This window comes from Chiloscyllium plagiosum, unplaced genomic scaffold, assembly GCF_037043375.1.
Source record: "Chiloscyllium plagiosum isolate Xiang-an unplaced genomic scaffold, Cpla_swu_hap1 HiC_scaffold_1, whole genome shotgun sequence".
In the NCBI taxonomy this organism is placed as follows: domain Eukaryota; kingdom Metazoa; phylum Chordata; class Chondrichthyes; order Orectolobiformes; family Hemiscylliidae; genus Chiloscyllium; species Chiloscyllium plagiosum.
The window spans coordinates 7,448,977-7,593,155 of NW_028270139.1; the positions used below are offsets into that span (position 1 = coordinate 7,448,977).

The window sequence follows — 144,179 nt, forward strand, 5'->3', positions numbered from 1 at the left end:
CTATAACCTGGTGTTGTGTGATTTTGGTCTATAACCTGGTGTTGTGTGATTTTGGTCTATAACCTGGTGTTGTGTGATTTTGGTCTATAACCTGGAGTTGTGTGATTTTGGGCTATAACCTGGTGTTGTGTGATTTTGGTCTATAACCTGGTGTTGTGTGATTTTGGTCTATAACCTGGTGTTGTGTGATTTTGGTCTATAACCTGGTGTTGTGTGATTTTGGGCTATAACCTGGTGTTGTGTGATTTTGGTCTATAACCTGGTGTTGTGTGAGCTTTAACTGTGGATTGTTTAAGTCTCTCATGTTTTGGAATGACCATATTGGTTTCAGTTCTTTCATATTTAAATCACCGAACATGTTAAAGAGTTACATTCTGAAGTGAAGTTTATCTGGGCCCACATGACACCAGTTGTTAATGTATTGAAGGTTCTGGATCAGTGGTGCTGGAACAGCACAGCAATTCAGGCAGCATCCGAGGACAGGCAAAATCGACGTGTCGGGCCCCGCCCCGCCCCGCCCCGCCCCGCCCCGCCCCGCCCCGCCAATGATGCGTCACTCAGCTCCGCCCCGCCAATGACGCGTCACTCAGCTCCGCCCCGCCAATGATGCGTCACTCAGCTCCGCCCCGCCAATGACGCGTCACTCAGCTCCGCCCCGCCAATGACGCGTCACTCAGCTCCGCCCCGCCAATGACGCGTCACTCAGCTCCGCTCCGCCCCGCCAAAGACGCGTCACTCAGCTCCGCCCCGCCAATGACGCGTCACTCAGCTCCGCCCCGCCAATGACGCGTATATCAGCCCCGTCAGGTCCCGTCCCACCCCCTCTCAGCCCATAGACACACCCACACACAGATACCTATCGCCCCCCTCACAGGGAGTGAACACCTTCAATACCTCAATGTCTTGAAGGTGTTCACTCCCTGTGAGGGGGGGGGATGGGAATCTGTGTGTGGGTGTGTCTATGGTCTGTGCGGGGGTGGGACGGGACCTGACGGGGCTGATATACGCGTCATTGGCGGGGCGGAGCTGGGTGACGCGTCATTGGCGGGGCGGGGCTGGGTGTTGCGATCTTGGCGGGGTTGCGTGACACGGTGCTTGGAGGTGTGAGCGACGCTATCATGGCGGGACGGGGCTGGTGACGCTGGGCTGGGCTGGAGACGCGGGGCGGGGCTGGAGACGCGGGGCGGGGCTGTTGACGCGGTGCGGGGCGGGGCTGGTGAATCGGGGCGGGGCGGGCGTGGCTTGGCTGTTGACGCGGGGTCGGTGGGGCTTGCGGCGCGGGGTCGGTGACGCGGGGCGTGGTTGGCGTCGCGGGGCGGGATCGAAGACGCGAGGCGGGGCGGAGCGGAGCGTGGCTTGGCCGGTGACGCGGGGCGGGGTCGGTGACGCGGGGCCGGTGACGCGGGGCGTGGTTGGTGACGCGGGGCGGGGCTATGTTGGGGACGCGGGGCGTGGTTGGTGTCGCGGGGCGGGATCGAAGACGCGAGGCGGGGCGGAGCGTGGCTTGGCTGGTGACGCGGGGCGGGGTCGGTGACGCGGGGCCGGTGACGCGGGGCGGGGTTGGTGACGCGGGGCGGGGCTATGTTGGGGACGCGGGGCGTGGTTGGTGTCGCGGGGCGGGATCGAAGACGCGGGGCGGGGCGGAGCGTGGCTTGGCTGGTGACGCGGGGCGGGGTCGGTGACGCGGGGCGGGGTCGGTGACGCGGGGCGGGGTCGGTGACGCGGGGCCGGTGACGCGAGGCGGGGCGGAGCGTGGCTTGGCTGGTGACGCGGGGCGGGGTCGGTGACGCGGGGCCGGTGACGCGGGACCCCAGCTCGAGCCGCTGTCTACCCGCCGGGCCGTTTTTATTTTGCTCGGATCCCGCCGCCGCTGCTCCTGATGTCGGCGCAAAGGCCTGGGCGCCGAGGCCGGGTTCGCCTGGTTTACCGCTCCCTACAGAGCGCTCAGGATTACCTGGAACGGGAGGATTTCGGCACCGCCTTCGCCCATTACCTGCTGCTGCTGAACGTGGCGCCGGAGCTGAAGGACATCATCAGGGTGAGTGTGTGAGGGCCCCGGGCAGGGCCTGGGCCTGGGCCTGCGGGGGGCGGCCAGGTCCCACAGTGTCCGCCTGGGCCTGGGCCGCCTCCAACAGCCTGTGGTACTGGTGTTTCAGCTCACACACACACACACACACACACACACACTATCTGCAGGACCGTGGTTAGGGATTAAACAACTCTAATTGTGTTTTAACAAATGGCATTTGTACAAAGGGGGGGGGTGGTGGCAGCATTTGTACGGGGGGGGTGGTGGCAGCATTTGTACGGGGGGGGGGTGGTGGCAGCATTTGTACAGGGGGGGGGTGGTGGCAGCATTTGTACGGGGGGGGGTGGTGGCAGCATTTGGACAGGGGGGGTGGTGGCAGCATTTGTACAGGGGGGGGTGGCAGCATTTGTACAGGGGGGGGGTGGTGGCAGCATTTGTACAGGGGGGGGGTGGTGGCAGCATTTGTACAGGGGGGGGTGGTGGCAGCATTTGTACAGGGGGGGTGGCAGCATTTGTACAAAGGGGGGGTGGCAGCATTTGTACAGGGGGGGTGGTGGCAGCATTTGGACAGGGGGGGTGGTGGCAGCATTTGTACAGGGGGGGGTGGCAGCATTTGTACAGGGGGGGGTGGTGGCAGCATTTGTACAGGGGGGGGTGGTGGCAGCATTTGTACAGGGGGGGGTGGTGGCAGCATTTGGACAGGGGGGGTGGTGGCAGCATTTGTACAGGGGGGGGTGGCAGCATTTGTACAAAGGGGGGGTGGCAGCATTTGGACAGGGGGGGTGGTGGCAGCATTTGTACAGGGGGGGGTGGTGGCAGCATTTGTACAGGGGGGGGTGGCAGCATTTGTACAGGGGGGGTGGCAGCATTTGTACAAAGGGGGGGTGGCAGCATTTGGACAGGGGGGGTGGTGGCTGCATTTGTACAGGGGGGGGTGGCAGCATTTGTACAAGGGGGGGGTGGCAGCATTTGTACAGGGGGGTGGTGGCAGCATTTGTACAAAGGGGGGGGTGGCAGCATTTGTACAAAGGGGGGGGTGGCTGCATTTGTACAGGGGGGGTGGTGGCTGCATTTGTACAGGGTGGGTGGTGGCTGCATTTGTACAGGGTGGGTGGTGGCTGCATTTGTACAAAGGTGGGGGGGGTGGCAGCATTTGTACAAAGGTGGGGGGGGTGGCAGCATTTGTACAAAGGTGGGGGGGGGGGGGGGGTACGGCCCCTGCATTGAAGGACATGCAGTCCCAACAAGTCTAAATACATCTGTCCAGTTGAATTGTTTTATCCCAACATGTCTCCCTTCAGCCAGCTCACTGTCTTAATGATGCTTCCTCATGGGCTGTTGGCAAAATTTTTTTGTTCGTGGTCATTTGCCGTTGCCGACCACACTCAGAGACAGAACTACAGTTTACCTCAGCCAGGATGGAAATTGAGTTCACGCTGTTTTTACCCTTCTGAACCACGGCCAACTGTCTCATCAACTGAACACCCAAATGCCAAAAACTGCCTGAGCTATGATCAGTTCTGGTGATCTTCACTGATCTACACTTTCTCAGTTTAGTTCAGAAGGCCCATTGACTTAATTTGAATTACAAGTGCTCGATCTTGTTGACAGTTACCTCTGCATGGACCTATTAAAAACAATAGTTTCAGTTCTTATTTCACATTTTCTGCATCTGCAATATTTTGCTTGTGCTGATTTGTCTTTCAAAAATTGCTTTATGGTCCAGTGAGTTCTTTAAATGTTGCCAAAGCCAAATGGGATACGAAAATTAACATTTGATGAGAATATCTTCAAATCTCAATACAGAGTCAAAAAGTGTGGTGCTGGAAAAGCACAGCAGCTCAGGCAGCATCCGAGCTGCAGAAGAGTTGTTGGTTTGGGCATAAGCCCTTCATCATTCCTGATGTCCGAAACATTGACTCTCCTGCTCCTCGGATGCTGCTTGACCTGCTGTGCTTTTCCAGCACCACCCTTTTTCACTCTGATCTCCAGCATGTGCAATACTCACTTTCTCCTTTCCCCAATACTGTATTGACCGCTTTGTATTTTAAACTTCTCCCTGACTTGTAAAACACAGTTGAAGAGCTTTGCTCACAGTTAATGTTTTGTTTGAATTTGGTGAACAGAATTGTGAATGCCAAGCTTCAGACCGCACTTGGGCAGTTGAGGATCACATGGAGCTGACAACCATGGAGAGTGCATTGTATTGTTGGAGGATGGGATGAGAATGGTTAGGTGCTTGTTTTTGACTGGGGCAGACCTAATGGGCTGAAGGGCCTTTTACTGTGCCGTGGACCTCTGTGATTCATTATTGCATTTTTGCTGATCGAGTATTCTCCCAGTTACACATGAAGTTGGCATGGTGGTTCTGCCCATAGTCCAAAAATGTGGCAGGTTAGGTAGATTGGCCATGGTAAATTGCCTTAGTGTCCAGGGATATACAGGCTAGGTAGATTACAGGGATTAGGTTGAGCGGTAGGTCTGGTTCAGATGCCCTTTGGTGGGGTGGTGTAAACCTAATGGGCCGAACAGTCTGCTTCCACATTGGAGGGATTTTATGATTTTTAAATCTCATTAAAATGTTACAATTAAAGCTGAATGGATAATTTTCAACTTAAGGGCAGCTGATTGTCAGTGACATATTTGCAATAGTTAAGAGATGACATCTGAATAATATAGAATGATATGCAAAACTAAAAGGCTGTTTGGTCCAACCAGTCAGGCCACTTATGCAGCCTTCCTTTTTGACCAGTGTATCAGCATAAGTCTCTTCCCTGTTCTCTTGAATGTTACTGTAGGTTCCCTTACAGTTATTTGATTGTCCCAGCTGCTCTTCCTGTCTTCATGATATCCACGTTTTTACAAGGTGGAACTCCATCAAGCTTTTATCAATTCTTTGAAAACTGTCATATGATACATCTAGTTTTTTCAAATATTATTGGATCTCCTCAACAATTGATTTAAATAGAATGGGTTTCCCTAAACCTTTCTAACCCTTTACACTGTTCTATTACCATACTTCAATAGAATTTCTAGCATGTAGCTAACTTGGGAGCTGACTGAATAAAAGTGGAAGAAGAATATTCATTTCCTTGAGTGGCTTATTTTATCTTGATGAATGTGTGCCACTTCAAAAAGTATATTCTCTCTTTTTTTCCAAGTGTGTCTCTTTCAAGATTCTTGAAAGTTGCTTCCGAAATCTGTACCCACCTTGGTGCAATATTTGTGCATTCTAAACAGGTTTCAAGCCTTGTTTTGTAAAGATATGATGCTTAGAATGTCATTTGTGAATTTGGTATGTGAATATACACTAATCTCATTCATCCTCAACTTGTTTGAGCCTTTCTTTGAATGTTGCAGTGCGGAAAGAAGCTGTTTATCCCACCATAGCTGTACCAGCTTTTTGAAAAAGCAGTCCAATTAATCCAACTCAAAAACAAATTGCTGAAGAAACTCAAGTTTGGTAGCATCTATAGGCACAGAAACAATTGTTCTCGTTCTCTGGCTTTTTCCACATAGTCATGTAAATTATTTTCCCTCAATTTCTTTATCCTGTTTTCCTTTAAAAATTGCTGCTAAATCAGCTCCTTCCACTTTCGGCTGTGCATTCCAGATGCTGATACATTATTGTTCATTCAGGTCGGCTTTAGGTCATCTGGGAACATTGCAGAAGTCCTAATTATAAGCTTCCCCAGTTCTTGATTTGGGAGTGGTTGCTTTGGACTGGAAAACTATGCATGTTAATTTAGATTAGATTAGATTCCCTACAGTATGGAAACAGGCCCCTAGGACCAATCGTCCACACTGACCCTCCAAAGAGTAACCCACCCAGACCCATTCCCCTATCCTATACTTACCCCTGACTAATGCACCTAACACTATAGGCAATTTAGCATGGCCAATTCACCTGACCTGCGCATCTTTGGATTGTGGGAGGAAACCCACGCAGACACAGAAAGAATGTACAAACTCCATACAGACAGTTTCCCGAGGCGGAAATCGAATCCGGGTCCCTGGTGCTGTGAAGCCAGGAAATTAAAGGTGGTTTACCTCAAAATCTGTTGTTAGTAAATTACTCGGGTCCATAATTAATGATAAGGTGACTGGACAACTTAAAATTTCCAGCTGTGGTTTTGTAAATGGTAGGCCATTCCCAGGTAAACTGACTTAAACCATTTTTGAAGATGTGATTAAAGAAGTGGACAGAATTGTCTCTTGGTTATTTACATTTCTGAAGGTTTTTGATCAAGTCTCTCATCAGATTCTGTTTGCTAAACTTGATGTTCCTGGAATTGATGGAAATTATCAACCTTTTTAGGAAATTGGCTGAGCAGGAGGGACTGTAACTGACAGATGTGATTCGTGATGTTCTGCAAAGTGATATGTTGGAACCTGCGCTATTTGTTAAGTTAATGCCAGGGTTGGAGGATTTGAGCTATAAGGAGAGGCTGAACAGGCTGGGGCTGTTTTTCCTGGACCATCAGAGTCTGCGGGGTGACCTTATAAAATCAGGAGGGGCACGGATAGGGTAAATAGACAAGTCTTTTCCCTATGTGTGTGTGGGGGGGCGTGGTGGTGAAGGGGGGAAAGGGAGAGACAGACATGGGTGGGGGGAATAAAGGTAATCACTGGAAGTCAGGAAATTATATGATTTACCTCATCATCTGTTGTTGAAAACTTGAAATTTCCACCTGTAGTTTTGTAAATGATAGGCCATTCCCAGGTAAACTGACTTAAACCATTTTTGAAAATGTGATTTAAAGAGATGGACAGATTTGTCTCTGTTATTTATATACAGAATTTCTGAAGGGTTTTGATAAAGTCTCTCATTAGATTCTGTTCGCTAAACTTAATTTCCATCAATTCCAGGAACATCATCAACCCTTTTAGGATATTGGCTGAGCAGGAGGGACTGTAACTGACAGATGTGATTCGTGATGTTCTGCAAAGTGATATGTTGGAACCTGTGCTATTTGTTAAGTTAATGACTGAGTTGTAAACAATTTTGATGTGAGAGAAATCCACATAACAAAATTTGCAGATGACACAAAGGTAGGTTATACTAATCGCAGTCGATGGCTTCATAAAATTACGAACAGGCGTCGACAGATGAATTAAATGGGCAAAACTGAGCCAAATGGATATTAGTGCAGAAAACATAAGGTCTTTGGACTTAAAAGGGAAAAAGCAGTGAACTCTCTTATATAGTGCAAATTTAGAATCTGTGTAAGTCCGTCAAAACTCAGAAGTTCAGGTACACAGATCATTTGAAATGTCGCTCACAGGTAGAGAAAATAATCAAAGGCAAATGGGATGTTATGCCTCTTGCAGTCTCCTGGCTGTGCCTTTTACAAAGCTGGTGAGGAACTGCAAAGATGGAAATCTGGAACAGATGTGGAACCCTGATTTAAGTTCGCTGGTTGAGACTTGGGCTAATGTCCCATAAATCAGAAAGGATTTGAAACCGCTGGTTATGCTCAAGGGCACAAAAGTAATATATCGGTCATGGGAAAAAATAAAAGTGCACTTCCCTTGGGGAATATCCTGTATATCAAAATCCTTTAATTACATATACTTCCTGTTACAGCATTTGCTCCGTCTACCATAATTTTATCACTGTGGTGCTACTCAGTAATATGCATTATATTCAGTGGGTATTATTTTAGCACCATGTTTATAATACTTGTCAGCTGGAACTTTTTAGCCTTTTTTTTTCCTCTAGCTCCTTTTATCACAGCCTGGCCTAGGTGAAATCCTGTTCAGATCCTCTGCCTGTCCTGGTTTAGCCTTGCAGGCCTCCTTTGATGCTTCTTGCCCTTCATATTTTAGCCATTGGTCCTATTGTACTTGCTGCTATCACAATTAGTCAGTGGAACATGCAGCTGTACTCATGACATTTTAGATTTTAAAAAAAAAAAATTTTTGTTTTCATTTCAGGATTAATCATCATACCTTATGGATGCATATATTTTCTCTTTGTTCATTCATGGGATGGGGGCGTGGTATCTTTGACAAGTTCAGCATTTGCTGCATATCCATACGTACCTTTGATCAGAGTGGCTTGCTAAGCCATTTCGGAGAGCATTTGAGTCAACCACAATGCTGTGGGGCTATTTTCTTCATTCATTCATGGGCTGAGGCCGTTGCTGGCTAGGCAGCATTTATTGTCCATCCCTGAATGCCCAGTGGACAGTTAAGAGTCAACCATATTGCTGAGAGTCAGGAGTCACATTCGGGCATAGTGTGATTCTAGTTTAAATGGTGGTGCTCTTAAGCGATTTTCTTGTAATACGGGATTGCACGAGAACGGAACTTCTGCATTATAGCAGCACTGACTGTATTTTAATGCACTCAATTTAATTTTCCTATTGTTTCTCCACTGCACATGCACTCTAACTGATAAAAATTACACTGAAATGCCTTTGTAATCTGAATTAAAGTTAGATTTTTAAACTGTTTATAACTATACCACCAAACCAAAGTACACAAAATACTCATTTATATCACAAAACTGTTTTTGGGGTAGGAATAAACATTCCTGAAGAAGGGCTTTTGCCTGAAACGTCGATTCTCCTTCTCCTTGGATGCTGCCTGGCCTGCTGCACTTTTCCAGCAGCACATTTTTGAGCTCTGATCTCCAGCATCTGCAGTCCTCACTTTCTCCTAGTAGGAATAAACACGCATGGTACAGGGCCTTGATTTTTCACCTGCTTCACAAAGCTCAGGAGCTCAAAAGTGGGAGCTTTTCTTGAAAGTGGGACTCCAAGCCATAATTTCTGACTGAACAATGCAAGGCATTCTAACTAAGTTGAAGCGAGATACAGATTCTGAAGGATATAAACAGTGAAGATAAATGGGTTGAAAATTATTTTTACACTGCTTTCTGACTAATAGCAGTATACAGTACTAATAAATGGGACTTGGGTCCTACCCACTGCTTTCACCAGGCACCTGAGTTATACAGTCAGAGGTCTATAGCATGGAAACAGGCCCTTCGGCCCAACTTGCCCATGCCTGCGTTTGGTACATATCCCTTCATTTTATCCCATCCATGTACCTGTCTAAATGTCTCAAGTGACAAATTCTACTTGCTTCCACTACTACCTCTGGCAGCATGTTCCAGGCCCTCCCTCACCTTTGGTATCTCTTCCCTGTCACCTATGTCCTCTAGTTTTACACTCCCCTATCATGCGGCAATGCTGTTGGCTATCCACCTCATGATTTTATAGACCTCTAGAAGATCACCTATGTTTCAGAGGAAAACATCTAAGCTTATCCAACCTCTCCTTATAACTCACATCTTCCAGTCCTGTTGGTATACTAGTAAATCTTTTCTGTACTCTTTCTGGTTTAATAACATCTCTTATATTGTAGGGCAACCAGAATTGCACATAGTACTTCAAATGTGGTCTCACTAGTGTTTTCACCTGACATAGAGATAGGTAAGAGTTTAAATCCGTGGCAAGGATACAGTATGTATTAGGGGATGGGGAGAGAAGGTTCAGTCATATCAGTGGTAGAGGAAATTGCAGTTCATTAACAATTGGATATCTGATGAGAAATCTAACAACCCAGCTAATGGAGGGATTAAGAAAGGTGGTTTAGCAGTTGAATTGGATATCATCAGCATAGTTGTGGGCTGAGTCTGTCTGCAGATGACATTGGAGCTGGTATAGATAAAGAGGAGGAGGCAAATCTAGAAGATTTGATGGGCTTAGGCACTGACAGTGTGGGCAGGAAGGTAATTGATTGCTGGATATGTTTTGGCTATGATTTGAAAGATATGTAGGAACAATAAGGTGCTGTTCACCATCAACTGAAGCAGTTACATTTATTAGACTCTGGCTTGGCATGTTCCTCACTCTATTACCTTTCATCCCTGGTTCAGTGAAGAGTGTAGGAGATCACGGCAGGAACAGCACCAGACATACCCAAAATTGGTGTTAACTGGTGAAACTAGAACATAGAATTACTTGCATGCTAGACAGCGAGGTAGTGATATACTGTATCAAGTGATACCACACCTGTGGATCAGATCTACTCTCTGCAGTCCTACCCTTCATGGTCTTCTGCTATAATGCGTGCTGCTTCAATGCAAAGTGGCTTCAACGCGATTGAAGAATTTCGACTGTTATTTGTAAAATGTGAACTTTCCTTACCTGTACTGGCTATGACACACTCTGGCCCCACTAGTTTAAATGGCACGGCCATTACACACTTTTCTTATAACGTGGGATCATACGAGAATGGAACTATCAGAACCGTTACATCAGAGCTGACTGTATACAACTAACTGGGTATTCCTAACCAGAGGACGGTGCTCTAAAAAAAATCAGTTTTAAATGATAAGAAATGCGACACATTAGTGCAGAAGACAAGACCAAAGCATTTTTAGCCAACTTCATCCAGAAATGCTGAGTGAATGATCCATATTTGTGTCCTTCAGAGATATTCAGCATCACAGACTCCACACTTCAACCAATTACATGATATCAAGTAACAGCTGACCGTGCTGGTAACTGCAAAGGCATCTTTTTTATATACAGGGTCAGTCACCTCCTGACTTCATTACAGCCTTGTTTCAAACATGAATAAAAGTGCTTCACTGGAAAAGTGTGAATGACTGCCCTTGACATCAAGGAATCATTTCACTGAGAATGGCCTCGGAGTCTAGCACAATCGGAATAAGTGGGAATCGGGAGGGAAACTCTTCACTGATTGGGGTCATGCCAAGTACGGAGGAAGATGGTTGTAGTTGTGGGGGTTAATCATCTCAGGCCCATTGTGTCCCTCAGAAGAGTATCCCATCCAGACTCTGCCCCCTGCTCTTATCCCTGTAACCCCATATTAACCATGGCCGACCCACCTAACCTACACATCCTTGGACACTATGGGCAACTTGGCATGGTCAAGCCATTTAACTTGCACATCTTTGCACTGTAGGAAGAAACCAGAGCACCTGGAGGAAACCAGTGCAAACTTAATACAGACATTCACCTGAGGATAGAATTGCAGCCAGGTCCTTGGTGCTATGAAGCAGTGGTGCTAACCACTGAGCCAGTGTGCTGTCCATTTCCTCCATTGTAATTTCAGAAGGGGACATGCTTACTGATAACTACACAATACTCAGCACCTATTGTGACCTCTCAGGTACTGAGGGAGTTTGTGTCTGTTTGCAGGAGGTTGTGGATAACATTTAGGCTCCAGCTGATAACATTTGCATCATGTCAGTGCCAGACATTGTCCATCATTAATAAAAGGGAATCTAACCTTTTCCCCATGGCATTCAATGGTGTTAGCATTGCAGAATCCCCAACTATCACCATCTAGGGGGTTACCATTAACTGAACTGGACCATGCATATAAATACTATTGCCAAAAAAAGCAGTCAGAAGCTAGGAATTTTGGGGCGTTTGACTCGCAGCCTGATTCTGTAAAGTCTACCTACCACCTACAAGGCAAAGGTCAGCAGTGTAATGGAATACTGTTCACTTTCTTGAATGAGTACAACTCCAACATCTCTTTAAAAAGCTTGATACAATCTCAAACAAAGCTGTACTTTCATTGGCATCCCATCGACAAACTAGTGTAGGTGCCTTACAGTCACAAACTGAAGAATTTATAATGGATGACAAAGAAATGGCTGACAAGCTAAACTCGTACTTCACTTCTGACTTCAATGGAGGACACAAATGACCTTCCAAAAATGGTGGGGGACACAGGATTTGGTGATAGGGAGAAAACGATGCAAATCAGTATTAGTAGAGGAATAGTGTCGGAGAAATTTGAGATTGAAGATGGATAAATTCTCAGGGCTTGACAATCCACGTCCTAGAGTACTTAAGGAAGTCCATTAGAAATAGTGGATGCATTGGTTTTCCAAGATTCTTTAGACTCTGAAGCAGTTTCTACAGATTGGAAGGGAGCTAATATTTAAACTATTTAAAAAGTAAGGTAGAGAGAAAGCAGGAAATTATAGACCAGTGACATCGGCAGTGGGGAAGATGCTGGAGTACGTTATCAAGGATTTTACAGAAGAGTAATTGGAAAGCAGTGCTAAATCAGACATCATTGGTTTTGAAATTATGCTTGAGAAATCTAGAATTCTTCACAGAAGTAGTGAATAGATATGGTTTATTTGGATTTTCAGAAGACTTTTGACAAAGTTGTACATAAAAGATTAATGTGTAAAATTGAAGTGCATAGAATTAGGTTAGTGTATTGGGATGGATAGAAAAATTGGTTAGCGGACAGGAAACAGAGTAGGAATAAATGAATGGCAGGCAGTGAGAAGTGGAGTACCACATAGATTAGCACTAGGATCCTGGCTATTCACAATATATGTTGATGATTTAGATGAGGGAGCGAAATATAACATCGCAAAATTTGCAGATGACGCAGAGCTAGGTGGAAGGGTAAACTGCGAGGAGGGTGCAGAGATGTTGCAGTGTGATTTGGACAGGCTGAGTGAGTAGCCAGATTTATAGTAGATGCAGTATAATGAGATCCTTTACTTTGGTAGCAAAAATAGGAAGGCAGATTACTGTGGCTGTAAACTGAGGAAGGGGAATGTTCAATGAGACCTGGATGTCCTTGTGCATCAGTCAAGTGTGCCAGTACAGGTAATAAAGAAGGCAAGCTGTATTTTGGCCTTTGTAGTGAGAAGGTGAGAGTAGAGAAACATCTTGCTGCAACTACACAGGGCATTGGTGAGGCCACAACTGGAATATTGTGTGCAGATTTAATCTCCATACCTAGGAATGATGTTTTTGCTATAAAGGGAGTGCAGCAAAGATTTATCAAATTGATTCCCGGGATAGCAGAACAGATATATAAGGAAAGATTGAGTCAGATAGGATTGTCTTTGTTGAAGTTTAAATGAGTGAAATCAAATTTTAACAGGGCTGGGCAAGTTAGATGCCAGAAGTGGTTCTCAATGGTGTGGAAGTCCAGAACCAGGGGTCATCGTTTAAGGATAAGAACTAAACCATGTGGGATTGAAGGCAGGAAGGTGGGATTAGGTTGGTGTGATAGATAATATGAAGGTTTGATGGTCATAATGAATGGTGGCACAGGCTCAAGAGATCAAATGCTCTGTCATGTGTTTCTATATTACTTGCTTTGGTAGTAAACATCGAGCCTAGTTCTTTGGCTTGGAAAGCAACTAGTAGATTTGATTTGGTGAGACAGCCAAGGGTTGAATGCACCGGAGGCAGCTGAACAGAGAACCCCAGTTTCAGGTGGCAAAGAAGTTCATAAGCTTTTTTGGATTTGTTGCCAAAATAAGTAGAGGGCTTCAAGGTAAAGTAAAGATGTCAGGCATTTGTCTTTTCAGGATGATTCTGGAATTATGGTTGACTTCAGCAGGAGAGAGTAGGTTAATTAGCCAAATTTGATGTTGGATAGCAAAATTGGCCATGTGGCAGATATTGAAGTCACTAACCTTGGTTTGAAGGTAATATATATCAGGAATTTGATTGTCAGTTTTAAAATGTTTCAATAATGTGATTCTACTTGCTACTTTAATTGTTTATTACTGACTACATAGCTTGGCTAATTGGAATATAGGAGCTTTCACAATCTGTGCTTCAACCATCTGTGGTTTGTAGCTATGTAAATCGATTCTGGATTCTCTTCACAGACTTTAATTGCAATCGAGCAGGTATGTAATACAAGTCTAGTCAGATTGCCAAACAATAGGATGTCAGAAATTCTTTTTCAATGAAGAAATATGCACTGCCCATTAAATATGCAATCTCTAGGAGCAGAAGCTAATCAGTAGATATTGTTGACACAGGGTCCACAATTGTTGCACCTGGCAGCCTCTGCATTGTAAGCCATAGAGATGTACAGCACGCAAACAGACCCTTTGGTCCAACTCATCCATGCCGGCCAGATATCCCAACCCAATCTAGTCCCACCTGCCAGCACTTGGCCCATATCCCTCCAAACCCTTCCTATTCATATACCCATCTAGATGTCTTTTAAATGCTGTATTTGTACCAGCCTCCACTACTTCCTCTGGCAGCTCATTCCATATACGCACTATCCTCTGCGTGAAAAAGTTGCCCTTTAGGTCCCTTTTATATCTTTCCCCTCACCTCAAACCTATGCCCTCTAGTTCTGGACTCCCCTCCCCCAGGGAAAAGAGTTTGTCTATTTATCCTATCCATACCCCTCATGATTTTAGAAACCTCTCAAGTCCTAGAGATAATTTTGTTTTTAGTTTTATTGTGACTTCCTTTGTCCAGTTTGAGTTCAAAGTGGATTAAAAAACTACATAAAGAGGAAAGTTTACATTTATGTAGTTCATAACTGGGCATCTCAAATCACTTTATAGCCAATGAAGTACTTTAGTGTTGCCACTGTTGTCAAGCAGGAAGCACAATTGTCAATTTGTGTGCAGCAAACCCCTACAAATGGGAATGTGATAATGATCAGATAATCAGTTTTCGTGATATTAATTCAGGGATAAATATTGGCCAGGAGACTGTGGGTTACTTGCTGCTTTTTTATGAAAGTGTGATGGGATTGTTTATTTCAGCTGAGGGCAGGTGGGGCATTGGTTTAGTGTTTTGTCTGAAAGATGGCACTGCAGAAGTGCACCACTGTCCCAAAAGCTGTGCTGGAGTATCAGCCTTGATAGTTCAGGTGGTGAAGTGAAAGTTGAAGTTTTAACCTTCTGATCAAAGGCAAGGATGTTGCTGCCATTTGAGCCATGGCCTGCAACAGGTTTTTCATAGACTTAAAGCGGTGTAGTGGACTGAGTTAAAACTACTTTTCAAATGCGCAGTTTGATATGGAGACGTTTCAGATTTCTGAACTACAATAATCATGCTATTTTTGAAATCATTGACTTCTAGAAGCCTTCAATTTGGAGTAAGTTTATTGGGCTATAATTTAGTGCTGAAATCAAATGAAATTTTATTATGTAGGTTCTGTTGCCATAAGTCTAAATAGTGTATTTAAGACAGCAGTTATTTTGCAGAATGAGAACTGGTGTACAAATTCTGTTTCCCATAAGCTATCCCTCAAAACTGATGACTTTTGTCCATTCCAGAGTTGAGGATCCTGAGGTGACTAAATGGTCCAATGCTGAATTGATGCACCAGCCTTGACTGAAGAGGCAGATGGTGGGATATTCCAGTTTTTTGAAAGAGCCTTCAGCTGGGTCTTTGGGAGATGCTCAAGATAGTTGGCATCTTTGTCAATGCTGCTTCTCCAGTTTGGGCGCTCTTAGGCAAGAGATTTTCATGACGCAATGGGATATTGAATTTTTCAGGGAGGTGTTGGGGATATACTTGAAATGTTTTCTCTGTCCTCCTTGTAACTGCTTGCTATGAGCAGGCTCAGAATAAAGAGCTTGTTTTGAAAGTCTTGTGTCAGGTATGCAGACAATGTAGCTTGCCCAATTGATTGTCTGTAACCAGTACCTTGATGCTGGGGTTGTTGTCCTGAGAGAATTCACTGATATTGGAGTACTGAGACTACCAGTGGATTTGCAAAATTTTGCAGAGGCATTGTTGGTGACATTTCTCCAGGGTTTTGACATGTCTGCTGTACATTGTCCATCTCTCCTTATACATGAGGGCGGGTGACATTATTGCTCTGATTATTATGAACTTGTGCCCAGTCTGAGGTCCTTGTCATTAAACACTTTTGTGTTCCTCAGATCACCAAAGGCTGTACTGGTTATAACATGTATGAAGTCCAGTCTTCCACCCTTTCCCCTTAGATCTGTGATTTTATTTCTTTGGCTATTTGTCCAACTTTTTTTTTTAATCTGCCTCCATGCCGCACTCGGGCTGTGCACTATATTCCGGATTCTAATTACTCACCGCATAAAGGAACTTTTCCTAACGCTACCACTGTTTCTTTTGCTCATCGCACGTACAATCTTCCCACCTGTATAACTCAGATCATCCCATCCACAGCACCATTCAATAACTATGTAACCAACTAACCCATCTAATTAATAAATACTCCCCCCACGACTCTGAATCCCCCTGGATCCCTCTCCATCCATGTGGTGTGCGATCCCATTGGTGATATTTGTCGAAGAGTTCTTTTGTTCTGATGGGACAACTTTTTTTTTCCTGATTCCTTAATGTTGTTTTGTTTCCTGAAGCTAGTTACTTGCTAGTGTATGGTTAGGATTCTGACACATTAGCTACATTTTACTCTTGTAACTGTTTACTTTTGATTTCAAATAGTGAGTGACAGCAAGCTATTTAATTGAGTTCAATGCAGATGAGTCCCACCTGATAGCAGAAACCCAGCATGGATAAAAACTGACATCTTAATCATTAGTAACTTGGAATCATTGCATAGCATCATCCCCCTGGATTTTCATTGGGTGGGAGATGGGAGAAGAAATGATCGCGGTGCAATTTCCTGCTAAAGACGACCAAAATTCTGTCACTTCTTGAAATTTGAAAATAAATCTGCCGGAGCGGTTGAGAGAACAATTCGGATGAAATGTCAACATGACTGGAAATTTAACTCGTTTTCCCTCTGTGCTGTTACCCTGGTGAGTACACTCTTTGGTACTTCATATCCTTTTTAAAGTGTGCTGCCCAAAATTGGAGCTAATACTTCAACTGGGGCCGAACTAATTTTTCTCGTTTTGTACTCTGCCTCTATTTATATGAGGAAGGATCCATATGCTTTATTAATTAAATTGTAGATCTGTCTTGCTAGCAAAGATTTGTATACAAACGCTCCAGGTCTCTCTTCTACCTCCTTCACAATTACGGGACAATAAATTTGCAATTGCTCAGGCAAAACATTGCTTGTGGTGTGGAACTGTTTTATGTAAAATTAGGCCAGTAAGCCAGTGCCACTTCAATTGATAATTCCGTGCAGTCTTTCACATACATTTTTGTAAGAAAAGTGAGTTTCCAGTTTAAAAAATTTGTTCCTGAGATGTTGGTAGCACTGTCTGAGCCAGTATTTATTACCCATCCCTACTTGCCATGAAGAAGGTGGTGGTGAGCTACCGCCTTCAACCGCTGCAATTCTTGGTGTGTAGGTACACCCGTAGAGTTGTTACTAAGGGAATTCCAGGGTTTTGTATTAGCGACACTGAAATAATACTGATATAGTTCTAGGTTAGCTTGATGTATGACCTGAAGGAGAAGTTGTAAGTGGTGATGTTCCCATGCATCTTCAGTTCATGTTCTTCCATCACACTCCTGCCTTGTGTAACGTGGGAGACATTGGGGGAAGTGAGTTACTTGCTGCAGGACTTCTATCCTCTGACCTGCTGTTGTAGGCACAGTATTTATGTGGTGGTTCCGGTTCACTTTTCTGGGTAATGGTAAGGCCCAGGCCATATTGATAGTGGGATATTCAGCAACGGTAATACAAGTGAATATCAAGTGATGAGATTCTGTCTTGTGGGAGGTGGTAATTGCCAGGCATTTGTGTGGTGCAAGTGTGATTTGTTGCTCCTCAGGCCAAGCCTGGATGATGATCAGGTCTTGCATGAATAGGCATGGATTGTTTCAGCATTAATGGTGTTAATGTTGTGCAATCATCAGCAGACATCCCCACTTCTGACATTATGCTGGAGAGAAAGATATTGATGAAGCAACTGAATTTGTTATAGTTTGGACAGTACCTAGAGGAACGCCTGCAGAGATGTCCTGGGACTGGGCTGATTGATCTCCAGTAATCACCATCATCTTCCTTTATGCTAGGTATGACTCCAACCAGCTGTGTTTTCTTTGACACTGGTGTTGCTCAGGCTCCTTGGTGTCACACTTGGTTAAGTGTCTTTGATGTCCAGGGCAGTCATTCTTACCTCAAGTTGAGTTCTGCTCCTTTATTCAAGTTTGAGCCAAGGCTGTAATGAAGTCAGGAGCTGAGTGGCCCTGAAAGAACTCAAACCAAGTGTCAGTGAGCAGCTTATACCTTTGCAAGCTTCGCATGTTGACAACAATTTCTATCACTTTGATCGAGAGTATAGTGATAATTGACTAGGTTGGGTTTGTCCTGCTTTTTACATACAGGACATACTAGGCAAATTTCCATATTGTTAGCTAAATGCTAATTTTGTAGCTGTCCTGAACTCCATCAAATTTTACAACATCCTCCCGATTGGAGGAAGACCAGAATTGCACACACTATTCCAAAAGTGGCCTAACCAATGTCCTGTGCAACTGCAACATGACCTCACATCTTCAATGCCCTGACCAATAAAGGAAAGGATATCAAACACCACCTTCACTATCTTATCTACCTGCGACTCCACTTTCAAGGAGCTATGAACCTGCACTCCAAGGTCTCTGTTCAGCAACACTCACCAGAATCTTACCATTGAGTGTATAAGTATTGCTCTGATTTGTGTTGCCAAAATACAACACCTTGCATTTATCTAAATTAAACTCCACCTGCCATTCTTCAGCCCATCTGATCAAGATCCCATTGTACTCCTGAGGTAATGTTTGCTGTCCACTACACCCCCAACTTTGGTGTCATCTGCAAACTTAATAACTGTACCTCCTATTTTCACATTTATATAAATGATGAAAAACATTTATATAAATGGCACTTCAATGGTCACAGGCCTCCAGTCTGAAAATCAAGCCTCCACCACCACACTCTGTCTTCTACCTTCGAGCCAGTTCTGTATCCAAATGGCGAGTTCTCCCTGTATTCCATGAGATCTGACCTTGCTAACCATGAGGAACCTTGTCGAATGCTTTACTAAGGCTGTATAGATCACGTCTACCACTCTGCCCTCATCAATCCTCTTTGTTACTTGTTCAAAAAACTCAGTCAAGTTTGTGAGACATGATTTCCCATGCACAAAGCCATGTTGACCAACCCTTGTCAGTCCTTGTCTTTCCAAATACATATAAATCCTGTCCCTCAGGATTCCCTCCAACAACTTGTCCACCACCAATGTCAGGCTCACTGGTCTATAGTTCCCTGGCTTGTCCTTACCACCTTTCTTAAACAGTGGCACCATGTTAGCAAACCTCCAGTCTTCCGGCACCTCACCTGTGACTATCGATGATACAAATATCTCAGCAAGGGGCCCAGCAACTTCCCTAGCTTCTCACAGCGCTCACCTGATCAGCTCCCAGGGATTTATCCATCTTAATGCATTTTAAGGCATCCAGCACCGCCATCTCTGGAAAATGGACATTTTTCAAGATGTCACCATCTATTTCCTCACATTCTATATCTTCCATGTCCTTCTCCACAATAAACACTGATGCAAAATACTCATTTAGTATCTCGCCCACCTCTTGCAGTTCCACACACAGGCTGCCTTCCTGACCTTTGAGGAGTTCTTTTCTCTGTTACCTTTTTGTCCTTAATGTATTTGTAAAAACCCTTTGGATTCTCCTTCACCCTATTTGCCAAAGCTATCTTATATCCCCTTTTTGCCCTCCTGATTTCACTCTTAAGTATACTCCTGCTGCCTTTATACTCCTTTAAGGAGTCACTCGATTTATCCTGTCTATACCTGACACATGCTTCCTTCTTTTTCTTATCGAAAAACCTCAATTTCTCCAGTAATCCAGCATTCCCTACACCTACCAGCCTTTCCTTTCACCCTGACAGGAATATACTTTCTCTGGACTCTCATTATCTCATTTCTGAAGACTTCCCATTTTCCATGCATCCCTTTTACCTGTGAATATCTGTCCCCAATCAACTTTTGAAAGTTCTTGTCTATTACCATCAAAATTGGCCTTCCTCCGATTTAGAACTTTAAATGTTAGGTCTGGTCTATCTTTTTCCATCACTATTTTAAAACTAATAGAATTATGTTCGCTGGCCCCAAAGTGCTCCCCCACTGACACCTCAGTCATCTGCCTGCCTTATTTCCCAAGAGTAGGTCAAGTTTTGCACCATCTCTAGTAGGTATGTCCACATACTGAATCATAAAATTTTGTCGTACCCACTTAACATATTCCTCTCCATCTATGCTCCCCTTTCTATGGCATTTGTATTCTGGAGCATTGTTGGATCGTAGGTTTTAACTTTTCATTTATGTACCATGGTAGCCAGTTACTGATCGTATAATAACAAGAGCCTGTCAGTGTACCTTTTTCAACAGTAAAATAAAAGTAAATCACTCTCAGAAGGAAAACCCGAACAAGTTACATTGTATAGAACTATTTGAAATAGTCTTATAACAAATTTAACAAAGTTAGATTCAACCTTCTTACTCCATAACAACTTTACAGATACTCAACCTCTGTGACGACTCTCAGTTGTCTCCGCACTGAAATTTCATGGCTATAATGTGTTTACTTTCTGGCAAGGTTCTGTGTGCACTAAATACTAATCTCTTCAGTTAATACTTGTTCATGTGACCCTTAAATAAGCAGCTATTTCAGCACCCATATCTCTGCACCGTTCTGCGCATGCGTGATGTCAGCTGCCGACAGAGCAACTTTCTGTGAGAGGTACTGTACAGAGAGCAGCTTTCTTATATTTTTTACATGAACTGTGTTAAATTTACTTTTGTTTCATTAATAAATATGATTTCAACCTTCATTCACACTGTGCTATACTTTGTGTTAGACTTTTGGGTGATTTTTGAGCGATTGTGAGTGAATTTCCTTTTGTTGCCCTGCCTCAGTCCCACTTTTCTCGAAGGGCCCATTCTTTATATGAAGTGATTTTCTATTAGTGAGGTTTCAATGGAATGCAACTACGGCATTATAGGAGAACTACCTGTAGGTTGTTGGTCATTATAATTGTGCTTAATTGCAGCATTAAAAGGATGCCGACAGTAGAATGGACAAACTCCTCTTAAGAATTCAGTATCTATGAGGTGACTCAAACTGCGGGTTTCTGACTGTTCAATGTGTCTAAATGGTGGGGCAGATGGCACAATGCAGTTTTGATGAATCTTTTGCCATCCAGTAATTTTCAGATTTCTATTTTAACTTTGTAGATGTGGGCATTGCTTGTTGCTTTCTGATTTTTACATAAGTAACTGAGCGCTGTAAGCCTTAGCATTAATTATTGCAGTAAAATCCAACTCCTTATGCCTCATTAATTTTTGAGCAAAGTATATTTCTGTTCAAGTTTGATAGTTTCACCTATTGTAAATAATTTCAACTCTGGACAAGAGACCCTGTAAGATGGAATCACTTGGAAGTGGTGCCATATATGGAACATGGGAATTGTTTGATAATAAAACACCAATGGCCAACATGCCTTCTGTTATGCTGGTATGGCATGTGGATTTTACCAAATTGAACTCTCGAAAATAAAGATTCATTGTTTGTTCTGGATGTTAATGTACTTGCCAAGTTATAGATAAATTGATAGATGATCACAAAAGCACCAGTTTTGAAGCCTCCTGTCCAATCCGACTTAATGCATTGGCTTTGCTTTAATGCCGTTCAGTTTTTCATGTATTTTACGTTAGTTGTCTTTATTATTGAAACCCTAGGAATCGTTCCAACACACACTCTTTAAATGGGCAGAAGAACTTAATTCTTTAAGTCGGATTCAGGATATATTTGACTGCTATGAACAGGCCTTGGAGCTGTACCCAAATAATGAAGTAATATGGAACAGTATGGGAGAACATTTATTTAGGTTTGTGATAGCATTTCCCAATTGTTTTTGAATATCTGTTATATTAAGTGGTTATATAATATCGTTTGTATAACACTTTTATCTATCTTCTTAACAGCTTTTATTGTGACTTTCTGTCCTCCTCAATACCCATAGTAAATTTAGTGAACTTGAGCTGTGAGTATTGGTACGTTTAATCATTAATGCCAGTACAATGTAGCCCAATCCTGTCTTTGTCTAAGATTCACAGATATCAACTTTCCAGCAAGTTGTTTTCTTTTAAAAAAAACTCTTTATTTTATGGTTCTATGGATGATGATTGATCACCCAGAATGTTGCCCAGGTGGGATTATTAACATCCTTAAAATTTTCTTTGTGTTGCTCAGTATCACCGCTCAATCTGACACCATTGCACACCCAATGCTGTGTGGCTGCAAGGTGATGTTCATAAGGACTGGCTTTTAAAGAAGATAACTAAGATATACTATTATTGTGTTGTAATTGTATGGTAATGTCCACTGTTATTATAGTCTCTCCAACATTTACTTTAACTTTCATCATCCAAGTTAGCACAGATCAATAATTGAACCTTTGGCTATACGTCTTAGCCACTTGTTGGATAGTTTGATGATTTGAGAGGAGTTTGCTGGATAGAAGCAGAACTGTGATTCACATGAAGCATATAGAGTTTCTAAACTTCATATGCTGCTACGAATTGCAGCCCCTATTTGTCACCCAACTTGAAATCAGTTAATTAGAGTTGTAGAGTCCTACATCATGGACTCTGACTGTAATTAACTGGTGCATGCTGACTGAAATGTTCGTTCATGCTAACCTCATTTCCCTCCACGTGGCCCAAATCCTTCTAATCTTTTCCTATCAATGTAGTTGTCCAAATGCCTGGTTGTCCAGGACCACCTCGACATTCTTAAATAAACATGAAAGATTTTATTATACAATGAAAAGTTGTGGAGGTCCCTCTGCTCCGGGTCCACCCGAGGGAAGGGTTGAAGCCAATATTTAACCTCCAACCAATATCTCTGAAACAAGTCATGATCAATATACCGTTGCTGTTTGTGGGCCCCCCTCCCCTTATTGACATCTTGAGATAAGTTGCGATGTTGTATTTCAGAATGACAAAATATGTTTACATTTAGTTTTATCTTTCAAATACCTTTTTGATATTGAAACATCACAAAGATAGTAGTATGCAAATATATTCTCATTTATTATAACTTCTCCCTTCAGAAATGAAATAAATCTATCATTATTTTAAAAAAAGAATGTTAACGGTATATGTTGCTCAACTATAAATGTGATTGTTTCAAATTTCCCATGTTAGTTCTATTCCTGAGATGCAGTTCTAGAAGCACTAGAAAATTTACTATATTACCCACTTGACTAGCCTTCATATGCATCAACGTGCAATTTAATGACATTGCAATTGAATTGGTTTCTGCCGTCTTTTAATAGTCTCATGCATGAGGTTTGGATAGAGTGAGTGTGAGGTAACAGAAAGATGATGGTGGATGATGGATGCAGAGCAGAGAAAGACATTGACCTCCTTCCTGCATTGCTGGGTTCTGCATTCATATTGAACCTGGTGGAAACCTTGGGACTAGGTTGTGAGGGGGTGTGGTGTCGTAAACGTTTCCACAGGCAAGAGGTCAGCCCTTCTCTGTACTTTGTCCACCAGGATCTCCAGGTTTGTGTTGACAAAGGAGAGTATCTGTTTCCCTTCAGCATGTTGGGGTGACTGACAGGAACCATGCAGGGCAGCTCTGGACCACAATGCTTGAATTGGTGTAAAACTGGCACCGGTGCCAGGGATCCAGAGAGGTACTGACAATGGTAAGAGCTTTCTTCTGTAGTAAGTGGGGAAATATGGGACAAGCAGTGCAGTGTATGGGCATGGTTTAATAGTAATGAGGGACACTTGAGTAGGTAGTGTGACAAACGTGGAGGAGCTACACAGAGAGAAATCCTTCAGGAAGCTCACTGAAATTGAGACGCAGCTGTTTTCAGACTGAGATCTTCCTAATTTGTCTCGGACATGCCTACTTTCCAGTTTAACAGAGGTAGATTGTGGGCAAGGATGACTGAAGTACGCTTGGGAAATTACTCAGTTGTTATACATGCTGAAGCCTGGCGAGCTTTCTTGTTGCATCTTTGCAAACTTATCTCATTAACTAATTATCCCTATGGTACCCCCTCATCCTATTATAGCCCCATTTTACTACTCATATCCAGAATAACTTAGCATTGCCAGATAATTGCCATTTTATGTGGAAGGCTATTGAGTACCCAGTCACCCACTGTTAGCCTGGAACTGTCCTGCATAATTCCTGGCATGAAGCCAAGGGAAAATTAGCCCTTCACTTTGCAAGCAGAGGCTTGGCGGTCTTGGTGGACATGCTGGTGCAGGGGCAAAACAAAAAGAGAAATTGCTGGAAAAGCTAAGCAGGTCTGGCAATATCTGTGGAGAGAAATCAGAGTTAACATTTCGGGTCCAGTGACCCTTCCTCAGAACTAGTAGAGAGGAGAAATGCCCTTTTTCCCCCCCGCAACAGAGGGTCACAATACTGTACTCTGCTAGCCTGGTCTGAGGTTTCACCTGGGTCAGTGTGGTCTCCTCAGTCTGGAGAACTACTCAGCAGTATAGGAAGGTGAATTTCTCCATTCCATCAGGCAAGTGCCATCATCTTCATTCTGAAACCTGACTATCTCTGATAGTGCACCCATTTCCCACTCGGGCTTATGTTCCATCACACAAGATTTTTCCTCATTTATCGTCAACTACACGAAGCCTTTGAGAAGAGGTTCCTGATTCTGGCTGCCCCAAGTGGCTGACTGATAATGTCAAAGCTTCTGGACTAATGTCAGAGGCTGCCATACACTTAATTTGCCAGGATACCCTGACTGAACGCTGTCTATCTTGCCTTGACTGAGGATTGCTGACAAGCATGATGTGTTTTCTAGCTACACTAAACACTAAGGTGATACAGCAGTGCTGTGAGCCTGGTAGCTCTGCTGAGGGTGAAGATGCAAAAAGGAAAAGCAAGGCAAGGATGCTGAGAGTATCCAGGTTGGCTTAAAGTGAGTGAGTGATAAGAGAGTAGGTGAGCAGCTCTGAGATGCAGCCTAGTTGTGTCGACAAGCTGGATGAATGTCTGAGTGCAAAGTGTCCTTGTGGTAGTATTACCATGATAGCCTAAGATGCAGTATTAAGTGCCGAAGTACTTTAGAGAATGGATTGTATGTATATGCTGAGTGTTCTTGGAGATGGTACATTTGTGGATGTGGGGTGTGTGAGACAGCTGCCCATGAAGAATGCATTCAGATGTTAGTGCCTGGTATCCAGTGTGAAGATCCTTTAGAGTAAGCGACAAAGTTTCCTTTCTGATTTCTATGTTGAGAACTCTTGGGGTCCAGTTTACTTGTGGTGGATAGAAAGCTACATATTAATGAAGTGAAATCTGCAGCTAATGAGGTCGTTAACTAACAATCGGCACTTCTCAATGAGAATCTCTCCTTGTTACCTCAAAGTTAGTTAAAAAATACAGCGAGTTGTTCCTGATGTCAGGGTAGGCCTTGCTTGACTTCCTGCACAATTTTGCCATGTTTCTTGCCATGGTCCATGTCGTTCAGATCATCCAAGTTTTCACTGAGATTCAAGAAGGTAGTTCACCATTACCTACGTGAGGGAAATTAGGGATAGGAAATTAATGCTATGTGAAAGAATAAAATCAATATTGAGACTGATTAATGGTGACCCTCAGGGTGTTGATGGTGGGAGACTCTGATGGCAATGCTGTTGAACATTGGGGCAGATGGTCAGACTTTCTCTTGCTGGATTTGGTCATTGCCTGACAGTTTTGTGCTTTAAATATTAACCGTCACTTCTCTGCCCAAACTGGGTGTTGTCCATACTTTGCAACATCTGGCCACAGACTGCTTAATTTTGATGAATTGTAAATGGATTTAACACGGCAATCACCAACAACCATCCTACCTCCAAATTTATTATTGAACAATGGTCATTTGATGGTGCAGCTGAAGATGGGTGGACCTAAGATACTATCCTGAGAAATTGCTACAATGATAACACAAAAATGGGAAAATAAGTGAAGTGGCATTGAAAGAGACCAGCAGAGTTAACATTCCAAGTCACGAGAACTGATCAAACTTTCTTTGAACAAATTCTTTAACCTGAAATGTTGTGTTTCTCTTATCAGGTGCTGCCTAACCTGCTGATTATTTTCTTGCCAGGTTTTTTTGATCTTCAGATTTCCAGTATTTGCAATCTTTTACTTATGTATTACAACTACAGTAATGTTGGGAACTTGAGGTGATTGGTCTCGAACAATCAGAACTCTTCTGCTAAGTATGATTCCAGCTTGGTTTTTGACCCACATCTTAAACTTGTCCCATAATGAGCTTGATAAATTGATTTATATGTTTTTTCACTGAGTATTTCCACTTGTAGATTCAACTGTCTCATAAAGCAAACATTCACTAAAGATTCTGGACTGTTAGCTTGATTTATATACAGTACTTTTGCTATTGTTCACAAGAATTCAAAGCTGACTCCAGTAAATCATTTATTGCAAGGGCAGATTTGTTAGTCACATTAGTTTTCACAGGCTACATGAGACTGGGCGTCAGACCATTCATCCACTTGCAGGACCGCACAGAGCTAAACATCTGGTGAACAGAACCCAACCCTACTGCAACAGATGTTCAAAGTTAATAGCCCTGGCCTCTTTCACAAGTATGTCGTGATTGTCTAGCCAATTTGTACAGGGCCTATTCTTGACCAAACTATAACGTGAAAACAATTCCATTTGAATCACTAAGTGAAAACAGGATAGGGTGCATACATATTGTGTAAAGTGTTCTTGTGGTGCAGTGGTACCTACTTTTGGGCTAGAAGGTCTGGTTTCAAGTCCAGCTGCCCTAGACATAGAGTATGGAGCTGTACAGCACAGAAACAGACCATCTGGAAGATGGTCTAACTCATTCGTGCCGACCAGATATCCTACACTGATCTAGTCCTATGTGTCAGTATTTGGCCCATATCCCTCGAAACGCTTCCTATTCATGTAATTATCCAGATGCTTTGTAAATGTTGTAATTGTAACCGCCTCTGCCACTTCCTCTGGCAGCTTGTTTCCTACATGCACCACCCTCTATGTAAAAATCGTGCTCCTCAGGACCCTTTTAACTCTTTCCCATATGCCCATGTGCCATAACATAATGGAACAAGTTGATCTGGCAAGTAACATTTACATCTTACAAATGCCAGGCAATGACCATCTTCAATAAGAGACCATCTGATCACTGCCCCTTGAAATTCAGTGGCACTGTCAACATCTTTGGGGTTACATTCACTAGAAAATCATCGGTCTCATCACGTAAAGGCAGTGCAGAGGCTCGGAAAACTGCAGTGAGGAACTCTCATCCTGATTCCCCAAGCCAGTCTACCATCGAAAATCACAAGACGGAATATTCCTCACTTTCCTGGATGGGTACAGCTCCAACAAAAGTCAAGAAACTTGACACCCTCCAGGACAAAGCAGTCTGTTTGATTGGCACCACATCCACATCCTCCACCACCGAAGTTCAGTAGCAGCAGTGTATACTACTTACAAGGTGCAGTGCAGAAATTCACCAAAGACACTTAGAAGCACCTTCCAAACCCTCAACCATTTCCACTTTAGAAGGACAGGGGCAGCAGATAGATGAGAGCGCCACTATCTGCAAGGTCCCCTCCAAGCTGCTCACCGTCTGACTTGGAAATGTATCGGCCGTTGTTTGTGTTGCTGGATCAAAATCCTGGAAGACCCTCCCTCGGGGCATCATGGGTTAACCCACGACACATGAACTACAGCGGTTCAAGAAGGCAACTGGCCGAGGGCAACTAAGGTTGGGCAGTAACTACTGGTCAAGCAGTAATGCCCACATCCCATGAGTAAATAGAAGAAAAATTAATTTATCTACATATATTGTACGCATATGGACAAACTGTTGCTACAAAACTGCAGCCAAATTGGAAAAACCAACAAACTGCAGATGCTAGAAATCTGAAACAAAAACCGAAATTGCTCGAGAAACTCAGCAGGTCTGGCAGCATCTGAGAAGAGAAAGCAAGAGTTAACATTTCCGGTCCAGTGACCCATCTTCAGCACTCTTACTGGACCGAAATGTTAACTCTACTTTTCTCACCAAAATGTTGTCAGACCTGCTGAGTTTCTCCTGTTGTTTCTGTTTTCGTTAAGCAATCAAACTGAAATTGATATCTTTCTTTTTGGTCAAACTGAAGTTGGCACGGTAATCTATTAAACAGCTGACCTTTCTAAACTATTTAAAGTATTGTTAGTTGCTCCTGTATGTGTATAATAGCTATTGTAATCATTTTCTTACGAAAAATGTGTTTGCATACAAAAAAATATCTTTTTTTTAAAAAATCCATTATATCCAAAAATTAAAGTTAATTCTCTTGACTGTCTTTGTCTTTGCTCTGTGTGCAGCTTGGGGTTCCGAGATGAAGCTGCTGGCTATTTCCACAAGTCTATTAAGCTCAATCCTGACTACACTGAGGCAAGGGAAAATTTCTATCGTGTGGCCAACTGGCTAGTGGAACGCTGGCATTTTTTAATGCTGAATGATAAGAAGAGGAATGTCGCCTATCAGAGAGCAATCCAAAAAACAGTGCAGTCTGGTTGCATGTCTGTTCTTGATATTGGAACAGGAACTGGTATTCTCAGGTCTGCCTTCGTGTGTTGTTCTGATTGTGTATGTTTATTAAATGGATGTATGTTTCTGTATGCATATTATAAACATGGATTTGGAGAGGCAACGCTATGAATGGAAGAAATGAAAGGTGCCAAGTATAAGTGAAAGTAAGCGGAGAATATAGGTTTGAGTGGGCCAAAGGATGACAGGTGATAAATCTATGTTTGGAGCAACTGCTAAAATTAACTTGCAAACGAACAGCCATAATCATAGAATCATACAGTATGGAAGAAGCTTGTATATGATCAGTTTGTGGGATTGTTTTCACTTGCTGCTTATACAGTTGGCATGCAAGTAGTACTGTTTGGTAGCTTCACCAGGTTAGCACCTCATTTTTAATATGCCTTGTGTTGCTCCTGCACATCCTCCTGCACTCTCCATTGCACTAGGGTTGATCTCCTGACTTGATGGTAATGATTGAGTGGAGAATATGCTGGATCGTGAGGTTGCATCTTATGCTGGAGTACAATTCTGTTGCTTCCAAGTGTAAAAGACAGTTTACTGGCTGTTTAAGTTCATGCCTCATTCTCATAATAAAGATCAGTTCAAGACTGGTAAAGTCATAAGAGGTATTAAGATAATCCAAAATGGTGGATCTAATCAGTTGTCAGTATTAATTGTAACTATGTGGAAGGGTTTGAAAAAAAAAATGAGTTCAGAACCAATGCATTCGTAGAAACAGGACATTGTGTTGAGCATACGAAATGCATAGTAACAAGAAATAATTTCTTCATAGTAACAAGAAATAATTTCTTCATAGTAACGAAATAATTTTTGGGATCTTAGTTGGTTTCAAGGTTTGTGTTGAAGTTGAAGAAATACATGAAAGAACAAAATTTGTTAAATTTTACAGTTTCAGGTGATACATGAAAGACAAGCAAAATCCAAAGATGTGCGGGTCAGGTGAACTGGCCATGCTAAATTGCCCATAGGGATAGGTGCATTAGTCAGGGGTAAATATAGGGTAGGGGAATGGATCTGGGTGGGTTACTCTTCTGAGGGTCGGTGTGGGTTTGTTGGGCCGAAGGGCCTGTTTCCATACTGTAGGGAATCTAATCTGAACTTGGAAAATTATTTGCCATATTTTTGCTTCCTCTCCTTAAAATCTTGTTTTTGTGATTTTTATTTTCTCTACCATATAGTATGTTTGCAAGAAAAGCTGGAGCTTCTCATGTGTATGCTTGTGAGCTGTCCAAGACGATGTATGAACTTGCCTGTGAAGTGATAGCTTCCAACCAAATGGCAGGACAAATCAAGGTTCTGCACATGAAATCATTAGACATGGAAGTACCTAAAGATCTCCCCAGCAGGTACGTTCCATCACAACTTAGCAAATACAGTTATATGTTAGCTATATATAACCTTTTAACAATCTGCTTCTGATTTTATAAACTCACCCTACAGCTAAAAGCTGTAAAAAAGAAACTTGATCTGTTTTAGCTAGTTTAAATCAATACTGTTGTTATAATCTTTGTGCTTCAACTTTATTAAATAGTTTGTAAAAGTTGAATTCAGTGAAGAATTTTTATTCAAGAAAAATGTCTATCATGATTGGGAGACACTTGGATGTACCAAAATGAAATTGTACAAGATGTTGTTAGAAGTCACCACCAGTGGGCACAGGAGGTCCCTTCCTGACACCAGCATGTATTGCAAAAGCTTCTGGGCTTCTGATGATTAAAGCTTGTTAAGTGTTTTGTTGACTGCCAACTCACTTCGCAGGTGTTCAGTTTTGTATTTCACCAAATTCACCAAACAAGCTAGCCATTAAGAAATCTTGACATGAAAACCAGAATGCAGTATTCCGGATGAAGAGCTTATAGTCGAAACGTTGACTCTCCTCCACAGATGCTGCCCGACCAGCTGTGTTTTTCCAGCACCATGCTTTTGGATTATGAAAACCAGAGTGGGTACCTGCTGAATTCAGCTGACTGCTTTCTCCAAAGGGCCTCCAGGTTGGACGCTGGAAAACATTATCTCAGGGCAGGCTATCTGGCCACCAGCCACATGAATTCCACTTGCACAGACATTGGATCTGACATGTGCCAGCTTCAAAGAGCCCTCCTGGCATATCTCTTACCACTGAGAGAGCCTTTCCTCATTTTAATGATGTACTTCTGGACACAATGACCTCTATCATTTGTAATGCTGCTGCAAGGACATTTTGTTTTCAGAGCACTCAGCTCATGGACTGGACCAGTCTGCATTTTTAGGATGTTTGCTTGTTCTCTTAACACTCACACAGAGACTATGCAAATGTACTCCATATTCCTGCTTTGCCTTCCCTTGCCTTCTCTTTTTGTGCTTCACCCATTAGCCAGAGACACCAGGTTCACATTACTTTATCTTGCCTTGTCATATAGAGCTGACACAAAGGCAGTTTGTCATGGTTTTCAGAAGGCCTCAGTCAAATCAAGGGGTTAGATTTCGCTTGGTGTCCCTGGCACAGTCAGTTAGGGGCATCCTCTGATACCTGTCCAGGTGTTGGAATCAGTGTGCTGTCTATACCTCTTTTTTTTAATTCACTTATGGGATGTGGACCTCATGGACTGAACCAGCATTTATTGCCTATGCTGAGTTTCCTTTGAGAACATGGTGAACTGTCCACAATATCACTGGGAGGGAGTCCGAAGGTTGTGACCTACTCAACTTGGAACCATTGGCAGTAGATGAATGGATTTGCAGCATACCAATGGTATAGAATACGACATCAGTTTAGTAATTACAATCCTTGCACACGCTTCATAGAGCATTATTATAGTTTATTATGTTAAAATATTTCTGAGCAACTCTAGGCTGAAGTTTCTGTTTTCAGTAACTTTATTGAGAAAATAGACTGCACTGAAATGTACTAAATGCACTAATAAGCCTCATTCCTGATGAAGGGCATATGCCCGAAACATTGATTCTCCTCCTCTGATGCTGCCTGACCTGCTATGCTCTTCCAGCACCACACTCTTGACCCTGATCTCCAACATCTGCAGTCCGCACTTTCTCCTGCACGAACATGTGTCAATATCACTTTATACTCTCATCACTGAATTTAATGAAATTAGAAAAGACAGGAATTTTGGCTCCTGTAATTTGTAATTTTGTTTCAGAGCTTTCCTTTCTTTTCTGTCAGGGTATCGCTTGTTGTCACAGAGACTGTAGATGCTGGGCTGTTCGGTGAAGGAATTGTGGAGAGCTTAATACATGCATGGCAACATCTTCTTCTCCCACCAAAGGTGTGTGTTTTATACAAGTGTGACTGAACATTTGAGTAGTTAGAAATGTTTTGATGCTGTAATACCAAATTCAGCCCAGAGGTTTGATACTTGCATCCTTTTTCTAAAGTGGGTGTGTTTTTAATGATACATATTGAATGTAACCATGGTCACTTGTGTACATGTCATAGGTCTTTTCTGACTAAATAAATTTTATACATTCCCTACGTAGTTGAGTACCACTCAATTACCTGGATTACTTCTCTAGTTTGCCCAGAGTTTATTGGAAGTTTGTGTATGGTATAGTGGCCCTTTTTAATGGTGATTGGAAACCAAATAATTGTATATTTTGCTACGGTGATGTAGCACAGATTTTAATAAAAACTGTTAAGCAATTAGCAGACTATCATTGTCAAAGCAGTGCTGCAACTGAGAATCTTGCATTAGATAGATGATTTTGTACTGATTTTTTTAAGCTTCCTATAGCTTGTATTCCATAAAATAACCTGCAGTAATTCAAAATGTGGCAATTTTATACCAAAGTATGGAGATTTATACAATAAATAATTTGCATTTGTGTAACACCTTTCATTATGTCAGTGTTTCACTCAAATGATAAATTATTTCATTTAGAAGTAAATATGACATCTAATTTGCAAACAACAGTGACCCATAAACAACAAATAAGGTGAATAATTGTTTTACCTGTTTTAATGACCCTAGTTAGAAAACCAAAATTTCTTTGGGACACAGAGAAACTCCTGCTATTCTCGGAATGCTATCACACAACCTATTCCATCCGTCCAAACTTAATTTTTGCAGTGTTCTAACAAGATCATTATCATTAGAGAAGCTGAAGTTAATATTTGGCAATGTGTGAGAGAGAGACTCTGAGACAGGAAGTCAGTGACTGAAGGTCCCCAAGGCAGGCAATTTGAAAGAAACAGTAATGTTACAGGAAAACTGAAGGTTGGTTGGCTGGTGAGTAACTACTATTAGGATAAATAGGTGGAAATTAGAGAAAAGTAAGTTTTTCCAAATTTTATTTGAAGTGGTAAAGGTCTATTCTGTTATTATCTTGTGTTGTCTAGTAAGTGGCGACGAGGAGAGCCTGTAACTTAGTCAAACAGTTAATTAATTGAAAACTGTTAAGATGGTGGGTTGTGATTGCAGAATATGGGAGCTTACAAATGCCAGTATGATTTAGGACAAATACGTCTGCAGTAAGGGTTTGACCTCAGAACTATGGCTGAGCTAAATATACTGAAACCCACCAGGGAAGGGGAAAGTTAAGTGGATTCTCTGTTCAGGAAGACCATCACATTTCTTAGGATAGGGTCTTATGATGAAACTAGTTGTCAAGGCTGGAGGATATAGGTAATGGGAACCAGAAGGTAGGAATGCAAGAACTTTATCCTTTGCAATTGTCCAACAGGTTTTAAGGTTCTTTCACCTTCTTTGGATGCGAGTGGGGTAAATGTGCAAACTGACTGAGGCACTGTAATATGAGAACCTATTCAAGTGGTGAATTAAACCGGAATGTAACAATAGTAGGAGATTGTATATTACATTTCTCTGCAGTTGAGAGCAAGAGTCCAGATGGTTGTGTTGCTTGGCCACTACCAGGATTTGGGGATACCTGCTACAAGCTGGGAGGAACTTGCAGTGGGATAAAGTGGATCCCGTTGGTGTGGTCCATGTAACATATTGACGAGAGATCAAACTAGGAAAGAAGTTCTGTTGAGTGGGTATGAGTAGCTGGAGGCCAAATTAGAAAGCAGAATCTCAAAGACCTCATAATTGCTACCTGAGCTAGGTGGAAATTGGCATGTGGTAAATAGCATTAGAGAGATGGATGTGTGAAAGAAATAGATTTCAGTTCAAGGGGCACAAGGAAAGTGGGAGCTATACCCTTGAGACGGCCTATATCGGAAACATGCTGGAACCAGCATTCTGATATCAACCATGAAATAATGGATTTTTGAAACTGAAATAGTGTTGAAATAATCTGTTTAGTTTATTTGACAAAGTAACGTACAAGTAACTGCAAGTAATGCTATTTAGATTTCCAAGAGGTATTTGTTAATGTGCTTCGTCAAAAGTAGTTGCACAATATAGGAGTGCATGGAATTGTTAACATGGTAAACATGGGTAAAGAATTGATTAGCTAACAGGAAACAGAATAAGGATAAATGGGTCTTCTTTGGATTGGCAAGTGCCATCTGATCAGTGCTGGGTCACAGCTATTAACAGTCTGTATCAGTTATTTAGATGATGGGACCTGCTATAAGGTGTGATAACCAAGTTGGCAGATGTTGCAAAGATAGGTGGGAAGCCAAGTAGTGAGAATGGCACATATGGTCTGCAGTGGAATATAGATAGATTATGTGGAGTGTACAGAAACTTGGTAGTTGGAATATAATGTTGGAAATTGAGGTTATGTACTTTGCAGGAATAACAGAGGAGCTCAATATTATTTAAATGGAGAAAGTACACAGTTACAGAAAAGAGGGATTTGGGAGTCCTCATCTGTGAATCACAAGAAACAAGCACTCAAAATCAGCAGCTATATAGCGAAGACGTATGGAATGTTGGCCTTTGTTTCAAAGGCAATTGAGTTTTTTTTTAAAGCCGTGACCAAGAAGATAGATGAAGGTGGAGCAGTAAACCTTTTTCTACGTGGACTTTAGCAAGGCCTTCTTTAAAGTTCTGCATGGTAGACTGGTTAGGAAAGTTAGATCACATGGGATCCAGGGACAGCTAGCCAACTAGATACAAAATTGGCCTGATGATTGGAGATGGTAGAGACAGAGGGTGGTGGTATGGGGTTAATGTTCAGACTGAAAGTCTGTGACCAGCGGTTGTTCATTATTTATATAAATAGCTTGGATGAGAATATAGGAAGCATAGTTAATAAGTTTGCCGATGACACCAATACTGGTGACATAGTGGAGAGTGAAGAAGGTTATCAAGTAGAATAATGAGATCTTGATCAACTGGGCCAGTGGACTGAGGAATGGCAGCTGGAGTTTAATTTAGATAAATGCGAGGTGTTGCCTTTTGATAAGACAAACCAGGACAGGAGTTGCACGATTGATGGCAGGGCCCTGGGCAGTGTTGTCAAACAGGGAGAGACCCATGGCTGCAGGTACATAGTTTCTTAAAAGTGGCAGGAATAAGTTTGACATGCTTGCCTTCATCAGACAAAACATTGAGTATAGGAGTTGGGATGTTACGTAACAGCTGTTCAAGACATTGGTGAGGCCATAGCTGGAGTACTGCATGCATTTCTGGGTCACCCTGCTGTATAAAAAGGATGTTATTAAATTTGGAAAGGTTACAAAAGAGATTTACAAGAATATTATCAAGATGGGAAGCTTTGAGTTATAAGGAAAGGCTGGGAATTTTTTTTCTAGGAGGCTGAGAGTTTACTTTATAACAGTTTATAAAATCATTAGGGTCATAGATCAGCTGAATAACCAAGGTCATTTTCTCAGGGTAGGGGAGTCCAAAGGATAGAGGCCATAGGTTTAAGGTGAGAGGGGAAGTCGTAGAGGTACGTACAACTACAACCTTTCAAAGTTATTTCGACAGGTCCATGGATAGGAAACGTTTAGAGGCAATAAAAACCAAAACAACTGCAGATGCTGTAAATCAGAAACAAAAGCAGAAGTTGCTGGAAAAGCTCAGTAAGTCTGGCAGCATCTGTGCAGAGAAATCAAAGTTAACGCTTCAGGTCCGGTGACCCTTCCTCAGAATTGATGGTAGCTAGGAGAATGTTGGCTTATATGCACAAGACATGGTGGTGGGAAGGAGTAAGAAGTAAACGATAGGTAGGGATAGAGCCCACAGAGTGAGAAGAGCAGTTGAACAGACAAAAGTGTCGATAACAATCTGGCTGGGAGGGTAAATAGCTGTTAATGGAGACTGTTAGTGGCTAACTATGGGTAATGTGTAATGGCAGAGTATGTGATAGCAAGGCCTGGTGTATGTGGTAGGAAGCTAGGACATGGGGAGTTCAGGCCCTAAAATTATTGAACTCTATTGAGTTTGGGGGGGGGGGGGGGGGGAGGTGGGGAGGCTGCAGGGCCCCCAAGCAGAAAACTGTGTTGTTCTTCCAGCTTACACTGAACTTTGCTGGAGGACCATTGGCCTCGGTTATGCCTGTCTCTTCATGGGGTATGTGGAACATTCACATTCCAGTCCTGCTCTGGCCCCCATCTACGACCTTTTCTTCAATATGTTGATGAAATCACCGGTGCTGCTTCTGTCTCATCCAGAATTGGGAAAAGTTAATTTATTTCACTTCCAATTTCCACCCTGCCTCCCAGAGCCCCATGGCACATTCCCCTGCAACAGCTGAAGCTGTAACACCTGCCCATTTACCTCCTTCATCCTCAGTATCCAAGGGCCCAAGCATACCTTCCAGTTGAAGCAGCATTTTCCCTGCACTTCTCACAACTGAGTCTACTTCATTCACTGCTCACAGTGTGGTCTCCTCTACACTGGGGAAACAATGTATAGACTAGGTGACTGCTCCACAGAACATCTATGTTCCGCCTGCAAAAACGACCCTGAGCTTCCAGTTGTCTGCCACTTTAACATACCACCCTGTTCCCTGGCCGACATCTCCGTCTCAGGCTTGCTACAATGCTCCAGCAAAGCTCAGCGCAAGCTGAAATAACAACACCTCATTTCCCACTTGGGGACCCTGCAGCCCCCCTGGACTCAATAAGGAGTTCAATAATTTTAGGGCCTGACCTCTCCTACCACACACCAGGCCTTGTTGTCACATAGGAGAAAGTGAGGACTGCAGATGCTGGAGATCAGAGCTGAAAAATGTGTTGCTGGAAAAGCGCAGCAGGTCAGGCAGCATCCAAGGAGCAGAGAATCGACATTTCGGACATAAGCCCTTCTTCAGGAATGAGGTAGGGCTTATGCCTGAAACGTCGATTCTCCTGCTCCTTGGAAGCTGCCTGACTTGTCACATATTCTGCCATTACACATTACCCATAGTTAGCCACTAACAGGGTCCATTAACTGTTCATCCTCCCAGCCAGATCATTATAGACTCCTTTGTCCAGCTGTTCAACCCTCTCTTTGGGCTCTATCCCTACATATCATTTACTCCTTACCCCCTCTCCCTACACCATCTTATGCATATGGATAGAGACCAATTTCAAGTTTGGTATTCACAATTTGGTCCCCCAAATGTCAAAACAGAACATTAATGGTTAACACAGGACTTCACATTGTGTTTTACAAGTCAAGGTAAATTTTGTAAAGTATAAAGCTGTTGATACTGTATTGGGGAAATGTTATTAAGCTATTTATTTGTGATTTGAAAAAGCTGTGGGTTGTCTAACTTAAATTTGGACTTCCAGTCTGATACCCTTCTGAAATGTTGAGATTTGAAGAGATTCTCATCAAATGTTAACTTTCATATCTTATTTCGTTTGGCCATAATCTAGAGAACTCACTGGACCTTAAAGTGATTTTCGGAAGACCAGTCAACATAAATAAAATATTTCAGATGCATAAATTGTGAAATAAGAGCTGAAAATATGATAGTCTCTTGCTGGATCTGTGCAGAGCTAACTGACAGCTAGCTCTAGTATTTCCAATTCAAATTAAGCTAGTGGATCTCCTGAACTAAATGGAGTAATTGTAGATGAGAGAGATCACCAGAACTGATCAGATCTCAGGCAGTTTTTGCAATTGGGGCTTTCAATTGAGAGATGGCTAGTAGTGGTTCAGAGTCGTGACAACAGCATGAGCTCAATTTCCATTCTGGGCGAGATAAATTGGAGCCCTGTCCCTGAGAATGGAAGCCAATGGCATATGACCACTAACAAAAATTTGCCAAAAGCTCAGGAGAAAACATCATGAGACAATGAGCTGAGAAGCTGTCTGCAGGGAGAGCATATATGATGGTAGACAAAAATTCAAGATGATAGATTTAGTTAGACCTATTGGGATTTTTGCATCCTTTAACGTAGTTGCAATCCCTCAAAACATCAGTAAAAATGACATGTATTAAAATTACAATTCAGTCACCACTCAGTGGTCCTGAAAATATTTTCATAAAGATTATAATGCCAGCACACCAGGTTGGGAAAAGAGGCCAGTATTGCCATGGGATAATAGAGCAAAGGCAGCCTCGGCTCACAGCTACTGAGGCTGTAGGGTCAGCCCTTTCCCCAGATCCCACACTGTCACCCAGTCTCCATCTGAACTCACTCTGATGTCTTACAGCTCCAGCACCAGGTTGAGCAGCAATAAGCAATGGGTGAAGGCAGTGCTGAAGTCTTCCCACTCCAGGTAATCCTGGGTGCTCTGCATGCTCTCCTGTGCCTGAATCTGTGGATTGCTGATTATTGGGTGGTATAGTTGCTGTCCAAGGATCACCTCCTTCCCCTTGTAATCCCGTGTTCTGTTTCTTTGGTCCCTTCCTGACCCAATGGCTACATCAGCAGAAGCTCCTACTGTCTATTTTGCTCAAGGTCAGTCTAACCTTATTCAATTGTAACTGTCTCAGAGGCCACTGGGACTGGCTTTACCAGATTCTGATAACAGGTAATATCAGTGGTTTAACATGCCTCTTAAAAGTCTGACCACTGTTCACCAATCTAAGTCTCTCAACACCAGTAATGTGATTGAGCAATTGAGTTTAATTCCCCATTTCTAAGGCTGTATTCATTAGGACTTAGGACTCTCTGCTGTGTTCATGACAGCTGCAACATGTCATGTTCTTCCGTTTTCCCTGTACAACTCATTGAAAATCTAAAACTGATGCTCAAAAACCTGTTTGAGTGGTTTGCCGGTTGCATTCTCTGTCTTCCACCCCCACCCACCCTCATCCTATTTGCACCTTCCCTTTCGAGGTTATATGATATAATGGAGATCAGAATCTGAGAATCCTATAACCAATGTGTGGCCACAAATTATTTACACTCCTTTTCAAATTCAGCGGAAGGTCACTCCCAAGGTAGTAAGAGTGGTGATGAGAACCACTGTAAACTTTCCAATGTATACTCACTAAATTGAGGAGAAAGTGAGGTCTGCAGATGCTGGAGATCAGAGCTGGAAATGTGTTGCTGGAAAAGCGCAGCAGGTCAGGCAGCATCCAGGGAACAGGAGAATCGACGTTTCGGGCATAAGCCCTTCTTCAGGAAGTAACTTTCCCCATTCCTGAAGAAGGGCTTATGCCCGAAACGTCGATTCTCCTGTTCCCTGGATGCTGCCTGACTCACTAAATTGATGCTTGTACAAGGCAAGTCAGCCCTCCAAGCAAGCGGCATACAGCCTGCCAATTCTCTATCAGGGTTTAAAGTATACCAGCAACCCTGCACCATACTTGGGGAGTTCCAAAGACTACAGCCAACCCACACATGACTTCTCTGGAAAAAGGGAAGTCTTTGTCTTGAGGGTGGGGGACATCCAATTTGGCAAAAAATTGGAATTATATTGAGACAAGTGTTTCATTAGTTTTATTTGAAGGCATGTGAAGGGTTCATTCAGATTAGAAGAACATGGCGAAGCAGTACAAAATAGTTACAATTCTAAAAGGGGTGCAGGATCAGAAAGATCTGGGGTTATCATTGAAGGTGTCAGGATAGGTAGAGAAAGTGCTACCTGTTTGGATTTCATTGGTAATTATTTTTGTCTTTGAGTTGAGAGACTTTGTACTGGAGAATAGAATCCTTCCCTTGCACCCCTAAGATCGATATTGTAAGTACTAGACAAACAATAAGAGAGTTTGAACTTATTTATACCAAAATTCTTTATGTACCACCCAAAAATGTGAGGTATCTTCTCTATTTCTTTTTGCAGACAATCTTATGGACCATGTCAGCAAGATAAATAATAAGTGCCAAATTAGAGAGGTTGTGCTCGAACTGCTCCCCCCTGAAAAGTATTGTTTCACTTAAGTTCCTCATTCTCAGCAGATAAGATGAGTCTCCCACCTGTCCTACACAGAAAAAAACCTTTGGTCTGGAATTGAACCAATGTTCTGAGCTCTAACTCACTGACCATTCGGTCATCGGGGTTTTCACAATTGCCGAGTGGAAGAAAATCTGCAGACATATATTTTAAAGCTGTAAGCACCAAGTTTTTCACTTTTAGTTTAGTTTTACTTTCCTCTTTGGAATATAGTGTTTCATGTTTCTACTTCTCAGCCAACAAGTCAGGAAGGTCCCAGTGAAGGATTTGGCCGTGTCATCCCATTGCGTGCTGTTGTGTTTGGCATGGCAGTGGAGTGTCAAGAGATCAGGAGACATCACAGGTTGGTTTTTCAACACTGCATTCACCTCATTCAGAGGCAATATTGAAATGATTTCATAGTGTCATTGAGTTCAGCTTTACATTAACCTGAATTTATTTCTTTTGTTTATTTTTCATGAAATAAAAGCTGTGTAGTTCACATAGCATGTCCCTGAATCCTAACTTTAATGGCATTTTCTGTTCAACCAGCATGTCATTTATATTTTCCACACCAAACACATAAGGAGGTGATTGTAAATGTGACTGTCAGTTTATTGCTTGAGAATAGATTTGTGTTGTGATTATCCAAGCTCATTTCTTACAGCCAGAATGAATTAACTTTCATTCCAATAACTCAGCTTGGCCTTGAACCAAAATACGGTGTCAACAAAATCCTACTAACCTATAAAAGTTTATTTTTAACTAATTTCAATCAACAAAATGAACAATCAGTCTGCAGGTCTTGTCAAAGTAAGATAAAGTGGTCTCGACAACTCTTAACGTGGATTTGAGAAACTCATGGGTTAGCTGTGCAAAATAACCTGATCTCTCTTCTTTGTAAAATACTTTTTCCTTTTTTCTCAAGCAGTCTTGAGAAATTACTTAAAAGAGCACTTAGTTAAGCTGGTTGGAAATGTGTAAAACTACATTCTGCTGAATAGTCAACCTCCCAAATAATAAGTTGTCTTCATTGATAAGACTGTTACAATATAATATATCTTATTAAACTTATTACTTACATTGGTGGTGGTGGTGTTTTTTCCTGATCACTGCACTCTCTCTCACTGGCAAGATGTTGCAATATTATCGTAACCAGGAGCAGGAATAGATAACTCAGCCTGCCAAGCCTGCTTTGCCATTTGATACAATCACAGCTGATCTCATCTCGGCCTCATGTCCACTTTGTTTCCTGTTTCTGCAGCCCTTCAACATGTTACTAATTAAAAATCTATCTTTTCCTTAAGTTTACTCAGTGTCCTAAGATCAGCTGCAATCGGGGTAGCAGATTTCAGATTTTATGATCATTTGAGACAAGTAATCTTTTTCCTCATCTCTTTTAAATCTTCTACCCTTTACCCTAAAACTATCACTGTTGAACTGCATTGCCCCACATAAGGAACCTTCCTTCTTTTGTCTGCTTTTTCGATCTCTTTTAGCATCTTGTTTATCTGAATTAGGTCTCCTGTCATTCTGCCAAATGCCCAGGAGAATAGGCCTAAACTGCTCAATCTCTATTGAGATGACACACCCCATATCTCTTGAATCAATCGAATGAACCTCCTCTGAACGGTCTTCGATATAACGGTCTCCTCAAGTAAAGGGATCAAAATTGTGTGCAATATTCCAGGTCTGGTCTCACTAATGCCTTGTATGGTACAGGCATTACAGTATACTGCAGTACAGTTTATATCAACATTTCCCTACTTATTTACTCTTTCTTTAGCAATGAATGCCATCTGTAAATTTGGCTCCAGTACATTTATCGCCATATGTAAGTCATTAATACAGATTAATAGTGGGTACCCCCATGTTAGCCTGTCCTTTATCCAAATAGAGTCATACAGTCATAGAGATGTACAGCACGGAAACAGGCCCTTCGGTCCAACCTGTCCATGCCGACCAGATATCCCAACCCAATCTAGTCCCACCTGCCAGCACCCGGCCCAAATCCCTCCAAACCCTTCCTTTTCATATACCCATCCAAATGCCTCTTAAATGTTGCAATTGTACCAGCCTCCACCACATCCTCTGGCAGCTCATTCCATACTACTACCACCCTCTGCGTGAAAAAATTGCCCCTTAGGTCTCTCTCATATCTTTCCCCTCTCACCCTAAACCTATGCCCTCTAGTTCTGGACTCCCCAACCCCAGGGAAAAGACTTTGTCTATTTATCCTATCCATGCCCCATATAATTTTATAAACCTCTATAATGTCTCCCCTCAGCCTCCGCGCTCCAAGGAATACAACCCCAGCCTGTTCAGCCTCTCCCTGTAGCTCAGATCCTTCAACCCTGGCAACATCCTTGTAAATCTTTTCTGAACCCTTTCAAGTTTCACAACATCTTTCCGATAGGAAGGAGACCAGAATTCCACACAATATTCCAACAGTAGCCTAACCAATGTCCTGTACAGCCGCAACATGACCTCCCAACTCTTGTACTCAATATTCTGACCAATAAAGGAAAGCATACCAAACGCCTTCTTCACTATCCTATCTACCTGCGACTCCACTTTCAAGGAGCTATGAACCTGCACTCCAAGGTCTTTGTTAAGCAACACTCCCTAGGACCTTACCATTAAGTGTATAAGTCCTGCTAAGATTTGCTTTCCCAAAATGCAGCACCTCGCATTTATCTGAATTAAACTCCATCTGTCACTTCTCAACCCATTGGCCCATCTGGTCCAGATCCTGTTGTAATCTGAGGTAACCCTCTTCGCTGTTCACTACACCTCCAATTTTGGTGTCATCTGCAAACTTACTAACTGTACCTCTTATGCTCGCATCCAAATCATTTATGTAAATGACAAAAGGTAGAGGGCCCAGCACCGATCCTTGTGGCACTCCACTGGTCACAGGCCTCCAGTCTGAAAAACAACCCTCCACTACCACCCTCTGTCTTCTACCTTTGAGCCAGTTCTGTATCCAAATGGCTAGTTCTCCCTTTATTCCATGAGATCTAACCTTGCTAATCAGTCTCCCATGTGGAACCTTTTTGAACGCCTTACTGAAGTCCATATAGCTCACATCTACTGCTCTCCCCTCATCAATCATCTTTGTTACTTCTTCAAAAAACTCAATCAAGTTTGTGAGACATGATTTCCCATGCACAAAGCCATGTTGACTATCCCAAATCAGTCCTTGCCTTTCCAAATACATGTACATCGTGTCCCTCAGGATTCCCTCCAACAACTTGCCTACCACCGAGGTCAGGCTCACCGGTCTATAGTTCTCTGGTTTGTCTTAATAAATTATCCCAACACCATGGGACCTTTCCTTACTTATTAACCTTTTGTGCAGCAACTTATCAAATGCCTTTTGGAAGTCCAATTATACTGCGTCTACAGGATCTCCATTATCCATATTCCTTGTTACATCTTCAAAGAACTCTAGCAAATTAGTCAAACATAATTTACCTTTCATAAAACCGCTGACTTTAAAATAAAAATTGCTTTAGTCTGGTGTTATAATTGTAATTCTCACAGGACTAAAGGAATTTGAAAACTGTACACATACTATAAAGCAATGTTAAATACAAAATATTTGCAGAAAGGTCAGAGTGAATTTGGCATAACAGTTTATTCTTGATGGCCTGTTTGGCAGAGTTTGCTTGAATGAGGCTGGTGGATTGCACTTGAATGAAGCGATAACATGGTACAGCCCTGTTAGCAATGAATCCTGTATTGATGATACATCTGAACCATACACCACTGAGAGGATGAGGCAGGTTCCACGTGGATACACGCCATTGACTGACCATTTTCAGGCTTTGACCATAGATTTCAATAATCCACAGGTATGAGCAATAATTCCACGATGGCTTAGCCAAAAAAACATTCCAAGTTTAAAGCTTGCTTGCTCCAAATTACTACTTATTGCAAACAGTTTGTTTTGTATGTTTGTGCCAATTGTCTTATTTTCCCAAATGTTCAGAGTGTTATTGTAGATTGGGCTGTGTGAAGAATTGGGCATGGTGTATGAATGTGTAATGTTATATGTATGTTAGTTTTCTTGTTAACTTCAATATTGTTACACAATAAATTTGTCACCCAAGGTTATCTAATTATCTGATCAAAGACATTGTATACCTAAATTTATTTTGAAACAATAGAATAACTTCACTGATCCCACACGAAAGTCAATGGGTTCCCACAATCGAAATATCAGAGCCTGCCCCAGTTTGTGCTCATTGAAACTAGTGATGGATATAAACTTATATTAGAATAATTCTAACTTGTGAACATTTCAGTTGGACAGACAATGTGGTATAAACAGTAAATATTTCCAGTGTTAAGAGAGTACTAGACAAGTAACATGTCATTTATGGGGGTATCTACTCCTCCCACCTCCTGACTAGAAGGTCAGTCAACTGATAATTAAAAATTCCAATGTGAGCGATGTTAACAAATGCAGAGTGGACTCTGTCCCTCGTTGGGAGAAAGCCCTACTCTTGAGAGCTGCCAGCTAATCAGAAAATCAGCTAGGTAATGGGCACTGTTGCATCTACAAGCAAGCCCATAAAGGCCCCATTGGGTCCTAGAGTAAGTTCAGTCTGAGGTATTTGGTATGGAGGGATCAGACATATCTAGTGAGAGAGGTCAGGTGGTGATGGTAGGGGGGATGGGGTGGTTGTTTGCAGTCCAGGTGGAAGGCATGGGTGTACTGGGCGGGTGAAGTTACTGACTCCTTGCCTGCTGTTCTAAGTTTCCTTTTGAAAGGACAGGCCTTCCACTTCTGCTTGACTGCCCTCAGTAGACCCTTAATTATTTATTTGCATATGGTTGGTGGTCAGCTGGTTTGGTGCCTGTCAACCCCACCACAGTGAGGGCAAATTCAGGAGTTGGCGGGAAAGCAGTGGGCTAGCCATAAAACATATGTTATATGGATTCCCCCCTCATTCGGCCAGAGAATTACCTGGCTGGATGACGCACAAGATCTTTGCAGTTCTTATTGGGAGCTGCAGTGAAACTCCATTTAAGCTATTCTGAGCATTATGATCAGAAAATTCTGGACTGCACATGTGTAAGCTTCTGATAAATTCTTGAAGAAGGCAGGTAACCCTCGAAAGTATGTTGCTAGTATATAGTTCTTTAATGTTCTTCTCTGTCACTGCTAAGAAATTCTCGAGTAAGCACAAAAAAGTCTGCTTCTGGACTGCTTCACCAAATTGAAACTCTGCCTATGAAAATTTTATATAATAAAGAACTGCGAATACTCAAAATCTGAAACAAAAACAGGAATTGTTGGGAACCTCAGCAGGTCTGGCAGCATCTGAGGAGAGAAGGTAGAGTATATGTTTTGAGTTCAGTGAACCTTCTTCAGAAGTGGAACTTTTCAAAATGTTAACTCTGCTTTCTCTCCACAGATGTTGCCACACCTCGGTTTCTCCAGCAATTTCTGTTTTGTCTGTGAATAGTATTATTAGTTTTGAAAAAAATCTCCTTCCTTTAACATGATTTTAAAAAGGTCTTTTGGCAAAACTGTACATGACAGGCTATGAAGTCTACAATTTGTGACCATAATTTTTGTGTATTGTGTTAGGAATTGGAGGAATTGTCCACCAGGAAACCTTGTCGACTTTGTCTGCCAGTCGTTAAGGAGGGTGTGCTGGATGCTATTGTAGCCTGGTTTGTCCTGCAGTTAGATGAAGATATAAGTCTCTCCACTGGCCCTGATGAAGAGACCTGCTGGGAGCAGGCAGTGTATCCTGTACAGGGTGCGCTTGGTAAGTGTGATATAGTGACAAAGTAAAGTTGCCACTAATTTGCCCTAAAATCTTTGTTGAATTATAAATATTTGAGTTACAAATATTCAAAAATAGAGAATTTTGATTGAGCAGAAAGGGCGAAACTGACTGCTCTGATAAATTGGTCCGTAAGCAGAGATCATTGGTTAAAAGCACGAGAAGGGAAAGGAACAGAATGTTTTCACACAAGTTGTTTTTTAAGATCTGAGCTGCACTTATTCAAGGGCAATGGAATAAGGTACCATAGAAACATTCAGGTTCTTCAGTATGCTCATTTCCAGGATGATATTAAGTATCTGTGGTATGCAAATCAGACATCTTTCAATCAGCTAGTACAGGCATGATAGCCTGAATGGCCTCGGGTGTTGTAAGTTTCAGAATCTGTTTATTGAAAGTTTATTTTTCAAATCAGATATGTAATTATTGCTTTGTATATTAGGGAATGAAACAAACAGCATTTTAAGTATCTAGCCCTGATATAACAATAATGTGTATTTATGGGAATACCTTTAATGTAGTGAGATATCATTACAGGAGAATTATTAGACAAAAGTTGTCACAAGACAGATAAGGAAATATTAAAACAGGTAATCAAAAACTTGTTCAAAGAGTGAGGCTTTCTGGAGGACCGAGAGACAGAGGGACAAAATTCCAGGGTAAAAACTGGAAGAAATACAGACGATGTAAATCAGAAACAAAGCCAGACATTGCTGGAAAAGCTCAGCAGGTCTGGCAGCATCTGAGTTCTGAGGGAGTGTCACCGGACCGGAACGTTAACTCTTGATTTCTCTTTACAGATGCTGCCCAACCTGCTGAGCTTTTCCAGGTATTTCTGGTTTTGTGACAAAATTCCAGGCTCAGGATTTACCCCTCAAAAAGAATGGGTGCCAGAATTCGGATGAAAAAAGTCAGAGAAGTGCAAGGCATTTGTTATTAGAAAATTGAGGATTGGGAAGGAAGGTTAGGGCAGGGTTTGACATGTAGGATTTCTGGATTGCAAGTTAATGTACACTAAGTTAGCTAATATCTATCATAGAAAAGATGCTACAAACTATTAATAAAGTGGCCTTTTCCCCAGGGTAGGGAAGACCAAAACTAGCGGGCATAGGCTTAATGTGGGGGGGAAAGATTTAAAAGGGACCGAAGGAGCAACTTTTTCACAGAGAGGGTGGTACGTGTTTGGAATGAGCTGCCAGAGGAAGTGGTGCAGACTAGTACAAATGCAACGTTTAAAAGGCATCTAGATGGATTTATGAATAGGAAGGGTTTAGAGATGTATTGGTCAAATGCTGACAAATGGCCCTAGATTAATTTAGGATATCTAGTCAACATGGATGAGTTGGACCTAGGGGTCTGTTTCCATGTTGTACAGCTCTGTGACTATTGCAATGATGCTGCTCCTTGAACAAGGTTATGTTGCCCTTAGGTTATTTTTTCAGAGAGGTCGTAAAAGCAGTAAGTCCAAAAAGTCTGCCTTGGATAGGTTTTGGGGCCAGTTTGCTTGTAGCTGACAGATACTGCCTCAGGCAAAGGGATTTTAAGTTTTAAAAAAATCGCTTGTACAATGAAAGGGTATTGGCCAGTTCTCCCACCTCAGCTTTTCTCTGGTTTGGTTTGGGTTTTGGCAGCCTGGCTATTCATGAAAGCAGTTGGGCAGTTTGAGGCTGGTGACCCAAGTCACAGCTCCATGGAAGAGAGTGCTCCATTCTGCGCTCTCTCTGTCTGTCTCTCTCTCTCTGTCTGTCTCTCTCTCTCTGTCTGTCTCTCTCTCTCTGTCTGTCTCTCTCTCTCTCTGTCTGTCTCTCTCTCTCTCTCTGTCTGTCTCTCTCTCTCTGTCTCTCTCTCTCTCTGTCTGTCTCTCTCTCTGTCTGTCTCTCTCTCTGTCTGTCTCTCTCTCTGTCTGTCTCTCTCTCTGTCTGTCTCTCTCTCTGTCTGTCTGTCTCTCTCTCTGTCTGTCTCTCTCTCTGTCTGTCTCTCTCTCTGTCTGTCTCTCTCTCTGTCTGTCTCTCTCTCTGTCTGTCTCTCTCTCTCTGTCTGTCTCTCTCTCTCTGTCTGTCTCTCTCTCTCTCTGTCTGTCTCTCTCTCTCTCTGTCTGTCTCTCTCTCTCTCTGTCTGTCTCTCTCTCTCTCTGTCTGTCTCTCTCTCTCTCTGTCTGTCTCTCTCTCTCTCTGTCTGTCTCTCTCTCTTTCTGTCTGTCTCTCTCTCTCTCTGTCTGTCTCTCTCTCTGTCTGTCTCTCTCTCTGTCTGTCTCTCTCTCTCTGTCTGTCTCTCTCTCTCTGTCTGTCTCTCTCTCTCTGTCTGTCTCTCTCTCTCTGTCTGTCTCTCTCTCTGTCTGTCTCGCGCGCGCGCTGTCAAAACCCTGTGATTTTCCCTTTTGTGTCGAGAGGTATTTGAGGATTGTTGCTAGTATTAGGAACAGATTGTTAAGTTGGGATGAGCCATTGGGTTTTCGGGTAGTTAAGTTATTCTTATTCTGTTCTCTTTTGTTTGTGTTTCATTTGATAAACTGGTAAATACATTCTGTTTTTAAAATGAAGTGGTCATCTCTCCTGGACTATCCACCTTACATCTACTTAAAACAATTGGCAAAGTTAGGATCTGGGCTACTTTCTCAAAAAGGGGGTCTGGCCTGGTCCATAATACTATGATATTATAGCAGGACACTTCAAAATGTTCAGGACAGTCAGGTAGACTCAATATGGTTTTTCAAGGGGAAATTATGTTTGTCCAATTTATTGGAGTTATTTTAGTAGGAGTGATGTGTGTAATGGAGAAGGCTGAAGCGGTGCATGTACTGTATGTATATTTTCAGAACACACTTGAAGCCACATTTAAGGCTATTGTGGAAAATGGTCTAAAGGTAATGCCTTGAAATGGCTAGAAAATTTCCTAGCTAGTAGGAAAAGGAGTAGACATCAGTAGTTAATTTTCTGGTTGGCAAGATGTAATGAATCAGGTGCCAAAGAGGCTTGTTGTGAGGCCTCACTTATTTGCGGGTTATATTTACGACTTAGATGAAGGGCCAGAAGGTATGGTAGTTAAATTTGTTGTTGTCACAAAGATTGATGTGAAAGAGACCTAAGAAGGCTGAAAACCAATATAGATGCATTATGTGAGTAAGCAAAATGTCCTAAATAGGTTATAATGTGAGAAAATGTGAAGTTGTCCATTTTGGATGGAAGAATAAAAATAAAAATTAATTACCTAAATGGAGAATGACCACAGTACTCTGAGATGCAGAGTGATCTGGTTATCTTAATTTGAGAGTCTCAAAAAGTTAATATTCAGGTATAGCATGTAATTAGGAATGCTAATAGAACGTTATAATTTATTGTGAGTTGAATGTTGAATACAACAATAGGGAGGTTTTGCTTCTGTTAACAGGATGTGGGTGCTTTCACATCTGGAGCATAGCGTATAATCCCTTCATTTAGGAAAGATGTAAATACATTGAAAGCGAAGAGAAGGTTTACTAGATTAAATGGAATGAGTAGGTTATTTGAGTGATCGAATTATACAACATGGAAACAGACCCTTTGGTCCAACTCGTCCATGCTGACCATGTTCCCAAACTAAATTAGTCCTGCTTGCCTGACCTTAGCCCATATCCCTCCAAACCTTTCCTAATCATGGACTTATTTGAATGTCTTTTAAATGTTGTTACTCTACCTGCATCCATCAATTCCTCTGGCGGTTCATTCCACACACAAACCACTCTGTAAAAAACATTGCCCCTTGTCTTTTTCCTCTCCTAAGAAATATGTCCCCTAGTTTTGAACTCCACCATCCTCGGGAAAAGACCCTTGCTATTCATCTTACCTGTGCTCCTCATTATTTTATAGCCTCTATAATGTCACCCCTCAGGCTCCTACACTGCAGTAAAAATGGCCCAGCTTATCTTTATACCTCAAACTCTCCATTCCTGGCAATATCCTGGTAAATCTTTTCTGAACCCCCTTCAATTCAATAACATACAACTTATAGTAGGGAACAGGGAGACCAGAACTGCACACAGTACTCCAGAAAAGGCCTCACTAATGTCCTGTCGAGCCTCAACATGACGTCCCTACTCCTATACTCAAAGGTCTGAGCCATGAAGGCAAGCATACTAAGCCTTAGCCACCCTGTCTACATGTGATGTAAATTACAAAGAACTGTGTACATGAACTCCTCGGTTAATCTTCTACACCATGACCTAGGGCCCTATCTTTAATTGTAGAAGTCCTGCTTTTGCTTGCTTTACTAAAATGCAATACCTCACATTTATCCAAATGAAACTCCATTTCCACTCCTTAGCCCATTAACCCAACTGATCAAGATTTCTTTGTAAACTTAGAAAACTTTCTTCACTGTCTAGCAATTTTGATGTCACCTGCAAACTTCCTGACCATGCTGCCTATATTCTCATCCAAACTGTTTTATATAAATGACGAGCAAAAGTGGACCCTGCCCCAATCCCTGTTGAACATTGCTGGTCACAGGTCTCCAATCCAAAAACAACCCTCCATCACAACACTCCTACCATCAAGCCAATTTTGTATCTAATTAGCAAGTTCACCTGAATCCTATATAAACAACAGCTACCACTCTGCCCTCATCAATCTTTTTGGTTACTTCTTCAAAAAGCTCAATCAAGTTTGGATGAGGAAAGATTGGATAGGATAGGCAAGTATATGCTGGAGTTTAAAAAATCAGGTGTGACTTCAATTGAAACACTTATGATTCAGAGAGGTCTCATCAAGGTAGATGTGGAAAAGATAACTTTTTTGGGGAGAATGTAGAGCTTGATATCACTGTTTCAAAATGACGGATCACTTATTTGAGACAGCGATAAGGACTGATTTCATTTCTCTCAGGGTAATGAAGTTTTGGAATGCTGTACCTGAAAAGGTTGTAGAAGCAGAATCCTTGAATAATTTTAAGGCAGGGATAGATAGACTCTTGATTAGCAAGCCAGTGAAAGGTTATGTTGGGTAGACAGGAGTATAGAGTAATCAGATCAACTATGATTACAGCAGGCTCGAGGGGCAGAGTGGCCGACTCCTGCTCCAAATTCATGTTGAATGTATGTTCTATTAATACGTGAACTTTTTTTAAAAAGTCATTTCGTAAAAGTGCATGAGTCTTTATTTACGTTGTTCTCATTGTTTCTTTCCTGTTTTAGGCCAGTTTGTAAAACCTGGTAATACTCTAATCGTTGATGTTTCCTGCAATAACGCCTACCTGGTTTTTCACAGTGTTGCCATATTAAGCCATGAACTCAGGATGGAAGTTGAAGTGAATACCATGAGTGATCAGAGTCTTGCAAGTGAAGCTGAACTTTGTGATGCTTTGGCCAACCTCCAGACCACAAGTAAATCTCAAACAAATCTTCTAAAGTGTATGCTTGAATCTTCAGAAATAGCTCGTCTCAATAACACACAATACAACAAGCGTTTCAAGTCTGCCTTGGACAATATATTGTCTTCATTAACATCAATGGACGATGAAGTCTGTTTCTCACAGACAATAGATGACAGGAGTGCAGATATGAATTGTGAAAATTCTAATGGTCAAAGCTCTTCAGATCTAACCTCTGACATATTGTGTGTGTTGGATGTTTCGGAGGGTTTCTCCATTTTGCCTTTGGTTGCTGCCAAGTTAAGAACTGTTAAAGTTTTCAGTTCCTTAGAAAAGATTCAGCAACAGGCTGCATTACGTGCTCTAGCAGAATCTAATGACATTTCAAAAGACCGGTTGGAGTTTTGGCATAATTATCTGGAGGATGACTCTACACTATTACAAAGACCTCAGTCGGGCAAGTTGTGGAGTGTGATTATTCTTGATGCTATCGAGGTATGTGGACTCATACGACAAGGTTTGGTGGAGAAAGCAGCTCTGGCTAGGTATGTCAGATTTTCTTTAATTGCTTATAAAATAAAACCAAACCCTAAATCTGATTAAACAGTAAAGTCCCTGTTGCTGTAACAATGTGAGAGGGAGAAACTCCATGGATAATTCCAGTTTGATCTCATCTGTAAAAGTTCATAGATATAGTGGGGATGTTTGAGCTTTTGTTCTTGGTTATATTTGTGCACTCTAAAGCCTGAAATGAGTGAGGGCTGATGCAGTTTTTTTTAAAATCAATATTCCCATTCATTTACTTAAATTGTAAATTGCTGTCACTAACCAAACTTGGTATGTTATAGAGGCTTAAAGATGAGACCTTTTGCTCCAACTCGCCCATGCCGACCAGATGTACCCATCCAGGTGCCTTTCAAATGTTGTACAGAGGATCCTCGATTATCCAGCATTCAAATATCTGCAATTCCGTTTATCCGAACAAGTTTGCAAGGTCCCGATGCTTGCTAAACTGTGTTATCCGGCATTCAATTATCTGAACAAAATATTCCCTGCCCGTGTCATTTAGATAATCGAGGTTCCTCTGGAATTGTACCAGCCTCCACCATCTGCTCTGGCATTTCATTCCATCCATGCATCACCCACTGTGTGAAAAGATTGCCCCTCAGGTGTCTTTTAAGTCTTTCCCCTCTCACCTTTAAACCTGTGCCCTCTAGTTTTCAACTCCCCTACTCTGGGAAGAAGACCTTGGCTATTCACCATGTCCATGCCCCTTGTGACCTCTGTAAGGTCCTTCAACTTCTGACGTTCAGGGAGAAAAAGCCCTAGCTTATTCAGCCTCTCCCTACAGCTCAAATCCTCCAGCAACATCCTTGTAAATCTTTTCTGATTCCTTTCAAGATTAACAACATCTTTCATGCAGCAGAGAGACCAGAATTGAAGGCAGTATTCTAAAAGTGGCCTCACCAATGTCCTGTACAGCTGCAGCACGACACCCCAACGTTTATACTCCATGATTTGACCAATAAAGGCGAGTGTACCAAACGCCTTCACAACCCTGTCTACCTACTACACCGCTTTCAAGGAACTATGCACCTGCACCGCTAGGTCTCTTTGTTTGACAACACTTCCCAGGGCCCTGCTTTTAACTATGTATGTCCTGCTCTGGTCTGCATTACCAAAATGCAGCATCACTTTTATCGAAATTAAAATCCATCTGCCACTCCTCAGCCCTTTGGCCCATCTGATCAAGATCCTGTTGTACTCTGAGATGACCTTTCTCACCATCCACTACACCACCAATTTTGGTGTCATCTGCAAACTTACTAACCAAAACTCCCGAGTTCACATCCAAATCAAATGAAAATCAGTGGACCCAGCACCAATCCTTGTGGCACACCATTGGTCTGGAAACAAAAACCTCCACCATCACACTGTATCTTCTACCTTTCAGCTAATTGAGTAGATCCCCTTTGATTCCATGTGACCTAACCTTACTAACCAGTGTACCATGTGAAACCTTATTGAATGCCTAACTGAAGCCCATATAGACAATGCTTCTGCTTCAGTTTTCTATGTCACCTCTTCGAAAAACTGTCAAAGTAGTGAGACATGATTTCCCATGCACAATGCTGTATTGACTATCACTTATCAGTCCTTGCTATTCCAAATGCATGTAAATCTGTCCCTCAGAATCCCCTCCAACAATTTACCCACCATTGACATCAGGCTCACTGGTCTATAATTCCCAAACATCTCCTTACCCATGGCTGTCGATGATGCAAGTATCTCAGCAAGGGGCCCAACAATCTTTGCCCTAGCGTCCCACAAAGCTCTGGGGTGAAACTTATTAGTTCCCAGGCATTTATCTACCTTGGTGTGTTTTAAGACCTCCAGAACTCCCTCTTTTGTAATATGGAGACTTTTCAAGACATCTGTTTATTTCCCCAAGTTCCCTACCTTCCATGTCTTTCTCCATACTAAATAATGATGCAAAATATTTATTGATTGTCTCACCCACCTCCTGTGTTTCCACACAGATGGCCTTGTTGATCTTTAAAGAGCCTTATTCTCTTCCCTAGTTATTCTTTTGTCCTTAATGTATTTGTAAAATTTCTTTGGATTCTCTTTAACCCTGTTTGCCAAAGCTATCTCATGTCCCCTTCTAACCATTCTGATTTCCCTCCTAAGTATGGTCCTATTGCCCTTATACTGCTCTAGGGAATCACTCAGTCTCAGCTGTCAACACCTGACGGATGCCTCCTTTTTCTTGAACAGATCCTCAATTTGTCAAGTCATCTAGCATTCTATACACCTACCAGCCTTGCCCTTCGCAATAACAGGAACATACTGGCTTTGAATTCTCGTTATCTCCTTTTTGAAGACCTTCCATTTTCTAACCATCCAACCTATGGACAGCTTCCCCCAATCAACTTTTGAAAATTCAACCTAATACCATAAAAGTTGACCTCACACCAATTTGGAATTTTAACATTTAGATCAGGTCTATCCTTTTCTTTAACTATTTTAAAACTGAATTATGTTCACTTGCCTCCTGAGTCACTTGTCCTGCCTTATTTCCCAAGAATAGGTCCAGTTTTGCTAGTCAATACATGCACGTACTGAATAAGAAAAATTTGTTGTATACACTTGATAAATTCCTCTCCATCAAAGCCCTTAATACTATGGCAGTCCCAGTCTGTGTTTGGAAAGTTAAAATTCCCTTTCCATTATAATCCTGAAGGTATCTCAGCTCTCCTTGCATATTTGCTTCTCAGTTTCCTGCTGACTAGTGGGGAGCCTATAGTACAATCCCAATAAGGTAATCATCTCTTTCTTTCTTTTTCAGTTCTACCTATATGACTTCACTAGATGTTCTCTCGGGAATATCCTCCCAAAGTACGCCTGCAGTGCTATCCTTTACCAAAGATGCCAACCCCCTCTTTTCTTGCACCCCCGCCCCCCCTTGCTTTCTATCCTTCCTGTAGCATCTATACCCTGGAACATTAAGCTGCCAGTCATGTCCCTTCCTGAATTTTATTTCTGTATCATATATGATATCCCAGTCCCATGTTAACCAAGTCCTAAGTTCATCTGCCTTACCTGTCCAGCCTCTTGCAATGAAATAAATGCAGTTTAATTTATCTATCTTACTTAGTTGTCTGCCATACTCTTGCCTGCCTTGACTATTTAACTTGCTCCCCTTATCTACTGTACCAACCTCAGATTTGAATCTTTTCTCACCATCTCTTTGGGTTCCCCTCACCCATCCCCAACTTGTTTGAAGCCTCCTGAGTAGCACTAGCAAATCTCCCCTTCCAATTTGGGTGCAACCTGTCCTCCTTATACAGGTCCCCTTTACCCCAGAAGAGATCCCAATGATTCAAAAGTGTGAATCCATACCGTCTTCACCAGCTCCTTAGACATGCATTCATTGCCCTCTCCTCCTATTCCTACTCTGACTAGCACATGGTATCCTGGAATAATCCAGATATTACTACCCTCAGAACCTAATCTTAAACCTCCTGCCTGAAATCCTATATTGTCTGTGCAGAACCTTGTCTTGTCTTGTACACGTTGGTATCAACAACATAGGTAGAACAACCTCTGGTCATTCTTGTCTTTCAGAAAATTCTGCACCAACTCTGAGTCATCCTTGACCCTCGCACCAGGGAGTCAACACCATTCTGATGTCTCCCTGTTGGCTGTAGAAACATCTGTCTGTGCCCCTGACTAGATAATCCCCTATCACAGTTGATTGCTTGGAACTTGATGTACCCCTCTTTACAATAGAGACAGTTAAGGCACCAGAAACCTGGCTGTCAATGCTATATTCCCCTGAGAGAGCATCACCCCCTGAAGTATCCAAAATAGCATGCTTGTTTGAAATGGGGATAGCCACAGCAGACCCTGCAGTGTCTGTCTATCTCTCCTACCTTTCCGAGATGTAACCCATCTACCTCACTGTACCGGTGTGGTTTCTCTGCCTTCCTGAAACTGCCATCCATCACACCCCTGCCTCCTGCAAATTCCTCATTGTCTCTAACTGCCAATCTATGTGGGCTGACAGGATTTGCAATCAAACACATTTCCTGCAGATGTAGTCTCCAGGGACATTGAAATGCTTTGTGATCTCCCACATCTGAAAGGAAGAGCTCATTACTCTGTTAAAGGGGCAGAAATGACTTTTAGCAATCTACAGACCCAGAAAATACCTATGTGCAAACACACCACACCACACTTGGCTCAAAAGCTCAGCATTAGTGAAGTCTCACTGTTCTGGGAAAACTCAATACCTATCTTCTATATTCAAATTCAAGATCTCAGTCAAATAAAAACACCTCATCATTCCAACTATTATAGATTTACAAAAAAATTTTATAAGTCTTGTAAGACTTTCAATTAAACACTTAGCTGGTCAGGCTCTGAAACAGTACCTTTTATTTTCCACTGATCTCCAGAGACGTTTGCAATTTCACTAAAGTCAGCTGTGAAAGTGCACTGTTGCAGTTCGGAAAAGCCATTATAAACAGCCTTTCCTAATCCTCAAGGTGGGGTCCACAATTTCCAGACACAACAAACAAAAGGATAACAATCTTAATAAGTACAATTCAAACTGTTCCCAAGATTGCAGGACTGGATTGCCAGTGCTGAAGTTGTTTGGGCATCATCTTGAGGGTAGTTTTCGAGGTGGAGTAGCTAGTAAAATGACCAAGTTGACTGTGGATGGTGCCATGATATATGTAAAGATAAGGGTTGCGGCTATTAAACCTCCCTGAATATTTTTCTACTATACCTTTGAGGAAGTGACGAAGATGATTGATGAGGATACAAAGGACTCATTCAAATTTGAGAGACAAGATCTGCCCCACCCAAAACCAGCTAACTATCCCAAATAAGTCCATTCTTTTCCAAATAAGGTTATAATATTTATTCTAATTTACACAAATATTATATTCATAACTACATTCTGTAAAATGTAAAAACATTTTGAATATCTGAAATAGGGAAGGCTTTAAAGTACAATATTTGTTTTGTTACTTTATAAACACAAGCTTTCAAATTAAATTTACCTACAACAGTATCAACCAGGAAGGGATTCCTATGAACATGCCTTTATTTAACTTGAGACCCAGTTTTTCTTCTTTAAATGTTTTTATGGGTATGTCTAAGTCATTTAATGTGGCATTTGCTACAAAGCCTGTACCTTATACTCTGCAAAGACTGCTTGCTTGCTTCTCTATACCATTGTCCACCTCTTCCTTGCCTACCTGCTGCTGAAACCCTCATCACTGTCTTTACCGTATCCAGACTAGATTATTACAGTTCTCTGCTGACCAACCTCCCATCCTCCATTCTTCAGAAAATTCCGCTCATTCCAAACTCTGCTGCCTGCATCTGCTGCGTGAAGTCCTGCTAACCTGTCCCATATATCTTTATTGTTCTCCATTGACTGCTACTCACCCAGTGCTTCAAATTTAAATGTTCATACATTTTGTTTAAATCCCTCATGGTTCTGTTTCTCCCTATCTTTCAACTCTGCAATCCCCAACTATTCCTGTAACTCTTGCTCCTGTTTTGGTGTTTGTGCATTTAACAGTGTAAGGCCTGCACTCTGAAATTATCTTTCTTAAATATCTATTTCCTTCTCAAAACCAACTTGCTTGTGGTGATCTTTCATCCCTCCTCTGGTTCAGTATCCAATATTGTTGATTATGCCTGTCTGATTCGCTTGGGAGGTTTTATACCATTAAAAATGTTATGGAAATTATAAAATCTACTGGAGAAACTCAGCTGGTCTGGCAGTATCTGTGGACAGAAACAGAGTTAATGACCTTTGCATGACTCAAAACAATAATTGTTTCCCCCTGCACAGATGCTATAAGATGGGTTGGATTTTTTTCTCGCACTTTGTTTTGACTTCCGACTTCTAGTATGCACAGTATTTTTGATTTTATGAAAATTAATGTTTTCTTTTTCAATCCATCTTTCTTCTAGATCCGAAACGTTTGAGAGAGTGCTCAGCGCGAACCAATTTGTGTTCCAATGATCTTGCAAAGATGTAAATTATTAAAGTTTGGTGCACAAATTTAACTGTACAGACGTGTATTCTTTGTATCTTGGTTTCAGATGTCTGCTTCGACCAGAGGGAAGGCTATTGCCTCAGTGCATAAAAATATATGGAATGCTCATTGAATCTGAGACATTACAGCGAGAAAGTGCAGTCCAAGGAAAAGAAGCCACACTGGGGTTCAATATTGCACCTTTCATCAACCAGTTCAAGGTTCTTTATGTATTTTTATAGTGTAACTATTAGACTGACTTAATTGTTTTTGTTAGTGAATGCACAGGGTAGCGATGTATTTGATTAGAATAAATTTAATGAACCTTTTCTCCCCATTAAAGGTGCCTGTCCATGTGTTTTTGCATTTATCCACACTGCCTCATATCCGATTAAGTGAGCCAGTGGAACTATTAATGCTGGATCTGATGAGCCTGGTCACTGATGAATTGTGTAGTGAAATCAGGGTAAGATAATTTTTCACGTTTACGTCATGCACTGCTAAGAATTTAGCTCCTGGTTTTGTTTTCATTTTGAACATATTTTATGGTTTTGGCATCACTGTACTTCAAACAAATAAATGGAAATCAGTTATTATTTCTTACTGCCATTAAGAGACTATTTCCATTTGAATTGATGTGTAGGCGATCCTCCATTTTCTATCAGAACAGTCACCCAACCCAGCTCATAATGGAAGCTGACAAATAATTGAGAAGCCCAGATATTTTTGTATGATTAATCAGTTTTCCAGGCATGGAGATAAAGGAAAATTAAATACAAGTAATAGTTCATTCATCAAGTCACAGAGAATGAAGTGTAAATATTAAAAGTAACTGTTCAATATCAATGCAAACAATTTCGCTCCAATCTCTGTCCCACTTTGGTTAATTTTATCTGAAAACCTTATAGATTGTTGTCTGAGTGAGGATGATTTTTGTCATGCTATTCATTTATCAGTGCTACAGAAGCTTAAAATTCACTTTTTTGGATGTATGTTTGCTTGCTGAACTGAAAGGTTCATTTCCAGACGTTTCGTTACCTTACTATGTAACATCTTCAGTGGACCTCATGTGAAACAATGCTGAAAATTCCTGCTTTCTATTTATATGTTTGGGTTTCTTTGGGTTGGTGATGTCATTTCCTGTGGTGACGTTTTTCCTGTGGTGAAGTCACTTCCCGTTTCTTTTCTCGGGGTGGTAGATGGGATCAAAGTCAATGTGTTGAGAGTTGCAGTTGGAATGCCATACTTCTAGAAATTCTCGTGCGTGTCTCTGTTTGGCTTGGCTTAGGATGGGATGTACTGTCCCAGTCAAAGTGGTGTCCTTCCTCATCTGTATGTGAGGATACTAGTGAGAGATCCTCACATCTGGATGAGGAAGGACACCACTTCGACTGGGACAGTATCTATCCTAGGACAAGCCAAACACAGACATGCACGAAAATTCCTAGAAGCATGGCATTCCAACCGGAACTTTATCAACAAATGCATACAGTTCGACCCCATCTATCACCCCCTGAGAAAAGGAACAGGAAGTGACTTCATCACAGGAAATGACATCACCAACCCAAAGAAACCCAAACATACAAATAGAAAGCAGGAATTTTCAGCATTGCTTCACATGAGGTCCACTGAAGATGTTACCTAGTAAGGTAAGGAAATGTCTGGAAATGAACCTTTCAGCTCAGCGAACATTCCTACATCCAAAACTTCAATCTGAGCTACAAATCTTCTCAAAATTCACATTTTTGTAGTTAAATCCATTTATGGCCCTATGTCTGTAATCCAATCCAGCTCTGCAAGCCACTATAAACTCTGCAATTGCCCAGCTCTGATATCTTACACATCCTTGATATCCTTTGTGCCTCTATTGGTGGCTATATCTGTAGTTGTCTATGTCTTAAGCTCTGGAATAATCTCAAGAGATTTCTCTACAAATGATTGATTTCACTGAAGGTTTTTTGACAGCTTCATAGAATCCCTACAGTGTGGAAACTGGCCATTCAGCCCAACAAGTCCACACTGCCCTTCCAAAGAGCATCCCAACAAGACTCTCCCCTCCCTACCATATCCCTTAACCCTGTATTTCCCACAGCTAATCCATCTGACTTGCACGTCCCTGGACACTGGGAAATTTAGCACGGCCATCTTTTGGACTGTGGGAAGAAACCAGAGCATCTGTAGGAAACCGACACAGACACTGGGAGAATGTGCAAACTCCACACAGTCAGTCGTTCGAGGCTGGAATCGAACCTGGGACCCTGGCACTGAGGCAGTGGTGCTCAACCTGTAAATTCAATGCATTATTTGAAATACAATGAAAATTAATCAATATTACAATGCTATGGGTAATACAGTATTAAAATATATTAAAATTTTACTGAATAATCTCTAACGACTTGTTTATTCAGCTATCTTATGGAAGCATATTCTCATTCCTGTTAATCTGTTTAAAATTCCAGGTTCAAGTACATTCATCTGGAAGAGTAACAGCAGTTCCATTTTGGTATGAAATTTATCTGGACACAGATGTCTGTCTCGATACTTGGAATGATACTTCCCATTGGAAGCAAGCTGCCTTTGTTTTGGATAATCCAATCCAAGTTATTTCAGGAGATGAACTTAGACTGAAAATTCAGTATCACAAAAGTAGTATCTCAATGATTGTAAACCACGGATAGTTAATTTTAGTACTCAGTTTGTCATACCAGACTGAAAATGTTAACCGTGTTTCTGTCACCACGGATGTTGCCCGACCTGCTGAGTTTCTCCAACATAATTCTTTGTTTCAGATTTCTAGCTTTGTGTTTTCCCTTTATTATTATTTTAAAGTTGGGCTCATTTTAAAAAAAAATGTAAATTGAATGGAGCTCTATTTTAGTGCATAAGTTATTGAGTATCAAAGAATTTGTCAAGTTGAATGGGAAGAAATACCATGGTGGCACAGTGGTTAGCACTGCTGCCTCACAGCGCCAGGGACCCGAGTTCGGTTCCCGCCTCGGGCGACTGACTGTGTGGAGTTTGCACGTTCTCCCCGTGTCTGCGTGGGTTTCCTCCGGGTGCTCCGGTTTCCTCCCACAGTCCAAAGATGTGCAGGGTCAGGTGAATTGGCCATACTAAATTGCCTGTAGTGTTAGGTAAGGGGGTATAGGTGGGTTTCGCTTTGGCGGGTCGGTGTGGACTTATTGGGCCGAAGGGCCTGTTTCCACACTGTAATCTAATCTAAAAAAAATAAAAATTCTGCCAATGTTGTATATCTGAAAGTAAATTAAATTGCATAGAAATACTCAGCAGTCCTAAATACGTTTATGGAGCAAGAACATTTTCAGGTCCATGATCTCATCAGAGGTCATGAAAGGCAATTGCCTGAAATGTTAAACAGAAGATATTTAAATAAAACTTTTTATCCACTGCTAAAAGAAACACCGCAAGAAGAAGAAAGATATTCAAATGCTATCCTGTAATACTTAGTGCTGCACTTAGAGTGATTGATTATTGTTAAAGGCAAAAGTGGTAGATAATTTCATCTTCTGGTTACTGTCATTTAAATTAAGTGCCAGTTTAGTCTTTTTGATGAGGACAAAGTGGTGGCCCAGATAGCAAAGGAATTCCCTGCACATCTTCAAATGATGCCATAGAATCTTCAAAGTCCACTAATTTCATCAGAACAAAGCTGTCACATTTGGACAAACTGCACTTTCAATAATGCAATACATGTTTGTGAATCACTGCATATACTGGCCATGTGTGAAAAATATTCTTGTATATTTGTCCAAGCATGCTTCTGTGCTCCTTTATTGTCATCTCATTTTTTGTGATTTTATCGTATGATACTAATTTGTCAAGTTATTAAATGTTACTTTTAACAAATAAGCACAAACATTTTCTTCCAAATCAGTTGTTTTTATAAGGAATCCTTTTCAAAATGGGTTTAGCTGGTACTGAAAATTGTGTTGTAATTTTTCTTCCAATTATAGTTTCTGTAATTGATAGATGCGACTGAATGCAAGTCTTCACAGTTGACAACCAGCTGTTTTAGTAATTGTTTTACTTGTTAATGGATCGTGGGTGTTACTGTCAGTGCCTGTGTTTATTGCCATGTTTGAGATGAAACTGAGGTGGTAAGCTGCCTTGGTGAACTGCTGCAGACCTTTGGAATAGATGTGCCCACAGTGCTGTCAGGGAGAGAGTTCCAGCATTTTAATGGTGAGTCACTTGGGAAAACAACCTGCAGATAGTGGCATTCCAATGCATCTGCTGCTGTTGTTTCTCCCAGGATAGAGGTGCTGTGGAACAAGCCCTGGTGAGTTGTTTCAGTGAGCTATGAAGGTTGTGTCTGTACTTCTCAATAGTGGTGGAGGGGATGAATGTTGAACATGGTCCCAGTCAGCTGGGTTGCTTTAGACTGGATGCCACCAAGTTCATTGAGAAGTGTTTAGAACATTTATCTCGGCAAGTGGAGAATATTCCATCACATTCCTCCCTCATAGATGTTGGATATTTATTCACCCATTTTGTCCCACATGAGAGTTCACGGGATCCAAAGACAATACTGATGACTCCCAGATCAACTTTTCCCACCTGTGCTAAGGTGGGAAAGGAAAATCCTAGGAATTGTGGTGTCTGGGATTTGGTGGCAAGGTGTGATCTGAGTATGCCTTTGTTAGGCTGTTGCTTGACTAGCACGTGGGACAACTCTCCCAACTTTGCCACAATCCCCCAGGTTTTAGTAAGGAGGCTTTTACAGGGTCAACAAAGCTCTGTGATTATTCAAAAGACAAAAGCAGTAATTCTGGAGGCTGGTCGAGTCTGTTTTCAATGTTGTCGACTCTTGGAATCCCAGGTACTTTGCTGCCTCCCAAGTGCTAAGGCATTGTGGAAAGCTGGAAAGGGATAGGATACATCAACTCATTGTCTACATAGGAGGTTAGAAAGCAAGATGTCAAAAGAAGGTAACCTCAGAATTACCTTTCCAGATACAAACTAAAAGAAAGGAAAAGTTAGGGAACTTACTCCTTGGCTAAAAAGGGATGGTTTCTATTTTATTGGGCAGTCTGGTTAGAATGAGAGCTGTTCTGGAAGGATGGGCAACATCTAAAATGGGAACCGATGAACTGGCAGAACAGCTATTTAGCAGTGTGTAGTTTAAGCTGGGGAAGGAAAATAAAAACACACCAACAAGATTAGAAATTAGGTGGACAAAATTAAACAGAAGTAATAAAAGGAAGGAATTAAGGGAATACCAAAACTTATGATAACCGTAAGACTTCAAGTAATCAATAAAGGTGTCAGCTCAAACAGAAAAAAAAATTGGAAAATACACTAATTCCAAATGTGAAGGTAAAGTGCACCCGTTACAATGGTCAGGGTGAGAAATAAGAACACTACATAGGAGCAGAAGTTAGCCATTCAGATCATCGGGTCTGTTATTCAATCAGATCATACCTGATCTGATGACGTCACCATAACCCAATTGTAACTTAATTCACATACTGATGACAAACCTGAGCCTTGCATTTACTTAGCACAGCCTTGTCAACCTTGTGCAGTAAACTCCACTGATTTACTATTCTCCAGAAAATAATTCCTTCTCATCTCTGCCTTCAATGTCTGAATCCTTACACGGAAATTCTACCTTCCCCATAAGGGAACCAACCTTTTTGCATCTACCTCGTCAAGATCTCTGCATGTTCTTAGTTCGTGCGTACAGGCTCAGTCTTTCCACCCAAGAAAATCCTTCCATGTAAAGAATCAGTCTAATAAACCTTCTCTGGACTGCCTCAAAAACCAATTATTCTTTAAGGGGATCAAAACTGCTGTTAGTGAGCAGGTTTTGAGAAGATTTGTAGCTCAGGTTGAGGTTCTGGATGTAGATTTGCTCGCTGAGCAAACCAACATCCACTGCTGTTAGTATTCCAAGTGTGGCCTGATTAGAGACTTGTATAGTTTTAGCCAGCCCTATTTTTATAGTTCACTACTTTCAAAATAAAGGGCAATTGACCTTGCTGGTGACTTGTTAAATGTGTTTGGTAGTCTTTTGACAATGAAGACTCCCAAATCCTTTGGTCTTTCCTCTTTCTGAAGCCTTTGTCTGTCTAAATAATATATAGCTCTATTTTCTGTGAGAAAGTGCATAACTTCACATTTTCCCACATTGTTCTGTTAAGATTTTGCCCACATTAAATCCCTTTTTAGACTGTTAGCCTCACTACTTGCCTTCCCACCTCCCCACAAACTCATTAATATAGATTGTAGATTTATGACTTGGATAATGTAGTTGAATATATTCATGTATAGACTATTATTGTGGCTCAGTCACCAATCTCTATGGCATTCCATTTGTTATAGGTTGCTATCCCAAAATGCCCCTTTTATCCCAACTCCTCTGACTTAGCCAATCCTCTATTCCTGCTAATATACTACCCCAACACAAAGAACTACTTAAGATGAGCCCAATGTGCAGTACTTCACTGACTGCATGTAAAAAATCCAAATATAGCACATTTGGTCATTCCCCTTTACCCTGTTTGTTACCTCCTCAAAAGGTTCTAATAGTTTGTCAGATGTGACAACTTCTCCTGATTTTGCTTGATTGTCTATTTTTCTAAATAAGGTCGGGAAAATGAAACTTAGATGCATGTGGAGTAAAGGCAAGAGGATTACATTAGAGAGAGAAGACAGGGGCCACAAGGTTAAAATGGAGACAGCATAGAGATCAAAATACAAAATAAAATTACGTTCATGGAATTGAAGTACAGAACCACCTTCACTAATTTCGAGTGTACTGCTGTATACTGACTGATCTGTATAAAGTTTACATTTAGCAAAATCATACCACTTGAAGTATTAGTCAAATCTGATTACTGGTTGGAGTTGATTGTATCATTAAACAGGATCAAATCTGTATAAAGTTTTTTTAAAAAATTCTGTATTCTTAACAAGGAATCAAAATGTACCAGAGTCTAGTTTCACATGATCCATGTTTATTAAGCAATTGGTAACTTTTGTTCCAGGTTTAAGTGCTATGTTACAGTTTAACAAGTAAAATTAAAATGTAACTGTACAATATTGAACATACTATTCAAAAAATAGGAAATTTTAGTGGCGTTGCGTTTGATTTACATAAAGGCCATTTATTCAACTTGCAGTGAACCTAATGGTTTAATATTTATAGTCATAATTCCATTTTGATTTCTGGACAGATGAATAAATCATCTTGATAAAACAACTTCCAGAATAAAGATACACTTCCAATTGATACAGTACCTTTTCCAAATTACAGTAATTAGTGCAAAAACCTCCAATTGGTTAAATTTCCTTAGCAGCCCAGCATTATAACACACCTGATAAATTTTTGGTGCTTAGATGGCTCAGATGTATCAAAATGGTATTAATTTTGGATAGGGAACAGTCCAAAAGGAGTTTGAAGGGCTTATGCCCGAAACGTCGATTCTCCTGTTCCTTGGATGCTGCCTGACCTGCTGCGCTTTTCCAGCAACACATTTTCAGCATAAATATACAAGTGACAAGTTAACTTTGTCTCAAACAAAAAGCATGAGTACAGACAACCCATTTTAACTTGAAAGATGCAGGAGCCACAAGTTTGTTTTCAGTAATTTGATTGATGCAGCTTGGATCCATTTCCTGCTGTTAGTCACAAAATTGCATGTTTTGACATAAGACAGTCGATAATTTGAAATGCCACTGACGCGAGATCTGCTACACACTGCTGTAATTATTGTTTGGAGTCAGGTCTTACAGAAAATACACTTTGGACTATGTATAAAATGCAATAAATGTTTTGTTTTCTTGTACAATTTTTCAAACAAATCACATTTAAAAGTGATCTTTTCATAACCACAATATTTGACAAATGGCTTTTGTGGCATCTGTCATGGGGACTTTTACATCATCCAAAAGGACAGCTTGGATTTGGACTTAGCATTTTAACTGACAGGAAGTACTGCAGTGTCAGATGTACTCAGTCCTAGAGTGAACTGTACGCCAAGCTTGTGCTCTTGGGATTGATAGGGAGAGCTTTACTTGAGTGCACTATTAGTAGAAATTCCCATCAGCGGAGGAATTTTCTTAATTCATCCAAGGGATGTATGCATCGCTGGTAAGATCATCACAGCCTCTCTCTTAAAATGTGGATTATAAATTCTATGGTTCTGCATTAAATACAACTTCTCTTTCTTTAGCATCCCAGTGGCAGAGTACTTCTAATTCTAAAACTCCAATTACTCTTTCCAGAAATCAGGTTTGATGTCTGTGTTTAACCTTTCGAGAAAAGAGAAACACTGATTGGATATCAAGTTACCTACATTGCTCACGTCCAGCCGACACTGCTTATAAATGCAAATGGATCATCAATCTTTAAGCATGATGCACAACTTCCCAAAAGCCCCTCAAAATACAGCAATTATATGCCAAAGTGGTCCACTATGAAATCAAAAACTTCTCCTGTAACACATCAGCATATAGCTAAATGTTTCTACTTTACACAATTGCAATGCCAGGAGTTATAAATAATCTGATGTAATGTGTCAGGAGCTTACTCAAGCCTGTCATTAAAATTTGAAATCTTGTGGATAAGTCACCTAAGAAACTCAAAAAAAAATATTTTTTTAAATGTGCTGCCTGTTAAATGTACAGTATTGGGATCCCACCACCCCACCCACACCGGTACCCTGTATTTCCAGATTAGCCAGTACAAGTTTATGTTCTAAAATTCAGGTTGAATTACAGTAAAACATGGGTAAAAGTAACCAGCTGGTACAGGAAAAATGAAGTTTTTTTTAAAATCAAATAAAACTGATCTTTACCGACCCCAGTTGCCATGCTCCACCCTACTATCCTAGTGTGGAATATTCCTGACATTTATTATTCCTTAGCAAAAACAGAAATTGTTGGAGAAACTCAGCAGGTCTGGCAGCATGAGAAGAGAAAGGAGAGTTACTGTTTCAAATCCAGTGAGTGAAGTTTCTCTAGCAATTCCTACTTTGGTTCAAATTTTGGTTTGCTTTAATTGTGCTCACTTCAATTTTCTAGCAAGCATTATTTGTGCAAGAGTCTTATCACCTTATCAGTTTAATTTTGTTACTGTTTGCAAGTGATAAGTAGGAAGGACAGACAATTGCTTAGTCAGTTTTAACAAATGAGTATTGTATCAAAAAGGGGTTAAAAGGCTCAAGCAATTTAAGGTTGAATACAAATGAACGGTATTTATGAAGAACAACACCTTCCAACATCTCCATCTCAAACATTGTGGAACAGTTGCATAGTGTCCAGAACAAGCACTATCCAGACTTGGAAATATAACGCTGTTACTTCACTGTCACAGGGTCAAAATCCTGGAAATCCCCTCTTAGCAGCATGGAGAGTGTAGCCTAAACCATTGCTCAGTTGACTGGACAACTGGTTTGTGACGCAGCCTGATGCCAACAGCATAGATTTGATTTCTATACCAGTGAACGTCACCAAGGCCCTACCTCCTCAACCTTGGCCCTCACCTCAGGTATAATGATCCTCAATAATCACACCAGTCATCTCCCTCTTGTCTCAGAGGACCACGAGCTGCTGTCTCATTCGAGTGACTTTTATTTCATTTGAGCAATTCAAGAAGGTAGTTCACCACCACATTCAACAGCAATAGGGATGGGAGACAGGTACTAGCTAACCGGTGATGGGGATGGGAGACAGGTACTAGCTAACCGGTGATGGGGATGGGAGACAGGTACTAGCTAACCGGTGATGGGGATGGGAGACAGGTACTAGCTAACCGGTGATGGGGATGGGAGACAGGTACTAGCTAACCGGTGATGCCCACAACCCAAGAAACTTTAAAAAATATACTGGTTGCTGCAGTAACACAGGACTATTAAAATTCACTTCAGATTTAACAATGCTCGTTAACTAGTAATTTGAGACTTCTGCATGTTGATGGATCCTATAATGCTCTAACCAATATTTTGACATCACTGGCAGATTGTTATACTTAAAATTGTTTTATGAATTTCAGAATTTTGTGCATCTATTTAGTCAGTACTCCTCCTCATTCCTCGTCAGCTTTCTTAATAGTATTAGATTTCTAAACTTTAAGTCTCAAATAGAGATCATCCGTACTATTCAGTATAATTATCTATGGTACCAACAGAACAATGACCTCAAAGGAATGTAGGAGGTGAATAGTTGAAGTACCAATATACATCCTGATCAGCTTCACGCTGAATTGTTAGGCAGCGGATTTAAGGAGTCTTCAATTTCTTTCGCTTTGGCTAAATTATCGAGAGAGTCATTTGGTTCTGAAACAGATGTGGGATGAGATGCAAGAACTGCATGTGTTTGTCCAAATCCTTGGTAATGTCCCAGTGGAGAAGGTGGGAGGGATGGAGTATCAGAGTTCAGGTCCTGGCTTGCTGAAGACAGAAGGCTGGTGTGCTCATTGTGCTCTTCTTCTACACCAACATTCGTTTTCCTTGGTCGACCCAAAACTGTCCTCCCTTCAATTTAGAAATAGAACATTACTCATATTAAAGTCAACTTAATACTGCAAGCCACACCCATAAAAGTAACATCTTGATGAAGTAGCAGCCATTGCATTTACACACCATTCACCAGATTCAGTCAGCTGCACAGATTCCAACTTACTTGGAATCCTCTTATTGACTTAAACCTGTGCTACACAGAAGAGCATTCTGCTTCATTAGATGCCTCCCTCCAGAAATCTTACCTAGAAGCAAGAAATACTTGAGAAAGCAGGAAGAGAACAATCTGTGTTCTAAATCATAAAATTCAAGGCACTGCAGACTTGAACAGTTTCCTCAGGAGCTCTGACAGGTAACAGTATTCTGAATACCAAGTACAACAGAACAATAGATTTACTCTGCAAGTACTGGCAAGTGGTATCTGTGCAAAATCGCCTGGACAGAGTCTCATTTGGAGTCAAGTTGGGTTTAGTTGTCTCCTTGAGTCAGGACACATCAGCACAGCTGCTGCTGCGTTTGAAGATTAGGTATTACAACATGGTCTAGCATCCTCCAATCAAAGGACAAGATTTATTCTATGCTGGACAGATTTTGATACAACAGCTAGGAACACGTTAGCTCCACATAAGGAATAAATATTATATATGTTGTAACTACTTTCTACAAAACTGGAAAACAGCGGAGATGATACCAACTTTGCTTCAGTATTCATTCGTGAGAGGGACCTTGTCATTTGGGAGTTCAGCGTGAAACAGGCTGATATGCACCAACAGGTCAATGTTGAGGAGGAGGATGTGCTGGAAATTTGAAAAATGTGAGGACAGATGGGTATATCCCATCTGGCCCAGGGGACCTAAGGTTAATATGGGAAGCGAGGGAAGAAACTGCTGCTCCTTTGGTGATGATCTTTGCATCCTCACAGTCCACTGGAGTAGGACCAGATGATTAGAAGATGGCAAATGTTACTCCCTTGTTCAAGAAAGGAAATAGGAATAATTCAGGTAATTACAGACCAGTCAGTCTTATATTGGTGGTGGGTAATTATTGGAGAGGATTCTGAAAGACAGGATTTATGATTTGGAAAAGTATAATTTGATAAGAGATAGTCAGCATGGTTTGTGAGGGACAGGTTATGCCTCACAAACCTTATCGAATTCTTTGAGGATGTGACAAAACACATTGCTAAAATTCATATACACCACACCCACTGCTCTATCTTCGTCAATGCATTTGATAAGGTCCCCCATGGTAGGCTCATTCAGAAAATAAGGATGCATGGGATACAGGGAACTTTGGCTGTCTGGACACGGAATTGGCTGACTTATTGAAAATAGGGTGGTGGCAGATGTAAAGTATTCAGCCTGGAGCTCAGTGGTGTTCTGCAGGGATCTGTTCTGGGAGCTCTGCTCTTTGTGATTTTTATAAATGAGTTGATGAAGAAGTGCAAGTGTGGGTTAGTAAGGTTGTCGATGACACAAAATTTGGTGGAGTTGCGGGTAGTGCGGAGGGCTGTTGTAGGTTGCAATGGGACATTGACAGGATGCAGAGCTGGGCTGATAAAGTGTCAGATGGAGTTCAACCTGGAAAAGTGTGAAGTGATTCATTTTGGAAGGTCGAATTTGAATGCAGATTACAGGGTTAAAGGCAGGATTCTTGGCAGTGTGGGGGAACAGAGGGATCTTGGAGTCCATGTCCATAGATCCCACAAAGTTGCCATCCAAGTGAATAGGAGAAAGTGAGGACTGCAGATGCTGGAGACCAGAACTTAAAAATGTGTTGCTGGAAAAGCGCAGGCAGGTCAGGCAGCATCAAAAGGAGCAGGAGAATCGACGTTTCTGGCATAAGCCCTTCTTCAGGATTCTCCTGCTCCTTTGATGCTGCCTGACCTGCCTGCGCTTTTCCATCCAAGTGAATAGGGTTGTTAAGAAGCCATATGGTGTGTTGGCTTTCATTAGGAGGGGGATTGAGTTTAAGAGCAGTGAGGTTATGCTGCAGCTCTATAAAACCCTGGTTAGACCACACATCGAATATTGTATTCAGTTCTGGAAAGATATGGAAGCCCTGGAGAGGGTGCAGAGGAGATTTACCAAGATGCTGCCTGGTCTGGAGGGCAGGTTGTATGAAGAAAGGTTGAGCGAGCTAGGGCTTTTCTCACTGGAAGAAAGGAGGATGAAAGGTGACTTGATAGAGGTGTTCCAGATGTTGAGAGGCATAGATAGAGTGGATAGCCAGAGACTATTTCCCAGACGGAAATAGCTTTCACAGGAGGACATAATTTTAAGATGATCCCCTAATTTAGGGGAGATGTGAGAGGTAGGTTCTTTACAGAGTGGTGGGTGGGTGGAATGCACTGCCAGCGGTGGTAGTAGTGTCAGAGACATTAGGGGCATTTAAGCAACTCTTGGATGATAGCAAAGTGAAGGGTATGTAGGTTAGTTTGATCTTAGAGTAAGATAAAAGCACGGCACAACATAGAGCGCTGAAGGGCTGAACAGTACTGTCCTGCACTGTTCGAACTCAAACTGCTGATTTTGCATTGGGGTTCATCAGTCTTAGATTTGGTAATAAGTAAAACTTCATAATCAATTTACCCCCAAATATAAACTGTCCATTGGAGACCAACAGCACTTAACAGAAAGAAAATGGCTTTTAACTGAAAAAATAGGTCAATGTCTTTTGTGGCTGGAAAGAAAATAGTAATTTTAAAAAAATTAAGCAATTTGAGACAGAGGAGGCCACCTTACGATTGTAAATGGTACAGCAGTCACGCAGGAAGAAACTGCTGAGAATCTGATATTAAAAAAATACAAGCACGAGGGTAACTGACACCAGTGGAGAGATACAAAGAGAACACTTGGAGTCAAATAGATCTCCTATTCAGAATCATTAACAACAGTATTTTACCTCAGGTATTACGAAACAAGGTTTTGTTAAGAGGAAATACGTTCAAATAATTTTTTGGTGAATTAACACAGTTGTGGAGTGCAATGCAATTGACTTCAGAAAGTTAACTGATCAATGTGTCACATGACAGACAAAACACAATATAGCAAAAGTGGGAAAAGTGGTGATGGTAGCAGCAGCATGGAAACAAACCCTGGTGAACTGCTGTTTCTCAGCCTTCAGGGAAGTCCTCACCCCAGAATGCTCTCGAGGAATTAATACCATGATCAATTTCTAAAAAGACGTTCATGATCTAGAATTGGATGTGCAGCACAATTTCAAAATGTTATGTTACTTTAAGTAGGGCAAACTATAAATGCAAGTGATAGATTTTAGGAAACATACAGGATGGTGAAATTGACAGAAAATGCTGCAGCTGAATTTTTAAACTCGCGAAGTGACTTATTTTGGTTGGAGGAACAAGAAAAGGCAATATAAAGGGTATAGTTCAAAAGGTAGGCAGGAGCAGAGGGGCCTGGGATATGGAAGGTAGGGGTGCAAGTCTTGGTGGTCAAGTTTAGTTTTCATTTCACTGACTTTGTTACTTAAGACAAGGGTGCAATATAAAGTCGAAGAATGTTGTAGCTCCTGTAGCCATTTCACCGGACAGGTAACTCTGGGTTGTGAACAGGCACTGTTCTCCAGTCCGTTTGCAAATCAGAACACAACGCAGGACAATGTAAAGCAGCTGTTCAGGAAATCACAACCATGTATGGGATCATATAAATTAAATACAAAAACCTCACTATATAAGAATAAGTTATATAATTAATGAGCAAAGGTCCATAGAAGGGGTATGATTTAATATACATTAATTTTGTATTAAAAGCCGTCATTGCTAAAAAAGGAGAGAAATTCACATCTTGTATTCTTGTGCTCAGTAGGACAAGGAAGCGAGAAACCAAATGTGAAAAAGGACAAATTTACACGGCATAAAAAGACGGGGTGCTGATTCCTTGGGTCACCGTTGGCATGGGGACGCACTAGGGGCAGTTAATTGTCAATCATCACTCTCAGCAGGCAGGTTGACTCTGATTGGTCAGGACTTTGCCATGCGAATGCAGAGATTGATAATCTCCATGATCCCTTTCGTACTGCAGGGGTTGCAATGTATGTACAGGTTCTTTTTGCCTACATTAGATACGATCTTGTCTGTTAATATATGTTGTAGTTTCTAGCATAAGCAAGTGCATCACACTTAAGAATGATACTGGAAATCAATTGAAGATTGCTTTATTATTAATGCAGTCTGGAATATTTAGTAAATATCCTGAAAAATGCAAAGGCTGTCCTGGAGGTTAATTTTGTAGCATACAAAATTGTAGGAATAAGAATGCTGTTTTGGGAAACATAGGGGGTGATGGATTCTCAGGGGAACATAGGACGAACAGCTACATTGAGACGGGCTCTAATGCAATGAGGGGTACGTCGGCCTCCAAGAGATCAATTGTGTTAGGGGATTCTGTAGTCCGAGGTACAGACAGATGTTTCTGTGGCCAGCAGAGAAAAAGCAGAATGGTGTGTTGTTTCCCTGGTGCCAGGATCAAGGATGTCTCAGAGAGGATGCAGAATGTTCTCACGGGGGAGAGGGGCCAGCAGGAGGTCATTGTCCACATTGGAACCAACGACATTGGAAGGAAAAAGGATGAGATTCTGAAGGGAGATTACAGGGAGTTAGGCAGGAATTTAAAAAGGAGGTCCTCAAGGGTAGTATTATCTGGATTACCCCCAGTGCTACGAGTGAGTGAGGGCAGGAATAGAAGATAGCGCAGATGGTTGTGTGGCTGAGGAGCTGGTGCAGGGGAGAAGGATTCACATTTTTGGATCATTGGAATCTCTTCTGGGGTAGAAGTGACCTGTACACGAAGGACAGATTGCACCTAAATTGGAAGGGGACTAATATACTGGCAGGGAGATTACTTGTTTAAATCCTCCCGAATAGCTCTAGTAAAAGTGGGGGATAGGACCCAGGGAAATAGTGAGGAAAGAGATCATTCAGACTGGTACAGCTGGAAAAAGGAGTGAGTCAAACAAACAGGGCAGGCAGGAACAAAGCAGAGAACAAGGTTGGACTGATAAATTAAACTGCATTTAATTCAATGCAAGACGCCGAACAGGGAAGGCAGATGAAATCAGGGCATGGTTAGGAACATGGGACTGGGATAACCATAGCAATTACAGAGACATGGCTCAGGGATGGGCAGAACTGCCAGCTTAATGGATGTAGATTTACTCGCTGAGCTGGAAGGTTTGTTTCCAGATGTTTCGTCACCATACTAGGTAACGTCAGTGAGCCTCCCGGTGAAGCACAGGTGTTATGTCCCACTTCCTATATATGTGATTGTGTTTAGGGAGGTTTCCCACGGAAATCTAATCACATATATAGGAAGTGGGACATAACATCAGTGAGCCTCTGGTGAAGCACTGGTGTTACCTAGTATGGTGACGAAACGTCTGAAAACAAACCTTCCAGCTCAGCGAGCAAACCTACATCCAGTACCTCAACCTGAGCTACAAATTTTCTCAAAACATGCTGGCAGCTTAATGTTCCAGGATACAAATGCTATAGGAAGGACGGAGGTTGTCAAGACAGGAGGGGGAGCGGCATCTTTGAAAAGGGATAGCATTACAATGGTACTTAGGGAGGATATTCCTGGGGATACATCCAGGGATGTTATTTGGGGGGGAACTAAGAAAGCGATGATCACCTTATTGGGATTGTATTATAAACTCCTGAATAGCGGAAAATTGAGAATCAAATGGTATGAACATAGAAGATTTAGTTAGTAAGTTTGCATATGGCACTAAACTTGGAGGTATAGTGGACAGTGAAGAAGGTAACCTCAGAGTATAACAGGATCTTGATCAGAATGGCAGATGGAGTCTAATTTCGATAAATGTGAGGTGCTGCATTTCAGAAAAGCAAATCAGAGCAGGACCTATACACTTAACGGTAAGGTCCCAGGGAGTGTTGCTGAACAAAGAGACCTTGGAGTGCAGGTTCATAGCTCCTTGAAAATGGAGTCGCAGGTAGATAGGATAGTGAAGAAGGCGTTTGGTATGTTTTCCTTTATTGGTCAGAGTATTGAGTATAGGAGTTGGGAGGTCATGTTGCGGCTGTACAGGCCACTGTTGGAATATTGTGTGCAATTCTGGTCTCCTTCCTATCGGAAAGATGTTGTGAAACTTGAAAGGGTTCAGAAAAGATTTACAAGGATGTTGCCAGGGTTGGAGGAATTGAGCTTTAAGGAGAGGCTGAAGAGGCTGGGGCAATTTTCCCTGGAGCATCAGAGGCTGAGGGGTGACCTTATAGAGGTTTATAAAATCATGAGGGGCATGGATAGGATAAATAGACGGTATTTTCCCTGGGGTCGGGGAGTCCAGAACTAGAGGGCATAGGTTTAAGAGTGAGAGGGGAAAGACATAAATGGGACTTAAGGGGCAACTTTTTCACGCAGAGGGTGGTATGTGTATGGAATGAGCTGTCAGAGGAAGTGGTGGAGGCTGATATAATTACAGCATTTAAAAGGCATGGATGGGTATATGAATAGGAAGGGTTTGGAGGAATATGGGCTAACTGCTGGCAAATGGGATTGGGTTAGGATATCTCGTTTGCATGGGTGAGTTGGACTGAACGGTCTGTTACTGTGAGGTACATCTCTATGATTACGAATCCCAACACATACTAGATGCAGAGCTTTGGTAGAGAGTGATAGGATAATGCTTCCATAACAACTAAATGGCTAGGTCCCCAGTCACCAGATTACCTGAGATATGGCCTATGAAAGCTATTTTGCATAATTATGGCTATGCTGATCACTAATTGCTGTACATCGTGCAAGCTCATGAACATGTTTCGCCTTAATTCTACTTTTGGCTCTGAACAGGTAAATTTACTGTTAATAAATACAAGTCTCATTTTCTTCACCACCAGGATGCTGTATCAGCCTAAAAGGTGAGGTGGTAGGAATTTCAGAAGCAGTCTGATTCCAAGTCTGAACGCTATATGACTAAACTATTGGTAGGCCACATCAAACAGCATGTCCTCTTGATCAGGCAAAGTAGGCAGCATGCTAACTACACTCAACATGCCTGTGCCTGCAAGCTCATCATGTCCAATAGCAGGAGCACATCTACTGTTGGATAACATTCACTAAACAAACAATCTTTTATTATGACCGAACAAACTGAAAACGTGACCAAAGTGTCTGGATTCTTGGGGGTTATGGATCCGGGATTTGGGTGCAGAGACGAGAAAGAAGTAATGTGAACCTTCACAAATTCTGGGTTAGGGCACAACTAGAGTATGACATCCAAATCTGATGGTCCACTTTAAGAAGAATGTGCGGGCCCCAGTTTCAATGTGGAAGAAATTTACCCACATAGTTTCAAGGATGGAGGATTTTAGCTACTTTTAGATTGGCAAAGCACCTTTTAGATGGAACGGAAACAGAGGGGAGATCTGATGGAAGTGTACAAGATTGATAAGCTTGGACCAAGTGGACAAAGCCAAAATGTACCATGGGCTAACGGGAACAAGGGGATGAAGAAACAAAGGTTCTGGGCAAAGGGAATGTGTGAGGAAATGCTTCTTTTCTGCAGCATGTGATAATGATCTGGAACTCACTGCCCATGACAGTCAAAGGAAGAAACAATGAGTGATAGTTATGGGGAGACAGCAGAGGACAGAGACTGACTGGATTGTCCCACAGCAAACCAACATGGAGTCAATGGGCTACAGGTTCTCCTGTGTTGCAAATGAAAGTAATTCATAGAAGACAGCCCAGACCCGAAAGATGATGTGGAAATTTGGTTTACAAATAGATTTTTTTTTAAAACGTGAGATAAGAACAGTCTCACTTAAACATGACTTCCTTACCCACATTCCGTACTTGCTCTGATATATCTGCTCTGATGTCAGAGATATCCCACATGGCAAAAAAAGAATCCAAGCAGGAGCCTTCTTCAGCTTCTTGGACATAGGGCTTGTAGGAAAAACTATAATGATGACCAATCGCAGCAAAAAACATTTCAATACAAATCACAAAATCCTGGGGGAGAAAGAAAAGCCACAAAAAGCATTTGATGAAACAAATGTTTTTGGTGAGACAAATCTTAAATTCTAGTTAGTCCTCATACTCAGAACATAAAATGAACAGACACAAGAAAAGGCTACACATTCTCAAGTTCAGCTTGGGCTTGTTGAAACTTCAGTAGTTCATCATGAATATACTCAGAGACTGAACATCTAATAGTCTTTTAGGGGAGTGAATTCTTAAGACTTAGAATTGTCAGAGTGAAGAAATTTCTCCACATGGTTCTAACTGGCCAAAACCCCTTAGCTGGAGAATTTAGAAAGAGGGTCTTTGCCTCAGTTAATAGGGTAGATGCTGAGAGGCTCTCTCCCTTAAGTCCTCCCAGAAACTTCAACGCTTCAGTTCACTCTTCTAAACTTTAAACTGTATTATCTTTCATAGAACATTACAGCGCAGCACAGGCCCTTCGGCCCTCGATGTTGTGCTGACCTGTGAAACCAATCTGAATTCCATCTAACCTACACTATTCCATTTTCATCCATAGGTCTATCCAATGACCATTTAAATGCCCTTAAAGTTGGTGAGTCGACTACTGTTGCAGGCAGGCCGTTCCACGCCCCTACTAATCTGAGTAAAGAAACTACCTTTGACATCTGTCCCCTCAATTTAAAGCTATATCCTCTCGTGCTAGTCATCACCATCCGAGGAAAAAAGGCTCTCACAGTCTAGCTCTAGCTCTCCGAGGAAAAAAGGCTCTCACCAGGTCCTAGCTCCCCGCCCTGCCGTGTGTTCACCATCCCTCCAGACTTGCCCCTCTCTGAGGATGAAAGATCAGTCCTCAGCAGAGGTCTCACCTTCGTTCCCACACGTTCTCGGGTCAATGAATTCAATACACGGAGTGACATCGAACAATTCTTTCGCCGCATTCGCCTCCGTGCCTTCTTCTTCAATCAAGACCCTCGCCCACCCTCCGACGACCTCTTCTCCCACCTCCAACACACCCCGTCCACCTGGACACCCCGTGCTGGCCTCCTACCTGCCCTCGACCTCTTCATAGCAAACTGCCGCCGCGATATTAACCGCTACCTGAACTCCCCCATCCCTCTCACCCACTCCAACCTCTCACCCTCGGAACGCGCAGCCCTCCACTCCCTCCGTTCCAACCCCAACCTCACCATCAAACCAGCTGACAAGGGAGGCGCGGTAGTAGTTTGGCACACTGACCTTTACACCGCTGAGGCCAAACGCCAGCTCGCAGATACCTCCTCCTACCGTCCCCTTGACCATGACCCCACCCCCCACCACCAAACCATCATCTCCCAGACCATCCATAACCTCATCACCTCAGGGGACCTCCCATCCACCGCCTCCAACCTCATAGTCCCACAACCCCGCACCGCCCGTTTCTACCTCCTGCCCAAAATCCACAAACCTGACTGCCCCGGACGACCCATCGTCTCAGCCTGCTCCTGCCCAACCGAACTCATCTCGGCATACCTCGACACGGTCCTGTCCCCATTAGTCCAAGAACTCCCCACCTACGTTCGTGACACCACCCACGCCCTCCAACTCCTCCAGGATTTCCGCTTCCCCGGTCCCCAACGCCTCATCTTCACCATGGACATCCAGTCCCTGTACACCTCCATCCCCCATCACGAAGGACTCAAAGCACTCCGCTTCTTCCTTTCCCGCCGTACCACCCAGTACCCTTCCACCGACACCCTCCTTCGACTCACCGAACTGGTCCTCACCCTGAACAACTTTTCTTTCCAATCCTCCCACTTTCTCCAAACAAAAGGAGTAGCCATGGGCACCTGCATGGGCCCCAGCTATGCCTGCCTCTTCGTAGGGTATGTGGAACAATCCATCTTCCGCAACTACACTGGCCCCATCCCCCATCTTTTCCTTCGCTACATTGATGACTGTATCGGCGCTACCTCGTGCTCCCACGAGGAGGTTGAACAGTTCATCCACTACACTAACACCTTCCACCCCAACCTCAAATTCACCTGGACAGTCTCGGACTCCTCCCTCCCCTTCCTAGACCTTTCTGTTTCTATCTCAGGCGACCGAATCAACACGGACATCTACTACAAACCAACCGACTCCCACAGCTACCTGGACTACACCTCCTCCCATCCTGCCCCCTGTAAAAACGCCATCCCATTCTCCCAATTCCTTCGTCTCCGCCGCATCTGCTCCCAGGAGGACCAGTTCAAAATACGTACAACACAGATGGCCTCCTTCTTCAAGGACTGCAATTTCCCCCCCGACGTGGTCGACAGTGCCCTCCACCGCATCTCCTCCACTTCCCGCTCCTCCGCCCTTGAGCCCCGCCCCTCCAACCGCCACCAGGACAGAACCCCACTGGTCCTCACCTACCACCCCACCAATCTCCATGTACAGCGCATCATCCGCCGTCACTTCCGCCACCTCCAAACAGACCCCAGCACCAAGGATATATTTCCCTCCCCTCCCCTATCAGCTTTCCGTAGAGACCACTCCCTCCGCGACTCCCTTGTCAGATCCACACCCCCCACCGACCCAACCTCCACTCCCGGCACCTTCCCTTGCAACCGCAGGAGGTGCAACACTTGCGCCCACACCTCCCCCCTCACTTCTCTCCAAGGCCCCAAAGGAAACTTCCATATCCGCCACAGATTCACCTGCACCTCCACCCACATCATCTACTGCATCCGCTGCAGCCGGTGTGGCCTCCTCTATATTGGGGAGACAGGCCGCCTACTTGCGGAGCGATTCAGAGAGCACCTCTGGGCTACCCGGACGAACCAACCCAACCAACCTGTAGCACAGCATTTCAACTCCCCCTCCCACTCCACCGAGGATATGCAGGTCATTGGACTCATCCACCGCCAAACCACAACAACCCGACGGTCGGAGGAGGAGCGTCTTATCTTCCGACTGGGAACCCTCCAACCGCAGGGGATGAACTTGGACTTCACCAGTTTCTTCATCCCCCCTCCCCCCACCTTGTCTCAGCCGGATCCCTCCAGCCCGGCACCGCCTTCCTGACCTGCAGTCTTCTTCTTGACCTCTCCGCCTCCATCCTACTCCGACCTATCACCCTCACCTTGACCTCTTTCCACCTATCAAATTTCCAACGCCCCCCCTCCAAGTCCCTCCTCCCTACCTTTTATCTTCTCCTGCTGAACACTCTCTGCTCATTCCTGAAGGGCCTGTGCCCGAAACGTCAAATCTCCTGTTCCCTGGATGCTGCCTGACCTGCTGTGCTGTTCCAGCAATAAAGTTTCAACTTTGATCTCCAGCATCTGCAGACCTCACTTTCTCCTCTCACAGTCTACCCTATCTAACCCTCTGGTTATCTTATATGTCTCAATTAAGTCACCTCTCAACCTTCTTCTCTCTGACAAAAACAGCCTCAAGTCCCTCAGCCTTTCCCTCTATACCAGGCAAAGCTTCCACATCCTTCCGATAATGCGGTGACCAGAACCGTACGCAATACTCCAAGTGTGGCTGCACCACAATTTTGTACAGCTGTAGCATGATCATATGGTTCTGAACTCAATCCCCCTACCAATAAAAGCTAACATACCATATGCCTTATTAACAACCCTTTCAACCTGGATGGCAACTTTCAGGGATCTATGTACATGGACACCGCGATCTCTCTGCTCATCTACACTACCAAGATCTTACCATTAGCCTAGTACTCTGCATTCCTATTGCTCCTTCCAAAATGAATCACCTCATACTTTATCACATTAAACTCCATTTGCCACCTCTCAGTCCAGCTCTACAACTTATCTAGGTCCCTCTGGAACCTGCAACATCCTTCCACACTGTCCAAAACTCTACCAACCTTAGTGTCATCTACAAATTTACTAACCCATCCTTCTACACCCTCATCCAGGTCATTTATAAAAGTGACAAACAGTAGTGTCCCCAAAACAGATCTTTGCGGTACACCACTAGTAAATGAACTCCAGGATGAACATTTCCCAGCAACCACCACCCTCTGTCTTCTTTCAGCTAGCCAATTTCTGATCCAATTCGCTAAATTACCCTCAATCTCATGCCTCCATATTTTGTGCAGTAGCCTACCATGGGGAATCGTATCAAATGCCTTACTGAAATCCATATACACCACATCAACCACTTTACCCTCATCCACCTATTTGGTCACCTTCTCAATACGGTTTCTGAGGCACAACCTACCTTCAAAAACCATGTTGACTATTCCCTAATCAACTTATTGCTCTCAAGATGATTATAAATCCTATCTCTTATAACGTTTTCCAACATTTTACCCACAATCGAAGTAAAGCTCACAGGTCTATAGTTACCAGGGTTGCTTCTACTCCCCTTCTTGAACAAGGGAACAACATTTGCTATCCTCCAGTCTTCTGGCACTATTTCTGTAGACAATGACGACACAAAGATCAAAGCCAAAGGTTCTGCAATCTCCTCTCTCGCTTCCCAGAGAATCCTAGGACAAATCCCATCGGGCCCAGGGAACTTACCTAGTTTCACACCTTCCAGAATTTCTAACACCTCCTCCTTGTGAACCTCAATCCCGTCTAGTCTAGTAGCCTGTATCTCAGTATTCTCCTCGACCACATTGTCTATTTCCAGTTGAATACTGATTAAAAATATTCACTTAGTGCTTCCCCAGTCCTCTGACTCCACACACAACCTCCTATTACTACCCTTGATTGGCCCTAATCTTAATTGGCCTTAATGGGCAGCACAGTGGCATAGTGGTTAGCACTGCAGCCTCACAGCGCCAGAGACCCGGGTTCAATTCCCGCCTCAGGCGACTCTCTGTGGAGTTTGCACATTCTCCCCGTGTCTGCGTGGGTTTCCTCCGGGTGCTCCGGTTTCCTCCCACAATCCAAAAATGTGCAGGTTAAGTGAATTGGCCATGCTAAATTGTCCGTAGCGTTAGGTGAAGGGGTAAATGTAAGGGAATGGGTCTGGGTGGGTTGCTCTTCGGCGGGTCGGTGTGGGCTTGTTGGGCCGAAGGGCCTGTTTCCACACTGTAATCTAATCTACTCTCATCATTCTTTTATTCCTGATGTACCATTTGAAAGCTTTAGGGTTTTCCTTGATCTATCTGCCAACAACTAAGATAATAAAATGTAAACTTCAAAAAGAATAATATACCTGAATCCCTAGGTCCCTCTGTTCTACAACACTACCCAAGGCCCTACTTTTAATTGGTTAAGTCCTGTCCTTGTTTGGTTTACCAAAATGCCTTGCATTTATCAAAACTAAACTTCATTTGCTACACTTCATCCCATTAACCCAACTGATAAAGATCCCTTTGTAATTTTAGATAACCACCTTCAGTGCACACTATACTACCAATCTTAGCACCATCTGCAAATTTACTAACCACGTCTTCTATACTCTCATCTAAATCACGTGTATAAATGACAACCAAAAGTAGACCTGGCACTAATCCTGGTGGAATACCACTGGTCACAGGCCTCCAGTCCAAAAAATAACCATCCACCATCACTGACTCCTGCTGTTAAGCTGATTTTGTACCCAATTGCCAAGGTCTCCCTAAATCTCATGTCATCTAATGGTACACAATATTATAGGCGAATGTGAGGACTGCAGATGCTGGAGATTAGAGTCAGGAGTGCGGTCCTGGAAAAGCACAGCAGGTCAGGCAACATCCGAGGAGCAGGTGAGCTGAGTCAATGTTGCAGGCAAAAGCCCTTCATCAGGATTGGACAAATCTATGCCAAGTTTAGATAATGATAAAAGAAAAGCTGTTCCAATTAATTGACAGTAAAAGGACACGGGAAACAAATGTAAGTGTTTTAGGCAAGAGATGCAAGGGGATGTGAGCAAGAATTTTCTTTTAAAGAAGTGTAGTATGTGTATTGATCTGGAATAAGTTGCCTATGTGAAGAGGAGTTAATGAATGATGTCAAAAGATTTCAAAGGAAACAATCTTTCAGGACTAAAAGGGGGACTGGAACTGGCTGCATTGCTCTACAGAGAAAAGAGAAAATTTATGGGCTGATTTCTGTATCATTATGGTTTTACAATGCTTTTGAGGACCCTATTAAGCTTCCTAATACTACTCTATATTTCCTGACCGTCAACTAATCATTTACTCCAACTATTAGATCAAATTTAATGCAACAAGATTTTGCTGTGGTAGCTAATCAAATGCTTCATGAAAATACAACTAATACAATGTCCACTTGTTTCTTTTTATCACAGCGTAAGTTACATCCTCAAAGAGCTCTAACAATTGAAGTAATTATTTTCAGTAAATTATTTAACTGTATTAATTACATTCATTAGCTGTGTGTAGTTGGAAGCACATGCTGATAGGGTTACAGGAAAATGAAGAGAGGTGGTTCAAGTGGAACATACATACCAGCAAACACAAGGAAGGCTGAATGGCCTTTTTATATACTGTAGATTCTGTTTACATTCTCTCCAGGTAGCTACCTTATAATGCAAATATTTTTGTGCCTTCCCTCTAAGAATTGACAGAAGTCACAATGATAGTCTTCAGTGAAATCTGTTGATAGCTAAGGCATACCTGGCAAAGTTCCTGGGATATTCTAGAGACTCCATTTTCACTCCCACAATTAACATGGGGAGGAGCTCCAACAAACTATTTGCCCTCTTTCACCCTCCCCAAGCGCAACATTTCTCAGTTGTCCAAATGGAATAAAATCCTAGCAGAAACCATTTCCATTCCATTTTCTAATCCCTGTTGTGGAATTCATGAAAAGGATCACTTGGAATTTTAGATCAGTGTATTTTATACACTAATATTCCATTCGCTGTTAACAATCCATCCTCAAACTCGAGTAGCACTGCTCCTTACCACTTATCTCCTCTTCATTTAATAAGAGGGGAAGTTGTGGAATTTACTAACTACTTCCGAAACAGGTGGCACTGCAGCCAAAAATCCCAGTAAGAGCAGGGATTTCAGCAATCTGTCTGTATCCGTACTGAAACATACTGGACACACCCACTGGAAGTAACAGGGAGCATCTGGACTACAAATTGGAATCAACCAAGTATGTGCATGGATAGGGTTGGCAAAATATTCAGTTTTGTTTTTAAATTCAATTCCAGTCTAGCACATTCTCCCAGTTGCTTTCCTTTCACAGAGATAGGGAGTGAGGGGTGGATGCTCTTTGGAAGGTCGGTGCAGACTCGATAGGTTGAATGGGGAATTAATTGAATTGTAAAATCACTACAGTGCAGGCCAATCAAGACCAGTCACTTTCAAATCTCTCAAACCCACATTTAGCTCATCACCTATTCAGTAGAATCTAACTAAACGTACTGAAAAATATCAACAGTTATGCCACCTCTTCACTCTCCTCATGAGTGCTATGCCAGTGCCCATCAAATTTACTAGGTCTGACTCATCTTTCGCAAAACAGTTATTTTCCAACCCTGAGGACATCACTTCTTGGGTGTACTCTTGCAATTTTCTACCCTTCTGATGTTAAATTAACTAACTTAAAAAGTTTTTATTTTCATCTATTTTGTTTTTAATACCTTCAAACCCCCCAGCACAATCCATAAACGCAACCAGCTCTGGAAAATTGTAATGAATGTGGAGCGTGTGTCTGATCATTAAATGGTAGAATATTTCTCCATTGTCCAAACAGCTGAAATACCATATACCTACCAAGACAGCAACGGTGATTCGCAAACAGTTTCCATCTTGGAGATATTTCTCTTGAATATTTTTGACTGTTTATGTATCTACCACATATCAATTTAGAAGGCAAATCTCCGAAATCATAATTTGAAGACCGGGAATAAAATAAAGGATGCAAGGTTCCAGAGATATTACTTTAAACATGAAATTGTTACATTTACCTGCAGGCCAGTAGCAACAGCTTCCACACTTTCCCAGTCCCACGTATGTTTCTCAGAAATTATGCCAACTTTCACAAGTAAAGCAATCAAAGCAGCTTGCCTATGAAGGAATTGAAAAAGATTTTTTTAAAAACACAGTATGCTGTCTGACTAATAAGCTAACTAACAAACTCGACTCCGATTCTGCAGTAGGTATCGAAAACGTTAACGTCTTGATTTGCAGGATTGTAGTATTCCTATTTGGCAAAATACAAAATAATTCAGTTGGTTCCCAATATTTATGACAGACATATTTAATGATTAGCCAGTAATATGAAAGGAGGATTTTTTTTTTTTAAATTTAAAAAAACCTTACCAGAAAGATACGAATACAACCAGTTTCACACAAAGAAACTTGCCCACTGGTTGAATTGGGTTCAATTCATTTCGCAGCACTTTATAAAACAGCACAAGGCAATACATGGCAAACTGCAAAGTAAAAATGAATCCAAAAAGATAGAATAGATAAACCACTTTCAGTTATAATGTGATAATAATGAAGAGAAAAAAAAATTAACTGAATGGGGATACGTTTGAGTCCACAAAATACTGTTCACATCTAAATAAATGCTTCCTCTTCGATTTTAAAAGCAGTTCTTTCGTTATCTAATTCATAATTTGAACTACAGTTTGCTACAATGGACGTTTTCTGAATTAAGACGGTAAGCTTTCTTCAAAATTTAAAATAAAACAGGATTGAAAAAGATAATCAAATAAACTTGATCAGCTTTACGTAGTATCAATACAAAGTTCAAAAACATATATTTTTTGCCAAGGAATAAATATAAGTACACTTTATTTCGTAGTTCAAGTGTAAGGATATGTAGATTACTTGCAAACATCATTTGAAGTTATTATTGATAATTGAGGTTTCATAGGAAAATGTAGAGAGAGAATTCAGCTACATTTAATGGAATATACACATGTTCAGTCTAAGACCAACACAGGAGATAAATCAACTCAAAATATTGAATCAAATGCTACAAACTAAGAATGTAGACCATACATACATAACATATAGATGCATAACAAGACTTACGATTTGCGAAAGGTTGTTAATTATAACCAAATATGTCCAAGCATTTTTGAAGCTGAAATTCCCTTCATCATACACTCCAACGAGTTCACAGATTCTAAGGAAAAGGAAAAATGGCTTTAAAATCATCTGCTCATAAAGACTGTGTTCCATTTCATAATATACGCGTCAGCCGGCACAAGTTTGAATGTTGAAATTCTAAAATACAGATCAAAGAAAATTCATACTTGCTCCATGTGATCTGTGAATCCTTCTCTGGGTATTCTCTTTGTTATGGACCAGGCCAGACCCCCCTCAGAACACTTTCAGAAGTAGCCCAGACCCTAACTTCTCTTATTTTAAAAGCAGATGTAAAGTGGATATTCCAGGAGTGATGTAGCTGGTGAAATCACTCGGCTTTAAGCAAAACAGAATTTATTTACACACCACAGTTGAAACACGAACAAAAGAAAACAGAATTTAGAATAACCCCACTGTTCCAAAATCCAACCAACACAAAATTGCAACTTAAATTGCAGAATTGCTGTTCCAATACCCACAACAACCCAAAGACACACCCCTTGACAAACTCAGATTCTTAAAAACAGGAGAGATTGCACAGAGAAAAGAAAAGTCAGGCAAGAAACATCTGTTGAAGCATGGAACCTTTTTTCCACAGTAAAAGTTTCTCTGCTACCAGCAATTTCTGCCTGCTAAAACTAAACCAAACTTGAGAACTGGCCACTCCCCTGCCATTGTTTAAAGTAGCCACTTCCAGACATATCAGCACCTTTGCCTTTATGACCCCTCTTGAAGAAAAAATGGACAAAATAACCTTATTAAAGGGGCAGCATTGTCATACCTCCCCCCTTAAAATATACAGAGATGGCTTCATTTTACAACCCCTTACTCTTACTCAGTTAGTACACTAAAATACATGCAAATGACATTGACTATAACCATGTAAACATGCACTACTACATTCTATTTAAGGCTGTTTATTTCTGCCACCAAACGCCTCAGATTTTTATCCAAGTCCTGATAATGCTTTGGCGATCACGTTTTCTCACCCTGCCATGTGTACAATTTTAAAATTCAATGGCTACAGTAATAAGTTCCATCTAAATACACTGGAATTTGTGTCCTTAAATTCCTCCAAAATCCTTCATGGGTAATAATCAGTATAGATGATTGTCTTAGACACATTACTGGCAACATATATGTTGAGGTGTTGTAACACCAACACCAAGATCAAAGTCTCCTTTTCAATTGTTGAACATTTCTGATGATGAATGCTTAACTTCCTAGAGAAATATCCAAGAGGTCTTTCTATCCTCAAGTCGTTGTCTTGTAACAGTATAGTACCGACACCCACATCTCTCTCATCGATAGCCACCTTGAATGGCTTTGCATAATTAGGTATGGCTAATACTGGGGCAGTGGTTAACACAGCTTTCAGGCTGTCAAATGCCTTATGACAAGCTGCTTTTCTTCAACAATTCAGTGAGGGAAGCAGCCACACTGCTAAAATTTGATATGAATTTTCAACAAAACCCACTCAATCCCAGGAACCATAGAACTGCTCTCTTGGTCAATGGTAGAGGAAACTCCCCAATAACCATTGTCTTTATGTTTTGTGGGGCCATTTGTCCATGTCTGATAACATGGCCCAGGAATGTGATTTGGGCTTTGGCAAATTCACTCTTCGCCAGGTTTATCACTAAGCCTGCCTCCTGAAAGTCAATCAAATAACTTGGATAAATGTTGCAAACATTCCTTCCACATGAGACGAAAAATCACCAGGTCATCGATATATATCACACAATTGGGTAATCCAGAAAGGAAATGTGGCTGACACATGTTTCATACCAAATGGCATGACTTTAAATTGATACAGTCCATTTGGCATCACAAAACCTAAAATTATGTTCTCTCTTTCAGATAAAAGGTATCTGCCAGTATCCTTTGACTAAGTCCAACTTAGAAATGTAAGTTGCTTGTCTTACTTTTTCAATACAGTCTTCCAAATGTGGAATTGGATATGAATCAGACTTTGCAACAGACTGCACATGAACCATCAGGTACCAGCTGGTTTTGGCACATGACTATGGGTGAGTGCCAGTCACTACAACTCACTTCAATTATGTCATCTTGGAGCATGTATTCAATCTCTTTTTGAACCTATGGAGAAAGTGAGGACTGCAGATGCTGGAGATCAGAGCTTAAAAAGGTGTTGCTGGAAAAGCGCAGCAGATCAGGCAGCATCAAAGACCTTATGCCCGAAACGTCGATTCTCCTGCTCCTTTGATGCTGCCTGACCTGCTGCGCTTTTCCAGCAACACATTTTTAAGCTTTTTGAACCTATGCCAACTTGAGGGTTAAGCCTAGAAGAATGTTGCTTAACTGGAACAGCATTTCCTATATCCACATCATGCATAATTAGGTTAGTACTTCCCAGCTTACTTCCACATGTCTCTTCATGAATTGGCAATAACACTTTCAGGTCATTTTGATTTTCCTCTGGAAGGTAACTCAATAATCTATCCCATTTTTTAACAACTTCCTTATTGTCCAATTTAATTTGAGGAAACTCTAATTCGGAATCCTCTGAACTTGGTTCTTCACTTTATGTTGTAACCAGTAACACATTTCTCCTTTTGCTTTCCTTCCCTATCAAAATACCTTTGAGCATATTTATATGACACACTTGGGAGATTTCTCTGTTTGGAGTCCTTATCAGACAGTTCACCTCACTCAGTCTCCTTTCAACTTAACAAGGTCCACCAAACCTTGCTTTTAAAAGGTTCACCTATCACTGGAGTAACATTAACAGTAAAATTGCAAGCTTCTGATATTTTGTCTGCTTCCTATTTCATGGCATACTGCGATATTTTTAAAGGGTGTATAGCCAAACCCCCTGCTCTATTTAACCATTCCCTAAAATTTGACACACAGTCCAAATGTGGGCTCTGAATTTTGACTTAGCAATTTCTCCTTAGCAGCCCTCTCACTTCTCGCCCAAAAACTAATTCAAATGGACTGAAGGTGGTTGCTTCATTTGCTGCATCTTTAATGTCAAAAAGTACAAATGGAATTCCTTTACCCCAATCATCTGGATAGTCTTGACTAGAAGCCCATAACATGGTCTTGAAGGCCAGCTGCTTTTCTAGTATTCCCTGCGGTTCTGGCTGGTATGCAGTGAATTTGAATCATTTTATTCCTGAGCAGTCCACAACTTCCTTGAATAATTTTGATGTAAAATTTGATCCTTATCCTGATTGTATCTCTGGGGGTAGTCCATTCTAGTGAAAAATTTGAGTAACTCTTCTACAATAATTTTAGCGGTGATATTGCATGATGGAATGGCCTCAGCAAATCTAGTGGACATATCCATTATTGTTGGCAAATACTGATTCCCAGTTTTTGTTTTGGGTAGGGGTCCTATGCAATCCATTAAGACCCTTGTAAGGGATGGGTATTAAGGTGTGGGTTTTATTATTGTCTGCAGTTTTCCAATTACCTGACACATGACATGACTGGCAAAATTCAGCTATATTCTTATGCATAAAATGTTTTTGCATTTTAGCTTGAATTTTTCTCACCCCTGAATGACCTACTAGAAATTCACGTGCTACCCGCAACTCTTGCTTTCTATAACCCACTGGCAATATGATGTGATGAACTTCCGCCCATTTCTCATCTGCCTGATTATGTGATGGTTTCCATTTCCTATTTAAGACATTATTTTTAACATAGTAACACTCAGATTCTTCTGTGTGTGCTTTCTGATACAACTGCTTCAGTTTTTCATCTCTCTGTTGTAGCTCAGTTAATTTATCTGAGCTGAAGATATCCACGTTGTCCTCCACTTATTCTGCTTTGTCTTAATCACTTGATTAAATATGGTCTCTGACAATTCTACCTCAATGTTCGTATCTGTATTCTTTGATTTTTCCTCCTATTTCAACTAGAGGTTTTCTGACCTTGTTATCACAGTCAGGAAAAACCCCAGGATATCATTCCTGTAATACCTCAGTTGCCTGATTTTCCACTGGCTTTTCAACCACAGTAGGCAGAACTCCCACCTGTAACCCAACTATATTGTTAGCAGGGACAAATTGTATTGCTGGAACCAAGAGTTCTTCCAATATTTCAATCACCACTTCTCCACCAACTCTCCAATCTCACTCTACATATCTGAGCGCTTCTTGTCTCATCGCGAATTCCACGTACTAGCACTTTTTCTGGCAGTAGTCCTTCTGAGTTACATATCTCGTCATCGTTCAGAACGTCAAAGATTGACATGATCCCGTATCTCTTAATACTGTAACCTCTTTACCTGCTGCTCCTGGCCTATGCAAGTAAAACCTATGCAAAGGTAAGGTGAAGATGACCTGGTACTTCCTCCTTAACCAACATCCGACCAGGTGTACATTCTGGTGCAGCTTTTTAGCCTCCAATGTGCTTTCTTTTACCACTCCAACAAAATTCGCTGGCTTATCCTGTTTTCCTACATTCATCTTCCCAGTGCTTTCTCTAACCCACCATCACTGATTTCATGTGGCCTACTTTACTGAAGTGAAAACAGTGGAGCTTTTTAAAATCTTTTTTCCCCTTCAAGGGTTTCCTTTTTGCCCTGTGGTAAGTTATCCTTGTGAACTTCACTGAGATCCACCTTTCCCTTTCCACATGAGGATTTTTCTTTGCCCCAATTTCTATCCCTCACCGATTGAAATTGATGTTAGAAGCCAAACTTTGATTTATGAACCGACTCATAATTATCAGCCATTTCAGCTACTAATCTTGCCATTTTAACTCTCTGCTGTGCCACACGAGTTCTCACTACTTCAGGAAATGTATTCTGGAACTCCTCCAAAACAATCATCTCTCTCAGAGCGTCATATGCATGCACTATTTTTAATGCCCTTATCTACCTATCAAAATTACTTTGTTTGATCCTTTCAAACTCAATGTGTATTTGACCTCCTTAGATTCTTGAAACGTTATCTGTACGCTCCTGCACAAGCTCATATGCACTTAAGATGGCTTTCTTCACCTCCTCATACTCCCCAGATATCTCCTCCGATGGTGATGCAAATACCTCACTCGCTCTACCTACCAGCTTTGTCTGGATCAACAAAACTCATAGTCACTAGCCACTTCAAACAGGATGAAAAAGGCTTCTACATCCTCAAATTCAGGCAACACTTGGATAAATTTAACAGATCCCCACCAGGCCTTTGGCTATGATGGGTTTGCTCCCTATCTTCCTCAGTAAGCATACCTTCCACCATCACCTCCATCCTTTTAAGGCAACTTCCTGTCTACGTGTCAATTTCTAAAGTTCAAAATCTTCCTTTTCATTTTGTTCTGCTAAAGCGATTATGTCCTCTTCCAACTGTCCCTCGTAGCCACACATACAGATGACAAGGACAAATTTGAATGGAACAACACAACGATCATAAGACACACTCAACATAAGACAGACAGAGAAATTTGAGAAGCATGGCACTCAGCCTGGGATTCTATCAACAAACACATTGACCTAGACCCAATATACCGGCCACTACACCGAGCAACCAAAAGCAGCAAAGCGGAACGAAATAAACTCCAGCAGACACAGTACAGCAGCACTTCACAGGAGGCTCCAAAGCACTGAAGATGTCACCCAGACAGGGGACTAAACAACTGCAAGTCAACTTCCCAGCTCGGTAAACATACCCACAACCACAACAACCAGCACCCAAGCTACAAATCTTTACACAACCCTGTAATGGTTTTTCTTTCTGGTCTAATATCTCTGAAGTCTCTCGTGATCGGTGGTCCCTCTTATACCTGATCTATATTCTTCCCCTGACCAATATCGTTCGAAAACACATCAGGTTTCACACATATGGTGGTGGTCTGCGATCTACCTTACTATTACATCTTATCCCTTCTGCTACTTATATGAAATGCTATATCCACGAGTAAAAATTAAATACAGGGAAGCTCAAAACCATTAGCTTTGGTCCTGCCACAAACTCTATATCCTTGCACCAACTCCCATTCTTACTGTAGCCACTGTCTAACACTGAACAGGACAGTTCGAAAAGATGAAGTCCTATTTGACCTAGATCTGGATCTGACCTTTGAATGTCATATTTTCTCCCTCCCCAAAAGCACCAACTTCTAACCACAACAACATTACCGCCCCTGTCCTGCTTCAGCTAACTGGACGCTTTATTGCTTACCCATATCTTTCTTACCAAGACTTGATTATTCCCATGCTATCCTGGCTGACCTCTATTTCGTACCTTCCCTGACATTACGTAAAATGTGGGTGCTGAAAATGTGTTGCTGGAAAAGCGCAGCAGGTCAGGCAGCATCCAGGGAACAGGAGAATCGGCGTTTCAGGAAGGGCTTATGCCCGAAACGTCGATTCTCCTGTTCCATGGATGCTGCCTGACCTGCTGCGCTTTTCCAGCAACACATTTTCAGCTCTGATCTCCAGCATCTGCAGTCCTCACTTTCTCCTCCATTACGTAGAATGTACAAACCAGACACAGTCAGTTGGACCAGCATGTCCTTGGCAGTGTTTATGCCTCATACTATCTTCTTCCCACCCTTCATTTAATATCAATATATGGTTCTATTCTTTTCTCACTCTTATTTAACTTCCTCTTAAATGCATCTATGCTAGTTACCATAATCACTTGTGATTACACATTCCACATTTCACTCTCTGAATAAAGATGTTCCCCCAAAATTTGCCAGTAAAAATAATATTTATGTCATATGCAAGTCTAATGACCTCTGTGCTTAACCCTATCAAATCCTTTCATAATTATAAAGCCTTTAGTCAGATCAACTCTTGACTTCTAACAAAGGGTCACGGAAGTTGAAATGTTAACTGTTTTTCCTCGCTAAAGATGCTGCCAAACCTACTGTCTTTCTCCAGCCCACTGTTTCAGATTTCTAACATCTGCAGTTCTGGGTTTATCAAGCTTCAGTTTTCTAAAGAAGAGTATCTTTATCTTTTCTGGTTATAAACACTACTTTGGTCTTAACGGGAATACTACAACCTATTCTGGGCACCACATTTTAGAAGGCATTAGAGAGGGTCCAGAAAGATTCATGAATATAGTTCCAGGGATGAGGAGCTTCGGGTGTAGAGAAGGACTGGAGAAGTTCAATCAAATGTTTGAAAATCAGGAAGTATCTGAACAAAGTAAAGAGACAGACATTGTTCCCAGTGATGAAACTATTGAGAACAAGAGTACATAGATTTAAGACAAAATGACAAATGTAGCAAAAGTGACAGGAGGAAAACTTTTTAACGCAATAAGTGGTTAGCATCTGAAATTCATTGCCGGAGTGTGGGATGCAGGTGGGATCATTGGAGACTTTTCAAAAGAGGGTTAGCTCATTATCTGCAAAAAGAAAATTCTCAGAGCCACAGAGAAAAGTCAAGGGGGTGGCACTAGGTAAATTACTCAAAGACCAACATACACAACGGGCCAAATGCATTCTTCTGCTGAAACCATTCCATGATTATAAGGTAACTTCTCAGTTCTGGTATAATTCCATAAGTCATTTACAGACTTTCTCCAGTTCTGACATATTCTTTTTTCCCCACAAGACCAGAATCTTCAGTTTTTGGGAAAATCCTGGAATGCCTTCACAGCAGTGTGGGTGTCCCTACACCTTCAAGGACTGCAGTAATTCAGGAAGGCAGCTCATCGCCACTTTTCCCAGGACAGTTAGAAATGGGCAATAAATAGTGTAGCCAGTGACACTCAAACACCGTGAATGATAAATAAAAGTAATCCAGACGTAGTTTAAGAAATATTCTATCCAAATTTAACATAACCTGCTTCTCAATTCTAGAAATCAATCCCAATCAGTTGTTTGAGCTTATAAAATAAAAATAGAATCATTCGTCTACCTTGCCTCATTTAGATGTTTTCTGCACAGAAAATTCTCATTTCTCCAAACACACTTGTCTGTATGAAAATTAATTTCCTAGTTATATATCTATTCCACAACAATGTCATACATTTTGTCCCAGTCTACTTCTGTTTACTGTCTCAGCCGCAACATTGTTTTTCTAACATGAAATATACAAACTTGTTCCCACCATTTTCTAACTTGCACCAGTTCCTGTTTGCCCATCACTCCTATATATTTCATTTGTGCTACAATGGCTCCTAATTCAGAAACAACAAAAGAACATTCATTCCTAGAATCTCCCTACCCTAAAAATTCCCTTGAGATCTCTACGTTCCTCCTATCCTGGTCTCTTCTGCTTCCCCAACGCTCATAAGACCATAAGATCTAGGTGAGGAATTAGGCACCACGGCTCGAGTCTGCACTGCCATTCAATTATGGCTGACATGTTTCTCAATCCCATCCTCCTGCCTTCTTTCTGGAACCTTTGATCCACTACCTTGGTCTTTGAAACACATCCACTCTATCCAGGCCACTCAACATTCTGCAAGTTTCAAAACTGCTCACAATATCCCAAATGACCAGAACCCTATACAACCTCAGTGGTACATCCCTGCTCTTGTAGTCTAGTCCCCTTGAAATTAATACTAACAATGAATGCTAGCATTTACTTTCCTACTGCTGACTGAACCTGCATGTTAACCTGAAGAGAATCCTGAACTAGAACGCCTAAGTCCTTTTGTGCTTCAGATTTCCAAAAGAGTATGTGATGGATGGTAGTTATAGGAAGGGGGGAAAGTCTCAGATACAGTCACATAGATTGGTTAACTCCAGAAAAGGGTGAGAGAAGTCAGCACCAAGGGCAGGAGTCTTTTGTGGATATACCCATTTCAAACAGGTATGCTGTTTTGGAAAACGTAGGGGGTGATGGATTCTCAGGGGAACGCAGCACGAAAAGCCAAGTTACTGGTATTGAGACTGGCCGTAATTCAACAAGGGGTACGTCGGCTTCCAAGAGATCAATTGTGTTAGGGGATTCTGTAGTCAGAGGTACAGACAGACGTTTCTGTGGCCAGCAGAGAAAAATCAGAATGGTGTGTTGTTTCCCTGGTGCCAGGATCAAGGATGTCTCAGAGAGTGTGTAGAATGTTCTCACGGGGGAGAGGGGCCAGCAGGAGGTCATTGTCCACATTGGAACCAACGACATTGGAAGGGAAAAGATTGAGATTCTAAAGGGAGATTACAGAGAGTTAGGCAGAAATTTAAAAAGGTCCTCAAGGGTAGTAATATCTGGATTACTCCCAGTGCTACAAGCTAGTGAGGGCAGGAATAGGAGGATAGATCAGATGAATGCATGGCTGAGGAGCTGGTGTATGGGAGAAGGATTCACATTTTTGGATCATTGGAATCTCTTTTGGGGTAGAAGTGACTTGTACAAGAAGGACGGTTTGCACCTAAGTTGGAAGGGGACTAATATACTGGCAGGGAGATTTGCTAGAAATGCTTGGGAGGAATTAAACTAGTAAGGTGGGGGGGGGGACCCAGGGAGATAGTGAGGAAAAAGATCAATCTGAGACTGGTACAGTTGAGAACAGAAGTGAGTCAAACAGTCAGGGCAGGCAGGGACAAGGTAGGACTAATAAATTAAACTGCATTTATTTCAATGCAAGGGGCCGAACAGGGAAGGCAGATGAACTCAGGGCATGGTTAGGAACATGGGACTGGGATATCATAGCAATTACAGAAACACGGCTCAGGGATGGGCAGGACTGGCAGCTTAATGTTCCAGGATACAAATGCTACAGGAAGGATAGAAAGGGAGGCAAGAGAGGAGGGGGAGTGGCATTTTTGATAAGGGATAGCATTATAGCTGTGCTGAGGGAGGATATTCCCAGAAATACATCCAGGGAAGTTATTTGGGTGGAACTGAGAAATAAGAAAGGATGATCACCTTATTGGGATTGTATTATAGACCCACTAATAGTCAGAGGGAAATTGAGAAACAAACTAGTAAGGAGATCTCAGCTATCTGTAATAATAATACGGTGGTTATGGTAGGGGATTTTAACTTTCCAAACATCGACTGGGACTGCCATAGTGTTTAAGGTTTCGATGGAGAGGAATTTCTTAAGTGTGTACAAGACAATTTTCTGATTCAATATGTGGATGTACCTACTAGAGAAGCTGCAAAACGTGACCTACTCTTAGGAAATAAGGCAGGGCAGGTGACTGAGGTGTCAGTCGGGGAGCACTTTGGGGCCAGTGACCATAATTCTATTCATTTGAAAATCGTGATGGGAAAGGATAGACCAGATCTAAAAGTTGAATTTCTAAATTGCAGAAAGGCCAATTTTGACAGTATTAGGCAAGAACTTTCAAAAGCTGATTGGAGGCAGATGTTTGCAGGTAAAGGGACGGCTGGAAAATGGGAAGCCTTCAGAAATGAGATAACAAAAATCCAGAGAAAGTATATTCCTGTCAGGGTGAAAGAGAAGACTGGTAGGTATAGGGAATGCTGGATGACTAAAGAAATTGAGGGTTTGGTTAAGAAAAAGTAGGAAGCATATGTCAGGTATAGGCAGGATAGATCGAGTGAATCCTTGGAAGAGTATAAAGAAAGTAGGAGTACACTTAAGAGGGAAATCAGGAGGGCAAAAAGGGGACATGAGATAGCTTTGGCAAATAGAATTAAGGAGAATCCAAAGGGTTTTTACAAATATATTAAGGACAAAAGGGTAACGAGGGAGAGAATAGGGCTACTCAAAGATCAGCAATGCGGCCTTTGTGTGGAGCCGCAGAAAATGGGGGAGATGTTAAATGAATATTCTGCATCAGCATTTACTGTGGAAAAGGATATGGAAGATATAAACTGTAGGGAAATAAATGGTGACATCTTGCAAAATGTCCAGATTACAGAGAAGGAAGTGCTGGATGTCTTGAAACAGTTAAAAGTGGATACATCCCCAGGACCTGATCAGGTGTACCCGAGAACTCTGTGGGAAGCTAGAGAAGTGATTGCTGGGCCTCTTGTTGAGATATTTGTATCATCGATAGTCACAGCTGAGGTGCCGGAAGACTGGCAGTTGGCAAACATGGTGCCACTGTTTAAGAAGGGCGGTAAAGACAAGCCAGGGAACTATAGACCAGTGAGTCTGACCTCAGTGGTGGGAAAGTTGTTGGAGGGAACTCTGAGGGACAGGATGTACACGTATTTGGAAAGGGCTGGAAAATGTGTTGCTGGAAAAGCGCAGCAGGTCAGGCAGCATCCAGGGAACAGGAGAATCGACGTTTCGGGCATAAGCCCTTCTCAGACCTCACTTTCTCCTCACGTATTTGGAAAGGCAAGGACTGATTAGGGGTAGTCACTATGACTTTGTGCGTGGGAAATCATGTCTCACAAACCTGATTGAGTTTTTTGAAGAAGTAACAAAGAAAATTGATGAGGGCAGAGCAGTAGATGTGATCCATATGGACTTCAATAAGGCGTTCGACAAGGTTCCCCATGGGAGACTGATTAGCAAGGTTAGATCTCATGGAATACAGGGAGAACTAGCCATTTGGATACAGAACTGGCTCAAAGGTAGAAGACAGAGGGTGATGGTGGAGGGTTATTTTTCAGACTGTAGGCCTGTGACCAGTGGAGTGCCACAAGGATCGGTGCTGGGTCCTCTACTTTTCGTTATTGACATAAATGATTTGGATGAGAGCATAAGAGGTACAGTTAGTAAGTTTGCAGATGACACCAAAATTGGAGGTGTAGTGGACAGCGAAGAGGGTTATCTCAGATTACAACAGGATCTGGACCAGATAGGCCAATGGGCTGAGAAGTGATAGATGGAGTTTAATTCAGATAAATGCGAGGTGCTGCATTTTGGGAAAGCAAATCTTAGCAGGACTTATACACTTAATGGTAAGGTCCTAGGGAGTGTTGCTGAACAAAGAGACCTTGGAGTGCAGGTTCATAGCTCCTTGAGAGTGGAGTTGCAGGTAGATAGGATAGTGAAGGCAGCGTTTGGTATGCTTTCCTTTATTGGTCAGAGTATTGAGTACAGGAGTTGGGAGGTCATGTTGCGGCTGTACAGGCCACTGTTGGAATATTGCGTGCAATTCTGGTCTCCTTCCTATCGGAAAGATGTTGTGAAACTGGAAAGGGTTCAGAAAAGATTTACAAGGATGTTGCCAGGGTTGGAGGATTTGAGCTATAGGGAGAGGCTGAACAGGCTGGGGCTGTTTTCCCTGGAGCGTCGGAGGCTGAGGGGTGACCTTACAGAGGTTTATAAAATTATGAGGGGCACGGATAGGGTAAATAGGCAAAGTCTTTTCCCTGGGGTGGGGGAGTCCAGAACTAGAGGGCATAGGTTTAGGGTGAGAGGGGAAAGATATAAAAGAGACCTAAGGGGCAACTTTTTCACGCAGAGGGTGGTGTGTGTATGGAATGAGCTGCCAGAGGAAGTGGTGGAGGCTAGCACAATTGCAACATTTAAAAGGCATCTGGATGGGTATATGAATAGGAAGGCTTTGGAGGGATATGGGCCGGGTGCTGGCAGGTGGGACTAGATTGGGTTGGGATATCTGGTCGGCATGGACAGGTTGGACCGAGGGGTCTGTTTCCATGCTGTACATCTCTCTGACTCTATTTAGTTACCATCGACTACACCTCTATTCTTTGTACCAGAGTGCATGACCTCACACTTTCCCACATTTTATTCCATCTACCACTTCTTTGGCCACTCTCCTTTCCAAACCCTTTCTTCAGCCTTCCTGCTTCTTCGACACCACCTGTTCCCCTGCCTTTAGGTCATCTGCAAACTGAGCAACAATGTCCTCAGTTCCTTCATCCAGATTGTTATGTACAACATGAATAGTTATGGTACCTACATGGACCCTTGTGGAACTCCTCTAATCATCAGCCATCCTGAAAAAGACCCTTTTCACTCTTCACACTGCCTTCTGCCAGTCTGTCAATCCTCTATCGACACCAGTAATTTGCCCCTAACCCTATGGGCTCTTATTTAACAGTCTCCTGTGCGGCTTCATGTCAAAGATTTTCATTCTGAAAACCCAAACCAATAATGTCCACTGGCTCTCTATCTAACCTGCCCCTTATGTCCTCAAAAGACTTGAACAGATTCATGGGTTATGACCTCCCATTGACAAAGCCATGCTGACTCAGCCCAGTTTTATCGTGTGGAGCAATCATTAAACGGGGGCAGGGGTAGGGAGCAGCCCATTTGGCCCTGTTCTAAGTGTTTGTAAAATCACAACTGGTCTTCTTGTGGTCGGAGCTCCACTTTTCCCACATGATCCCCCTAAATCTTACACCAAATTGCCTCCCAAAATTCTAACTCGGCCTTGAGTAAATTTAAAGACCAAATCGCCACTGTGTGCTGGGGAGAAGAATTCCTCACTCGTGACAGAAAAACAAATTTTCATCTTTCTTAAAAGGGAGAGACCCCTTACTTTTCGACAAATTTTCCCTATTTTAATCTCAGATGCAGAAACATCCATCAGCTATCCACCCTATCCTCATGATCTTGCAAATTTCAGTAAAATCTTGTCTCCTTCTGAACTTCAAAGCGCATAAAGCCTAACTTTTTCACCCTTAATTCGTAAGATAAGCCGCCATCCCTGGAGTTGAGTTGAGTTAAATGTTCTCCGAAACATCTTCACAAGCAACAACAATTAAAGGGGATCAGTGCTGTGCACAGTACCCCAAATCCATTGAGGGAAGATGAGGCATTAAAAAAAATACAATGATGTGTGAGCAGGAATGCATGGCTTCGAAGAACAATGGAAACAATTTCAATCGTCACTTTTAAAAGGGAATTGGTTATACACTTGAACAAGGAAAAAAAAAAGCTTTGCTGAGAAGCACCATCGACTGAATCTCTTACACAGAACATAGAACAATACAGCACAGAACAGGCCCTTCGGCCCACGATGTTGTGCCGAACATTTGTCCTAGCTTAAGCACCCATCCATGTACCTATCCAATTGCCGCTTAAAGGTCACCAATGATTCTGACTCTGCCACACCCACAGGCAGCGCATTCCATGCCCCCACCACTCTCTGGGTAAAGACACCCCCCCCTATACCTTCCACCCTTCACCTTAAATTTATGTCCCCTTGTAACACACTGTTGTACCTGGGGAAAAAGTCTCTGACTGTCTACTCTATCTATTCCCCTGATCATCTTATAAACCTCTATCAAGTCACCCCTCATCCTTCGCCGTTCCAATGAGAAAAAGCCTAGCACTCTCAACCTATCCTCGTACGACCTATTCTCCATTCCAGGCAACATCCTGGTAAATCTCCTCTGCACCCTCTCCAAAACTTCCACATCTTTCCTAAAATGAGGCGACCAGAACTGCACACAGTACTCCAAATGTGGCCTAACCAAGGTCCTGTACAGCTGCAACATCACTTCACGACTCTTGAATTCAATCCCTCTGCTAATGAACGCTAATACATCATAGGCCTTCTTACAAGCTCTATCCACCTGAGTGGCAACTTTCAAAGATCTATGAACATAGACCCCAAGATTCCTCTGCTCCTCCACCTTGCTGAGAACCCTACCGTTAACCCTGTATTCCGCATTCTTATTTGTCCTTCCAAAATGGACAACCTCACACTTGGCAGGGTTGAACTCCATCTGCCACTCCTCAGCCCAGCTCTGCATCATATCTAAGTCCCTTTGCAGCCAACAACAGCCCTCCTCACTATCCACAACTCCACCAATCTTCGTATCATCTCCAAATTTACTGACCCATCCTTCGACTCCCTCTTCCAAGTCATTAATAAAAATTACAAACAGCAGAGGACCCAGAACTGATCCCTGCGGAACTCCACTTGTAACTGGGCTCCAGGATGAATATTTACCATCTACCACCACTCTCTGACTTCGACTGGTTAGCCAGTTTTCTATCCAACTGGCCAAATTTCCCACTATCCCATGCCTCCTGACTTTCCTCATAAGCCTACCTTATCAAATGCCTTACTAAAATCCATGTACACTACATCCACTGTTCTACCCTCTTCTGCTGGGACTTGTGGTTTCAACATGAAAGGGGTTTGTGATGTGATGCTTTCTGTAACCCAAGGTTATAGGAAAGACAATGGATTAAGTTTTATGTGGCTCAGTAGAATTTACTAAGAAAACAGGAGGAATAATTAATCTCTTAAGAATATGAAAATGAAAACAATGTTCCATGAATTGGTGTGTTCAGCTGGAGCTGTGCAGTAGACCGAAAAGGTAGAAAGATTAAAGTTGGGTGGCTCGGGCAGAGATGGGACGGTTGTACAAAGGCAAAAACAGTGATGCTGAGCCAAATAGGCAACCTGCATTAGTTACCCCTAATAAAGAGACAATACTCTGAGCAATTAAATGCAGCATGTTAAGAGATTGTAGAAAATACTGATGGTTGCAAATGTTGGAGCCCCTCAGAACTGGTATGTTTGCACTTAATACTCTGAAACAATGTTACTTACAATGCAATTATGGTTGTAAATGGTCTAACAACAGTGTACTGCAAAACTCCAAGCTTGCATCTGAACAGCAACACCCTGCCAAAAGAAAACACAAGCCAGAGTTACCACAATTAGCATACACATGTAACAATAGTTAGAAGGTTCTGAAACAGGAAGTAATAGGAAATGCTAATGAATATTTCAGTGAAACGACAGTGAAACATAGTAACATTAGCATTCTGAATAAAAGTGAAACCTGAAAATTGAAAATGTAATTGTTGTCATTCTTAGACACTTACATCTATAGCATGAGCCAGTTAAAATGCAACAAAGGTTGTTATTATATAATCCACAAGTGCCTTATTTCTTATGAATAAGATACACAAATTATTTTTTTTTCCTGTGTATGGAACTAATGAACAACAGAAAGTATACAACAGGACACTACTTCAGATCAAATACAGGATATTTCTCAATGATGTATTATTTATAGGTCTAGGCACAGATTGTCTTCAGGTCAAAATGGCAGTTCAGAGCAATGAAAAAAATCTAAGAACCAGCTATATTAGATTAGGGGATAAAACAAAGAATTGCAAATGCTGTAAGTCTGCAACAAAAACAGAAATTGCTGGAGAAACTCAGCAGATCTGCTTTCTCTGCACAGAGGTGACCAGAGTTAATGTATTGACTCTCCTTCAGAACTAGAATCAGACTCCTGAAGAAGGGTCATTGGAAGTGTTAAGTCTGCTTTCTCTTCAGAGATACTGCAGATCTGCCAAATACATCCAGCAAGTCCTGTCTTAGGTTTAGATTATGGGCTGTTGACAGATAGCAAGTTTTAATCTGATACAAGGTACAGAATGTGAATAGTTAAATCTGCTTCTTTTATCACAAATGGCACCTAGCCTATTAAGAATTTCCATCATTTTCTCTTAATTTCAGATTCCCAGGATTCAAAGCATCTTGTTTTTAAGACGAGGACGTAAGGCAATCTAGAAGTACAAATAATGCACAAGGATTAAAATTTTTGTGTTTTAAAAAACAAATCTGTAAGCCAGATTGCAAACAACGCATTGCTAAGTATCTGGAAAAGATAAACAAAAATTCAAAAATGCCAAATCACCATCAGCTATTCATGTTGAATTTTTGGAAACCGAACACTTACGACCTTAAGGCACCGACATTGATATCTCAGGTATGATGCAAAATTATGTTAGAATAACCGATAAGAACAACTAACAATATTTACAGAAATTTGCAAGACCACATCCCAGCTCAACATAGAGTCATAGAGATGGGCTAATGCCCGAAACGTCGATTCTCCTGTTCCCTAGATGCTGCCTGACCTGCTGCGCTTTTCCAGCAACACATTTCCAACATAGAGATGTACAGCATGGAAACAGACCCTTCGGTCCAACCCATCCATGCCGACCAGAAATCCCAACTCAATCTAGTCCCACTTGCCAGCACCTGGCCCATATCCCTCTAAACCCTTCCTATTCATATACCCATCCAAATGCCTCTTAAATGTTGCAATTGTACCAGCCTCCACCACTTCCTCCGGCAGCTCATTCCATACATGTACCATCCTCTGCGTGAAACAGTTACCACTTAGGTCCCTTTTATATCTTGCCCCTCTCACCCTAAACCTATACCCTCTAGTTCTGGAGAGGGACTTTGTATATTTATCCTATCCATGCCTCTCATGATTTTATAAACCTCTAAAAGGTCACCCCTCAGCCTCTAATGCTCCCCAGAAGACAGAGGTAACCTTCTTCACTGTCCACTATACCTCCAATTTTGGTGTCATCTGCAAATTTATTAACTATACCTCTTAAGTTCACATCCAAATCATTAATATCAATAATGAAAAGTAGTGGACTCAGCACTGATCCTTGTGGCACTCCATTGGTCACAGGCCTCCAATCTGAAAAGCAACCCTCCATCACCACCATGTCATCTACCTTTGAGCCAGTTCTGTATCCAAATGGCTAGTTGTCCCTGTATTCCATGAGATCTAACCTTGCTAACCAGTCTCCCATGGGAACCTTGTCGAACACTTTACTAAAGTCCGTATAGATCACATCTACTGCTCTGCCCTCATTAATCCTCTTTGTAACTTCTTCAAAAAACTCAATCAAGTTTGTGAGACATGATTTCCCACGCACAAAGCCATGTTGACGATCCCTAATCAGTTCTTGCCTTTCCAAATACATGTACATCCTGTCCCTCAGAATTCCCTCCAACAACCTGACCACCACCGACGTCAGGCTCACTATAGTTCTCTGGCTTGTCCTTACCATCCTTCTTAAACAGTGGCACCATGTTAGCCAACCTCCAGTCTACCGGCATCTCACCCGTGACTATCGATGATACAAATATCTCAGCAAGAGGCCCAGCAACCACTCCCCTAGCTTCCCACAGGGTACGCCTACATAATTCGGACATTCATTGTGTCTGCATTAGCACTTTGGAAGAGCTCTGCAAGTGGTCTCCAATCCTGCTTCTTTCCCTTCACTCTTCAAAAATTTACTGGTCGAGCTTTTTGAGGGCTGCAATTGAATTTGCTACATCATTTCTTGACGCATTGTATTCCACATCATATCTTATAGCTTACTTTATTCTCATTGCCTCTGATTCATTTGCCAATTATCTTGCATTTTTCACCTTCACTTATCAGTGTCTCTTAATTTACACAATCAAAACAGGTCATAATTTTAACACTACTCTCCACCTCCTCTCAACCTTTCCTGGTTTTCAAGAAAACAACTTTGAGCTTTCAGTCACTTAATGTTACAAAGTCTCTCATCTATGGCACCACTGCAGCAAATACCCTCTACACTCTTTGAAGCCTTGTCATCTTTCCGAAAAGATGAGATACCTAGAATTGAAAAAACACTCCTGATGAGGCTGGACAGGTGTTGATAGGTTTTGTGCTCTTTGCACAAATCCAAGGATCCTATTTTTAAGATAAAAAGATATCTTCTCAACTGTATAACTACCGTACTGACATTCAATTAGTGACAAACCTCCTAAATCTACTAATTTGAAGTTGTCAAAAAAATAGTCTCTATAAAAAGTGACTTTCACTCTGGTTCATATTTAGTTGTGAAGCATAGTCATCCTCATACCATGGGAAGTAATACAGTTAATTTTTGTGGAACAAGATCCCCCCCAAAAATGAAATGAAATAAAATCTAAATCGTGTGTTTTTATTTTAAAGTGATAATGGTTGGGAAGAACAATGGGAAAACTCACCAGTTTTTCTTTGAAATGGGTCACCTGTGATCTCAGATTACATGCTCACATTTGGAGATAAACACACAAATGTCTGCCTCATCTAACACATCACATGAAAACGTTGGGAAAATCTAATTTGTTGTATTAATTCCCACCACATAGAGCATTCCCCAGTAACAGACTCCAATCCTATTCCTGGCCAATGTCTGAGGCTGGATCAGACCATTTGCAAGGTTATCATACTTGACCCTTAAATAAGCGGTTGATCACAAAGAGAGCCTATTTCAACATAGGTATCAATAGCTGTCTCCATTCCTGCTTCATCGCCTGTAGAAACCTCCAATCGTATTGAGAAAAAGGTTACTAAACACTTCTAGGTCCCATACTGTCAGGAAAGGGGGAAGTTATAATACTGAACAAGACAGACACAAAAAGCACCCCTAAAATGTGGGGGAAACAGGGTATAGTGAGGAACTGAAGGAAATCAGTACTAGTAAAGAAATGGTGTTGGAAAAATTGATGGAATTAAAGGCCTATGAATCTCTAGGACCTAATAATATATCCCAACATAATTAATAAGTGTCCTGAGAAATAATAGATGCATTACTGGTCATCTTTTAAGATCCTACAGATTCTGGAACAGCTCTTATGGATGGAGGATAGTAGCATGAAATCTACATTAAAAATAAACAGAGAGAAGGGAAACAAAGAACTACAGACTGAATATCCTGACATTAGTAGGGAAATTGCTGGAGTTAAAATTTTAATAGCATACCATGTGGAAAGGAGTGACAGGATCAGACAGATTCAGCAGGGGTTTACAGACGTTAAATTATGATCGAATTTTAAGAGGATGCAACTAGTAGTACTGATAAAGGAGAAACTGTGGACTTGACTGAATTGGAATTTCAGAAGTCTTTGGATAAGGTCCCACATGCAAGGTTGGAGATAGTATACTGACATGGATAGAGAACTGGCCAGCAGACAGGAAACAGTGAGGAGGAGCAAACAGTATTTTTTCATGCAGCCTGCTGTGACTAGTGTAGCACTACGGCGAGCAGTGCCTGAATCCCAGCGACTCAATGATTTAGACGAGGGAACTAAGTGTAATATTTGCAGATGGCAAAGCTGGATGGGAACAGTGTGGGGACAGTGTGATTTGGACAAATTGATTTAATGGGCAAATGCACAACAGATGAAATGTAATGTGGATAAATGTGAGATTATGGTACTTTACAACATTTAAAAGGCATATGGATGGGTATATGAATAGGAAGGGTTTGGAGGGATATGGGCCGGGTGCTGGCAGGTGGGACTAGATTGGGTTGGGATATCTGGTCAGCATGGACAGGTTGGGCCGAAAGGTCTGTTTCCATGCTGTATGTCTCTATGACTGTATGATTAATAGAGGCCTCTCGTAAACTGGTAAGTTGTTACATATTTTAAAATATTGCAAGGATCAAAGTTTTGGATTAAACCTAAATAGTTGAAAAGGATAAAAGCCAATATTTCGAAGCAGGTGCAGCCATTAACACAGGTCAGGAGCAAGCACTTTATGTTTAAATCATGTAAAACAGCTTAAACCTCTGCAGGAAAATTAGTTGCATTTGAACAAAGCATGAACACTTGAACATTATTACTTACTCGCCCATGTGCCAAGAGGGGCAGCAGCAGAGAGGAGGTAGATGTTTCTGTTGATCTTTAGCTTCAAGCAGAATCACTAAATTTGGGTGCTGATATGTCAAATAGTTCAGTAGGAAGATCATGAAGTTATAGATGACATATGCTTCATAGCATTCTCGACACGTATCGACGTATATTGCGATATGAGGATACTTCAAGGCTATCCACTGTTAAGTAAAGAGTGATACCATGTGAAAATAAGTAATTAAACACTGACATGCTACACAAATTTCGGATCAACTTCTGGAGTTCAACTGTTGCCTAATCCAGCATTCTGAATGGTATCTTTATTCAAAAAAGGCCACCCCAAACACCAAAGCAAAGTATTAAAAGAAAGAAGGAGCCCATCACAAATCCAACAGGGAACATGCAGTACATACCAATCATCTTCTGTGTGGACATCTTCGATACATAGAATACTTACAGCACAACAGGCCATACAACTCTGAGACTGCAGTGGCCACAACAATTTCCAGCCTAATCCCAATTTTCACCGCTTGGTACATAGCCCTGTGGGTTACAGCACTTCAGATGCACAATTATGCTACACTAGAATGTTGCTGCACTACGGCATAAGTTGAAGGAACTTAACCTTCTTGGAGGCCTGTTTCACTGAAGAAAGTTAAAGACAGAATCACAAGAGACCAGAAAAGCTTAAACAGAGGTTCGAGGCTCATAAACAATGTCCGTGGTAGCAGATGGACTCTGAACGGCAGGGGGTGAATAGTGAAGATAAAGTAGGAAGCTCAGCTCTGCGTTCAGTAGGCCATCAAGTTAGTTTACAGTCGAGTTCAACTAAATGTTACCACCACAGAGCGACCGGGCGTCAGGACTTAGAATAAAATACAGGGGTCAGAAACGATGGCTTTAGTTATTTTAATTTATAAACTGGGGAACACACAGCTCAACTAAAATCAGACAAATAAACTGACATCAGGTCAGTATAGGTGAATAGATGGCCTCCAAAACTAGATTGTAAGCAACAGGGTGTTGTTACTGAACTGGAGAATAGAAGTATTACAGGGAGATAATGTTGCAAACTACCTCTCTACAACCTTTAAAGCAAACAGACACTGCACCTTGGTCTTTAGTGCTTTGATTTGGGCCAAAACATTAACTGAAAAGATTTAAACATGAACATTAAGATGGATTCTGGAGGTCACATGATTAAGAACGTGAGGGGAAAGGGAGGTTAGAGTCTATGAGTGTTGATAAGATTTTGAAGAGGTGATAAAGATCGTTTTTTAAAACGAAGGACACAAATGTCAACAGCAGCAAATCATTTACAATGTTATCTACAAGTTTGAGCAGGAGGGAAAACAGAATCAACAGTTTTAATGAAAAGAGAGAGTTTAAACCAAAAAAAATCAGGAGCTAAATTTGTTAACAAGAAGCTCCGAGATGGGGCTTGAATGAGATGTGAGAGACACTAGAAAAATGTATCTTTTTAGGGGTAAGGTTGTGGGGTTAAATTTGCAAAATCTTTTTAGGCAAAAGGAAAATGAGAATGCCGAATAAAAACTGAAAGAACTGCAAATGCTGTAAATCTGAAACAAAAACAGAAGTTGCTGGAAAAGCTCAGTCGCTCTGGCAGCAGCTTTCTGTTTACAGATGCTGCCAGACCTGATGAGCTTTTGCAGCAACTTCTGTTTTTATTTGAGAGCATGCTAAAGTCAGCTGAACAGATGCTCTGTCACTGCTTTAAAGTTTCCTATGGTCTCCTTACATCTGCTGGTGGGGGTGGGGATTGTTCAAGACAGCAGTTACAGAGAAAATAAGGCACAGGTTATCTTTGTTCCAAAAGATCTTTCGAAGAACTGAGTGGTTTTCACAAAGGACTACGTCTAGATAAATCTGATGATTAAACAAACGGGAAGAATAAGGTGACACAGTGGTTAGCACTGCTGCTTCACAGCACCAGGGACCTGGGTTCAATTCCACCAACGGGTTACTTGTGCGTGAAGTTTGCACATTTTCCCCGTGTGTGCGTGGGTTTCCATTAGGTGTTCTGGTTTCCTCCCAAAGATGTGCAGGCTAGCCATGGGAATTACAAGGCTAGGGTAGGGGGTGGAGCTGGGTGCAATGCCTTTCAGAGGGTTGGCATGGGCTGAATGGCCTGTTTCCACACTGCAAGGATTCAAAGTTCTAATGAATTAAGGTAAGGACACGTAGCTGAAAGGAACAGAGTAGTTGAACTGCTGCTAAATCTCTCTAAGGTAGACAGTTAAGTTTGGAAGATGTGCTGCGGCCCCAGCTGGAACTACTCCAACCAGGAGATCTCCTGTCACGCTGATCAGTTTTGTGCCATCCTCATATATGCTGTGTGAGTTATTGGCAACTGCTCAAAAACATCTATCATGCAATTACATCGAGGTTGATCATCTTTCTGTGGCCCTCCGCTTTATGTTGTACAACAGATTGTCGTAGTTTTTTAAGCTCTGACAAAGTGGCTAAAAAAATTGGCATTTTCTTTACTGGGTGTCACTTTGTTCATTTTGATCTTGTAATTTCAAGCACTTATAGTCTGTATTTTGAATTTTAAACATAGATTTTAGCATCCATACTTCAAAGATGTCTTTTTTTTCCTAAGATCTTTAGAGTCTGGGCTTTGGCAATTACATGTAAGTAGACTGAACGCTCGAAACCTCAACTCTGCTGCGCCTCAGATGCTGTCTGCCTGGCTGCGCTTTTCCAGCACCACAATCTTTGACTCTCTTAACACTGGTGATGAATTTTTTTTAAACTGTATATATGAGAATACACAGCTGTCTTCACGTGAAAGTATTATTTTCTTTCCTGTAGTGTTACCACTCTTTATTGCAGCACTTGGAAATCAACAAACATGTGCAACTTCACATTAAGCCTTTGAAGTGGTAACAGGATGCGATTTGCTGCAATGAAATCATTGGAATTCCTCTGATATCACAATCCTGAACAAGTGGGTAAAATGATTAAATTTAGAGCCAAGGGTTTTCAGATCAAAAGCAAGAAGCATTTTTAATCACTAAAAAAAGAGTAAACATGCAACACATACCCCAAACAGATGTTAGGTCAATTGGGATTGACAGATTTTTCCTGGATATGGATATTAAGGGATAGGAACCAGAGATCGAGAGTGTGGTGCTGGAAAAGCACAATACATCAGGTACCATCCAAGCAGCAGGAGAATCAACATTTCGGGTATAAGCCCTTCATTAGGAATGAGGCTTGTGGGCCAGGGCTGAGAGATAAGTGGGAGGGGGGATGGGGTTGGTAGCTGAGAAAGTGATAGGTGGATGAAGGTGAGGGAGAAGGTGATAGGTCAGAGGGGGAGTGATGGACAGGTCGACAGGGCAGTGCCGAGTTGGAGGCTTGGGACTGGGATAATGTGGGGGGGGGGGGGGGGGGGGGGGAGGGGAAATGAGGAAGCTGTTGAAATCCACATTTATCCCATGTGGTTGCAGGGTCCCAAGGCAGAATATGAGGTGTTCCTCCTCCTGGCGACGGGTGGTAAGGGTTTGGCAGTGGAGGCGGCCCAGGACCTGCATGTCCTTGATGGAGTGGGAGGGGGAATTGAAGTATTCAGCCACGGGGCGATGGGGTTGGTGGGTGCTGGTGTCCCAGACATGTTCTCTGAAATGATCTGCGAGAACGTATCCTGTGTCCCTGATGTGCGAGAAGGCGTCCTGTCTCCTCGACGTATGAATATGTAGCACAGATACACAGCAGCTATAATCTAACTGAATGATTGAATAATTTGTGTGTACCATAGCAATACAGACACACAATATTACATGACAAAGACCAAAATTTAATTTTTTTTTAAATAAAGGTTAGCCTGTTTTGTTAATTCTTCAATGATCTCGATAACTAAAATAGGGAGAAAGAGCCTGAGAGGGGGCAGTGCCGGATTTTCCATTCTGACAAACAAATTCCTGTAAATTGACCTCGGAATTTCTACCGGAATGTTAAGATTCATGGTTTAGAAGTGTGCGCGCTCAGGACACTATTCAAGAATTTGATATGGTAATAAAATATCTATAATTACCAGAATAGAAATGCTTTATAAAGATGACCAGGCGCACTTCCTGTTTATTGCGGTTTGTGAAGTACAGTCATGAGTTAGCTTTCACTTCAGTTGATACAAATAACGGCTATGCCTAAGGATACCAGCTGCAACAAATATTAACATGTTTCTGCTGGTCTTATATTTTATCAACTCTTTGTGACACATTCATATCCAGTTTCTGGGTTATTGGCTACACTCTGATCACATTGATTTCTAATCAGGGTTTTTTAAAAAAAATGCCTTATAAATGTCAAACATTTAATTCGTTGATGAAAACTACACAGAGTGTTATTGAATGATCACAAAGAAAATATTACTTCAGCACACCCAATGATTTTATCTCAGTTCTATCTATCATATACACTGTACTATAAAAGGTTAGATGTGTACATCGGGTCACTTTCAAACTTAACCATTGAAGAAATGCTCATATGTATGCTGCAACATTAAAGGGAGCTACATTGAGTTCTCCAAATGGGGAATAATAAAACGTAGCTGTTTTATTTTGTTTCAATTATGCCCAAAACTCTCAAATTTTTAATTCAGGGATCTTTCCACAGTAATCGGTGATGAGACCACATGGATGTGGTTACATATTAAAATGCAGGTTACTCTGGGCTGATTGTTTGTGAGATCTTGGGTTGAAATCAGTAAAAGAATCCACAGAGCTAAATTCATGTCTTTCTTTAATGCTATTATCAAAACTGTCTTTTTATATATTTTTTTAAAAGCTGTGAACTGAAATGAGAAAGAACTGTATTAAACCAAGGATTTACAAGAATGATTGCTTGCTTTGAATGCAAGGAATTTGATAACGGTGTAAGCCTCATTTGTGTGGCTGCTCCATTACAAGTGAAGCTGACTGATAATTGGTTCTCAGTTCACAAACCGATGACAAAAGGTCCTCTGCCTGCCAACAACTCGATTGGTTGTCAGGTAACTGAACAGCTGGGCTGTGCAACAAAAAACAAAGCTTTAGAAAAGAAACTAGCAGACCCACAGCAACCAATACTCTTGGCTCTCTTAGCAAGGCACATTAAAACTAAGGAAAACCAGCATATCTGTTGTGCAGTAGATGGTCCAAATTGTGACTTTCAACTGGATATATCAGAAACCTTTAAAAGAAAAGTGAAATAGCCACGCCATGCCTCCAGCAAACCAATGAAACTATTTGGAATTAAGAGAGAAACCTCAGACAAGCAAGAACTAAACAAATAGGTTTTGGGAATAAACACTACAGAACCTGTTTTTCCAGATTTCCCTCTGAACATGTGCTCTCTCTCCTCCCCGTCCACATTTATAATGTTTATTTGCATGTGCACAAGGTGGGATTTAGAAAGAGTTGAGTTTTAATTTGTAGAGTTTATTGTTCACTCCTGACTGGAATCTAATGAGATTCTTGCTAAGTTCAGAAGTCTATGCAGAAGTACAGTTGGTCCATGCTTCCTACCAATTCTTATCTAAAAACAAATAGTAGTTTGGGCGTTTTGCATATTTCTTCTAGAATAGAAATAATGTGACAACCGTAGGAATGGCAGGACTTGATTTCCAGCATGCTCCCCAAGTCATGACGGTATCAATTTCTTAAACATAATTATTAGGTCTTTACACACAGCATTTAAAAAAAAAAATTCACTTACTTTCTAATCAATTTGTTCAGGTATTACACACTTCTAGACCACGTGGGACTTGAACTGAGACCTCTTGGTCCAAAGGCAGGGACATTATCACTACAGCACAAGCGGGCCAGAGCAAACATGTCCTTCATCTCTGGGTAACCTCAAACCATCACCTTTCCAGTTAGCAGGTGAATATACGGACCCATAAAACAGATGTGAATAATGAAAATAGAAGAAACAGCTACTCCGTCAGCAACTACAATACAAGGACCAAGAACATAAGATATAGGTGGTGTGGGCCATTTGGCAGACTGGATTGTGGCCTTAACTCCACTTTCCTGCCTGGACCAGAAACTCTCATCTCCCTTGGTGATCAAAACCCTGTTGAACTCAGCCTTAATGATTCAATGATTTAACCTCTGAACGCACCCTGGGGAAGAGAACAGCAAATACTAATAACTCCAAAGAAGAAATTCTTTTTCATTTCTGTCATAAATGGGGGAGATCCTTTATTTTGAAACTTTGCCTCCTAACTCTGCACTCCTGATATGAGGGAGACATTACAGTAACGTTTTCCGTGGTACGAGACACTCCACAAGTCAGTAATTGTCTGGTATGTGAAAATATAATTTAATTTAGTGTTCCATAACAACACAAGTTATGAATAACTGTAAAATCAACTTACACTGTCTAAACTGTAAATGGGAACCATCCATAGGATCCTGTAGTCAGAAAATTGACAGTAAATTATGATTTCTAAATAGTTTGCATTTACAGATTTCTTTTTACATGAAAAGTTGATTAACTTTAAAAGCAAAAGATACGATAAATACCTTATTATTGGTTTCTGTAATTCTGGCTGAGTGTAATGCACTAGGTGCTGCAAGATACCCCAAAGTGATATTGGAATTGTCATAAACACAAAAATTCCGGCAGTGAACCACGCTTTATTGTGAGTTCCCACCTGCATTTAAAAAAAAAGAAACAAAACTTTCGTGGAAACAAAGTAATGTATTAAAGTTGCAGTTTTGTTACTGCAATTAAGCCACAGTAAAATCTGGTTTAGTCAAATGGTCAGAAAGACATTTATTTTTGAAACTAACAATGACCGCATTACAAGAAGATCTTTCCTAGCACTATCCAACTATATTATTGTGGCTGGCAGTTGAATACGGTACATCAGACAAATTGCTATGTTAAGTGGGCATATTACTGTTGAATTAATAACTGCTAAAATACTGACAGTTTGAATTTATGCCTACACACTTTGTTAACGTTTTCAATGACATATTCTTACCCCCCATTTGATTAATCATAGAATCTCTACAGTGTGGAAACAGACCCTCTGGCCCAACAAATCCACGCTGACCCTCCAAAGAGTAACCCACCCAGACCTATCCCCTACCCTATAATTCTACGTTTTACCTCTGATTTATGCACCTAACCTACACATCCCTGAACACTACGGCCAATTCACCTAACCTGTACATCTTTGGACTGTGGGAGGAAACTGGAGCACCCAGAGGAAACCTAGGCACACACGGGGAGAATGTACAAACTCCACACAGTCATCTGAGGCTGGAATCGAACCCAGGTCCCTGGCGCTGTGAGGCAGCAGTGCCAACCACTGAGCCACTGTGCGGCCCCGATTGGATTGAGTTTATTGATGAGGTAACATAATTGGTAGTCAACAGTGAGGAACTTTATGAGATGGCCATGAACCTCTAAGAGGTTTGAGAAGTGCTACAATAACAAATTTGAAATTCATGGAATAAAAGGGACATTGGAGGTATGGAGGCAAAATTGATTGAATCACAAAAAAGCAAAAAGGTAGCAATGAATGATTCTTTCCTGAATTGGAGGGACATGCACAGTAGGGTTCTCCAAGAATCTGCATTTGGAACAATGCTGTTCCTGAGTTCCACCAGACATTTACAAGTTCACTGGTGACACCACCATAGTTGGTCAAATCTCAGATGGCGACAAAACAGACTATAGACGGGAGGTGGAAAACCTGGAAAAATGGTGCACTGAGAACAACCTCGCTCTCAATGCTGGCAAAACCAAGAAACTCATTATTGACTTTCGGCGGGATGTTACTCATGCCCCCCTACACATTAACAGCACAGAAGTGGAATGAATGGACAGTGTCAAGCTTCTGGGAGTAGTTATCCACAACAAGCTTTCTTGGACTCTTCATGCGGATGCACTGGTTACAAAGGCCCAACAACGTCTCTTCTTCCTCAGGCAGCTGAGGAAATCTGGCATGACGGCGAATACCCTTACCAACTTTTATAGGTGCACCATTGAGAGCGTTCTGTCTGGATGTATCACTATCTGGTATGGCAACTGTACCATTCAGGATTGAGGAACGGTTACAGAGAGTGATGAACTCGGCCCGGACAATCAAAAAGGCCTACCTCCCATCTACAGAATCCATCTACCAGGCCTGCTGTAAAGGAAAGGCCACCAGCACTCTCAAAGATCCATCCCACCCTGGCAATGTTTTTCTACAACCTCTACCATCGGGGAGAAGGTACAGAAGCCTGAACACACACACCAGCCGGTTTCGTAACAGTTTCTACCCTACTGTTGTTTGAATACTGAAGGGACTCACAAACTCTTAACATTCGCTTGTACCTGTGTTTTTGTGTTGCTGCTGTTTACCTATTATCTACTTATCTATGCTATTTAACTCTGATCTGCCTGTATTGCTCCCAAGACAAAGCTTTTCACTGTGTCTCAGTACACGTGACAATAAATTCAATTCAATTCAATTCAATTCAATAACGATTGTGACTTTGGAGTAGAAGACAATTTCCATACATGAGTTAATATTGAGTCTGGTATAACTGAAGGTGGTTGTTCAGAAGAAACGTCTTTCTGGACTCAATATTTCTCACTCCACATGCTGTCACGCCCGAGTTTCTCTAGTTTTCTATGTTTGCTTCAGACCTCCAAAAGCCATAGTATTTTATGTTATTCAAGGTATTCAAATGAAATTTAATGAACAGAGGTGCAAACTGATGCATTGCAGTTGAAGAAAGAAACAGTGGCAACACAAAGGATACATTTCTAAAGGGGAGTAGGATATGTATGCACAAATTGTTGGAAGATGGCATGACATGCTCAGAAAGCAGTTAAAATGACAGACAACCCAAAGATTTGTTATTAGTGTCACAGAATACCGTATAACAGCAAGCCAATTATAAAGAATTTTCTAAAAAGGCAGGTTTGACCTCAATTGGAATACTACATTCAATTTTGGCCACTGAACTTCAGGAAGGACGCAAAAAGTTTAGATAGTGTGCAGGAAAGACTGAGAATTGTTACATAGATGAGGAACTTCATATGTTTTGATACACTGAAGATGATGGAGTTATAAACCTGGATACAGCGGGGATTCAACTTGGATGCAAAAGGTCATGAGAGGTCTAGATAGGTAAAAGAGAAACTGTCCCAACAACAGGGGGGTCAAGAACCAAAGGACTGAGATTTGATCTGATTGGTTCTTTTGCAAAAGGTGCCACGAAGGAAAATTTTCTCCCCCCACACAGTGACAATACACTGCTTGAAAGGGTGATATAGGCAGACTCAGTTGTGGCTTTCAAAATACAACTTAAGTGAAAGCATTTGGAAGGCCATGGGAGTAACATTTGATAAATTACAACCCCTAGCCCCAAGAAAGTCGATAGATTGAACTTCCTTCCTTCTATGTTATAACTATGCTGCAATTCTCAGTCACCATTATTTAAATAATGGAACTTTCCTAAATTGGCTTTGCAGGAGAAAACGTGTTTCCAGACGGCCTTCTTGCCCTTTCCAATTGTGCACCATTTAGAATGTCCCTTCCTTCCATGTTGAAATCCAAACATACACTCTTCTCCAGTTTCCCAACTCATGAATATGTATCTGCCCCTTCCCAATTCTCATTTCTTTTCCATCAAACTCAATCCCAAAAATGAGCATGATTCTTCCTGCTCCTTACCCTTTCCTATTACCATGTATATCTTACATACTCTTAGCTCTTTATGTCTCCACCTTGCTGCTTCACAGCCAAAGTGCCAATGCTTTTCTTTCTGTCAATTATCACCTCCCCCTCTCCTATCCTTGACCTGATTTCCATCTCTCCACAACTTGCTTTCATAAAAAAGGAGAAAATAAATTATTCCTGGATCTCTTCCCAGCTTATGATCTGCAGCTCAAAATGTATCTACTATCTGTTACTCCCAGGTCTAGCATTCAAGAGTCAACTTCACAGAATACTGTCTTCACCACTACACTAACTTCTATCTAAAGGATTAGACAAAAAAAGTGTAATAGAAGATGTGCAGGTCAGGTGAATTGGCCATGCTAAATTGTCTGTAGTGTTAGGTAAGGGGTAAATGTAGGGGTATGGGTGGGTTGCGCTTCGGCGGGGCAGTGTGGACTTGTTGGGCCGAAGGGCCTGTTTCCACACTGTAATGTAATGTAAACACATCATTAAGAGAAAAATACTCAGCTATGAAAGGAAGTGGAGTCTCCAATTTAACACGACCAATGTTCCAGAAGATCCATTAGTACAAAGGAAATTTTAAAATAATTTAAAGAAAACTATGATATTCTAAAACAAGAACAGTACATTTGCCTGCAGGAGTTTCCACATGTGCAAATTAAAATAACAAACGATGCTATCCGGTGAAGGCTTCCTACTTGTACATTTCACCTTTCAAAAACAGAACTGCCTCACAGTGAAAGAGAACAAGATTGTTATGATACCTCAGATTTTCGCAGCTCCCACACACAGAGAGGAACAGCAACCACAACACCTACAAGGTACAGGAATACCACCAAAGGCCGGATCCACCGTCTCCAGTTGCCACAAGTGCATGGCATGATTCGAGGATACAAGTGTAACTCCCTCACCCAATGTACTTCAGTTGGTCAGATCCTACTAGATCTGCGATAGGTAACCCAATTGTACACTTTCCCCAAGTATAAAAAAGTAATGGATGTCATCACATATCCTCGAAATAAACTGGAATCTCAGTACAATTAACACACAACAAGGGATATTCCATCTCCTGGACAGATCATATGATGAGAGACCTGTTCCTTTCGGCACCCTGCCCCCCCCCCGGACACCCTCACTGCAATGGGCACCCTGCCCCCTGGACACCCTCACTGCAATGGGCACCCTGCCCCCTGGACACCCTGCCCCCTGGACACCCTCACTGCAATGGGCACCCTGCCCCCTGGACACCCTCACTGCAATGGGCACCCTGCCCCCTGGACCCTCTCACTGCAATGGGCACCCTGCCCCCTGGACACCCTCACTGCAATGGGCACCCTGCCCCCTGGACACCCTCACTGCAATGGGCACCCTGCCCCCTGGACACCCTCACTGCAATGGGCACCCTGCCCCCTGGACACCCTCACTGCAATGGGCACCCTGCCCCCTGGACACCCTCACTGCAATGGGCACCCTGCCCCCTGGACACCCTCACTGCAATGGGCACCCTGCCCCCTGGACACCCTCACTGCAATGGGCACCCTGCCCCCTGGACACCCTCACTGCAATGGGCACCCTGCCCCCTGGACACCCTCACTGCAATGGGCACCCTGCCCCCTGGACACCCTCACTGCAATGGGCACCCTGCCCCCTGGACACCCTCACTGCAATGGGCACCCTGCCCCCTGGACACCCTCACTGCAATGGGCACCCTGCCCCCTGGACCCTCTCACTGCAATGGGCACCCTGCCCCCTGCCTCCTGCCCGATGCGGGTCGGACTGTGGTGCTGCCGGCTGCAGCCAGCTCCCTGTGTCCGCTGCGCAAACGGCCCGGTTCTCTGAGAGAGCCCGCTCTCGGTTCCAGCCGCTCGGTGTGAGCAGGGGCAGTGCCAGCGCCGATCGTGCTGCCCCGATCACTGTACACCCTCCCCGGGGGTGACGGATAAACCGGCGCCGCGGTGTAAACACTCCCCTCAGGCCCCAGGCCCAACCCCAGACAGGCCCCGCCCATGCCCCACTCCTATTGGTACACCACGGTCACGTGCGCCATCATTCCCCGCGGATTGTCTAGGCCTTCGGTCAATCACGTGGTACCACCCACCGGAAGTGGTCACCTGGAGTGGTCCGGGGAGCGAATCGCTTACGTCAGGGGCCAGGTGAGAGCTCGAGCTCCACCCCCAGCTCCGCCCCCAATCCCAAACCCCGCCCCCAACCCCAAACCACACCCCCAGCTCCGCCCCCAATCCCAAACCCCACCCCTAACCCCATCCCCAACCTCCACCCTCAGCTCCAAACCCCACCCTCAACTCCCCCATCCGCCAACTCCACTCCCCATCTCCTGCTCCAAACCCCATCCCAGCTCCAAACCCCACACCAAGATCCACTCCCCACCCCATCCCCAATCCACCCCCATCATCCCCAACTCCAAACCATCCCCAACTCCACCCCATCATCCTCAACTCCACCCCATCATCCCCAACTCCAAACCATCCCCAACTCCACCCCATCATCCTCAACTCCACCCCATCATCCCCAACTCCAAACCATCCCCAACTCCACCCCATCATCCTCAACTCCACCCCATCATCCCCAACTCCAAACCATCCCCAACTCCACCCCATCATCCTCAACTCCACCCCATCATCCCCAACTCCAAACCATCCCCAACTCCACCCCATCATCCTCAACTCCACCCCATCATCCCCAACTCCAAACCATCCCCAACTCCACCCCATCATCCTCAACTCCACCCCATCATCCCCAACTCCAAACCATCCCCAACTCCACCCCATCCCCAATCCACCCCATCCCCAACTCCACCCCCATTATCCCCAACTCCACCCCATCCCCAATCCACCATCCGTCCCCCGCTCCAAACCCCATCCCCAACTCCAACCCACACCCCCAGCTCCAAACCCCACACCAAGATCCACTCCCCACCCCAAGCTCCACCCCATCCCCAATTCCACCCCCATCATCCCCAACTCCACCCCATCCCCAACTCCACTCCCCACCCCAATTCCGCCCATCATCCCCAACTCCTCCCCCACCCCCAACTCCACCCTCATCCCCAATTCCACCCATCATCTCCAACTCCACCCCCCATTCCCAATTCCACCCATCATCCCCAACTCCACCCCCATCGTCCTCAACTCCACCCCATCCCAAACTCCTCCCCATTATCCACAACTCCACCCATCATCCCCAACTCCACCCACACTCCCAACTCCACCCCCTCCCCAACTCCACCCATCATCCCCAACTCCACCACCCATCCCCAACACCACCCCCCCAGCTCCAACCCCCACCCCCAGCTCCAACCCCCACCCCCAGCTCCAAACCACACATCAAGATCCACTCCCCATCCCAAGCTCCACCCCATCCCCAACTCCACCCCCATCATCCCCAACTCCACCCCCATCATCACCAACTCCACTCCCATCCCCAACTCCACCCCCATCATCCCCAACTCCACTCCCATCCCCAATCCACCCCATCCCCAATTCCACCCCATCATCCCCAACTCCACCCCATCCCCAATCCACCCCATCCCCAATTCCACCCCATCCCCAATTCCACCCCCATCATCCCCAACTCCACCCCCATCATCCCCAACTCCACTCCCATCCCCAACTCCACCCCCATCATCCCCAACTCCACCCCATCCCCAATCCACCCCATCCCCAACTCCACTCCCATCCCCAACTCCATCCCCATCATCCCCAACTCCACCCCATCCCCAATCCACCCCATCCCCAACTCCACCCCCATCATCCCCAACTCCACCCCATCCCCAATCCACCCCATCCCCAACTCCACCCCATCCCCAACTCCACCATCCGTCCCCCGCTCCAAACCCCATCCCCAACTCCAACCCACACCCCCAGCTCCAAACCCCACACCAAGATCCACTCCCCACCCCAAGCTCCACCCCATCCCCAATTCCACCCCCATCATCCCCAACTCCACCCCATCCCCAACTCCACCCATCATCCCCAACTCCACTCCCCATCCCCAATTCCGCCCATCATCCCCAACTCCTCCCCCACCCCCAACTCCACCCTCATCCCCAATTCCACCCATCATCTCCAACTCCACCCCCCATTCCCAATTCCACCCATCATCCCCAACTCCACCCCCATCGTCCTCAACTCCACCCCATCCCAAACTCCTCCCCATTATCCACAACTCCACCCATCATCCCCAACTCCACCCACACTCCCAACTCCACCCCATCCCCAACTCCACCCATCATCCCCAACTCCACCACCCATCCCCAACACCACCACCCATCTCTCGCTCCAACCCCCACCCCCAGCTCCAACCCCCACCCCCAGCTCCAAACCACACATCAAGATCCACTCCCCATCCCAAGCTCCACCCCATCCCCAACGCCACCCCCATCATCCCCAACTCCACCCCCATCATCCCCAACTTCACCCCATCCCCAACTCCACTCCCATCCCCAACTCCACCCCCATCATCCCCAACTCCACTCCCATCCCCAATCCACCCCATCCCCAATTCCACCCCATCATCCCCAACTCCACCCCATCCCCAATCCACCCCATCCCCAATTCCACCCCATCCCCAATTCCACCCCATCATCCCCAACTCCACCCCCATCATCCCCAACTCCACTCCCATCCCCAACTCCACCCCCATCATCCCCAACTCCACCCCATCCCCAATCCACCCCATCCCCAACTCCACTCCCATCCCCAACTCCATCCCCATCATCCCCAACTCCACCCCATCCCCAATCCACCCCATCCCCAACTCCACCCCCATCATCCCCAACTCCACCCCATCCCCAATCCACCCCATCCCCAACTCCACCCCATCCCCAACTCCACCATCCGTCCCCCGCTCCAAACCCCATCCCCAACTCCAACCCACACCCCCAGCTCCAAACCCCACACCAAGATCCACTCCCCACCCCAACTCCACCCCATCCCCAATTCCACCCCCATCATCCCCAACTCCACCCCATCCCCAACTCCACCCATCATCCCCAACTCCACTCCCCATCCCCAATTCCGCCCATCATCCCCAACTCCTCCCCCACCCCCAACTCCACCCTCATCCCCAATTCCACCCATCATCTCCAACTCCACCCCCCATTCCCAATTCCACCCATCATCCCCAACTCCACCCCCATCGTCCTCAACTCCACCCCATCCCAAACTCCTCCCCATTATCCACAACTCCACCCATCATCCCCAACTCCACCCACACTCCCAACTCCACCCCCTCCCCAACTCCACCCATCATCCCCAACTCCACCACCCATCCCCAACACCACCCCCCCAGCTCCAACCCCCACCCCCAGCTCCAACCCCCACCCCCAGCTCCAAACCACACATCAAGATCCACTCCCCATCCCAAGCTCCACCCCATCCCCAACTCCACCCCCATCATCCCCAACTCCACCCCCATCATCACCAACTCCACTCCCATCCCCAACTCCACCCACATCCCCAACTCCACCCTATCATCCCCAACTCCACTCCCCATCCCCAATTCCGCCCATCATCCCCAACTCCTCCCCCACACCCAACTCCATCCCCACTCCCAATTCCACCCATCATCCCCAACCCTTCCCTTCCCCAACTCCACCCCATCCTCAACTCCCCCATCCCCAACTCCACCACCCATCCCCAACTCCACCCATCATCCCCAACTCCACCCATCATCCCCAACTCCATCCCATCATCCCCAACTCCACCCATCATCCCCAACTCCACTCCCCATCCCCAATTCCGCCCATCATCCCCAACTCCTCCCCCACACCCAACTCCATCCCCACTCCCAATTCCACCCTTCATCCCCAACCCTTCCCTTCCCCAACTCCACCCCATCCCCAACTCCCCCATCCCCAACTCCACCACCCATCCCCAACTCCACCCATCATCCCCAACTCCATCCTATCATCCCCAACTCCACCCCGTCAGCCCCAACTCCACCCAATCATTCCCAACACCAACCCATCAACCCCAACTCCACCCCCATCCCCAACTCCACCCATCATCCCCAACTCCCCCAACCCCAACTCCACAACCCATCCCCAACTCCACCTGTCTTGAAATGCATAACGATGGATAACTCCCCAGTACCTGATCAGGTGTACCCTAGAACTCTGTGGGAAGCTAGAGAAGTGATTGCTGGGCCTCTTGCTGATATATTTTTAACATCAATATTCACAGGTGAGATGCTGGTAGACTGGAGGTTGGCTAACATGGTGCAACTGATTAAGAAGGGTGGTAAGGACAAGCCAGGGAACTATAGACCAGTGAGCCTGACATCGGTGGTGGGCAAGTTGTTGGAGGGAATCCTGAGGGACAGGATGTACATGTATTTGGAAAGGCAAGGACTGATTCGGGATAGTCAACATGGCTTTGTGCGTGGGAAATCATGTTTCACAAAGAAGAAGTAACAAAGAGGATTAATGAGGGCATCGCAGTAGATGTGATCTAAATGGACTTCAGTAAGGCGTTCGACAAGGTTCCCCACGGGAGACTGGTTAGCAAGGTTCGATCTAAGGAATACAGGGAGAACTAGCCATTTGGATACAGAACTGGCTCAAAGGTAGAAGACAGAGGGTGGTGGTGGAGGGTTGTTTTTCAGACTGGAGGCCTGTGACCAGTGAGTGTTACAAGGGTCCTCTACTTTTTGTCATTTATATAAATGACTTGGATGCGAGCATAAGAGGTACAGTTAGTAAGTTTGCAGATGACACCAAAATTGGAGGTGTAGTGGACAGCGAAGAAGGTTACCTCAGATTACAACAGGATCTTGACCAGATGGGCCAATGGGCTGAGAAGTGGCAGATGGAGTTTAATTTAGATAAATGGGAGGTGCTGTATTTTGGGAAAGCAAATCTTAGCAGGACTTACACACTTAATAGTAAGGTCCTAGGGAGTGTTACTGAACAAAGAGACCTTGGAGTGCAGGTAGATAGGATAGTGAAGAAGGTGGTTGGTATGCTTTTGTTTATTGGTCAGAGTATTGAGTACAGGAGTTGGGAGGACATGTTGCAGCTGTACAGGACATTGGTTAGGCCACTGTTGGAATATTGCGTGCAATTCTGGTCTCCTTCCTATCGGAAAGATGTTGTGAAACTTGAAAGGATTCAGAAAAGATTTACAAGGATGTTGCCAGGGTTGGAGGATTTGAGCTATAGGGAGAGGCTGAACAGGCTGGGGCTGTTTTCCCTGGAGCATCAGAGGCTGAGGGCTGACCTTATCGAGGTTTATAAAATTATGAGGGGAATGGATAGGATAAATAGACAAAGTCTTTTCCCTGGGGTCGGGGAGTCCAGAACTAGAGGGCATAGGTTTAGGGTGAGAGGGGAAAGATATAAAAGAGACCTAAGGGGCAACGTTTTCACACAGAGGGTGGTACGTGTATGGAATGAAGTGGTGGAGGCTGGTACAATTGCAACATTTAAGAGGCATTTGGATGGGTATTTGAATAGAAAGAGTTTGGAGGGATATGGGCCGGGTGCTGGCAGGTGGGACTAGATTGGGTTGGGATATCTGCTCGGCATGGATGGGTTGGACTGAAGGGTCCATTTCCATGCTGTACATCTCTCTGACTCCACCCTATTGTCAGCTCTACCTCTACCTCATCCCATCCCATCCCCAACTCCACCCCATTGTCAGCTCTACCCCAACTCCACCCCATTATCCCCAACTCCACCCCATTGTCAGCTCTACCCCAACTCCACCCCATTATCCCCAACTCCACCCCATTGTTCACTCTACCTCAACCTCACCCCATCCCATCCCCAACTCCACCCCATTGTCAGCTCTACCCCAACTCCACCCCATTATCCCCAACTCCACCCCATTGTCAGCTCTACCCCAACTCCACCCCATTATCCCCAACTCCACCCCATTGTTAGCTCTACCTCAACTCCACCTCATCATCTTCATCTCCTCCCCAGTCAGCTCTAACTCAATTCCATCCCATCATCCTCAACTGCACCCCATCCCATCCCCAACTCCAACCCATCCCCAACTCCATCCCATTGTCATCTCTGACTCAACTCCACCCTATTCCATCCCCAACTCCATCCCATTGTCATCTCTACCTCAACTCCACCCTATTTCATCTCCAACTCCTCTCCATTGCCAGCTCTACCCCAATTCCACCCCATCATCCCCAACTCCACCTCATTGTCAGCTCTACCCCTTTGTCAGTTCTACCCCAACTCCACCCCATCATCCCCAATTCCAATCCCTTGCCATTTCTAGCCCAACTCCACCGCATCATCCCAACTCCACCCCATTGTTGGCTGTACCCCAACTCTACCTCACCCCATCATCAACTCTACCCCATTGTCAGCTCTACCTCAACTCCACCCCATCATCTTCAACTCCTCCCCATTGTCAGCTCTACCCCAACTCCACCCCATCATCCCCAACTCTACCCCATCATTCTCAACTCCATCCCATCATCCCCAACTCCACACGTCAGCTCTACGCCAACTCCACCCCACCATCCCCAACTCCATCACATTGTCAACTCTACCCCATTGTCAGTTCTACCCCAATTCCATCCCATCATTCCTAACTCTACCCCTTCATCCTCAACTCCATCCCATCATCCACAACTCCAACCCCTTGCCAGCTCTATCCCAACTCTGGTTTCCTCCCACAGTCCAAAAATGTGTAGGTTAGGTGAATTGGCCATGCTAAATTGCCCGTAGTGTTTGATGTAGGGAAATGGGTCTGGGTGGGTTGCTCTTTGGAGGCTCGGTGTGGACGTGTTGGGCCGATGGGTCTGTTTCCACACTGTAAGTAATCTAATCTAATCTAATCTAATCTATTCCACCCCATCATCCCCAACTCCACCCCATCACCAGCTCTTCTCCAACTCCACCCCATCATCGTCAACTCCACCCATCATCCGCAACTCCTCCCTATTGCCAGCTCTACCCCAACTCCATCCCAACCCCAACTTTGCCCCCATCCCATCAAATCCCCAACTCCCCCATCCCCAACTCCACCCCATCACCAACTCCACTTCATCCTATCCCCAACTCCACCCCACTGCCAACTACCTCAACTCCAACCATCCGCTCCCCAACTCCCCCATCCCCAACTCCACCCCATTGCCTCCTCTTCCAAACTCCACCCCATCCCCAACTCCAACCCATTCCCAGCTCTACCCCAATTCCACCCCACCCCATCCCCAACTCACCCCATTGCCAGCTCTACCCCAACTCCATCCCATCTCCAACTCCACCTCATCCCATCTCCAAATCCAGCTCATCCCCAACTCCACTCCACCCCACCCATCCCATCCTCAACTTCCCCATTCTCAACTCAACCCCATTGCCAGCTCTACCCCAACTCCAACCCATCCACAACTTTGCCCCCATTCCATCAAATCCCCAAGTCCCCCAACCCCAACTCCACCCCATCCCCAATTCCACCTCATCCCATCCCCAACTCCACCTCATCCCATTCCCAACTCCACCCCACTGTGGGCGGCACGGTGGCATAGTGGTTAGCACTGCTGCCTCACAGCGCCAGAGACCCGGGTCCAATTCCCGCCTCAGGCGACTGACTGTGTGGAGTTTGCACGTTCTCCCCGTGTCTGCGTGGGTTTCCTCTGGGTGCTCCGGTTTCCTCCCACAGTCCAAAGATGTGCAGGTCAGGTGAATTGACCGTGCTAAATTGCCCGTAGTGTTAGGTAAGGGGTAAATGTAGGGGTATGGGTGGGTTGTGCTTCGGCGGGTCAGTGTGGACTTGTTGGGCCGAAGGGCCTGTTTCCACACTGTAAGTAATCTAAAAAAAAACTCTACCTCAACTCCATCCCATCCCATCCCCACCTCCCCCCATCCCCAACTTACCCCATTGGCAGCTCTACCCCAACTCCATCCAATCCCCAACTCCACCTCATCCCATGCCCAAATCCAGCTTATCCCCAATTCCATTCCACCCCACCGCATTCCATCCCCAACTCCCCCATCCCCAACTCGACACCATTGCCAGCTCCACCCGAACTCTACCCATCCCCAACTCCACCCTACTCCATCCAAACCCCAACGCCCCCACCTCCAACTCCATCCCATTGCCAGTTCTACCCCAACTCCACCCCATCCCATACTCAACTCAATCCCATCACATCCCCAACTCCACCCCATTGCCAGCTATAACCCAACTCCACCCCAGCCCCAGCTCTACCCCAATCTCCAACTCCACCCCATCCCCACTCCATCCCTAGCTCTTCCCCAACTCCATCTCTCCCAAACTCCACACCGTCCCCAACTCTACCTCAACTACAAAGTAGGGCCTCCCTCCCTCCCTCCTCCTCTAACCTAAATTAAAAGTCCACAGACTTGCCCCAAAAAGAGGGTCCAAGGAAGTTCCTGTGGATTGAAGAGTGAGGCTTTATCTCAGGAGTCTTTGACAAGGAGGTTGAGTGAAGTGATTACGCCATAGTTGAAGAGGGTGAAGACATGACTGCCAAGCTGGTTCAGTGTGCTACGTGCTTGATGTGGGAGGTCAACGACTCTGGTGTGTCTGGCTCGTATATGTGTGGAAAGTGTGTGCACGTTCAGCTACTGACAGAGCATATTGCAGCACTGATGAAAGAACCCGAGGACCTTAGGCTCATCTGAGAGAACGAGATCTTTCTGGACAAGACCTTCAGTGAGGTTATTACACCAATCGTACCAGAAGAGAGCAGAAGAGAGCAGACGATGAGGAAGGCAGAGAGGAGATAGGTGCAAGAGACTCCGGGGGAAGTACCTGTCAGGAACAAGTTGAATCTTTTGGAAACAATAGATTCAGATGACACTGCCAGTCCGCGAGGCGGCCAGATCTGTCAATCAAAAGTTGGCGTGGAGACAGAGCGGAAGAGTCGGACATCGCACAGAGCCGTGGTAATAGGGGACTCCATAGTGAGAGGAACTGACCAGGGTTTTTGTGGCAGCAGACGGGACTTAAGGATGGTGTGTTGCCTTCCTGGTGCCAGGCTTAAAGACATCACTGACAGAGTGCAGGAAATCCTCAAGGACAAGGGTGAAGAGCCAGAGGTGGTGGTACATGTCGGCACAAATGATGTCGGGAAGAAGAGGAGGAACATACTACAGCGGGACTTCGGAGAACTAGGAAGAAGGCTGAAAAGCAGGACGTCCAAGGTGGTTATCTCCGGTTTGCTTCCAGTTCCTCAGGCTGGTGAGGCCAGAAACAGGGAGATAATGGACTTGAACGTGTAGTTTGGGAACTGGTGGAGAAGCAAGGATTTAAGTTCTTGGATCACTGGGGTATGTTTTGTGGTAAGCGTAAATTCTACAACAGAGACGGTTTGCACCTTAATAGGTTAGGGACCAGCATTCTGGCAGGCAGGTTTGCTACTGCAACACCGCTACATTTAAACTAAGTAGCGGGGGGGAGGGGACAAACTGGATGTTTAAGAAGGAAATTGGAGGGAAAGTTAGAACAAGGGAAGTCAAGAAAGCCAACTGTATCAATGAGGCAGAAAACTCAGAATGGGATCATGCTGTAAGATTGAGTGAAATAGGAGTTGATGGGAAAGGTGAGGGCAGTAACAAATTAAAAATACTATACATGAATGCACGAAGCATTAGAAATAAGATGGATGAGCTTGAGGCTCTTTTGGAAATTGGCAGATATGATATTGTGGGGATAACTGAGACATGGCTTCAACTGGACAGGGCCTGGGAAATGAATATTCAAGGCTACATGTGCTTTCGTAAGGACAGACTGACGGGCAGATGGGGTGGGGTGGCCATGTTGGTAAGGGATGATATTCAGTCCCTTGCGCAGGGGGACCTAGAATCAGGGAATGTAGAGTCAGTGTGGATCGAGCTGAGAAATACTAAGGGTAAAAAGACCCTTTTGGGAGTCATCTACAGGCCCCCAAACAGTAGTCTGGATGTCGGATGTAAGTTGAATCAGGAGCTGAAATTGGCCTGTCGCAAAGATGTTACTACAGTTGTTATGGGGGATTTCAACATGCAGGTAGACTGGGAGAATCAGGATGGTATTGGATCTCAAGAAAGAGACTTTGTGGAGTGCCTCCGAGATGGATTCTTAGAACAGCTGGTGCTGGAGCTGACCAGGGAAAAGGCAATTCTGGATCTGGTATTGTGCAACGAACCAGAATTGGTCAGGGACCTCGAAGTGAAGGAGCCATTGGGAAGTAGTGACCATAATAGACTCAGCTTCAATCTGCAATTTGAGAGGGAGAGGGTACAATCGGAAGTGACAATATTTCTGTTGAATAAAGGGAACGATGGAGCTATGAGGGAGGATCTGGCCAAAGTTCAATGGTGCAATACCTTAGCAGGGATGACAGTGGAGGAACAATGGCGGATATTTCTGTGTATAATGCAGAAGATGCAGGATCAGTTCATTCCAAAAAGGAAGAAAGATCCTAGGAGGAGGTATGGGTGGCCGTGGCTGATGAGGGAAGTTAAGAAACATATAAAGTTAAAAGAGCAAAAGTATAACATAGCAAAGATAAGTGGGAAAACGGAGGACTGGGAAGCTTTTAAAGAACAACAGAGGATTGCTAAGAAGGAAATACGCAGAGAAAAAAATGAGGTACGAAGGTAAACTGGCCAATAATATAAAGGATGATAGTAAAAGTTTTTTTAGGTATGTGAAAGGCAAAAAAATGGTTAAGACTAAAATTGGGCCCTTGAAGACAGAAACAGGGGAATATATTACGGGGAACAAAGAAATGGCAGAAGAATTGAATTGGTACTTCAGATCTGTGTTCACTGGGGAAGACACAAGCAATCTCCCTGAGGTAACAGTGGCTGAAGGACCTGAACTTAAGGGAGTTTATATTTGCCAGGAATTGGTGTTGGAGAGACTGTTAGGTCTGAAGGTTGATAAGTCCCCGGGGCCTGATGGTCTACATCCCAGAGTACTGAAGGAGGTGGCTCGAGAAATCGTGGATGCGTTGGTGATTATTTTCCAGAGTTCGATAGATTCGGGATCAGTTCCTGCGGATTGGAGGGTGGCTAATGATATACCACTTTTTAACAAAGGTGAGAGAGAGAAAGCAGGAAATTATAGACAAGTTAGTCTGACCTCAGTGGTGGGAAAGATGCTGGAGACTATTATAAAGGATGAAATTACGACACATCTGGATGGTAGTAACAGGATAGGTCAGAGTCAGCATGGATTTATGAAGGGGAAATCATGCTTGACTAATCTTCTGGAAAATGTTTTGAGGATGTAACTCTGAAGATGGATGAGGGAGACCCAGTAGATGTAGTGTACCTGGACTTTCAGAAAGCTTTTGATAAAGTCCCACATAGGAGTTTAGTGAGCAAAATTAGGGCGCATGGTATTGGGGACAAAGTACTAACTTGGATTGAAAGTTGGTTGGCTGATAGGAAACAAAGAGTAGTGATACATGGCTCCATTTCGGAATGTCAGGCAGTGACCAGTGGGGTACCGCAGGGATCAGTACTGGGACCGCAGCTTTTTACAATATATGTTAATGATATAGAAGATGGTATTAATAATAACATTAGCAAATTTGCTGATGATACTAAGCTGGGTGGCAGGGTGAAATGTGATGAGGATGTTAGGAGATTACAGGGTGACCTGGACAGGTTAGGTGAGTGGTCAGATGCATGGCAGATGCAGTTTAATGTGGATAAATGTATGATTATCCACTTTGGTGGCAAGAACAGGAAGGCAGATTACTACCTAAATGGAATCAATTTAGGTAAAGGGGCAGTAGAGGGAGATCTGGGTGTTCTTGTACACCAGTCAATGAAGGTAAGCATGCAGGTACAGCAGGTAGTGAAGAAGGCTAATAGCATGCTGGCCTTCATAACAAGAGGGATTGAGTATAGAAGCAAAGAGGTTCTTCTTCAGCTGTACAGGGCCCTGCTGAGACCACACCTGGAGTACTGTGTGCAGTTCTGGTCTCCAAATTTGAGGAAAGACATTCTGGCTATTGAGGGAGTGCAGCATAGGTTCATGAGGTCAATTCCTGGAATGGCGGGATTACCTTACACTGAAAGACTGGAGCAACTGGGCTTGTATACCCTTGAGTTTAGAAGACTGAGAGGGGATCTGATTGAGACATATAAGATTATTAAAGGATTGGACACTCTGGAGGCAGGAAACATGTTTCCGCTGATGGGTGAGTGCCGAACCAGAGGACACAGCTTAAAAATACGGGGTAGACCATTTAGGACAGAGATGAGGAGAAACTTCTTCTACCAGAGAGTGGTGGCTGTGTGGAATGCTCTGCCCCAGAGGGCAGTGGAGGCCCAGTCTCTGGATTCATTTAAGAAAGAGTTGGATAGAGCTCTCAAGGATAGTGGAATCAAGGGTTATGGAGATAAGGCAGTAAGAGGATACTGATTAGGAATGATCAGCCATGATCATATTGAATGGCGGTGCAGGCTCGAAGGGCAGAATGGCCTACTCCTGCACCTATTGTCTATTGTCTAACTCCACCTCATCCCCAGCTGCATCTCCCCCCAGTCTTCACCCATCCCCAGCTGCATTCCCCCCAATCTCCTCCCCTCCCCAACTCCATCTTTCCCCCAATCTCAACCTTTTCCCAGCTCTATCCCAACTCCACTCCAACCCCAGTTGCATCTCCCCCTAACTGCACCCCCATCCAATCTTCACCCCCTCCCCAGTTCCATTTCAACTCTAATCTCATTTCCATCCCTACCCCTATCCATAGTTCCATCTCCACCCCCAGCTCTACTCTCATCTTAACCACCATTACCAGCTCTACCCCTATCCAAGTCCACCACTACCGCAGCTCTACTCCCATTCCCTGCTTCATTCCCAATTCGGATACCAACTCCCATTGCCATTCCACCTCCACCCCAAACCTCACCCCAACTCCATGGCAGCACCCATTCTCAACCCCTTCCCCAGCTCCATCCCCAACACCAGCTGCACCCCATTACCTTCCTCAACTCTAGCTTCACTCCCCATTTCCACCTTCATCCTCAGCTCCATTTCAACCCCTAATCCCACCTCATAAGATCATAAGAGAATGGACCTGAAATTGAGCATTTGACCCATCAAGTCTACTTCACCATTCAATCATGGCTGGTATGTTTCTCAAACCCATTCTCCTGCCTTCTCCCGTAACCCTTGATCCCCTTACCAAGCAAGAACCTAGCCATCTATGTCTTAAATACACTCAATGACTTGGCCTCCACAGCCTTCTGTGGCTATGAGTTCCACAGATTAATCACCTTCTGGCTGAAGAAATTCCTCCTCATCTCAGTTCTAAAGCATCGTCCTTTCATTTTGAGGCTGTGCCCTTGGCTCCTGGTCTCTCCTACTAGTGGAAACATCTTCTCCACACCAACGCTGTCTGGCCTTTCAGATTCCTGTAAGTTTCAATGAGATTCCTGCATCCCCAAACTTCTAAACTCTGTTGAGTACAGATCCAGAGTCCTCAACTTCTCCTCATATGAGCAGCTTTTTATCCCCAGGATCATTCTTATAAATTTCATCTAGACACCTTCCAATGCCAGGACATCCTGAGATGTGAGACCCAACATTTCTCACAATATTCCAAATGTGGCCTGACTAAATTGTTAGCAGTACATGTTTGCTTTTGTATTCTAGCCCTCTTGGAATTAATATTAACATTGTATTTGTCTTCCTAATTGCCAACTGAACCTGTTAATTTTAAGAGAATCCTGAACTGGATTACCCAAGTCCTTTGGTGCTTCAGATTTCAGAAACCATTCCCCATTTAGAAAATAGTCTACACCTCTATTCTCCCCATCAAAGTGCATAACTTCACTCTTTCCCACATACTATTCCATTGCCTCTTGTTTTCTCACTCTCCTAACATGTCCAAGTCCTTCTTTAGCCTCCCCGCTTCCTCAACACTACCTGTCCCTCCACCTATCTTTGTGTCATCTGCAAACCCCCACTACCAGATCCACCCCCATTCCCTGCTTCATTTCCACCCCCATCTCCAACTCTGTCCCCAGTCCCATCCCTCGCTCCACCTCGATCCCCCTTCCCATCCTCATTCCCAGCTCCATCTCCACCCCCCTCTCCATCTTTATTCCCAGCACCATCCCCATTCCCAGATCCGGTTCCAGCTCTAACCCCAGCTCCAGGCAGTGAAGGCACTTGGTTTGAGTGGATCATGAAAATCTGAAAATGTCAGTATCCTAGAACACCTGTTCCAATGTGACAGTGTCTGGTTTTAATTTAGCTGCAGTTTGTTAATCCTTTTCGATTACTGCTTCTGAGATTACAATGAGCTACGGGGTGTACTTTGGTTTGGATTTTGACTGACGTTTCAATAAAACTTGCACAGATTTTCCAGCCTTCCTGAAATGAGCTATGCAACCCAAGGTAAGATGGATTACAAAAAGCAAGTAAAAGCAGATTGGACATTAAATGTTAAATTTATTTCTCTTTCCACAGTTGCTGTTTGGCCTGCCAAAATGGATGGAATATATTTTCACGGGGCTCATATAAAGTCAGACATATGAGAAGACTAAATAGTTGGTGCTCATAACTGACATGGGAGAGGGTTACTGCAATTAAAGATCAGCATGGGTAGTGCCAATATCTCACAGCCATATCTCCTTAGATTGGATGTCAAATGAGAAGTAAGATGACCACCAGCAGCAGTAAGTATGTGAATACAAAATATTTGGAGAGATGTGGGCCAAGCGCAGGCTGGTGGGACTAGTTTAGTTTGGGATTATAATCAGCATGGACTGGTTGGGCCAAAGGGTCTGTTTCCATGCTGTATGACTGTATACCAGCTTGTTTTGAAGAGATTTTGGAAATAGTGAATAGAGATGAAAATGATAACGATAGACTGAGATCACACGAGCCAATAGCAGGCAGAGGCATAGCTTCCTTACCCTCTCTGAAGGCTAGAATCTGATGGTGGCAGTTTCATGGAATAATACCTACTCTCTCCTCGACCTGATCATCAGTCGTTATGAATCATTGTTAAGGTGATCACAGCCCTCAGCATTTTTGACCTAAACATCTTTTCAACAACCTAGAGATAGACACAGGTGACAGTTGGATCTTTTCATGAGATTGAAAGTTATTTAAACTTCTCCTGAATGGCCCCAGTTGAGATGAGTGGTGCTGAGATTTGCGTCTTTCGCTTTCCATAGGATCAGATTGTCGTTGCTGCTCAAATGACAGTCTGTGCACTCCTCAGACTTAGAATCGTCGATTATACGTAATGCAATTTTATCAACGTTGGCCTAGAATCCAACTATCAGAAAAGATTTCTTTGGTGGGCATTGCACTCGTGGGTAATTATCAAGATGTTTGATCCTGAGGCAGTCAAAACTCCCTGACTTCTACAAGCAGATGTCAGGATTGCCTGACAATTCTCTAGTTACATTATGACAGCCAGATGACCATCAGATATATATTTTAGTAAGTGATTGCATACCAAGGTATGTTTTAGTTGTTACAATAGACCTATCAATACTTACCAGAGAGACCCTCCAGAGTGATGTCTTATGCTCTGAGTGCAATGTCATGCAGAGGTAAGTTTGGAATTGCAGGAGAAACAAGGTTCTGGATCAGTGGTGCTGGAAGAGCACAGCAATTCAGGCAGCATCCGAGGACAGGCAAAATCGACGTTTCGGGCAAAAGCCCTTCATCAGGAATAAAGGCAGAGAGCCTGAAGCGTGGAGAGATATGCTAGAGGAGGGTGGGGGTGGGGAGAGAGTGGCATAGAGTACAATAGGTCAGTGGGGAAGGAGATGAAGGTGATAGGTCAGGGAGGAGAGGGTGGAGTGGATAGGTGGAAAAGGAGCTGGGCAGGTCGGACAAGTCTGGACAGGTCAGGGGATCGAGTTGCTGGAGGTTAGAAGCTAGGATGAGGTGGGGGAAGGGGAAATGAGGAAACAGTTGAAATCCACATTGATGCCCTGGGGTTGAAGTGTTCCGAGGTGGAAGATGAGGCGTTCTTCCTCCAGGCGTCTGGTGGTGAGGGAGCGGCGGTGGAGGAGGCCCAGCACCTCCATATCCTCGGCAGAGTGGGAGGGGGAGTTGAAATGTTGAGCCACTGGGCGATTTGGTTGATTGGTGCAGGTGTCTCGGAGATGTTCCCGAAAGCGCTCTGCTAGGAGGCGCCCAGTCTACCCAATGTAGAGGAGACCGCATCGGGAGCAACGGATACAATAGATGATATTAGTGGATGTGCAGGTAAAACTTTGATGGATGTGGAAAGCTCCTTTGGGGCCTTGGATAGAGGTGAGGGAGGAGGTGTGGGCGCAGGTTTTACAGTTCCTGCGGTGGCAGGGGAAAGTGCCAGGATGGGAGGGTGGGTCGTAGGGGGGCGTGGACCTGACCAGGTAGTCACGGAGAGAACGGTCTTTGCGGAAGGCGGAGAGGGGTGGGGAGGGAAATATATCCCTGGTGGTGGGGTCTGTTTGGAGGTGGCGGAAATGTCGGCGGATGATTTGGTTTATGCGAAGGTTGGTAGGGTGGAAGGTGAGCACAGAACGCCCCTGGTTTTTGCCCGAAACGTCGATTTTGCCTGCCCTCCGATGCTGCCTGAATTGGTGTGCTCTTCCAGCACCACTGATCCAGAATCTGGTTTCCAGCATCTGCAGTCATTGTTTTTACCTGGGAGAAACAAGGTGCTGAGCATATAGAGTTCACAGACAATCCATTAAAGATGAAGAGAAGGTGAATGAAGATGGTGACCACCTTGTACGATGTGAGTTGCCAAGAGGTAACTGGGAATCCTCAATCTTTTTATCCGTACTGGCCAGGACCAACAAAATGCCAATGGTTTTCAGCTGTCAGCTAAGAAATTACATAATGCTTACAACCCAGAAACCTCCTGGTGTTGTGCTCTACTTTTTCATTCCTCTCTTCTTCCTCCAATCCCAGTGACATAGCCAGGTATTTACATTCCGGGTATGATCTCTCAGTTCTGATGTCATGCTTGCGAATGTTTTTACACTCTCTCCATTGGCTTCATGGTATTCAGAATGTTTTGCTTCATTTTACTCTTAATTTCTTTCATCATTGCGAGAGCTGCTTTTGGTTGCCATACATAGTTCTTTGTGAGACTTTACCTTGACATACCTGAACCATTTCCTCCTTAAATGCAGTCCATTGTTATGCAATAATTCTGCCTGCTAATCTCTGAGTTTACTTCCTCGGTTCTCACCCCAATGAAATTGCCTATCCTTCAAGTAAGTTTTTACTTTAGCCTGCTGTTTCCCATTTTTACCGACTGACACCAAATCCAGTGGGTCCACCTCATTCCCTGAAACCAGATGCCTCCTTCATCGTTGAACTGGAATGTACTAGTTGATTCCAGTACATGAACTCGTACATGTGCTGTATTTCAAGTAAACATCAATGTTACATATGAAAATGAAATAAATCTAAGATGGCACGCTTGAAGATTCTGTTTCTGAAGTGAATGCTAAAATGAGATATTGTTCCCAAAGATGGTCAAAGCTGAAGTGATCTTGGGAGGAATGAGGGCTCCCTTTTTTTATGTTGACAGTACTGCAGGTTGTGGCTGTTGGTAGATCAGTTCAGTGCATCACTCATTTCCCAGGTTATATTTGCAAGCAGATTGTTTCTGCTCTTTAACATTAGCTTAGATAGTGTCCCACCAGGGGCTAACAGAAATACAAACTAACGATTAGCAAAAACCTTTTGACTTGAAACAAGGATCACCTGAGATTAAGTTGAACTATTTGCATATCTTGGTGACATTCTGCAATGTACAACCACAAATCTGAAACTTGATACACCCAGGTAATGAAATGGCCACATAAATAAACACAACTTAACCTATATTACATCAAGCATTATTGCAAACTGTAAAAATGCTCGATACACAATATTTTAAAAAAAACTTGAGAACTTTGAATATTGTTATTGTTGGATACATTGTTCACTGTGACATGCCGCTGAGACACAGACTTCATTGTCTGCATAAACCTGTTAGTTTACGTGGCCCTCCAAGCAAAGTGTTTGGACTGCCCTAATTTAAATTGTAGTTGTTTTATACGTTATTAACTTTCTTTTCTATATGATGAAAAAGTAAACTGCTCTTTGCTGCAAAAATTAATTTTGCAACCCACACCAAAATCAACCACAAATATTATTGCTAAAACTGTGCCACACAACTTTCTGTACGGCTAATCAAAACCAAAATTTCATGGGACCTCCCAGAAGCCAGTGTGGCTATGTAAATAACTCTGCGTGGCAGACATGGTGATACCTGATGCAGACAAGCAAAAATTGCCATTACACTCTGCATCAAGGTAAAAGTGTATCCAAATTGAATTTTTAAAAATCTATTGCATTGATAATAAATTTACATTACTAAATAATTATTTAATAGTTATAAAATGTCTGTAGCACACCTGAATCTCCTCCGCAGCATTCTGGTGTGGCATGGCACATGGTTTTGGAAGCACTACTTTAGCTCGTTTGAGCTAGATGTCTCCTTCTGTCTCCATATCATGAGCAATTCTTGTTTCAAAGATGTCTTTCATAATGTTCAAGTGATTCTCTTCAAACGACTGTCCGAAACCAGCTTTTATCAAACGAAGTAGCTGCAAATGTTAACATTAATGAGTCTTTGTTGCATAAAGCAAATGCAATTATGCTGACTTTGTTTTATGTGATGTCCCTCTTGTCTCTGTTCAATACTACAGAAGCTTTGAGCCTTCACACGTGTTCAATGTTCAATCGACATCCTGGAATTCTTTAATTATTAATAACCCTTTGTGAATATTTCTAAAGGTAACATTATCAGCTCTGGCTGCAGTTGATTCCACAAGAGAAATAATGCGACTTTCAGAAATCATTTTGTAAGATTTCTTATGTCCACATTAAAGGAAAAATAGCTTTCTTTGCATGCCATATAACATTCTACTTATCTGGTCATGATAGGTATAGTGAATAATACAGTGTAAAGTGCACAGTTTGGATTAACGCAACCTGTGCTGTGATGTACAGAATAACACAGTTTACAATCTGATATGTGGACTGATGCAACCTGTAGTTTTACTTGTTTGAATTACCCTGTCTGCAGTCTGAATACAGAAGAACATGTTGTAGTATAATAGATATATTAATATATTTTGCAGCATGACATATGTATTAAAATGGTTGGCTGTTTGAAATGTGGATTAACAGAGTTTGAATATGGTGTATGGAATACTCCCTGTCTATGGTGTGATATGTGGATTAAGACTAGTTTTGCAGTGTGATTTGTGCTTTAATGCAGTCTCTGGTGTGATAGATTATCTGTTATCTGCAGTGTGGATTAATACAGTCTGTGCTGTAAAGAATGGATTAGCACTGTTTTCAGTTTATGAAGAGTGAAATGATGGTTTGATGAGGAATCAGGGAACCATAATGTTAACTGTTATCTCTCCACTGGTGCTGCCTGATCCTGTGAATATTTCGAGAATTTTCTGAGTTTATCGCAGTGATATAACATAGCCTGCAGTGAAATTCATTCAGTAATGTAGTTTGTAATATTCTATAATGCATTAACACAGTCTACCATATGATATATAAAATAATACAACATGCAGTGTGATATTTGAAATCAAGCTTGCTGTGAGATACATGGATTAACATAGACAGCATTGAGATATAAATGAAATGGCATGTAGCCAGTTTGGCGCAAGTCAACCTTTACAAAGTTCTAAGATTGGGAATTTGAAAAGGAAGGGAATGCAAAGTTTCTTCGGTTGGTCTCTTTCTAAAGTCTAATCAAATATTACTTTTAGAATTCAGCTTTACTTTACCATTAACTTTCAACTTGCTTTAGTCTCAGTGGTAAACATGTTACCTGCGAGTTACAACTGCATGGTTGATTAATTAACTGCCTATTTATAACAGGTTCTCTAGTCAGCAGAATCTGGGTCAATCCTTAGAATTCCAGCCAGTGTAATTACAAATGTTTCTGATCATGCACTGGCTAAGTAGCATGGAGGACAGTTTGAGGAAGTATAGCTTTGGCAGAATACTGACCCTGGGACTTTAGTGAATGAGGGGCTTTTGAGACAGTGACAGGAGAAGTAATAGTCCAGTTTTTGCAGAGCAAGGATGGTTGAAGATCATTAGATATATTGACACCTGAGAGCTGGTAAGTCTGAAACAGTAATCAGGTAAACAAATAGGTGGCTGCGGAATTTTATGGCTCCTTTTTTCTCTAAAGCAGGTCAGTAGTCTAAATTGGTATCAAAATTTAGAGCTTAACTGGTTAAACTGCTTGATATAATTCTAAACTTGTGTGATATTTCTAAACTTGAAACATAATTAAGAAGGATATAACAAAGATGATATGGCAGGTAACGTGTTGCAATTGTAACGTGAGAGGGCTGGTGGTGTGAGGCCCAACAGATGACACCAGAAGTAATGGTGACTTTTAAGAAAGCTAGGTTTGAGATGAGTTTGCAGGGTCTACTTGGGACAGTTTCATAGAAGAATATATTCTGAACCAAATCAGAAAATATGCTATTTTAGACCTTGTACTGTGTTGTAAAATGGATTAGTGAATGATAAACACAGTCTGCAGTGTGTTACATGCATTAACATGGCCTCCTCTGTGAAAAGTCGGATCAGCATAGATTGCAGTGTTACACGTGGACTGACAGCGCAATGTGGTTTACTTCATTATGAACACAATCTTCTTGAAAAGGGACAAGTCAAATTGTAACAAATAGAGGGGCGTGACATCGCTTTCCAACTGTAGGCAAAGTCATAGTTAGATTGCTGCTTAATTGCCTCTTGTTAAATGCATGATTTGGAGATGCCGGTGTTGGACTGGGGTGGACAAAGTTAAAAATCACCCAACACCAGGTTATAGTCCAACAGGTTTATTTTGAAGCACTAGCTTTCAGACTGCTGCTCTCTGCTGTAATCTGTTGTGCATCATCATGCATTCAACCCCCCCATTTCTCTCACACCAACATTTGAGCTGTACACTCCACTGAAGAGAGGCTGAATTGGCTAGGATTATATTGACTGCAGTTCAGCAGAATGAGGCAGATCTCATGGAAACCTATAAAATTTCAACAGGACGAGAGAGGGTAAATAGAGAAAAGATGTTTTTGAGGACCCAGGGCGTCTAGTCCAGGGGTCACCGGCTCAGGACAAGTGGTAGGCTAGTTAGGACCATAATGAGAAGAAATCTCACCACTCATAGTGGGGAGTCTGTAGAATTCTCTGCCACAGAAAGGAGGTGAGGCCAAAAGAAAACATTTTCAAGAAGGAGTTAAATATAGTTGTTGGGCCTCGGCCTGGTCTCTCGGCAGTTCGTGTTGACTCTCAGCAGGTCATGGAAGGTGCTGGCCTGGTCTCTCGGTGATAAGCGGTGACTCTCAGCCTGGTCTCTTAATGGGTCGTGGTAGGTCAGGGGCTGGTCTGCTGGTGGCTCATGATGGGTCCCAGCCTGGTGTCTCGGCGGCTCTCAGCCATTTGCCGACCTGGTCTCTCGGCGGCTCATGGCGGGGTCTTGTCTTGGTGTGTGAATGGATCCTGCCTGGGCATGTTCCCAAGGCACGAGGGGAGCTCGGAGAGGTGGCAGATTAGCAGCAGCAGCAGCAACAGTATCTGTGGATGCAGCATTGAGAAAAGACAGCTGAGGGTTCCTGGAGAGCGAGGTAAGCGGAGGACTCATCAAAGACTGTTGAACTTGTAACGTTTTCCTTTACTTTCTTAGTTTAAACTACAAAAGACTTTAATGTTCACTATTACCTCATTTCGTTATTTTGCTCCTTATTCTGTGAGGTAATGTTTAACCTTTTAACTCTCGTTTCTCTTCCTACTTTGCATCTAAGTTTTTTTGAGCCTAGGTTTCAAGGCAACCACCTGATGTAGGAGCAGCGCTCCGAAAGCTAGTGCTTCCAAATAAACCTGTTGGACTATAACCTGGCGTTGTGTTATTTTTAACTTTGTTAAATACAGAGCAGATTCTTCCAGAGTCCCACTGTCGCTTCCATCTCCTCCCAAGGAGCAACCAATGCAATGCGTCATGAAATATTAAATGTCTTCATGGCTGCTGACATCAGTGACGGGGTGTACTTCACCAACTCTTTCAGTAATGGGTGGGAAAAATTACCTGAAAAGTCCTGTCAAGAGAATTGAACTGCCCATTGGAAACCGTTGCAGGCTTATAGACCCCAAACTAAATTCAAAACCTTATTTGTCTCTTACGTGAAACGTTCAAATATCGGTACTTTGCAAGGATGCCAATAAGACCCTTGCCCTGTTAAAACATAGTTCAAAGATGGTGTTTCATTGCACCAATACCATTCTCAATCTTTCTAGCAGATATATTGAAACTTGCCGATAACAATTTCAATGGTAAACTCTTCAACCTCAATTGAAGGCCACGTCCAAGATAACAGCTTCTGGAACAGAACCACAAAATGCTGAAAATGAACAAGTTAGAGATCACTCTGGAGAAGCTGCAGCATGGCTCTTAACCAGTGCAATAATGGATTACCACAGGTTTTACACAGACTGCATTGTGATAATTTGAATAACACAATTTGCAGTGCAAGAGATGGATTAACACAGACTTTTGATTTGATTTATTATTGTCACATGTACTTACGTACATTGAAAACTTTTGTTTTGCATGCAGTACAGCAGATCATAACATACAAAGAGAAAGATTTTAGGGGTTCAAACAGAGAGAGGAATACAGTTACAGCTGGAAAGAAGGTGCTCAAAAACCAAGATCATCAGTAGATTTGAAATTTGAGACGTCCTTTCAGAAGTCTATTAACAAACTGCATTGTGATACATGGATAAACATACACTGATTGAGAGATTAGCACCATCTGCAATGTGTTAGAAAGATTAACCCAATCTGCAGTACAATAGATGGACTCACACTCAAAGCAATGGATGGATTAACACCGAGTACAATGTAATAGAATAACATAGAGACTCCAGTGTGAGAGATGGAATAACGCAGACAGTATGTGATCAGTGGATGAATATACTGTATATGGCCTCTGACAGATAGATTGACACCAACTTGCAATTTGAGAGGTGGCTTAACTCAGTCTGAAATTAACAAGGTAAAAACAATGACTGCAGATGCTGGAAACCAGATTCTGGATTAGTGGTGCTGGAAGAGCACAGCAATTCAGGCAGCATCCGAGGAGCTTCGAAATCGACGTTTCGGGCAAAAGCCCTTCATCAGGAAATTGATAGATGGATTAGCATATCGTAATATGGTACACTAACTGCAATGTGATAGATGGATTAACGCAGACTGCAGTATAATAGATGGAATAACACTGACTCCATTGTAATAGATGTACTAATGGTCTGTAAGGTGATAGATGGATTAACACAGACTACAATGTGATAGATGGATTAAAGCATTCTATAATGTCCCAGGTGCATTAACAGACTGTAGTGTGGATAGATGGATTATCATAGACTGAGAATGTAATAGATGGATTAACACAGACTGTATTTCAGACAGGAATCAACATAGTCTGTAATGTGATAGGTACATTGGGAGACTGCATCAACAAAGACTGCAATCTGATAGGTGTGTTAACATAGACTGTAATGTGGTAATTGGAACAATGCAGACTGCACCATGATAGATGGATTAAGACAGACGTCAATGCCATAGATTGATTGACACAGTCAGTAATATGCAATGTGATAGATGGTTTAACATATTCTGTAATGTGATGGATGGATTAACACAGACTGTAATGTGATAGATGGATTAACATAGACTGTAATGTGATAGATGTATTAACACAGACTGTAATGTGATAGATGGATTAACACAGACTGTAATGTGATAGATGGATTAACATAGACTGTAATGTGATAGATGTATTAACACAGACTGTAATGTGATAGATGGATTAACACAGACTGTAATGTGATAGATGGATTAACATAGACTGTAATGTGATAGATGTATTAACACAGACTGTCTTGTGATAGATGGATTAACACAGACTGTAATGTGATAGATGGATTAACACAGACTGTAAAGTGATAGATGGTTTAATATATTCTGTAATGTGATGGATGGATTAACACAGACTGTCATGTGATAGATGGATTAACACAGACTGTAATGTGATGGATGGATTAACACAGACTGTAATGTGATAGATGGTTTAACATATTCTGTAATGTGATGGATGGATTAACACAGACTGTAATGTGATAGATGGTTGACACAGACTGTAAAGTGATAGATGGATTAACACAGACTGTAATGTGATAGATGGATTAACACAGACTGTCATGTGATGGATGGATTAACACAGACTGTAATGTGATAGTTGTATTAATATGGACTGTCATGTGATAGATGTATTAACACAGACTGTAATGTGAGAGATGGTTTAACACAGACTGTCATGTGATAGATGTATTAACACAGACTCTAATGTGATAGATGGTTGACACAGACTGTCATGTGATAGATGTATTAACACAGACTGTCATGTGATAGATGGATTAACACAGCCTGTAATGTGATAGATGGTTGACACAGCTGAAAATGTTTTGCTGGAAAAGCGCAGCAGGTCAGGCAGCATCCAGGGAACAGGAGAATCGACGTTTCGGGCATAAGCCCTTCTTCAGGAATGAGGAAAGTTTGTCCAGCAGGCTAAGATAAAAGGTAGGGAGGAGGGACTTGGGGGAGGGGCGTCGGAAATGTGATAGGTGGAAAGAGGTCAAGGTGAGGGTGATAGGTCAGACTGGGGTGGGGGCGGAGAGGTCAGGAAGAAGATTGCAGGTTAGGAAGGCGGTGCTGAATTCGATGGATTTGACTGAGACAAGGTGGGGGGAGGGGAAATGAGGAAACTGGTGAAATCCGAGTTCATCCCTTGTGGTTGGAGGGTTCCTAGGCGGAAGATGAGGCGTTCTTCCTCCAACCGTCGTTTTGTTGTGGTCTGACGATGGAGGAGTCCAAGGATCTGCATGTCCTTGGTGGAGTGGGAGGGGGAATTGAAATGTTGAGCCACAGGGTGGTTGGGTTGGTTGGTCTGGGTGTCCCAGAGGTGTTCTCTGAAACGCTCCGCAAGTAGCCGGCCTGTCTCCCCAATATAGAGGAGGCCACATCGGGTGCAGAGGATGCAATAGATGATGTGTGTGGAGGTGCAGGTGAATCTGTGGCGGATATGGAAGTTTCCTTTGGGGCCTTGGAGGGAGGTGAGGGGGGAGGTGTGGGCGCAAGTCTTGCACCTCCTGCGGTTGCAGGGGAAGGTGCCGGGAGTGGAGGTTGGGTTGGTGGGGGGTGTGGATCTGACGAGGGAGTCACGGAGGGAGTGGTCTTTACGGAATGCTAATAGGGGAGGGGAGGGAAATATATCCCTGGTGGTGGGGTCCGTTTGGAGGTGGCGGAAATGACGGCGGATGATGCGCTGTACATGGAGATTGGTGGGGTAGTAGGTGAGGACCAGTGGGGTTCTGTCCTGGTGGCGGTTGAAGGGGTGGGGCTCAAGGGCGGAGGTGCGGGAAGTGGAAGAGATGCGGTGGAGGGCATCGTCGACCATGTTGGGGGGGAAGTTGCGGTCCTTGAAGAAGGAGGTCATCTGGGTTGTGCGTTTTTGGAACTGGTCCTCCTGGGAGCAGATGTGGCGGAGTCGAAGGAATTGGGAGAATGGGATGGCGTTTTTACAGGGGGCAGGATGGGAGGAGGTGTAGTCTAGGTAGCTGTGGGAGTCGGTCGGTTTGTAGTAGATATCCGTGTTGATTCGGTCGCCTGAGATAGAAATAGAAAGGTCGAGGAAAGGGAGGGAGGAATCTGAGACTGTCCAGGTGAACTTGAGGTCGGGGTGGAAGGTGTTGGTGAAGTGAATGAACTGTTCAACCTCCTCGTGGGAGCACAAGGTAGCGCCGATACAGTCATCAATGTAGCGGAGGAAAAGGTGGGGGGTGGTGCCAGTGTAGCTGTGGAAGATGGACTGTTCCACATATCCTACGAAGAGGCAGGCATAGCTGGGGCCCATGTGGGTGCCCATGACTACTCCTTTGATTTGGAGGAAGTGGGAGGATTGGAAAGAGAAGTTGTTCAGGGTGAGGACCAGTTCAGTCAGTCGAAGGAGGGTGTCGGTGGAAGGGCACTGGTTGGTACAGCGGGAAAGGAAGAAGCTGAGGGCTTTGAGGCCTTTGTGATGGGGGATGGAGGTGTACAGGGACTGGATGTCCATGGTGAAGATAAGGTGTTGGGGACCGGGGAAGCGAAAATCATGGAGCAGGTGGAGGGCATGTGTGGTGTCCCGAACGTAGGTGGGGAGTTCTTGGACTAAGGGGGACAGGACCGTGTCGAGGTATGCAGAGATGAGTTCGGTGGGGCAGGAGCAGGCGGAGACAATGGGTCGGCCGGGACAGTCAGGTTTGTGGATTTTGGGCAGGTGGTAGAAACGGGCGGTGCGGGGTTGTGGGACTATGAGGTTGGAGGCGGTGGATGGGAGATCCCCCGAGGTGATGAGGTTATGGACGGTCTGGGAGATGATGGTTTGGTGGTGGGGGGTGGGGTCATGGTCAAGGGGGCAGTAGGAGGAGGTATCTGCGAGCTGGCGTTTGGCCTCAGCGGTGTAAAGGTTGGTGCGCCAAACTACTACCGCGCCTCCCTTGTCTGCTGGTTTGATAGTGAGGTTGGGGTTGCAACGGAGGGAGTGGAGGGCTGCGCGTTCCGAGGGTGAGAGGTTGGAGTGGGTGGGAGGGGTGGGGGAGTTCAGGTAGCGGTTAATATCGCGGCGGCAGTTTGCTATGAAAAGATCGAGGGCAGGTAGGAGGCCAGCACGGGGTGTCCAGGTGGATGGGGTGTGTTGGAGGCGGGAGAAGGGGTCGTCAGAGGGTGGGCGAGAGTCTTGATTAAAGAAGTGGGCACGGAGGCGAAGGCGGCGGAAGAATTGTTCGATGTCACGCCGCGTGTTGAATTCATCAATCCAGGAGCGTAGGGGAATGAAGGTGAGGCCTCTGCTGAGGACTGATCTTTCATCCTCAGAGAGGGGTAGGTCTGGAGGGATAGTGAAAACTCGGCAGGGCTGGGAGCTAGGACCTGGTGTGGGGCTGGAGCTGGGAGTGGGGGCGGGGACGGAGACCGGCGTGGGGGCGGGGACGGAGATCGGCGTGGGGGCGGGGACGGAGATCAGCGTGGGGGCGGGGTTGGGCGTGGTGATGGTGATAGGCGAAGGGGCCTATCACCATCACCAGACCTACCCCTCTCTGAGGATGAAAGATCAGTCCTCAGCAGAGGCCTCACCTTCATTGCCCTACGCTCTCGGATTAATGAGTTCAATACACGGAGTGACATCGAACAATTCTTCCGCCGCCTTCGCCTCCGCGCCTACTTCTTTAACCAAGACTCCCGCCCACCCTCTGACGACCCCTTCTCCCACCTCCAACACACCCCATCCACCTGGACACCCCGTGCTGGCCTCCTACCTGCCCTCGATCTCTTCATAGCCAACTGCCGCCGCGATATTAACCGCCACCTGAACTCCCCCACCCCTCTCACCCACTCCAACCTCTCACCCTCGGAACGCGCAGCCCTCCACTCCCTCCGTTGCAACCCCAACCTCACTATCAAACCAGCAGACAAGGGAGGCGCAGTAGTAGTTTGGCGCACCGACCTC

At 43.2% G+C, this 144,179-nt stretch overlaps 2 protein-coding genes across 3 annotated transcripts; one reads left to right on the forward strand and one right to left on the reverse strand.

Moving 5' to 3' along the window:
* The first annotated feature begins 1,818 nt into the window (after nt 1–1,818).
* prmt9 (protein arginine methyltransferase 9) lies at nt 1,819–61,094 on the forward strand. 2 transcript variants are annotated; one of them, XM_087974945.1, is made up of 12 exons: nt 1,820–2,038; nt 21,456–21,604; nt 28,114–28,350; nt 29,521–29,688; nt 31,503–31,605; nt 39,765–39,871; nt 43,172–43,364; nt 45,110–45,293; nt 50,479–51,199; nt 57,285–57,438; nt 57,561–57,683; nt 59,677–61,094. In XM_087974945.1, exons 1-12 carry the CDS (start codon nt 1,880–1,882, stop codon nt 59,893–59,895), a joined length of 2,517 nt encoding a protein of 838 aa, XP_087831071.1. In that variant the 5' UTR covers nt 1,820–1,879; the 3' UTR covers nt 59,896–61,094. The 2 variants fall into 2 exon arrangements, with proteins under 2 accessions (XP_087831130.1, XP_087831071.1); XM_087975004.1 differs by lacking the exons at nt 39,765–39,871; nt 43,172–43,364 and having other exon boundaries at nt 1,819–2,038.
* Nucleotides 61,095–64,175: 3,081 nt separating this feature from the next.
* On the reverse strand, nt 64,176–115,697 carry tmem184c (transmembrane protein 184C). Its single transcript, XM_087975102.1, has 10 exons — nt 115,333–115,697; nt 111,408–111,538; nt 111,260–111,296; nt 104,869–105,074; nt 100,006–100,080; nt 84,613–84,706; nt 83,890–84,002; nt 83,535–83,634; nt 75,524–75,695; nt 64,176–67,716 (listed from the first exon to the last, which is right to left on the reverse strand). Exons 1-10 carry the CDS (start codon nt 115,447–115,449, stop codon nt 67,436–67,438), a joined length of 1,326 nt encoding a protein of 441 aa, XP_087831228.1. The 5' UTR covers nt 115,450–115,697; the 3' UTR covers nt 64,176–67,435.
* Nucleotides 115,698–144,179: the final 28,482 nt, after the last annotated feature.

Bases quoted from the DNA above. Each gene is read 5' to 3' on its own strand.
- tmem184c (XM_087975102.1), bottom strand. From the start codon at position 115,449: ATGCCATGCACTTGTGGCAACTGGAGACGGTGGATCCGGCCTTTGGTG. The intron at 111,539-115,332 runs GTATCATAACAA...TTTTAAATGCAG, and splicing joins GGGAGCTGCGAAAATCTGAG to GTGGGAACTCACAATAAAGC. The intron at 83,635-83,889 runs GTAAGGTTTTTT...ATTCCTTCATAG, and splicing joins GTTGTATTCGTATCTTTCTG to GCAAGCTGCTTTGATTGCTT.
- prmt9 (XM_087974945.1), top strand. From the start codon at position 1,880: ATGTCGGCGCAAAGGCCTGGGCGCCGAGGCCGGGTTCGCCTGGTTTAC. The intron at 39,872-43,171 runs GTTGGTTTTTCA...CCTGTTTGGCAG, and splicing joins GAGATCAGGAGACATCACAG to AGTTTGCTTGAATGAGGCTG. The intron at 57,439-57,560 runs GTTCTTTATGTA...TCCCCATTAAAG, and splicing joins CTTTCATCAACCAGTTCAAG to GTGCCTGTCCATGTGTTTTT.